This window comes from Mercurialis annua, linkage group LG1-X (genome assembly GCF_937616625.2).
Source record: "Mercurialis annua linkage group LG1-X, ddMerAnnu1.2, whole genome shotgun sequence".
NCBI lineage: Eukaryota > Viridiplantae > Streptophyta > Magnoliopsida > Malpighiales > Euphorbiaceae > Mercurialis > Mercurialis annua.
In genome coordinates this window covers 52,537,903-52,655,933 of record NC_065570.1, presented here as the reverse complement: position 1 = coordinate 52,655,933, position 118,031 = coordinate 52,537,903, and the positions used below count along the sequence as shown (strand labels likewise).

Genomic DNA, 118,031 nt, shown 5'->3' with positions numbered 1-118,031 from the left:
TAGCAGTAATCAGGACTCTTTGTTGTTTTCTGTGAAATTGCTTCACATTGATCAGAGTTCAAACTAGTAATTAAAGAATTAACCTAAGGCCTCGTTGACTGCATAAAAAAGGGTGCTGGCTAAAGCCAATTTTGCAAGCTATTAGACCACTAATGCAATTGCAGAGAGACCCATAATCCATTAAGCCACCCACTTTAATATTTTAAACCTTGATTCTCAATCAGATCTTGACCCAAATCTGTCAGTTACTCATGTGAGGTGAGGTGGTTAGATTTTTTAAAACCGAAATGATTCTATCACATGATTATGGAATTATTTAACCAATTGGATTATGTTTATCTAAGGTCTGAAATTCTTGTGTACTTCTAATCATGTGCTTTCTTTTTTAGTTATGTTATCCATCCACACTAAAATATGTACTTCTAATATGTACCTTTTTTATTTCAAAAAATAAATAATATGTACCTTTTTCAGGAAATAAAATATAAGAGTAGGGATATTCAAAAATCAAACTAAATTTGTTGTCAAAAAAAAAAAAATTAAACTAAATTGAATAATTGAACCAAGCCGACAAACTCAATTTGATTCAGTTTGACATTATTTTTCTTTTTATTTTTCGATAGGAAAGTAAATAAATTCACTTTTACTGCAAACAGAACCAAAAACCCAAACATAACCAAAAAAATCAACCAAATTGAAAGCCCTTAGAGATAGTAGTTTTTGCGGTAACTTTCTAGCACAAGTGGTGTGGCTAGAACTGAGACTCGTATAAGTCGTTTTTCCAATTAATGAGTAGTCAATTTTGACCAAAAAAACTGACTAGTTGAAATGTTTCAAAATCTTATAAATTCAGTTCATTTGATTTGAAAAAAGAAAAAATAAAATTTCAATTAGTTCAATTTCTATTACGTGCTCATGTATAGGCAGTACTCAAAAGCTAAAAATGATAACAGTGCTCAAAAAGCTAAAAAAAAAATCATTTCTATTATGTGCTCATGTATACGCACTGTGCTTTATTCCTTTTGAATTACAAGAAGAATATTATGAACACAGACAACATAAATTTGCAGTGTAACCTAAGAAATGTAGCAAAAGTTTACCATAACTTCACGAAAATCAATATACTGCTGCTCGTTTGATGCGGACGTCTTTTATATGTATGTTCATTTCTTCCATTGGGGTAGCCTTTGAACCACAACCTGCGACAATCACAAGAGCGGTTATCCTTTTGATCTGCTAAATGCTGGTTTACTTCATATGAGAATGTGGTTTATAATGAAAAATTCGTAGAAGCATGACTTATTTGACAGAGTATCCGATTACAATATAATGAGAGAGTTTTATAAACCAATATCGCGAGTAATTTTTTTTTTCGTGAAGATATTAGTAATACCTTGCCAGAGTTCTCTTTATTGCCAACTATTGTTTGACACGCGAGCCTCCAAGATTCAGGTTTCTGCACAGACAGACATAAGCTAAACATGATGTCTCCAAATGATGACAAGTGAACTTCACTTGCAGTATTTCTGCTAAAAGGAAAGAGCAACAATGCAGAAGGATAAAAATGAAAATCAACTTTGCTCTTACGAAGAGACAAATTCATGCTCGCCAGACACCACAAATCTATATCAGCTTTTGGCTTTCAGCGGTATCACACACACTGCCTTTTATTAGTTCAACACCAATTTTCACCATGTCATATATTGGGCATCTAGTCGACAAACAGTATTATGATTGATTTCACATGTAATCAGTTAGTTTATACACTTGGTCAATATCTACGAGTGAGAGTCATGAGTTCAATGTCCAATTTGTTCCACAGAATGAGATCAGAGAAAGAGTGAAGTATGATAATAAAAGCAGCATAATGACATAAAAAACAAGAAATCTTTCTAGTTTCATTACAAAAGAGGGAATACCTTCTTCAAATAACGGAGTTCCGTATTAGTTCTCTCATTCAAAAGATCTTTTCCATCTAAAATCTGCATAAGAATGACAGCCATAATGACATCAACGCACAATTTCCAAATATTAAGATCAAAGCATATAGCAATGCAAGCTGTACACATCAGTCACGATAATTCCTCCTATATAACGAGGCTTAGAAAATTTGCTAAACAAACCACTTGCTAAACAAACCACTTGCATATTGCGAGAAGTTCATAAGAACCACAAGTATAATCATTATTGAAGACATGAACCTTCCCCCACATACTAAGTGCAGTTATTTTCTACAAGTCATTCATCATCTTCAGCCAACAACAGGAAAATCGACAAGACTATGTAAAGAGGTTATAGGCTTATAGCTCCTTATATCTCTTTCTAATCGAACTTCAACAAGATCAGTAGCAAGCATTGCAAAAGAAAGAAAAAACATTGCATAAAGAATCCAACACAGCTCAATTCTACCTAATTGCAATTACTCTCTAAAATACCGATTCAAGCAATTGTCCACTCGTCTTTACACGGTCGGAAAATCTGCTCAAAATAAAAGTTGCAAGTTGTCTTTATCTTTAGTGCTATGAGGCATTGATTACACGGTCGGAAAATCTGCTCAAAATAAAAGTTGCAAGTTGTCTTTATCTTTAGTGCTATGAGGCATCGATTACACGGTCGGAAAATCTTCTCAAAATAAAAGTTGCAAGTTGTCTTTATCTTTAGTGCTATGAGGCATCGGTTTCAAATTCCAGTTAGAGCGACCGAGCCAATGAGCCAAAATGATATCCATTGTGTCACACGAACACGGAAATACCGAAACGGAAAACAACAAAATGCTATTTGCGAGTTTCACAAGTGTTTCCGGAAATGTAAATGAACGCTGAAAAGTAGGACTCGAGAAGTTTCAGGGAAACATAGATTATCCATGCTAAACATATTAGAATAAAGGCAACATTTTGACAATATATTTGAAATATATATACCTCCACAATACAGGTTCCACAGCTTCCACCACCTCCACAATTCATCACTTTCCCCTGTTCCATCAAATTTCCATTTTCTTACTAACAGATTTTTTTTTTTTTGAGAATAAAGCATAAACAGACTTTAACAGGCTAAACTAACTTACATACGCGCCGTATTGCTCTAACTTGTTATCCAACATAATACTCCTCAATAATTTATCTCCGCTTATCGCCTTAGCTCTATCCACCGTATACTTCCCGTCACTTCCTGCCTTCGGCTGCCACCAACGACGCCGTCGTGAATATAATAGTATTGACCAGAAATAGCGTATAAATTTAATAAATTACATACCGCAATAAATTCGAGCTCGATTTCAGGCTGTTCAGTTACGGAAGGCGAAGAAGGATATTCCGATGAGCTTGCTGCCGCAGCGAGCGGTCTTTTTTGAAGAGTAATGGAACTCCGATGTGTCTTTCCGCTACCGGAACAGAAATCCGGTAACCGTATTGATACAATGCTGAAATTAATGGCTGCCATTGCTCCGCTTTGCTTGACCACTCGCTATCTTCTCCTAGTACTAAGGCTCTGCTAAACGTATGGCTTAATGCGAGGGCATTTTCGTAATTTCCGTATGCAACCTTTGTGCTTTATATTTTGCCACCTGAAACCTTCTAATGTTACCGAGTTGATAATGAGGTTTTCAAAGCTGAAAACGGTTTGTCGTTTGGTCTCATACTCGACAACGACAGACATCCGACGTCCTCACCGCCGTTCTAGATTGGTTTTACCGCCGCTACCGCCACCTCAAGTGTTCCCGTCTACAGCTTCAAACCCTAACTGTTCATACAACAACGATGACTTCTCTACTCTATGCAACCTACTCAGCGATTCGAACCTTAAACACGGACAGACTCTAGAAACCGCCTTGGACCGAACAGGAATCAAACCGGAACCGAGTCTGTTACAGTCAGTGTTTGATCATTTCAATACTTCTCCTAGATTGGTACATGCTCTGTTTCTTTGGGCCGGGAAGAATCCAGAGTTTCAATCATCTGCGACGCTGTTTAATTCGGTAATCAATGCGCTCGGTAAACTGAAGGAATTTGATTCTGCTTGGTGTCTAATTCTTGCTCGGATTAGTTTGGTTTCAAGTGATACATTTGCAATTCTTATCAGAAGGTACACTCGCGCAGGTATTCAATTTCAAATTAAAGAAAAATGCATTTAAATGTCTTATGAAATATTGGATTGTATGCGTGATTTTGAATATGGTACTGTAATTATTGCGCAGGACGGCCCCAATCCGCGATTAGGACGTTAGAGTATGCGGTTAGTTTAAGTTTAATGTGTAATGATTCTGTTGTGTTGATGGAAATTTTGTTGGATTCACTTTGTAAAGAAGGGCATGTTAGAGTTGCTAAAGAGTATTTTGATAGAAAAAAGCAAATGGGGCCTTCTTGGGCTCCGTCTGTTCGGATGTATAATATACTACTGAATGGATGGTTTCGGTCAAGAAAGCTTAAACATGCGGAGAGGCTTTGGTTGGAAATGAAACAGGAGAATGTGAGACCGAGTGTTGTGACTTACGGTACTCTGGTTGAAGGGTTATGCCGAATGCGTCGTGTTGATATGGCGGTTGAGTTGTTAGATGATATGAAAAAGGAAGGCATAGAAGGAAATGCAATTGTGTATAATCCGATTATTGATGCATTGGCTGAAGAAGGTAGGTTTAAAGAGGTATCTGGGAAGATGGAATATCTGTTGCAATCTGAATCTGGCCCCACTATTTCTACGTATAATTCTTTGGTAAAGGGTTATTGCAAGGCTAGGGATCTTGTTGGTGCTAGCAAGGTACTGAAAATGATGATTAGTAGGGGGGTTAACCCAACCCCTACAACATATAATTATTTCTTTAGGCATTTTTCAAAATTTGGGATGATTGAGGAGGGAATGAACCTTTATACTAAGATGATCGAATCTGGATACATCCCGGATCGGCTAACTTTTCATCTTTTGTTGAAGATGTTATGTGAGCAAGAAAGGCTGGACTTGGCTGTTCAGATTAGCAACGAAATGAAAGCTAAGGGATGTGAGATGGACTTAGATACTAGCACCATGTTGATTCATTTGTTCTGCATAGCGCATAGATTCCAAGAGGCATTTAAGGAGTTTGAAGACATGTTACGGAAAGGTATAGTTCCTCAATATCTTACTTACCAGAGACTGAATGACGAGTTAAGGAAACGAGGGATGGTTGAAATGGCACGGAATTTAAGAGATTTGATGTCTTCCGTCCCTCATTCAACGAACTTGCCCAATACATATAGCGTAGAAGCGGATGCACTGCGGCGTGCAAGGAGATCTTCTATATTACAGAAAGCTGAAGCAATGTCTGAAATACTGAAGACTTGTAATGATCCGAGAGAACTTGTTAAGCATAGAAGCTCGTCACAAAATCCGCTATCGAGTGCAAATCGGTTGATCGAGGATATTAAAAGAAGATGCAACATGACATGATCTTCCAAATTACAGATGGCAGCGACTCTCTAAGCACATGTGAATCAAGGCCTTCAACGACATAACCTTATCATTATTCACGCTTATCAAAGCATAGTCACAATGCGCCTAAACTCTCATTCTTAAATCATACTGGTCTAAGTGTTCGTTCATCTCATTCGCATATTCTGCCCCTCCATTGAATTCGCTCCCATCTCTGGAAGACATTATTGCTTGCTGAGCTCCTTTACTGAGCCATTCTTCATTTTTCTCCTCTTGCGCCATACCAACAGTGTGCATTGTCACAGGTTTGTATTATTCTCTCTTTCTGTTTCTGTTTTCAGCCTATTGCTTCGCATGGTCTTGGTCACGGTTATTATGTTTATGCTATTCAGGTAAATGAAATTTGCAAATTCTTCCTTGTGGTTTAGAATATGCGTAGTGCTCCATTAATTACATTACTGCATCTTTAGCCCCGTGAAATCACAATATAAAGAGGTTATCAAACAAAGTTTTGTTCCCCATTTAAAATTGAAACTTTCCTTACAGTCATGTAGGTGTATTTTTCTTTGTTAATTTATTGAACACCAAATGAAATAATGAATAAGCTGAGTAAGGTTTAAACCTATTAAGGTGTTGGATGTTAGAATACTCAAGTTTGATAGTGCGATCACCATTGTATGAGGGTGTATCGACTAATTATCTAGCATTCACGTGAGAATTGAGATATGTGGATGTTGAGGGATCAACTAATATCCAGTACAAACTGTTTTACCCTTACTGGAGTATTACATTGTGAGCCCGAAAGGATAAGTATCAGATTAATTCTCGGTTTGCAATACCTATTTTAGGATGTCTAGGATTGTTATGGCCTTATGAATACCATGGGAGTAAAATTCAAATATGTTTCAAGTTATTGGAGGCTTTTGTTAGATGATTTAAATTTGTGTCAGGATTGCATCCGTCTTATGCTTTTCTGGTTAACTTATTTGTATTTTATGTTTGCGTTTCAGGTCCGTTCATTATATACCAGGTTCAGTGCAATCAAAGAACGCAAGAATTCCATGTGCTGCCGGAGGTATTGTTCTGCTCTGTATCACTTTGATATCTAAATTGTTTCAAACATAAGGGATCTGATTCTCTTTGATTATGCTATGAAAATACAAGAGAACTCCTTTTGATCACACAATGAACACACCCACCAGCCTCCTCCTAGTTGTGGTACTGAATGTTTTAGTCAACTACTTTGGCATAAATGGAATCAACACTCTAGAAAACTGTGACGTGGACTTCTAACTGCTGATATCTCCCTCATATTTATTTCCCTTTTATATTACTTTCCAAAAGTATTTGCAAAATCCATCTCAAGGTCGTCCTTGTACTATATATATTTTATTTTATCTGCTCTTTGAAATTCAATTGAGATTCATTATGTTTCTGTACTCTTATTTTTTCAATTAACAAGTCTTTATTTTAACGGAGATGGAAAAATTATAACCATGTGTTGTCTGTTAACGCTCATAATTTACACATCAACATCAGAGGAATAATTTACATGTCAGCATAGACAAAGTCGAAGCATAATTCAATGGAGAAATTTTGCTTAAAGTCTTTGATGATGTATATAGTATTTTTCTACTGTTGATGTGTATATAATGGATATTAATCAATGGCGCGTGATTGTAATCTCTCTATTTCGCTATATTTCTTTTAAGATAAAGACTAAGATAATCGAAAAGAGAAAACGAGAGTGTACGCAAATCTCAAAAAGATTCATTTTGACCCTTGATCTTAGGACAAAGGATCAAATGAGGCCAAATTTGTGGCTTTGAACTAACATACCTTTGAACTAAAATACTCTCAAAATAAGCGTTTTGACTCGTTTTACCTCTTCAGCTCCAAATGGTCCTATAATGTTTTGCCACCTCTTCAACTAAGGGGGTAAAATGAGTCAAATTAACTAATCTGTGGGTGTTTTTATTCAAAATCATAAGCTTGTCCTTAATTAATACTTTATGTCAAATTGAAGGGGGAAAAAAACCGTTGTTGATGAAGATGCAGTGTATGGAGAAAGTTTCAACAAAACTAGTGGGTGGGTAGTGAATCTAAGATGGTCCTCAAAGGAATAAATGAAGAGTGTAAGGATGATGAACACCACTCATGCTGTGTTATGTACAAGTTGAATTTTTCCATAAAGGAATCTATCGTCCTGTTTTTTGGATTGGAAGATGTGAGTGCTTATTGTTATTGGTGGGCTCTTCTTTTTAAAATCTTTTTATTCATCATTTCTCACATCACTATCCTCAACTTAATTTCCACCTTTGACATTTTTGAGTTTGAATTATTTGATGAGTTTATAAAATGGTTGTTTTAAATTAGGCAAAATGACTTCTATTCATAATTTTGATCATTTTATTAGATTTACATCTAAAAAATTATTTGGGCATTTTGGCACGTTAATTTTGCAAATTGGCATAAGTGTATCTTGTTTTAAATTCTAACCTATTTTTAGACATAATTTTTATTTTAAATTTAGCAGCCCTATCTAAATCGAAATAAAAGACCATTACACTGGGACTTGGCCGACTCAGCTACAGATGCTGCCTCGAGTAGAATTGATGAAATCATTTCATTCAATTTCTTGACATTATTAGATTATGAATGCTCAATTATTTGTTTGTTTTGTTTATCATCTCTATAATTATAATTACTATTAGTTTGTGGGATCTCATGTCTGCATGTTTCAATTTTTTTGTAATTATAGATTGACTGTGACGTTGATGTTTACATCTAGTATTCTCTGGTTGCTAATAGTAGTATTTAAATAGATTGTTTATCCCATTTAATATTACAAAAGTTATTTTCAAATTAAAAATTATTTGAAAAGAAGCATTATAACCTAGGATTGCTGTGATACTTTATTTTATTTTTGCTATGAGTAGTGTTTTTTTTAACAAGTTTGTTTTTAGCTTCTTGCTAATAGTGTTACTTTATTTTATTTTTATTGAAATTTCTCTTATGATCCATGAACCTTTAAATATTGGAGATCATCTTTAATATTATATCTTCTTTGTTTATTGTTTTTTTTAATATTTAGTTCTATAATGTTGGTTTCTTTTAGATTCTCTTTGAAGAACATGATCGTAAAGATTGAAACTTTAAAAGTTATGTTACAATATGCCTAGAATTTTAATTTGTATTAGGACTCTATCAATAAAATATTTGGGTGAAGGATAATTTTATTGTAAAAAAATGTTAAAAGAAAATGTTAAAAAAAATTCATCTAGTGTGAATTATTAGTAGTGATTAGTCCTATAATATATGGTAAAAGAAATGTTATAATTCCCCCCCCCCCCCCCCCCCCCCCCCCCTAAAGATAAGAGTCAATTATGAAGATTCAATTTACAAAAAATGAAAGTCATATAGCAAAAGATATTTATATGATCTTCAAGGATTAAACTACAAAATAATAGGCAACAATGAAGATATAAGTAATAAATAATTGAAAAAATAAGAAAATTCTAGATTTAAATCCTCGAACATTAACACAACGATTCCGTTGAGAGGGTGTTTCGAATTTTTTTTTCCGATTGCCATTCAATCCGCTTAATCCACTGAAGCCTATTATTTCCGATCTTCTATCTTCATCTTCATTGAAACTCTAAAAAAATAGATTCATACCCTTTTTATTTCTTAGATCTACAAGACTTTAATATTAAAGCTCAAACAAACATTAAAATTTCTTGTGGGATCTAAAAAAATTTAATCAAAGGGGGTATATAAGACTTTAAACTTTATTCTGACAAGATAAAAGCAAAATCCAAATTAAAATTAGACTTGTAAATTAAGACTAAAATAATTAGTAATATGGGCGGAGAGAAGATGATTTTCCGCCTAACCGGAAAAATTATCTTCTCCCACCCTCAAAAAGATGAAGAAAATGAGATTGTGTTTTAGAGAGAAATGAGGGCACAAAATTATATAGAGTCTTTTTCTTTAAATTTTATAAAGAAATGTTATAATTGGTGGTAGCTATATTATTATCTTAATAAATTAAGTAAAGATACTATTCTGTACTCCCTCCGGTCCATAATATTTGTCGCATTTGAGAAATTTTTTTGGTTCATAATATTTGTCATGTTATGATATCAAGAGAGTATTGATTGCTATTTTTCCATGTTTGCCCCCTATTAATTTATTAAAATAATACAATAAATAAATGAAAATGGTATTCATAAATGTAAACAAGTTTCAATGTAGGGTTAACTTAGTAAAAGTGTCTACAAATTAAGACATATTAATTGTTTTCTTAGTTCTTGTGCCAAAGCCAAATGCGACAAATATTATGGACCGGAGGGAGTATCTTTTTCTTTGTTTTTGGAATTGAAGTGTATTAACCCATTAATTAATGATTATTTATGGTTTGTATTTTGACTTAGAAGTTGCAAGACAATTCTACGAAACTTCTTAGTTTTGTTTTGTTCTCATTTATCCCTTATTTGAATGTACAAATAAAATTACTATCTAAGTTGTCATTTGCTCCAAAGTGAAAAAGACACTCGCAAGAAAAAAAATGGCTCATAATTCATAAAGGTACTACTCTTTCTCTTTCTTTGTACTAGGAAGAAGGACTATCTGGCATAAATTAGTACAAGTATAATATTGTAGAAATTCCAGCTTTATTCCGAAACGTTTGGGTAAAAAGTGGAAATAGCAAGGGCAAAAACACAAAGAATTAAGAAAATTGGAGGCGGAAAATTGAAATTATTCAAATTAGAAGGTTCAGTACTTAATGTTAGGCATCATGACTCAATAAATTCAAACTTTTGTTGCTTTTATAACTCTGAAAAAAAAAAACTTACCTTTTAGCCCTAATTTGTTTGCACCTTCACATTGTAAAACCACTAAATATATCCAAATTATAAACTTTCGATTTCAATTGCACTCTCAAATATTAAAATCCACACCTTTTGGTTTCATTTACACCCTTAACCATCAAATTGATCTTTTTTTTTCAATACTTCAAATTTTAATAAATATTCTAAATGATCCTCATAGTTATAATTAAAACAAAAAAACAAACTTCCTTAAATTTTAAAAAATTAATAATAATTTTTTATTAAATATAAATCAATTAAAAATTTAAAAATTTAAAACCCGTTCGTCTTCCTCCATGGAAGACGACCTGGTCGTCTTCCTCAGAGAAAGACGAACGTATTTTAATTTTTTAATTTAAAAAAATTAAAACTTATTTTATATTTAGAAAAATTATTTATTTTTTTTAAAATTATTGAATATAATTTTTTTAGCGGTTCGGATAGTGGCGACAAAATCATTAAAATACAGAATATCGTCAATTAATCTTGTGGAGTCGGGGCGGCGTGGTTGCAGAAATGAATTTTTATAAAATAAATATATTTATTTATATTAAATAAAAAATTATTGTTAAGTTTTATTATTTTTAAGAAGAATAGTTTTATTTTTATTTTAAATATAATATTAAACCCTATTTAGAATATGTGTTAAAATTTAAAGTATTGATTTGAACTTTTTTCAAGGGAAAATAGATTAATTTGATATCTTGAGGGTGCAATTGAATATGAAAGGTCGTAATTAGATATATTTAGTGGTTTTACAATGTGAGAGTGCAAACGAATTGGGGTTAAAAGGTGGGGGATTTTCAGAGGATAAGCCTTTTATAAATCCTAATAAATATTTAATTTTGAAAAATTATAAAAAAATGAATTTCTTTTTATCTAGTTATAGTGAAGTCTTTCCAATTGAATCAACTGATATTGATTTTTTTTAAGCGACATTTATATTTTGTCAGATTTGCCGTTTTTTATTCAATTTGATGAACTTGGTTTTAATAGGCCAAAATTCAATGACTATTATATGAGTGAAATTATGCTTAATTTATTCAATTTGACGATAATTAGAAAAATTAGATAAATTAAACTATAATTACAAATTTGATTATAACTGATAAAAACGGAAAATGTTTAATTTCTATTGTATTGCCCGGATACTATTGCAAAAAATGAAGAAGAAGAAAAATATCAAATCTTATTATATGTTTGCATTCAATCAAATTAATATATGCAATAAATTTCTATGGTTATTTGAGAAAAAACATAATATTTTATTGAAATCACATCACTATATATAAAATAGATTAATTCATACTTTGATTTATGGTGACGCTATTTTCAGTATAAGAAGCGATATGGATGGAGCAAGACTTTTAGTTTTAACAAAATCCTCCTCTTTCATTGACATGAAAAAAAAATTAAATAAAAAATGATAATTTTGTTAAATATAAAATATTGTTATGTCTTTATTAATTGTTGTCCTAAAAATAATAGCATCCTTATTTATTTTGGAAAAATAAATCAATTCTAATTCGCCTATGAAATAACTATTTTTTTTGTCAAAGATAGCCTACTCTAATTGTTAGCGGGGGTTAGGGGGAGTTAATGTTAAACATTTTTTAAAGGAAAATTGTAAGAAATACTCTGTTTTTAAAAATATTTGCAAAAATACTACGTTTTTTGAAAAAAATATTTTTTTACCTTTTTTTATGAAAATTTATTTTTTTACTCCGATTTATTTTTTTACTCTGAATTTTTTTGTAAACATACTCCGTTTTTTTTAAAGCTGTTTTAAACTGTATTATAAACGGTTTCAAAGATGTCAATTTTTTTAAAAAATTGAAACCTTTTGAAACTATAACGGAAACAGTTTTTTAAAAATACTATGTTATAAACCGTTTGAAACTCTATTAGAAACTGTATTTGAAACTCTATTAGAAACTGTATTTGAAACGTTTTTATAAAACAGTTTCAAATTGTGTTTTTTGAAACTGTTTGAAACTGCGGAGTAAAAAAATAAATTGCGGAGTAAAAAAATAATTTTTTTTTAGGTACACTTGTAAACTTTCAGTTTTTGAGGTAAATATACAAATATTTATAGTTTTTTAGGTATTCTCCTAAACTTTTCTTTTTTGAAATAGACACACTACCCGTGAGTGTTGAGGGTCAAACCCTCAACCTCATATACATATCATTAGAGCTTGCCCAACGGGCCAAACCTTCAAGTGTTATGAAATAGCTATCTTTTTCCTTGCATCTTGTACTCCTTCCGTCGCGTAAAAATAAAAAAAATAACTATTACTTTTTTGTCCCATAAAAATAGAAAAAGTAATATTAATTAAATATAAAATTATTAAAATACTCTTAAATTAATTATATCAATATTAATGGATTTATAGTTTCAATGTATGACTTTAAACATATGAAATTTCATTAGACAATATTTATATATTGGCTTTAATTTTTGTAAACCATTACAAAAATAAAAGGATGATCTAAAGTTTTATCACAAATTAACAATAACTAACTATTGGGATATTCTCACCAAATACATGTTTTTGAAATTTATTTATACCATTTTTGGCCATCTTTCCCTTATTTGCTACGCTATCTATTTTTCTAACTTATTTACAAAAGTACCCACTATATATTGAAGCTTTATCTCATTTTAGGTTAAACTTCCATAACCACTCTTTTTTTCTCTCTCTTCTCTCTTCTTTTCTTCTTCTTTTTCGTTTGATTTTCAGTTTGTCTCCTCCGGTTATTTTTCCGTTCGTCTTTTCCGTTCGCGCTATTGATTTCTCGACTCATTTTTAGATTTGTGTAATTTTTTAGGTTTTTTTGTAATGATTTAAACATTTTGTAGATAAAATTATTGTAGATCTATAATTTTTTATTTATAAAATTATTTTATTATTCATATAATTATTTATTTTGTCTTTATCTTATTCATAGATTTGTTTATTGCTACTGATTTTATAAAGAACAAATTGATTTATGGTGTATTTTGTAGTAATTTTATAATATATTTACGTTTTAGTATATTTTTGGTGTATTTATGGTTCGGGATATCTATATTTTTTTGGTGTATTTATGCCGTTTTTTAGTATATCCATGGTGCATTTACAATGTTTATGGTGTATTTGCAGTGTTTTCATGGTATAGACCATAAAACACTACAAAATACCATAAATACACTATAAATATACTATATATATACACTACATATACACTAATCTTACACTATAAAAACACCATAAAAACACTATTGTTACACTATAAAAAAATAGAAAAAAAATTCAGGATAAAATCTATAAAAAAGAGAATAAATTATTAAAAACTGAAAAATAGGGCTATATAATCGGTCGGTTCGGTCGACCGAACCGAAAAAACCGAAAACCGAAATTGGAAACCGAAAAAGGTATTTGTGAAATTAAAAAAAAGGTATTTTTTGTAAACAAAAAAAATCAGAAAAAAGTCAAAAATTGACAGGTAAAAGTGTAAATAAGTTACCAAAATATGTATTTCAAAAAATTACCATTTAACTATTCCCTCCATTCTATTTTAAAAGTTTCATTTGTATTTTTATGTTTTTTTTCATATTTTATCTCTATTAATAATAGAGGAATTTTTCATAATTTTTTTAAGATGATAAAATAAGAGTAAAAAAGAGAAGTCCAATAAAAACAAATATTCAAAGTGGAGATTAGATGGTTAAAAAGATATAGATTGAGAGGTTAAATAAGGTAAAATTAAAAATTAAAAAGTTGAATAGAAAAATAAAAGAATTGGCAAAACATCTTGTGTGTCCGGTGCACGCATATATAGAAACAGTGAAGCACAACATTTATACCCTTTTAGAACAAAACAACCCAACTGCTGAGACACACAGAAAAAAGAAACCAAAGTTGCAACCTTTTGCTATTTAATGCTCAATCTCTCTCTTCAACTCCATAAAAGCTTTATTCTTTTCATCTCCCCGAAGTTCGTGCTCTTTTTTCCTTTCCATTTTCTTGAATACCAACACAGCAACTATACAAATGAAGCAGATTCTTGATGATGATTGTAATAATAATACGAGTGTTTATCTCACACAACGGATGTGCCACGTCATTTTTACAACAAGCCAATAATCATTTGCGATAGGGAATCTTTATTTATTACTTATTTTTTTTATCATTAAACATTTGCACATGGCTAACGCCTTATTGGTTTGTTGCACGAATGACGTGGCGCAACCGTTGCGTTGTATAATTATTCTAATAATACTCCTATGGTAGAGATGATGATAATTGCTAATAATGCCACATCAAAACAAACCCAATAATACTCATAATCATGCTAGTAATAATGCCAACACTACACTTACTGTAATTACTAGTAGTAATTGTAACTATAATAATACCCTTCACCACAAAAAGTTGCAGCAGCCGAATCAAGAAGTAATTACTACTGCTGATAGTGATAATCATAACGCAATGTTCCATGATTTTCTAGGCATGAAGCCTTCTTCTTCTTCTAAAACAGATTCTCCTGCCCTTTTGGGTTCTTCTACTAAGAACCCTCCTCCTGATGCTTCTCCTTCTGCTTCTCTCTCAGCCGGTGCTGCCTCCTCTGGTGGTGGTGCTGGTGTTCGCTGTCCTCTCTCCACCGCTTCTGATCTTGCTTCTGGTATGGGTTCATCCTTTTCTGTTAGTTTGAACTGGGGTTTGATTGCAGTCTGCTGAAAGATTGAAGCTTTGTCTCTAATTTAGTATGTTTAAGTTAATGTAACAATGTGGTTTCTTTGGTTTTATTTTTCCCTTTTTAGTGGGTGTTGTGTTTTTTATTGAGTGAGCTAAATGTTTCCTTGTTTGTGTGTTTGTTTAATGGAAAGTGGTGATCTTTTACTTGGTGATGTAGAAAGGTTGTAGTTTTAATAGTGGAGCTGGTGTCTTTGGTTTATGGGTTAGTTTTTGTTAGGTCAGTTATGGAGTTGGTAGATTTTATAGGTTTCCAATTCTTTCTCTCGTATCTTTTGTTTCATTAACTTGTTTTTCTTAATGGGTATGTTGAATTTGCAATGACTTACCATTTTTTTTGTTTTAATTTGTTTTAGTTGATTGGTTCTGCAAATATGATGTTTTGACAATTATTTTGAATTTCCTTTAGTAATAAGGAAATTCATTAAGCACATTTGCTTATTAGCTACTTGTGCATGTTTTTCTCTCTAACTATGCCACGCTTCATGTTTCTTTTCTTTCAATGGAGATCTTTCCTTCTGTCGGCTCAAGTAGTCAACACTAATGATCTTGAATTGTATTTGTGTTTATGTGGTTGAAAATGTTGCAGATTGTAGTCGTTGACATTGAAATTTGATTTCTAATTTTAATTTAATAGAAAGGCAGGTTGCAAATCATCTTGAGGGGATTCCGTATTATGGTCCAAGGAGTGATATTTCTGGCTCTGAGATAAGTAATAAATTACTAAGAAGTAAGCGAAGCAATTCAGATTCCGCCTTTACGGGTTCTACTAGGGATGGGATTCCTCATATTTCCCATGACTCTCTCGAGAGCTTGCATTTGATGAAGGTATTCTCGAACAAGTTATGATATGGCTGTTCTTAAATTTTAAAGTGTAACAATTTCTCCTTACATGGCTATTGTTATTCGTGTTTGTTGAATCAGATGCTCAAGAATGGAGGAGGGGCAGATCGTCCGAGAAGGTCCAAGGATGATGAGGTTTCCTATGGTATGCAAGCAACGAGACCAAGTGCTGCATCTCTCATACTGCATTCTTCAACTGGTGGTAGACTTGATGCCAATGTTTCAAAATGGGAGCGATCTATTCCCGTGGGAACAGCAGCCATACAGTATCCTCCTCGTGCAGGCCAACTTGTCCCTTTTATGCATCAAGTTCCTCCAAACAAATTACGGGATATCAGTACTGGCGCATCCATTATCTCTCAGTTAGCTGCTGATGAAGGATCTAGAACTGGAATAAAAGGCCCCGGTATTTTGAGTTCTATCAATGCTGGTAGTGGCATTTCTGAGAAAAATTCATCCGGTGTTCTGCCAAGCAGCAGCAAAAGTAAGTCGGGGGCTCATGTTTCATATCCAGAATCCTCAACTCCTTCAAGGTTAAAATTACATGCTATGAGCCTTTGTCTACAGTAATAATTCTTACACTTAAATGTCTTATCTCAGACAGTGAATTAACTTGATGCTATTTATAATCCATGGCAGTCGTCAAGGTTTAACATCTGCTAGTCGTCAAATGACTGTATTTTATGGTGGTCAAGCTCATGTTTTTGATGATGTCCACCCAAATAAGGTCTGCTCCTCTCTCTATATATCTTTATCCTCTTATACCTAACATCAGCAAACTCTTTAATCTGCTTGAATTCTACTGTCTTTCGTGCCAAAAGCTTATGTTGCTAGCACAATAAATGCCTATTTTGTTATTCATTGTTTATGTGACCAAATTTTCTGGAGAAAGCTGTAAGGGTTTCATTCTATATTGGCTTCATGTGATTCGTTTGCATGTATGAGTTACTGATCGAATAATCCTCATGCCTATTGTTTGTGTTTGGTTATAGGTCTCTTGCTATCTTTTAATTATTTTTCGTTAATGGCAGTCTGCAAAATGCAGCCTGTAGTGCCTAGACAGTTGATAATTTCTGTGACTGTTATGTTGGTTGGCTATGTAAGCAAAGGCTTACTTCTAAGCGTGCTGCACAGCAGAGGTGTTACATTGTTATTGACCTGATGTTACTTGGTTACCATCAGCGCGGTCGCTAAAAACTGGTTTTAGCATCTTATATTACTCTTCATGTTGGTAAACAGGATTCAAATAAGTTCATGTTTTCTTCCACTCTGGCTTCGGTTCTAATTTTAATTATAGGCTTTAGGTCTCTCTACTTGAATTTTAATGTTTTACATATTCTTTACACTTGTTTGCTTGAGGAAGAACCATCCCAGTTGGAGTCCTTTGCTAAAGCTGCCAACAGAATGTTTCAACATTCAGAGCTTACATGCAATCATTTTAATTACTTGCAATGTATCAGGTGTTTCAGCTTTCAGAACTTAATTGTTACATCTTATTAGAGATGAAACATAGTATTGCCCGTTAAACAATTTGTTCATATCCATGAGACTGCTTTATATCAGTCAATCATGGAATGGCAACATGATTTATTTTTCTTTGGCTTGACTGCTGTATATCAGCCAAGTCTGGTAAATTCTGTAAACTGAAAGCTATGCCAGTTTGATTTAGGATGCGGTCTTATTGGTTGTTTTTGCACATCTTATGGTGAAACATTAAGGTTATGAATTTCACCATTATGTTAGAGAATACCTACTTTACAACTTGGTTTAACTTGATGTAGGTATTGTATATCTCTTTTCAGTTCTTATTGTTCTCGTTTGACGTTTTACTTTGGAGTGCTTAATTTATTGTTTGTTGTCGAACTGAAACTTTCGCTGGCTTCTCTGGTCTAAAGTCAGAACAATAATATGCTTATACAGTTTCTGGTCTCACTACTCAATTTGAATATTGTTGAGCTCTTATTATTGTTCTATGAATGCGAAGAATCATCCTCATTGTTCTGTGTAAAGATTGAGACTATGTTTTCACTTTCTTTATTCTATTTATGCTTTTCCTTTCCTGATGGTATTTGTATAATGGAACTAATAAAAGAGGAATTAATTGTTGCAAGAGTTATATCATTATTTTATCTAGGCTCCATTTCTTCTAAAATTTTCTTTTCCGATTACAATAGGGAGGGGGAGTTCGAACCTGAGAATCTCAATATGCATCAGTTTAGTTTATTTTATTAGTTTCCATCATTATTGTCTTGATCATATTCTTTATGTATTTGTTGAATTCAATTTCATAACGTTCCTTCTCCTAAGCAAATTTTGGAGCTACGCCCCTGAATGTTGGGGTATTTGATTGTCTATGTTAATTTAAAAATGAATACTAAAGATGGCCTATTAAGGTAATAATCTTTTGATTGGTGCAATTATCTTAAGTATGTTGTTCCTTCCACCGTGTTTTAGGCGGATGTGATAATGGCGTTAGCAGGATCAAATGGAGGGTCATGGTCAACAACCTACTCACCAAAACCTACAGTAACGCGGCCAGTTTGTGAGACCAGCGGAGAAACTGAAGCAGTCATGCCTACTGATGCACTACTCCAACGTGAGCTCCGTGGGAGGCTCTCGGGCAGTGGTAATGCCAGTCATGGAGTCGTCGGCTCTGGTGATCGAATCTCTACAGCTATAGGTAGTAGTAATCATTCTACGATATCAAAAAACCAGGCAGTTGAAGGCAGTCCTGAAGAGAAAAAGGAGTGTTAACTTAAGAGTTGAGGTTTTCTTGTTTATATGGAACTTTAAATGAGCTATCATATTCATCCTCATATGTAGACATGTCCGATCGAGCTTTCCACAGTCATTTTAGATTATGCTTTTTAATTAATTTTTCAAGTTTCTTCCTTTTGCATAAGATCAACAGCATCAAGAATTGAATCACAGGTATTTGCTCATGCACATCATCTTATATTTTGAGTGCCTCCCGTTAGAGATTCAACTCTGACAGTTTCATTCTCTTTCTGAAAAGGAAAAAAAATTACAGATATTTGCAGACGACTCATAAAAATCAAAATGTTCTGGTTATCGTTAATTCTATCTATACTGATGGGAAGACACATTTATGTTAATGTTCTTTTCATTTCCATTTTGTGAAATATAATTATTAAACTATTCCAAAAATTATTGAAGTTAGAATACTAATTAAAAAAATTAATTACTATTTTAAGATAATTATTAAAGTTAGGGTATTAAATAAAACAAACTATTATGTTAAGATAATTGCCTGAAATACTAACTAAAATAGACTACTTTAATTATTATTCTTTTTGTAAATGGTACATGAGATTTTCTGAACGGGTCTCAACTATGAGATAGCACCTTTAAGCTTTTCACATTCTGACTAATTTCCACCTGAGTATTGTAGGTTCTTTGCGGGAGGCGACTTTGGCCCCAAATTTTAAACAGCTGCATACATGAGTACGGTTCGAACTCGTGACCTCACTTAAGTCAGGAGAGCGCCTTACCAACTCACCTGCGCCTCGGGGTTACTACTTTATTTAATAAGCTAATTGTTTGAAAAAATATCCACCTTTTATTCTCTTTTCATTTGCACCCTAACGTTGTAAAATCGCTTATTACACCCAAATTCACACCTTTCGTTTTCAATTACACCCTAACTAAAAAAATTTGACACCGTGACAGTCATGTCAACCAATTTTACTTACTCATCTGCTGACGTCAGTGGCAGAATCAGGAATTGTTTCCAGCCCGGGCTAAAGAACATGCTATTAATGATATATAAATTCAATATATACGTGCTCTTTTTTCTCCAAAAGTTATACCCAAATTATCTTTTCTATCACAAGAGTTCACATTTTTTGGTGTTTTAATAACAAATATATCTATAACTTAAATTAAATTATTTTGATTAGTTTTCATCAAGTTATTTTTTTAAATTCACAAAATATCCACTTTACAAAATTCATCAATTGTTTATTAACAAAATAAAATAAAATGACAATAACTAAAAATACTAGTTGTATAGTCTATCCACTTTTTCGATTTTTCATGAATAAATCAAGTTCAGAAACCTAAAAAATCAAGTTAATATAGTCGTTACATAATATTAACCCAAAAATTAATTATATAAATAAAATTTAAAAAGGGAAATACTTACTCAAAATTGGAGGTTGTTTGATTTTGGAGGAGAATTTGAAATTAGAGGAATTAGGTTGGAAATTGGATGAAAAATTTAGAGAATAGATAAAAAAATTGATCGATTAGTGAAAGAATTGATGAAATTAATTAAAGGTTTAGTAAAGAATTGAAAAACAAATTGATTGGGTTGATGGTGTGGGTTTAATGAGAATTATTAATTCTCATCTGTTACTTTTTGGCAAAAAGGAACGGGACAATTGCTTTGTCCAAGCTGTTTCATTAAAACAGCAAAACCCTTTTTTTTAAGTTTAATGGAAGCCAAACGACATGTCGTTGGCCTTCATTAAACTAAAAAAAGGGACCGAATAGTCTTAAAACCTAAAACGCACAAAGCATCTTCTTCCCCAACAGGCAACAGCCTGCCTGCTGTTTATTTTCAGCCATGGCTGATAAGCTTCAAGCTTCCTCCGACTTTGACATGCTCCGGTCACGGCCCTTATCCTTTCCAACGGCAGCTAGAGCTCGAGCCTACCCGAACTTAAGGGTAGTTCCGCTCCTGGCTGACGTGTCATTTAAAAAATTAAAAATAATAATTAAACACATTCTAAAATTATAGGGATTATTTTTGCACTTTTTACATTCATTTTTAACACTAACTAATATTGTTTTAAAAACCGGACCGGACCGGCCGGTCGGACCGGTTGAACTGCAAACCGGTCAGTGGTCCGGTCTGAAAAGACAAAAAACTGAATCTTTTGGTTGGCCGGATTGGATCGAATTGAACAGGTAAAAAACCGGGTGTTGAACCGGATTGAACCGGTAAAAAACCGGGTGTTGAACCGGATTGAACCGGTAAAAAAATCGGGTGTTGAACCGGATTGAACCGGTAAAAATCCGGGTGTTGAACCGGATTGAACCGGTAAAAAATCGGGTGTTGAACCGGATTGTACCGGTAAAAAACCGGTGCAATTTTTTTGAAATTTATTAAACCGGTTGAACCGGTCATCTTCTTCATTTATCAAGGAAATGAGTCAGGAAAGATTGGAGGGTCATGAACGGACCACTTAAGTACCAACATCGTAAAAAGAATTTAACTATATATAATTAACCTCATAATACGACTTGTTAAATTTTGATTAACAAGACATCATTGACGTAAACTCTAAGAATTTTCAAAAGTAAATAATTTCATAATACAATAAATAAATATTGATAGAAAGCTTACCTGGATTTTCAAGATAATTTTTATTTGAAGCCATTAATGAAAATTGATTTCTCTCCCTTAACCCTAATTTCTTAATCACACTTGTTTAAATGGAATAGAGTAGTGTTTTTGTGTTAGAGAGAGAGAGGACCAAAATTCATGTTATATATAGACATTTCAATTCAATCTGATACGTCCATCACATAACCAAATCAACGGATGAGAATAATTCACATCATAATAATTTATATTAATTTAATTGGACCATAATTAAGTGTCAAATAAATGTTCAAATGCATGACACTTCATGCATAAAGTGTCGAATATATACTGTATATTTGACACCTTAATGCCTAATGTGTCATATTAAGACATAATGCATTGTTCATTTGACATATATTTTTCTAACATGAAAAATATATAATTTTTCTAACACAAACCCGATGCGGAATTCGGGTATAAAGATGAGACTGATGAAGAAGACGATGTTCTGTTAATACAAGGTATGGATTGAATGGATTCCTTTTTCCCTATATGGCTAAGATGACAACCATCATAGTTCTTTTATCTCTTTCCGCAAAGAACAATTGGCATCTCCACCAATTAGACATTACAAATGCTTTCCTTAATGACATTACAAATGCTTTCCTTAATGGGGATCTACATATGGAAGTATACATGAACTTACCTCCCAATTTTCTTAGTTTTTTAGTTCCTAGATCTAATTGACCATAAGCAAGGTTTATTGGAAACGTTCATTCTAAAGCATCAAAGTAAGATTGCAAATTCAAAGCTTCCAGACTCTCCAACAGAAGTCTTTAAATTGCATTATATGTTCTCACTAAATCAAACAGGCAATGGAATTCAAAACTTACTTATCCCTTACTTATTTAAGGATTTGATCAGCTGACCAAAAGAACTGGATCCACCTCCATAGCTCTTTTGATATATGTTGGCGCTGTAATCTTGGCCATCAAATCTCTTTAAGATATTGATGATATCAAGCACTATCTTCATTAAATTTTCACTATCAAAGACTTGGGTATATTCAAGTATTTCTTGGGCCTTGAAGTAGCTAGATCAGCTAAGGGAATTAATATACTTCAAAGAAAGTATACTCTTCATTTGATGTAGGACGACACTAGCTTTCTTGCTTCTACACCAGTCTCTACACCAATTTTTCCGAGCACCGCATATCATTTTCCATATTAAGCAATCACCAGTCTAGAAGAAGAGCTAATACTGAAAGTTGTGTTCTATTTGGTGATTCTTTTATACGCTGGAGATCAAAGAAGCAATCCACTTTTTTGAGACCCATCTTAGAAGCTCTTACTGGTGAATTACAGTGGCTTTTTAATCTTTTGGATGATCTTAATCAGCTTGTTTGTTTGACCATTTCCCTTTACTGTGATAGCTTGCAAAGAATACATTATTTCATGAAACGATCAAGCATACTGAGATTGATTGCCATGTGGTCAGGGAGAAACTTTAATCAAATCTTATTCATTTATTACCTATTCCGAGCTCAAATCAACTTGCAAAATGTTTCACAAAAGTCCTTGCTCATGTTGTTTTTCACTTGACTATATCCAAGCTTGACATATATGATATATTGTCGACCCTTTGATAATTAATATACATGTTGGACTAAAAATTTATTAATTATTAGAATTATTCATTTATTGAATACTTTATAAGACGCAATATTCAAATTGGTTCCCTACAATTTTATTAATTATTAGAATTATTAATTTATTGAGTATTAATTATCAGAGGAAGTATTCTATTGATGCTGACTTGGCAATCTGCCAACTCAGCTTTGATCACAGACTTTTCTTGTGCCCCTATTTGCAGGTCGCAACTGTCGGAGTAGCAGTTTCTAATTCTGTTACAAGATGATGATTACTGATTCTATTGAAAGGGTTATAGTTGTCTGTTTTTTTTTTTTAGCTAGATTTTCTTTTCATTGCTATGTATTACTGTATAGCTGGTATGTATGAGAATATATTGATCAATTAAGCTATTTTTTTCTATTCTCTAAAAATTAACAATAATACTAACCTTTAGTCCTTGCATAAGTGTCTATATTATCGTATTATAGTTCATCTCCTCAATCTTCATTGCTTCATTATTGAACCTCTCAAATGTTAATTCTTAGATCTCTGCACACATTAAAAAAATTTAGAAGTACTAATATCACATCAAAGCCTACATGGATTTCAAGATCATCCAACTTGAGGACAAGAAATGTCTTATCATGCATATGTAAAAAGCAAGAGACCGAAGGAAAAACAAAAAAGTAAACGAACAAGAAAATAAAGGTCCCATATTTTTATCGTCCGAACAAAAAAACTACTATGTTTTAAGTCTTTGAGATGCTACAACTTTTAAGATTGTCTGTTCCTTCTGTTGTCTCATTCACCAAACTAAAGCTTCATATCCTTCCAAAATTCACTACCAGACATAACAATGTCCAATTGCTCCTCATCTCCACCTGTATCATTTTAACCTAATCTCTTTTCTTAATCAAATTTGATCCTAATCTAACTTTTATTATGTATTTACTACGTACACTAGGAGACAGCCAGTCCATTATTAGCTTTATCTTATATTCTTATTTCCTAATGTGACTCATGTCAAATGTATTTATATAATACCGATACATAAACAACTAAACATAAACTTTTTTTTTTATTTTCTATTTTTCACCAGCTTATTTTATTTTTGATTCTAAAAGCCTTTGATCCATAGCTACCATGGCTACTGTCTCTGAAGCTTATCAAGACAAAAATTTCTACCCTCATAATCTCCCCCAAATCATCCCTTTAGACTTTGATGCAATCCAAACACTACCCGAATCCCATGTTTGGCCGGAATCCGATGATTTTCAGTTTAACGACGTCGGTCAGTTATCGGTACCCACTATCGACCTTGAGAAGCCAGATGTCGGAAACCTAATAGGGCATGCATGTGAGACATGGGGTGCATTCCAAGTTATAAACCATGGAATTCCCTTAGAATTACTGCATGAAGTTGAGTCGGAAACTAGACGGCTTTTTTCTCTTCCGTCGAGGCAAAAGTTGAAGGCGTTAAGATCACCTGGTGGCGCCACCGGATACGGCAGAGCTAGAATATCTCAGTTCTTTACAAAGTACATGTGGCATGAAGGTTTCACCATTATGGGTTCGCCTGAAGGTCATGCTAGACTACTTTGGCCTCATGACTATCGACGGTTTTGGTAAGTGGGCTGTGGCAGTCTTTCATGCACTTCCATGCACGTACTTGTAGGGTATAGTCTGCAAATATCATCTCCCATTTAAATACTTTAAAAAGATATATTTACATTCAATATTAGTATTTAAGCTATAATTTAAGTAATGAGATATGGGTTATATGTTTATTGATGATTTATAAATCACTCTAAATATGTGTCAATCATTCAACTAGTGGTGTATATATAATATATGGTAACTATTATGTTCTATATTAACAAATTGATCTCTATAGTTACAAAAACAAATCTTATTCACGTCTATAAATACACGTTTAAGATATAATGTAGCCAAATATAAATTTTAGAAAGATAAGGGGAAATGATAATTTTTTTTAAAAATTTCTTTCATTTGCTTCAAAACATGATATTTAGTCATTTTTCTTCAATATACAAGAGGTTGATTTTGAATTGGTAATCAAGGTTTTTATATTCAATTTCGAAATAGCAATACTTAAAATAAGAATCTTTACAATAAAAAAGTTAGAAACATTAAATTTTAGATTAGTGATTATTAACCTAGCTAGCTACATATTAAATTTCTTTTAGTAAAAAGAGTTAATTGTCTATTTGTTTTGTCATTGACCATGAAATATAAAGCAGTGACATAATGGAAGATTATGAGAAGAAACTGAAGGAGCTAGCCAGGACCCTAATGCAAATAATCTTCGACTACTTGGCCATATCCGAAGAAGAATCGAAACGGGTTGGTTCAGCAATAGGGTCAAAGGCTCCAATTCAGCTGAACTCATATCCGTACTGTCCGGACCCAGATCGAGCCATGGGTCTAGCCCCACATACAGACACTTCACTGCTGACCATACTGCATCAGAATTCAATAAAAGGGTTACAAATATTCAAACAAGGAGTTGGGTGGATTTTAGTAAATCCTACAAGTGGTGCCCTGGTAGTGAACGTGGGTGACTTGTTGCATATTATTTCAAATGCTAAGTTTCAAAGTGTGGTTCATCGTGTAGTAATGAAAGAAGCTAAACAACAAAGGTTGTCTGTAGCTTATTTTCATAGTCTAGCTTCTGATTTCGATGTTTTTCCTATGGGTTTGTGCTGTGGACAGAGTCCATTTTATCGGTCTGTATCGGTGGCAGAGTATCTCGGCATTAAGGCTAACAATATTGACAATCCATTGTCTTTCGTTAGAATTTAATTATTTGTCTTTGTGCACCAAGAAATTATTAAATATATGTTATTAATTAATAATAGTGTGTTCTATAATGTCTACTTAATTAGCTCTAAAATAAAACGAATTATTTTTATGACAAAGATGATCTATACAAGCTAAGCTACACTTAATGAAAAGCTAGAATAAAGCTAATTAGACCATGTTTGATTCATTGGAATGTAATGATGATGATTGCACTTAATTTATTATAAATTTATTAAGTTTTGTTACATTAATTTGCATTTCATTATGATGGATCAAACATAATGGCCTTGTTTTTGTAATTATTCGTTCCATTTTTTAAGTTCCAAAAGAGACAAAAGATGACTTGGTCATTTCCCCTATTGCTGTACGAATAGGGATATTAAACTTATTCGATCATTGAACTTTAAACTTATTCGATCATTGAACTTACCTATTATTACAAAAAAATATTAAATTTTATTTTGTTATAAAAAAGTCACTGAGTTGGGGCTCATTCATATAAAACAACGTCGTTTTTACTGACGTGGCAAGCCAAAATTACAAAAAAGAACACAATTCAGTGATCTTTTTGTAATAGAAGGTATGAGTCAGTGACTTTTTTACAATTCACGAAAAGTTCAGTATTCTTTTTGCAACAATATAAACTTTTTTGTAATAGAAGATATAACTTGGTGACCATTTTGTAATAATATAAAATTTAATATTTTTTTATAATAATAAGTAAGTTCAGTGACACTGTGAGTTTATATGCACCGTTGTTAGGATATTAAACTCCTTCAGTTATTGAGTTATTCACAAATTACAAAAAGTATAATGAGTTAACTTTCATTACAAAAAGGTCACTCAGTTATGATTTTATTATAACGGAAGTCACTGTTTTTGAAAAATGTTTAAAATGCAGCGTTTTAACTTACATGGCATATGCCAAAACTATAAAATGAGGCATAGTTCGGTTTTTTTTTTTTTCAACAAAAGATATAATTCAATACGTTCCTCTTTGTATTCACGATAAACTAGTGAATTTTATTTGTAATAAAATCATAGTCAGCCAATGATATAATGACACAGCCATTGTACATGCTGATAAGTGCCAGTTCGTAACTGAGCCCTTTTTTTCTAACAGTAAACTCTAAAGAAGGTAGAAGAATTGACACCGAGTTACGTGCATAAATTTGTTGGGATTGATTGCTAGACTGTCCCATTTCTATACACAAATCACCAAACTCCTTACAAAGAATTATTCAAAAAGTCCAATCTTCATGTTTTGACATGATACTATATGGATTATGCAATCCGATTTTTATTGGGTTTTATTACCTTAATATTCAATTCTTTTGTTTATTTTTTTACAACATTTAGAACATTACATTATAAATTTATATCATTTCAGATTTTGGTTATATTATATAATAATAATAATAACTCTACACATATTAGGCCATTGTATTGGTCAATTGTAGAAAAACAAAACAAACTTTAATAATTTTCTAATAAACTAGTTTGTCATGTGCGGTACGTAGTTTATATTTTTTAATTTTTAATTTATCATGATTTATATATAAAATTGTTGAACATGATTTTTTAATATATATTTATATTTGTGATTTTTTATATAATATTTTAAATATAGAATTGAAAAATTTAAAGTTACACTCAAAATTTATCTATTTTTATTCTAGATCACATAAACATGGTTAATTAATATAGTAATTGCCATTGTGATATGTTAATATATTATTTATGCACAATAATAAATATAAAAGAAGTAGAATATATATTTATGTAATAAAATCATATACATACAATTTTTTGAATTAATAAATATTTATAATTCAATACTTACATTTTAGATTTTTGAACGTGATACTTTAATTTTATAATCATTGTGATTTATATTTGAGATTGTTGCACACATATATGTTTTTCTCTTTTTATATTTATTATGATTTAAATTTGATATTATTTAAATATAAAATTTGATAATTAAAAATTAAATCAATAATATAAATAAGCTAATACATATTATATTATTTAGAGATTACAATATTGTATATTTAATTATAAAAAATATATTTTTGTCCATAGATGTTTTCCACTAATACATATGTTATAGATTTATAAATACAATTCTTTATTTATATATTTTTTTTTTTGATATATGGTCATTTGGTCATTTCTTGAACAACTCAAGACTGCATGAGCAAGCGTAAAGAAAAGGGTGTCTTTTTAATTTTTATAAGGTAAAAAATGTCTTTCAATCAAATTTAAAATATTGCATATCAAATTATGATTTGGATATCAGTCTCCTAAAACGATGAATAAATTACTCTGATATTTAAGACATATTGCATAACTCACACTTGCACTCTTCTTCTGTTAAATATCATCTTCATTTCGTTTCCACTAATATTTTAATCCTCCAATTTTATATTTGATGTTAGTCAATTACGCCAAATGATTTAATTAATATAACTAAATTTTAGCTTAATCTTTGCATTTATTTTTAATATAAATATTAACAGATATTATACTTTTAAGAGTTAGTGACTTGATGAATCTAACACACAAAACACTTATTTTTATTTTTATTAATTTTCAATTATTTTTATTTCTTACTACTCTTACTTTTAAACACTAAAAAAACTTTATAAAAAATAATAAACTTATTTCCAAAAAAAAAGTTAAAAAAAGTTAATTTTTTTAAAACATTAAGAAACAAATAAATAAATAAAATTTATTGAACCATTGAATATCATAAAATAAAATAAAATAAAATATATTTTAGTTAAAATAAATTAAAGAACTAAATTAAAATTTAATTTTACTAATTAAATCTTTTGAGTTAATTACTAGAACAAGATGATTAAAATTTTAACGGAAATAAAAAATGAAAAATAATAATCTTTTTTTAACAAAGGTTATATTTCATTGAATGTAATGAAAAATACACAAATGAATAACTCCTCAACAGACTTGAGTGAGCCATTCCATAACAAAATGATGAGACCTGCAGAAGCAGTCATCGATAAGGGCTCTTTTTGCCACCAAATGGGTACCCAATTACATTTACCGTTAACATATTGAAATCTAATTTCCGAAAATCGGGAAACTAGATTGAATATGTCTTCTAAAACTACTCTGGCATCTCTGTCGTCACTAGAGTAGGCATTAGTAGCATTTATCAATACTTGACAATCTTCCTCGAAGATTACTGCAGTAAGTCCTGTTGATAACACCTCCTCCATTGATGTCCGAAGCGCCAAAGCCTCTATAACCAGTGGTATCACCATGCCAATAAACCGCCTAGCCCCAGCAAAGATTATGCTACTTGCAATATCACTAACAACAAAACCAACTGCACCTATTCTTAAATTCATATCAATAGCACCATCAATATTATTTAATTATAAAACAAAAAAGACGCCAACGTAAACTATGTTATATATAAGAGGTATCAAAGTAATTTGCTCTAAAAGAATCATAATCATTTCAAAATGGAAAAGATGGCTGGCTAAAATTTGGGAATCCCTGTACTATTCACTTTTTTTTATCTAATCCATGTACTATTTATTCACTCTTCTAAGTCACTCTATATACCTTTTTCTGTTTAAAAGGTCTTTTTATAATGTAATGAAGAGAGTGGGAATCACTCCGTTTCTGCGAGTGTTAGGAAAATAATACATCTACATCAGTAACAAACAATGTAGTTTTATAAATTAAAACATCAGCAACAAACGATGTAGTTTTATAAATTAAAACATCAGCAACAAGTGATGTAGTTTTATAAATTAAAACATCTGCAACACACGCGGAATACATGTAATTTTTCTATTTTTTTTCTTTCCTCAAAAAGGTGCTCATCTTCTTTGATTTCTAAACAATGAAAGATTCTACTTCCTCTCACAATACAAACACAGCAACACCAAACTCTCTCTCTCTCTCTCTCTCTCTCTCTATATATATATATATATATAAATCAATTCCTCCATTTGCAATAAATCCCTAAGAAACTTTTGATTTAAATCTTTACAATTTTTTTATTCATATCCGATCTCAATAATTTCAAACCACTTTAAATGAAAAGGAATATTTAATATTTATATCTAAATAAAAAGGGAATCAAAATCATCTAAACTAAGCAATTTAATCAATTTTTAAGTAAAGTATTCAAGAAACTACTTAGAAGTGTAATCATCTTTAACATGAATAACCCAAAACCCTTCGAGTTTCAGTGCCCCCTTGATCTCTGATGCCATATTCAATGGCGGGAACACTTTAGCAAAACAACCTTGCTCGTGTAGAGATCTCCCGCAACGGGCCCGCTACTTAAATATATAGTGCTATTCCAGGTAATGAAAGAAAAGGAAAAAAAGAAAGAAAGAATCTAACTATGCCATTACCGGAAATAATCGAAGTGGGCTTTGTGGGTTTTTCTTGATTTTGTTTTAAACAGATGGAATGAAAGAAATCAAATTAAATGAAGAGTTGTGTTTAGGGAAGAAGATGAACAGAGTGTGGAGAGGGTGACTGGTTTAACCGGTAAACAACATAAATATTTCTATCGTGGCTTTATTTATTTTCTGGTTAGAGCACATGGCTTCATCAAGGTAAAAACTCTGTTAGGCAGATGAAGTGTGAATACACGCTCTGTCCATTCCGTTAAAAAGGGATTGTTTAAACCAAAAAAAGGTATGCAGAGGGACTTAAAAGAGTGAAAAAATAGTATAAGGCCCAGATAAAAAAAAAGGTGTAATATAGGGACCTCCAGATAAGTTTAGCCAAGATGGATAACTAGATTAACCCTTGTTTTAAATTGTGTTCAATATCATTTCAACAACTTAACTGAGACCACTTTACATTGAAAACATAACATGCAAAGCCCAGAAAGAATCATTGTTTCAGCCAACCAAAATTTCCAATGCACATCCCTTGTTTCAACATGGAGTGTCTACGTGCAACGGTTGGGTCACATCATTTTTACAACAAATCAATGAATATATTGGCGATATTGAAAAATTAATCATTGATTTTTTTTTATCATTAAATATTCTAATAGTGCAAACGTCTCATTGATTTGTTGCACGTGACACAACCGTTGTCGAGTGTAATTTTTCTTCAACGTGTTAGCCTTGCATCCATAGATGTTTCAAACAGACCTTTGGCTCTTAAGTCTCTCATTCTTTGCACATTCCTCCTACAAATTGAGAGCTTCATTAACAAATACTAAAAGCTGCAACTGCAATAATGCCTATGCATGTCTTGTAAAGCAGGAAAAATGCCATTTGCATCCATAATCACCACAATAAGCTAAGTAGAAAGAAATCAAACAGCAACTACAAGATTTTGAAATGTAAAATAATTGCTATCAGATATTTCAAGAATGTTGAAAATCAAATATTTTCTCTTAGAATTTTAGCGTTGTTTATGTTGCTATATATAGTATTTGGAATAATGAGAGCATAAATTACCTGAAAATCTTTTTTGAGAGAATAATAATGTCTCTGCTCTGCCATTGCTGCAGCATACCTCTTCTTCAAGGCATCACAAGCTTTCTGCTCTTCCTGAAGCCCAACTTGGACCTTTTGGAGCTTCTATAAGATTGGATTCAGAACAGATTACGGTGCACAATTCATTCAAAAAAATAAGCAGTGATTGATGGGATAAGTTGTCTGACTCTGAATATTTCAATCTGTTTTAACTAAGCTATAAAGGCCAAAGAATTATTCCATTACTTGATTATTTTTTTATTGTATGAACGGCCAGTGGAAGTACTTAAAATACAATATGTTATGGTCCCGCAAATAGGATCTCGTCACGGGTCTGTTCGCCGGGAAATCTGCTAGATTTCCTTTGTTTCCTCCTTTCTTCGAGCGACCTATTACTAATGAAAAAGAGACTTTCTCTTTTCAAACTTTAATTGAATTTATTGATTCATTTATTATTCTAAATTCCTTCTCTTTAAATAGAGAAGAATCCTTTCGTGATTACAATAGGTAATCTAAAAGAGTCCTAATTAGAATACGTATCTAAAAAAATCATATTCTAATAATAAAACATATACTATTACTAGATAAGAAATAAATTAAACTACTTCCTAAATAAGTCTAAGACATATTTATTTACTAATTAAATATTTAATTTAAGCTAAGATATAGGAATATATTATGGCAGCTTACAGCTATCATAACATTACTCCCTTCTTGGACTAAGAGCTTGTCCTCAAGCTCTGATCTAACCAATCAGGTGGTTTCCTCTTCCTCCGGGTCGTATAATAAAAGGTAAAAATGTTTCCTGAAGAGTAAAGTGCATCACAATTAAAACATCGTCCTCTTGCTCTTCGATTTGACATCTCAGCTTTTGTCAAAAGCTTAATTGGTGGAGTAACAATCTCACTTCCTATGTTGGGAGCTGATTCAAAATTCTCGCCTTGTGTTTTTTTTTCTTGGCAAGTTGATGAAGATGGGGCTGCCCATGCGATTGGAGATCGCCCTACACTGATGCTTCCATAGTTGAATTGTATTTTTCTTTCACTAGCTCGCACTAAATTCACAGCCACAACCAGATTTGGGGGATCTTGTATCTCCACATAAATCAAAGGTTTCTCTGTTCCATTATCTGAAGGAAATTCCAGCTTGGAGTATTTTGGAACAATTGTTGTTCCACAGTGATTTGCTGGCTGTTCTTCTCCACTTATCTTTTGGATATTGCAACCTGACCCAGCCTCACTAATCTGCCCCTTTTCTTTGACTGAAAATTGTAACTCCAACATCTGTTGTATTGCCTTGACACTCTCGCGTAATTCGCGAATCTCCTGACTCACTCTCTGTTCTAAATCTTCGACTTTGCTTGCTAATTGGTTCTGATCAGCCATGACGACCGGCTTTGATACCAAATTGTTATGGTCCCGCAAATAGGATCTCGTCACGGGTCTGTTCGCCGGGAAATCTGCTAGATTTCCTTTGTTTCCTCCTTTCTTCGAGCGACCTATTTCTAATGAACAAGAGACTTTCTCTTTTCAAACTTTAACTGAAATTATTGATTGATTTCTTATTCCAAATTCCATCTCTTTAAATAGAGAAGAATCCTGATTACAATAGGTAATCTAAATAGTCCTAATTAGAATAGGAATCTAGAAGAATCCTATTATAAAATATAAACTATCACTAAATAAGAAATAAATAAAACTACTTCCTAAATAAGTCTGAGACTTATATTTATTTGCTAATAAGTAGAATAACTAAAGACTTAAACTAAAAGATAGGAATTTATTATGACAGCTTACAGCTATCATAACATTACTCCCTTCCTCGATTAAGAGCTTGTCCTCAAGCTCTGCTCGAACTAATTTAGGTTGTTTCCTCTTCATCCGGGTCGTATAACAAGAGGCAAAAAAGTCTTTTGCATTTATGCCCATTTGAGTAAAGTTCATCACAATTGAAACATTGTCCTTTCGCCCTTCGTTCTGACATTTCAGCTCTGGTCAAACGCTTAATTGAGGGTGCAGCAACTCCGCTTTCCATGCTAGATGATGATATAAAATTATTGCTTTGTCTTTTTTGTTCTTGGCTAGTTGCTGAAGGTGTAGCTATTTCAAATGGCTTTTGGGCTGCCATTGAGATAGGAAAATTCTTTTCTGTTATTCCATAGTAATTTTGTATCTTTCTCTCAAAAGCTCATGCATAGTTCATTGCTGTCACCAAGTTTGGAGGATTTTGCATTTCCACATCGACTCGCAATGCCTCTGTCAAACCTGCAGTAAACATATCTACCTGTTGGTCTGGACGAACTGAGGTTGCTCTTGCCAGAAGGGTTTGAAATTGACTTTGATATTCTTCCACCGTTCCTACTAGTTTGAGATTGATTAGCTCTCCTAGCGGGTTGCTACTTAATGGAGGTCCAAACCTCAAAAGACAATAGGATTTAAATTGTTCCCATGCAATCCTCGGCTCCTCTTGCTCAAGTCTGTAAAACCACAATTGAGCTTCACCTGTCATATGGAAGGCTGCCAAACCAACTCTCTCTCTCTCATCAGTTTTTTGGTTGGAGAAGAATTGTTCACAGCGATATAGCCATCCTAGAGGGTCCTCTTTCCCATTGTAAGAGGGAAACTCCAGTTTAGAAAATCTGGGTACAACTGATGTTCCAAAAACTTTTATTGGCTGCCCGGCTAAATTTTGGCTATTGCTTTCTGACACAACTTCGTTATCGCGTACCTTTTCTTTGCCAGAAAATTGCAGCTCCAATATCCGTTGTATTGCCTTGACACTCTCGCGTAATTCGCCAATCTCCTGACTCATTCTCTGTTCTAAATCTTCGACTTTGCTTGCTAATTGGTTCTGATCAGCCATGACGACCGGCTCTGATACCAAATTGTTATGGTCCCGCAAATAGGATCTCGTCACGGGTCTGTTCGCCGGGAAATCTGCTAGATTTTCTTTGTTTCCTCCTTTCTTCGAGCGACCTATTTCTAATGAACAAGAGACTTTCTCTTTTCAAACTTTAACTGAAATTATTGATTGATTTCTTATTCCAAATTCCATCTCTTTAAATAGAGAAGAATCCTGATTACAATAGGTAATCTAAATAGTCCTAATTAGAATAGGAATCTAGAAGAATCCTATTATAAAATATAAACTATCACTAAATAAGAAATAAATAAAACTACTTCCTAAATAAGTCTGAGACTTATATTTATTTGCTAATAAGTAGAATAACTAAAGACTTAAACTAAAAGATAGGAATTTATTATGACAGCTTACAGCTATCATAACATTTGTTATGGTCCCGCAAATAGGATCTCGTCACGGGTCTGTTCGCCGGGAAATCTGCTAGATTTCCTTTGTTTCCTCCTTTCTTCGAGCGACCTATTTCTAATGAACAAGAGACTTTCTCTTTTCAAACTTTAACTGAAATTATTGATTGATTTCTTATTCCAAATTCCATCTCTTTAAATAGAGAAGAATCCTGATTACAATAGGTAATCTAAATAGTCCTAATTAGAATAGGAATCTAGAAGAATCCTATTATAAAATATAAACTATCACTAAATAAGAAATAAATAAAACTACTTCCTAAATAAGTCTGAGACTTATATTTATTTGCTAATAAGTAGAATAACTAAAGACTTAAACTAAAAGATAGGAATTTATTATGACAGCTTACAGCTATCATAACATTACTCCCTTCCTCGATTAAGAGCTTGTCCTCAAGCTCTGCTCGAACTAATTTAGGTTGTTTCCTCTTCATCCGGGTCGTATAACAAGAGGCAAAAAAGTCTTTTGCATTTATGCCCATTTGAGTAAAGTTCATCACAATTGAAACATTGTCCTTTCGCCCTTCGTTCTGACATTTCAGCTCTGGTCAAACGCTTAATTGAGGGTGCAGCAACTCCGCTTTCCATGCTAGATGATGATATAAAATTATTGCTTTGTCTTTTTTGTTCTTGGCTAGTTGCTGAAGGTGTAGCTATTTCAAATGGCTTTTGGGCTGCCATTGAGATAGGAAAATTCTTTTCTGTTATTCCATAGTAAATTTGTATCTTTCTCTCAAAAGCTCGTGCATAGTTCATTGCTGTCACCAAGTTTGGAGGATTTTGCATTTCCACATCGACTCGCAATGCCTCTGTCAAACCTGCAGTAAACATATCTACCTGTTGGTCTGGACGAACTGAGATTGCTCTTGCCAGAAGGGTTTGAAATTGACTTTGATATTCTTCCACCGTTCCTACTTGTTTGAGATTGATTAGCTCTCCTAGCGGGTTGCTACTTAATGGAGGTCCAAACCTCAAAAGACAATAGGATTTAAATTGTTCCCATGCAATCCTCGGCTCCTCTTGCTCAAGTCTGTAAAACCACAATTGAGCTATCATAACACAATATTCCAAAATCTGATGGCTTGAATATAGACTACTCATGAAATGAAAATAATTAACCCTTGGTTCTGGAGTAAGTCCAGCTAGATGCATATGTGACAAACAAAGAGTTGATAGATTGAGCCTTTTGCATCTATATTTGTCAAAAACTTAAAGCAATGGAATACTAGAGGCATAGCACACAAGTTGATGCCTGATGGAATAAAAAGCCTTCAAGATCTAATTATGCGGCATCTTTTTCCTATTACATTATCTTTATGATCTAGTGAAGTTATCTGAGTACTGCATATCTCCTTCCTTAACACATGCAAGAGAGGATCACAATTACCTGTTGGCTTCCCTTTACAATTCCTTCCATGGAATTAATCAGCTTCATGCGACCATCAGTACTTGCAATAGCATCCTGGAACTGTAAAAATTGAAGGGTAAAGCGATTAGTAACAATCAATCAGTCATTGCAAATCACTTGTACAAACATTCTAGCATAAATTCTAAGTCTTTTGGTACAGCACATATACGAGTCCATTGCCGCAAAACAAAGGCAAATTAAAAAGCCAAGCAGAATTTTGACGAATGAGCAAAGCCATGAGTTAGAGTAAAGAGAATTTGCATATACCACTTTATGCTATATTCATATTGTACAATAACAAACAATACCATTACCCTTTCAACTAATTCAACTATGAAAGTTCACTAACATAAGTAACAAGAAAAATCAAATCCTACAATAGCACAATAATAACAACATAAAAGAGGCTAGAAATGAGAAAGGAAGTAAGAAAAAAAATCTTTGCCAAACAGGCCTTAGCATGTCATCATCCGTAAAAAGACCTACAGACTTAACACTTGAACAGATTCTCAATTGATTGTACCTGTGAACTAATTGAATTTAACAAGGAAGTTTCCTTCAGCATCAGTTCTTTAATCTCCAAAAGAGTATTATAAGTTGCATAATATTTGCGGGTTTGACGATGCTTTTCCTGTTCATTAGCAAAGCGAGAATACATGGTATTGTCATTGAAGGAACCAACCAAATGTAGATGTAGCTAAAAACTGGAACGTAAGGCCAGTCAACCACACATGGGATCTGAAACCTGGATGTGGGCATTCAGCTCTGAAAGTCGGCGTTCATACCTGAAAATGAAGCATCAGATTCCACTATTAAATTAGAAAGCAAGCATGATAATGGAAAGTACAAAACCTTATGATGAATAATTTATAAGAATTAAGAAATGGGAGATGGATATGAACCTTACAAAACAAATACTGTTAAACAGAAATTATAAAAGGCATTTGTTGCTCAAATGACAGTAAGCACCAATAAGATTGAGCTGCACTTTCATAAAAATAAAGAGCCCATAATAAAATAAATGATGTCCTAGGGCAGCTGAAAGTGAAGTTGCTAGAGGAAGGTAATGGCCTCTTTGAATAATTGAAGTGAAGTGGAATAACGATATTGCAACTTCAACTGAAATATGCTCAAGTAACAGACTATCGAGAAAAGTACCAATCATTTTTCACACGAACCAAAAAGAAAACATATTTGAACTTGAAGCAAAATAAAAATATTTAAAACATGACAGCTGAATTAAGGCAAAATGGAAGCCAATCAACATACTGAATTAGCTCAGGCTGAGTTGAAACATCACCAATCTGCCGCTTTACTGACATTACATCGCGTAATCGACATGCAAGTTCCTACGAGAACAAAATTACACATTCTGAATTACTAAAAGAATAGAAGAACAAACTAATCTAACTACCACATATAGACATGGTACTACACTAATAAGTACTAGAATAAATTAAAAGAATCAAGATTTTTCAAATAATCGCAGAATCATAATTACCTTCTTGAAAGAATCAAGAATCTTCGTAGAATGAGCAATAGCATAATCAAGATCACTATAAAGCTGTTGAGCAGCACATTTATTCTCTAATTCATAAACCTCAGCTTCCAACTTTGATTTCTTAGCGATACAATTAGCTTCCACATCAGATTCTTGCTTTTCTGAAACCTTTTACACCGTCAACATTTTATGAGAATTCAATCAATCAATAATTTTTTTTTAAATATGTTTTGCTGATTTCACCTGTAGTGACTGCAAAATTGGCAGCAATATTTGAACTGCTTCATCAGCACCTTCGCGTAATGGTTTCAATTGGTTCAGGAGATTGGTCTTCTTCTCATTCTGCAATTAAAGATATTTTTGAAACATGAATATCATCCAAATCGGCACTCAATTTCGCTATAGAATTGCAAATTTCTTCTTCTTCGTCTGATTTCGGAAACGCCATTGTTTTTTCGAAACTTCCGCAGGGTACTGGGCGTATTTTAGTTTGACTTTGAAATAACGCCTAGTAGCAAACGACGTTGCGTTTCGCGACTGCATTAAGAAATTTAGATAAACAAAGCGGGGCCATTTTTCTTTTTCTTTTTCTTTTTGGTAAAACAAAACATGACTACACAATAGTAAAGCGTGAACTTATTTAGAAATGGTTTAATTCAAAAAAAAGACCCGACCTTTTAGCCCCTTTTCACTTGCACCCTGACATTGCAATTTTATCTATATCACCCTAATTCGCATCTTTCGTTTTCAATTACACCCTTAAAAACTAAATTAACCTTTTTTTACTAGAAAAAATGTCAATTTGATCCTTCATTTTTAATTTATTTTCTGAAAACTATTTAATATACTAAAAGTGAAGGATCAAATTGACATTTTATAATTAGTAATAATATTTTAATATGTATGAGCTGTGCTACAAAATTTAGTTGTTAGAAATTAGAGAGTATTTATTAATGAGATACTATCTATAGGTAAAAATATTTTAATAATTTAAATAAGTGTTTTATTTAAGATGGGTTTTTTTAATTGTTTTTTTAAGATAAACTATTTCTTTCAAGGTTTTATATTTTTATTTAAATTAGATATTTAATATTTTTTCTTACGCTATTTTATCCTATAATTGTATTTGTTAAATTTTTATGGAATTGAGTTTTAATTAACTTCTTTGTTAACATATGGAACCTTCCTTCTATTTTGTTCTTTTATTTTTCATTGTCTTTTTAATTGGCCTTGATTTATCAAATTGTGTAATTTGTTCAAAATTAAAATGAATGTATTTAACTATATTTTGTATTTTTAGACTTTTTGAAATGAAATTTGTAGTCGAGAAATCGGGGATTGCACCCGAACATGTTAATTAGATTGACACACTCTTAACGAATACATCCTTGAATAGTATAAATGAAAAAGAAATACAAAGATCAAGAATTACAAACTAAGAAACTGGCAATTAAGTGAATAAAACGCACTATACTTGTTTGTAGAGAAGTTCTCTTTTCTTTTCTCAAATAGAAAACCCTAACTGTTAAGAGTTTTTCTTTGATTTTTTACTTCGATTTGTTGCTTCGATTGCCGTCAATTGATATCCTTTTTAATTTAATATCGCAATTTTGATAATTTTATGTTTAAAATCATATTTCCAGCAATAGATACATCATACGTGGTAAATTCGACATTTTAAAATACGAGGTATTACATTCAACATCATTGATCAGTCGTTATGCGTTTTGAGCGGTTTTTTCATGGTTCTTTATCCCGTTTTCACAATTTCGAGCAAAAATTACACAACCCTGGCCCAAATTTTCCTGGTCTCTAATTATGAGATGGGATTACGTATTCTTTCCTTTGAATCTCGATGTTGGCCAAGTGTGCTCGAGTAGCGTTTCTAGCCTTTTGTGCCATATGGTCCAAAAAAATTCTAAAATTATTTTATTACCTTTATTCAGGCCTCATGATATAACAGAGGGAAAACCATTACCGTTGTACTCTCATCGGATTCATCAAGGGATGATAATTTTAATGGATTAATAAGTCTGACTTCAGTTCTATGCATGGTCAAAGATGAGCATATTAGTGTTAAAACTAATACGTGAGCTCATTGTGACTAGTGTGGTTTCCGTCGGGTTGGATGGTTGTGGTGGGTATTCGCCAAACGAGCTACTTCTCCCGCACCTGATTTGTCTTGCTAGAAGTCATGACCTGACCAGCTTCTATAAATTTTGTTTCTTTTGCAGAAAGCTTTTTCTCATACACAATACAAATTAAAGGAGCCTAACTTCTTATGAGAGACCAATAAAACAATAGTTAAAATGCTAATCAAACGGTTGGGTTCGATGAGCACTATGATAATAAAGCCAGTTAAAGATGAAAGTCTATATAACCTAAGAGCTTTTGTATGTAGTAACAAAGAATCAGTCGAATGAATAAGTCATACTTCAAAATAGTAGATTTAGGAATACCAAGTAGAGTGTTGACAGGGTGATTTTCCGGTTTCGATCGGAAATCACCTCCTCTCCGCCCATAAATAAATAGATAACATATCGTTTTCCTCTTTATTGAATAGATCTCTACACTTTTATAACTCTCCGATATGGAGTTTATCCTTTTTTTAAAAGAATTTTTTTTTGAGTTTATGTTCATTTTGTGGTTTGTCTTCTTAGATCTTATGGATCTAAGATTTTATAGGGTTTTTCTATCTAATCTCATAGAATTTCATGAACAAAGATAATCGGAAATACTCAACTTCAACGGATCTAGCGGTTTCAAGGTCTAATCGGAAATGGATCATACTCAAGACCCCCGCACGCAACGGGACTTTGTTCCTATCGTTTGCGGCCCAAGATGGCAACCTTAGCGGGATCAACGGCTTGTTTTTTCTTATTTTCGATTAATATTTTGCTAGTTTTTTTGTTGTTGTATTTGTTTCTTTTTGTTGTTTATTAAGTCTTTGATAGATTAAAACTTGAAAGATCATATAGTTTTAATTTTGTGATATGACTTTTTAAATTGTACTTTGATCTTGTTCTAATGAATTCTATCTTTTGGAAAAAAAAGAAATAGAGTGTTGACAGCATATATATCATTTCATAATAATTTTGGGCAAATCCTAACAGGAATTTGTCTTAAGAGCCAAATTTTGGAGATTCAGTCTTCAATCTGACTCTTTGTTTTTTGACATAGATTTTTGGGTTCGAATCTTAGAATTTATTGTCCATCGGTTATCAACTCTTTTTTTATTTTTACAATCGATTAAATATTTTTATAAAATTCACTTAATTTTTATTTTTTTTACTTCAGTCAGTGAATTAGGTTGATTAATAAATATACTCCATTTTGAGCCAATCTGGATTAAAATCTGAAAGTAGTTGTGTAGTATAAATGCATTTGGAATGCACACAATTAAATTCATAAAGAGTGTGGTAGACTGGTAGTACTGGATTCCTTTACACAAAGCTGGACTAAAAATTAAATCTAAGAGTAAAATTGATGATAGGTTGATGGTATTGTATAATATATAATTCTAAATTAAAGACTAAGTTGGGTGAACCAACCAATTGAATGATTAATTTTTGCAAAAAAGTCCCTAGGAACTATTTAAATTGGCATAGGGGGAGAGTGAGGCATGTGAGTTTGCCGACTTTAGTTTCAAGTGTCAATCAACAAAATTCGTCTTATCACAATTTATTGTTTTTTGCTGCAGAACATCACCCACTTCACTTCATTATCCTCACCAAGTACACCCCTCCCATTACCATATCAATGACAAATAAGAGATTCGAATAATTACTAGGCTAAACTTATTTTAAAGTTCCTGAATTATATATTTTTGTTTATTAGGTTCCTCAATTTTTATTTGGCTTTCTCAAATTTCTAAACTTTTATTTTTTGGTTCATCAGATCCCTCAACTTTTATTTGACTTCATCAAACCTCTAAATTTTTGTTTTTTTTACTTCATTATGTCTTTAAATGGATCTCCCTTAAAGGACCTAATGAACTAAAAAAACAAAAGTTTAGGGATATGAGGAACACAAATAGAAGTTGAGGGACCTGATGAATCAAAAAATGAAAAATTAGAAATCTGAGAAAGCCAAATAGAAATTGAGGGATCTGATGAAACAAAATTGTATAGATTAGGAACCTCTAAATGAGTTTAGCCTAATTGCTACCCTTTCAAATTTACATTCGAGATCCCACACAGATCAATAATTTTCATATTAATAAAGGATAAATACTAAATGGTGCTTAAGATTATGTCAAATTAACTAAATATTTCCTTATATTTAGAAATCATTTTTTTAAGTTTGATCAAATTGACTAACATCGTCCATTCCTCCTCCTCTGACAGTTAACTATATTAATGGACTTGATTAAAATATCAAACTACCAAAAATAAAATCCATATTTTAATCAATATGATGAATGTATTAGAAAGACATTGAACACACCTTTAAAAATCGCCAATACTTTTCATATAAAAAAACTAATTAGACTCCTAATTTTATAATTAAAAGACTATATTTATTATGTTGTACTTTTTCTATATACATTATTTGAAATTTTTATTTCGGGTAAGCCCAATTAAATTATTGTAAAATAATTGATTTAAGTGTTTCAATTGTTATTTTATTTCATAATATGTGCTAATTATTTCTATAAAATAATATTAAAATAAGAGCAGATGTAGGTGAAATAGATAATAGTATATTGCATCAATTCACAGAGTTTCATCTTTGTTACATCTGATTTTTTTTTTATCTTTCAACCTTAATTCGTTTGTAATATACCTTATAAAATCATCAATTTTATCCAAATCCGCACCTTTCACTTTTAATTCCACTCTGAAACATCAAAATTCACACCTTTTGATTTCAATTATATCTTTAAGCATCAAATTGACTTATTTTCCGATACTTCACACTTTCACATATATATTAAATAGTTTTCAATGTTATAATTAAAACAAACAAACCATCTTCCTTAAAATTTCAAAATTTAATAATAAATATTGTTATGTTATAAAAGTCTACCTCCGCCCTCACCGCCTTTACTCTGCAAAATGAATTTGAAATGAATTTGATTAAATTTAAATAAATTTTTATATTATTTTTGATTTAAATTTTATCGGAAAAAAATAATGCGACCTTCCGATTTAAAACCACATCTGGTCGTCGTCATGGGAGGATGGCCTTACTTGATTCGTAATTATTCATTTTCCGGGAAATATATTTTTTAAGAAATAAATTATCCAGAGACGTAATTACTAAGGAAGTAGTAATAATTTGGCTTGATTTGTTGTTCAACTTTTTAGGAAGTTAATTTTCATTTTATCCATTAAATGACAAAATAATTAATGTCTTAATAAATAATTAAAATAATTAATTTAAAAATATTATTGTATTTTATAGCTACTTACTTAGAAAAATACAATTTATTTAGATTTTGCTAAGAAAATTATTTTTCTAGTTAAGGAAAAATTTGACTATTAACTTTTCAGAAAGTAAGACATATAAAATGAACCAAATAATTTTTTTGTCACTTTCAAAAAGTTTTATTTTTCTACTTAACTTACCCATAACCAAGTAAGTTTTTATCTAGATCCTACATTGTATTATTTATTTCATATACATTAATTATATACATTCCATATATAACTTCTTCATGGTTTCTCCATTCCATGCGTGGAAGAGAATTTTATATTTTTTAGAGAAGTGTTTATCCTACACAATGGATGTGTCACGTCATTTTTACAACAAATCAATAATTTTTTGCGATAAGGAATCTGTATTTATTGTTTATTTTTTTAGGGTTAATTCCATATAAAATCACCACTTTTACACGTTTTTTTATTTTAATCACGTCCTTTAAAAAGTGTCAAATAAAATCAGCATCTTTCATTTTTTTGCAAATCTATCATCGATGAGTAAAATTTGATGTATTTTTCCTCCCAAATAAATATTTTAATCTGACTAATGCCCTATTAACACACAAAATACATTCCTCTTACTATTTTCTTGTTGATTCCGGTTGTCGAGTAAATAAAGATACACTGAATTTTCACATTCGTGATAGATTTGCAAAAAAATAAAAGGTGGTGATTTTATTTGACATTTTTTAAAGGACGTGATTAAAATGAAAAAATATATAAAGGTGGTGATTTTATATGTAATTAACCCTTTTTTATCATTAAACATTTACATATGGCTAACGCCTTATTGATTTATTGCACGAATGACATGGCGCAACGGTTGCCTTATATAACTATTCTTTTTGGAGATACATCTATTTTTCCGAAGAGACAAATAACATATCATGACATAGTGATATCATATGTTAAGTGATTTATAACAATTTTATTCATAGTTAATTAATGAAGTTGTTTTATTAATTTTGTGTCATTGTTGTATTTAAACATTCAAATACTTCCTATAATTTAAATTATCATTTTAGTAAAATTATTTATATTTAAAATTGATATAAAATTACAATAACTCTATTATTATATAAGTTTCTTAAAAACTAATTGATTCATTAAAGATATTAGAGGTGGATATAATTAAAATAATAAATTGAAATAAATTAAATTTATATAAAAAATATTTAGATTAATTATAAAAAAAAGTCATTATTTTGATCATTTATTAATTTTATTGAACTAATTAATATTTATCTAGACAAGTGCCCTTTCTATGCATACTGTTTTCAAAATAAAGGGTCAATTTAATATCTAAAATTGTGGTACATAATTACATAATTTAACTATTTTAATCAATTAAATACAATACTCTCTATTTGTAGGTCAATTTAGAACAAAACTATCTATTTTTAGATTAATTAAGAAATTTCGGTCTTATATTAAGTTCATGTTGTATGATTCTATCTTTATTTGACCTAACAACATAGAGTATTGTTTTTAATAGATCAAAATTGATTAAAATCGATGAGAAGGAATTATTTGGCCATAAGTCACAAACCCATAGATCAAGTTGGTCTCTAATTTTTATTGAGCAAAGAGTCAATGCGCCGCTGAACTTGTGACACGAGGTCATTTAATCTAATTTGAATTTTTTTGAGCAACTAACCCCAAAACTCTTCATTTTTTGTCAGATTACCTGATAATTTATATTTTTATTGCAAAAAATAGATTTAAGATTTAAGATAATTTTATCGTATCCCTTACTTCCGATATTGTTGTAAAGAACAATAAAAGTATAAAATAAATAACTAAAATTTATAGAAAGCTAAATAAACATAGAGAATTTTAGAGTAAATTCACTTACACGATCATAACATGATTCTATGAACAATTATTAAGTCAAAGTGAATTTTGGATATCTATCAGATTCCTATTTTTCATCTTTTGGTATTTGATAGAAATGCAAAATATTATTTTATTTCTTCGGTATATATCATTTTGGTCAATTTATAGTTAATATCATCAAAATATATATATCATTTTGTTGGTGATTCATTGTCATGATCCATGGTAGGACGGTGGTGGACCTGAACCTGATTGGAAGATTCATGTATTAACACTAACAGGATTAGAGGCTAGCCTGTGCCCGATCTCTATCTCTCTAAAACTAGCTACCCTCTCGAAGGGCATTTTAGATTAGACAAAACATATTTATTGTTGAAAGAACTTAGCAATGAATCTATATATAAAAAGAATTAAATATTTTCATTTATTTTACGATATTTTAATTTTTTAGCAAAAGAATCTAAAATTCATAGTAACTGTTTTGGTACGTTTCTTTCAAACAGACTTGAAAAAGAATGTGCTGGCGTCTGCGTATCTGGTAAATTGCATTAATGATAGATGTCTTCATAAGTAGTCCTCTCTAAATATGAGCCATTCATACACTTTAGCTCAATTCTTGTGCAAAAATCTCTTAATTAGCCACCACAAAGTTTAATCAATGCCAACCCCTTAATTACGAATACAATGAATGTATCTATACAATTTCTTCTAACTAGCATTTGAATGTTTTGATATTACATTTAAATAATCTTATCATGATGTTCAACTTGTCATGAGACAAATATATTAGCAGTTGAGAGAAGTTTAGTCAAGACATAAGCTATTTGATCATGAGAAGATATATACTTCATCTTTAGTATCTTTTTTTTTTAATTTAAAAATTCATCTAATTTCATTAAATCGAATATGAAACAGTTACATTTGTAAAAAAATTCAAAATAATTTAAAATTAAATATGATGACCTGACATGAAACGGACAACATGCTGCATGATTAGCAGATCTTACTTACGAAAATAAAAATAAATTATTAAATGTTTTCTAATTGAATGCATTTTTCAATCAGTTTTCGATCAAACTTCTCCAATTATCCGCAAACTCACAGCATCGGATTCCATCACTACTTGATAACTCATTTATAAAAAATAGACAACAAACCTTTCACAGAAAAAGGACAATAAATTTTTCACAAAAAAAACATTCAGAAAAAAAGACAAATAATAAAAAATAAATAAAACCAATATAACTCATAAATGATTCTATTTTATTGTTGAAAGAACTTCAATCTATCTTTGTTTTTTGGTAATTGAATTGCTTTCCATTGAAAAAATTTAATTCATAAAAAAAATGAAAACGAATTAGCTATTTATTATATTTTATAAAATTAAAATAAAATAAATAAAAAGATGACTACCGTCAATAAAAATTAAATTATTGATAGCTGTCGAAGAAGAAATAACAAAAAAAACTTTAGGCAGCTAAGGTTTGTTTTTATATAAGTTAAACAGTTATTTAAAAAGACCAAATGTCTTAAAAAGACCAAACCTTTTATAAAAGTTTCACAAAAGTCCTGACCTTTCAATTTTGTCGATTTTGGCCAAAAACAAATTATTTGGTTTCAATTGTGGCCAACTCTCAATTTGATTTCAATTTGCCTATGTGGAGCCTATGTGACGCCTATGTGGCATGCCAAATATTGAAAGGTCAGGACTTTTGTGAAACTAAATAATCCATTTTTGGCCAAAATCGACAAAATTAAAAAGTCAGGACTTTTGTGAAACCAAATAATCAGTTTTTGGCCAAAATCGACAAAATTAAAAGGTCAAGACTTTTGTGAAATTTTTATCAAAGGTTTGGCCTTTTTACAACATTTGGCTATTTAAAAATTAAATTAAACGTTATTTGTTGAAAACACTTTCATGAACATAGTGAAAGTTTAACTTTTTTAACGTTTCGAGTGTGACTATTAGGGGTGAGCAGAAACCGAACCAGACCGAAAAACCGAACCGAACCAAACCGAAATTTATTGTTTGGTTCGGTTTTTCGGTCAAAATGGTCTGGTTCGGTGTTAGATAATAATAAGATTGGAGTTTGGTGTTTGGTTCGGTTTGAAATTATTAAAAACCGAAATAACCGAAAACCGATTTAACCGAATACATTGCATTTTGTTTCTAGGTAAATATGTCACTGCCACATGTATTAGCTTTGGGTCCCGTTCATTTTCATTTCATCAATAAATCAGCCCAAAAAACTACACCGTTTAAAAGCCATATATATACATCCTTATAAATTTTAAAACCCTAATCTCATTTCTTTTTTCTCTCACTCATTCAGCCTCTTACTGCTCCCTCCCTTTGTTCATTTTCTTCTTACTTCTCAATCATACAAATTCTAGATATCTCATTGATTTGTTCAATCTCTCTACAAAACTTTTCAATATAATATTTTATTTGATCAAAAAAAATTCTCTGAGGATTAGCGTTGTGATTAGAGGAGAAAGCTACCATTTTCACTGCTCGAATCTGTAAGTTTGCATGCGTTTTATTTTTGTTTGTTTTATTATTGCTATAATTATGTCTTCTTAGATCTTAATTCGTTTTTTATTTTTATATTTGACAGATCTATAACTCCTCACAAAATCAAGCTTCTGGAGATCCTCTCTCTTGCTGTTCTTCTTTTCACTTATTTCTTTTTATTCACTTCTTTATGTTAATTAGTTTTTTGGTATTATTAGTTTTAATTTAAATTTTTTTGATGTATTATGATTTGTAATATTCATGTAATAATATGGAATTTTCTGTTTATTTTTGATGAAAATGAAATTTCTGTTTCATTTAATAATTGTTAAATTTTGGGATTTACTTCTTGTTTTGTAATTTTAAACCGATAAAAATTATGGAGACCGAACCGAACCGACCGAAGTTTTTCGGTTAAAAAAATTTCGGTGTTTGGTTAAATAAAGAACGGTTCGGTTTGGAATTTTTCAAAACCGAAAACCGAAAAAACCGAAAAAAATTCAACCGAACCGAACCGAACCGACCGATGCTCACCCCTAGTGACTATATATAAAAAGAATAGAGTGTGAGTGAAAAATAGAAATAGTGGTGAGGTAAGTGTAGGAATATTCATAATAAATAAATAAATTATAGAAATGCCAAGTTCCTCGAATAAATAGATCAATTTTTGTTAAAAAGTATAGTCTACCGGTTAACATATGAAATGACAATTTCTTAACGTGGATATTACCGGTTGAGTGCATGGTGTTACATTCCAAACACTTCAATTATGACTTAAATAAATTACTCTCTTTTTTGAATTTGAAGTGTTATTTACATGTATCCCTCTTCTATCAAGAGTCTTAGATGATAGGTTTATTTTTACCCATCATACCTGGGTTTTGAGCCTTCTATCACCATAATCCCTAAACTTTATTTTCGGCCTGTTAAACCCTTCAACTTCACATTTTTAGCCTATGAACTGGTAGATTCTAAACTCAAGCTGAACTGAATAATGTAGATTTTGAACCAAAGCTGGACTTTAGCTGGAGAATCACGAGGGAATAATGATTATTGCCCAAAACCAGTGGGGACTATAAATTCTAAATAGAACTATTAGAGAGCAGATATTCTCCAATTGACATATTTCAATTGGATTTGACTCGGTTTTTTTAATTCGACTTGGTTTTTGCTCATCTATATGTATGATTAGTACATAGATTTGAGTTTGATTAGCCAATTGTTTCAAAAATTTCATTCTAGACATTTCAATTAACAACCACAAAAGCCGGAAAATTTACCCTAGATCTTATTAACAATGAACCATTTTTGAAAGGAAAATGTTTAATAAATTCATAAACTATGTTTTCTTAATCTAATCACGAACTTTGAAATGTGTCAATTTTATGCAGGAAGTTGCATTTTTTTTTCTCAATTCGATACACGCGGTCATAATAATATAATATGCTGACGTGGCTGCCAAAAATGACTTTCACCTCAGCAAAATCACACCAATAAAATGAGTGTCACGTCACATGTATCAAATTGAGAAAAAAATGTAACATCTTGTATACAATTGATAAATTTTAGGGTTAATGTCAAAAAAACACGAACTTTACACGTTTTCTCATTTTAATCACGCAGTTTAAATTTTCTCATTTTCATGCACGAACTACCACTTTTTCCCAAATTCATGCATGACGCTGAGGTGGCACTCATTCATTGGTGTAAAATGACCTCCACCTCAGCGAATTACACCAATGGAGTCGTGACACCTCAGCACCGTGCATGAATTTGAGAAAAAGTGGTAGTTCGTGCATGAAAATGAGAAAATTTAAACTACATGATTAAAATGAGAAAACGTGTAAAGTCGGTGAATTTTTATGACATTAACCCTAAATTTTAAAATTCGTAATTAAATTGAAAAAACAAATATAATTTATGAATGTTTTTAATATTATTCCTTTTTTAAACTCAACAATTTTCAAAATAATAATTTTGTGAAGATGTCCATGGAACAACTTGATCCAAATAAAAAAAATTACATATAGAACTAAGGTGCATTATTTTAAAAATCGGACCAGACCGGCTGGTAGAATCGGTTGAACCGAAAGCTGGCCAGTAGTCCCGTTTAGAACTGTAAAAAACCAGATATTTTGGTTGAACCAAATCGGATCGAACCGGTAATAAACCCGATGTTTAATCGGTTAACAATTTTTTTTAATTTATTAAACCGGTTGAACCTGAACCGATAATCTCACCGGTTTGGCTACCGGTTCAGTTTTTAATACACTGCTAAGTATAGAGTGGACGAGCTAACCTTAACAGACTATCACCTATAATTTTCAATTATAGTTTGGATTGGGATTCTCTCAAGTTCAAAATAAACTTGAGGGGGTCATGTTCACGATCTACACCGTTCATTATAATATGAACGGTGTAGATCAAAAAGGTATAATTTTAATCAAATTAATCTACACCATTCATTTTACAATAAACGGTATAGATCGTGAACATGACCCCCCCACATTCATTTGAACTTGAGAGAATCTCAATCCAAATAATTTATACTCTCACCTTTATTATGAGCATTATTTTCTTAATTGCCTTATTTCCATCTTTCCTTTTCAACTGCCAATCTTTTATTTCCCTCTCATTTTATTTTCTAACTTTACTATTCAATTTTATGAAAACTAATCTCTTTCAAAATTAAAATGTTGAGAAATTCTTATGTAGACTCGGTCTACCACGTCATCTGTAGACTAACCTATCATATTATGACACGTCATTAAAATGATGGCAATCTTGTAAATTCGTTTTTTATTTATTTACACCTTTGAATAATAATATTGTCATCATTTTAATGATGTGTCATAATGTGATAGGTTTGGTCTACGGATGACGTGGTAGACCGAGTCTACCTAAGAATTTCTCTAAAATATTGTACCAAAAACATTTATGCTAGTAATAGTATAGAGTCAATTAAATACCCAAAGTCTTAACTATATTGAATAGAAATAAATTTAAATTTAAGAGAAGGAGGGTGGGCAACACTTGGTCAAATCTCAAATACAAAACCAACATTATTACTCCCTTATAAAATGGGCGAAACCTCTAGCTAGAAGAGACACACATAGAGAGAGAGATGGCTAAAATACCAATTCTTGATTTTTCAGTGAAGGCAGTTTCTGACAATGAGACCAGAAGAGAACTATGTAAGCAAGTTAGAGAAGCATGTGAGAGTCATGGTTGTTTTCTTTTGACGTATGATTATGAAACTGTCTCTTCAAAATTATGTCAAGATTTGTTCATTGCCATAAAAGCATTGTTTGATCTTCCTCAAGAAACTAAGACCAAATACGTTCATCCGAAACCTTATCGAAGCTACTCCGGTAAGAACCCGATGATTCCTTTCTATGAAAGCTTTGGTCTCGATGATGCACACAACCTTGATCAAGTTCAAGCTTTCACTAACCTCATGTGGCCTCATGGCTACCCAAATTTCTGGTATGCAAACTTTCTCTCCCTACAATTCTAACTTTTTTTTATCATAATGAGAAAATGAGGGTCGAACTTGAAATTTTAGATCAAATCGCGTAATGTTACAAAAAATCTTGAAAATTTAACAAATTTTGTGTTGGTATAAAATAATGAGAAGCTTATTATGATTATGTGATTATTATTTTGATTATAATGGAGAAACGAGAGTTGAATCTGAATCTATATATCGAATCATAACGTCTCTACTATTAGATTATGTGGAAAAAAATAACAAATCCTTCATGCTGGTATATTTGATCGAGAGGTTTATGATGATTATGTTTTCTTATTATTATGGAAAAATAAGAACCGAACTTGAAAATTAGATCGAATTATAATGTTTCTATTATTAGTGTTATTTTATTAAGTCTGCTGTAAAAAAAAAAAAAACTTATAGCAAATCCTTTTAAAGAAATAATTTTCAAGAAATTTTGATGGAAAGGATAATTATGTGATCATTTATGGTGAAGGTAATTTAGAATCAAATTAAAGATGGTCCCTCCTAAAATGGAATTAGGGCTTACCATTGATCCCAAATATGGCTACTTCAAATGGGGTATGCCTAGCTATTCATGTACTGTGCTTACAATTTTGTCCGACTTTATATTCTACACAGCCACTAACTCTGTCGCTCCAATTTTTTTATTATATTTTTATCATTGTAATTATCCATTAATTACGTAACATATAATTATCCATTAATTACGTAACATATAGTAGTATTACTATTAGATACTATAATAAGGACTATTTAATTCTAAATAAAATATTAGTGTAGAATAATTGTAAATTTCTTGCAATGCCAGCAGATTTCACATGTTTTATTCGTTTCCCAACCTGTAAAACACTATTATAGCTTCGAGCTGCTCATTTATTTCGCTGACACACGTCACTATTAGTAAAAAAAGTTTCGACCTTTCTTATAAAAAATCAAAAGTTCATATCATTGTAACGGTCAATTAGTACCCTATTAAGTTAAGTTTCTATGTACCAAATAGAATCAAATTTATATAGCCGTATACACCATAAAATGTAGGATGTGCATCAATTAATTTGATCACATTCACCTGATTGTACCGAGATAAATTAATTAAAATTTATTTACTTCAATTAACTTACATATGAAATATACCAAATTAAATTATAACCGAGCTAAAAGAATTTATATGGTTTAGTCGGTTATTTTGGTTAATCAAATTTTACTAACATTAACTAAAGAAAATATAATAAAATTTACTTTTGATGTTAATACATAGAAATTACGAGGGCAAATTGATAATAAAATTCTATAAAAAAGAAAACAATACAAATGTCTCAAATTTTTGAACACATACAAAAGTAACATTGTGTAATATCGGTTAATTCGATTGGATCAGTTAATTCGATTGGATCTAGATTAGAAGTAAAATAAAACAAAAAATTTATTTGGTTTGATCGATTAGTTCAATTAAGTTCAAATAGTGCACGCCACAAATATAACGTTCAGAAAAAGAGAAATTGAAAAGAAATTATTTTGGCATATTAGCTTATACAGCATAATCAATTAGACCTATCTAATAAGATCAAATGATCCAAAATTATAAATTCACATCAAATGAACTTGATTTTATTATTATTCTATTTCAATTTACATCTATTTGATCTAATTATAAATATATTTTTTTATCAAAATTAAAATCTAATTACATTAGTAGTTAATGATCAATAGTTAGATTTTTCAAATTTAAAAATAGTCTTTAACAACTGGACCTATTGAAACTCGGAATCAAAATTTAATGTTCTACTAATAAAAAATAAAGTTTTGGATGTAGAAAGGAGTGATAAAGGGTGGTACCAAACTAAGTTGCTAGCTGCCAATGGTGCAATAAATGCAGGCTTATCCTTTGAAACAGATTGAATTAATGATACAGAGCATTTAAAGATAATGAATTTATTACAGTGTCTTAATGATTGTTGTCATAATTCCAACTGCACATCTCAATTTCAGTCAGCTTTTCTGTAACTGTAACGCCTCCATTAGTTCTTCATTTAATGGAGTATTACTGTTATGCAGACTAGTTGTTATTTGTATCAATTTATAGATCAACATCTAATTAATATACACAAATTCGTCATTCACCAATCACTACAAAACCCCACTTCATCTCTCTCTCTATATATATTAGGAAACATTGCACCAATAGTGTTTGAACCTTTTTAAATCTGCTATTTGAGCCCCTAAATCTTTTAAATTAGTGTTTAAACTTTTAAAAGTGCGTCCAACGAGTGTTTATAGCCGATCCTCCCTATTACCAAGCTAATAATAAGGCAAAGTAAAATTTAAAATTGTTAATATGGTTTAATATTTCAGTTTTACATATACAAACATATTTTTACCGTTAGGGAGAGGAGATTTTTAGTGCTTATGGGAGGAATTGATCTCACGACTTTAGCAGAAATATGACAAGCGCACGTACCATTTGAGTTATAGTATTGATATAGACAAATGTCCATAAAACTGTCATTTTTTGCTAACGTGAGAATGCAACTTAAGCAACTATGGGGCTAATTTTTATATTTTAGCATGATGGTGATCAGAGATAACAAAAACAATATTTGATTGGTGTATTTTTTAAAAAGTTAGAACTCTAATTTCAAAAGACAAGTTCAAGCATCAAAATTATAGAACTTAAAAATTTCAGATTCCACTCATATAATTTATTATTGTTAATATTTTTAATTTCAACACCAAAAATTTAATCTGTTGACTCTCATCAATAAAAAGACAACTTTTGTGAAAAAAAATAATTGAATATTTAAAATTGAATATAATTATTATTAATGGTTCATTATTGATTTATGTATGTTTAGTGAGACATTGCATGTCATGAGCTCAAAGATGGCGGAACTGAACTTTGTGGTGTTGAAAATGATTTTTGAGAGCTTTGGAATGGAAAAGCATTATGAATCACACATTAAAGAGAGCACAAGTCTAATTAAGGTAATGAAATATATGGCTCCTCCAAAAGATTCAGCCATTGCTTTAAGTGCTCACAGAGACAAAAATGCCATCACCATCTTATGTCAAAATGAGGTTCAAGGTCTTGAAGTTGAAACCAACGATGGTGAATGGGCTTCAGTAGTGGTTCCTCCAAATGCTTTTGTAGTCATCGTTGGTGAAGCACTCAAGGTAACAATTTTAACCTCTTTTTGTTCTATGCAAATTAAAGGGTTAATCTTATTAAATTATAGCCAAATATTTGGAATCGACAAAATTAGCTCATTTTAGCATATTCGTTATCTTTTGTCAGTTATAGCATAAAGAATGGTGAATGAATAATCCTTCCGATTTTTAAAGGTCTATCTATGACTAATAAAAACAATAAACGTTTGGTATTTCAATAGAATTAATCCTAAATTAAATATATTAGAAAGATTTATTTGTTAAATTACAATGATATTGGTGTTTCACCGGATTAGGTGTGGAGCAATGGGCGCCTAGAAGCAGTAAGACACAGGGTGGTGATAAGTGGAAAAGAAGATAGATATTCTTGCGCACTATTTACAATGCCGAAGGAGGAATCAAAGATTGAAGTACCATGCGAACTTGTGGACAAAGACCATCCTCTTCTCTATCGTCCTTTTATTTTTTCTGATTATATTTCTTATTTTGTCTCCAAGCTTACTGATGATGCTCTTGAAATTTATGCTGCCATTTGATACATTTTATTTGTTTCCTGTTCAAAATTGTAATTCATTATGTGTTTTTGTGGAAGACTTGTCAATTGCTTGACATTTTATATCTGTTCCATTTATCGTCGACGGTCAGTTACATTTTTTTTTCATGTTTTTATCCATGGGAGGAATATGCATTGAAATATAGATGATCCCTTTTCGGTAGGCTGTTTTCGGGCAAATCTTTTAACATTAAAGCATTACGTAATGCAATGAAGAGTGTGCAAAGATTGAATAAGGAATTTAAGATTACTGAGGTAAGAAGGGTCTCTTTACTATGAAGGAGTTATTATTTACTCCCTCCGTTCTTTTTTAGTTGTCCATTTAATAAAATATATTTATCTCTAATTAGTTGTCCATTTAGGATTTTAATGTGACTTTAGCTATTATTTTCCAAATTTACCCATCCCTAATAAATGCCTCCATGTTTTTATTTAAAAAGCATTTATTAACTAATAGAGCTATATTAGTATTTCTCTTTATAAATTAAGATAAAATAAGCACTATCTTAATATGTGTAATATTGGCTAAATGGACAACTAAAAAAGAACGGAGGGAGTATAGACTATCAAGATTTACATTTTAAAGGGCAATTGTCAAATTTTTATAAATGTATGACTCCCTCCGTCCGGTTTCTTGACTTTTACACATAAATTAAAAAAACATTAATTACTTTAATTTTTTTTCATTTTTCCCTATTAATGATGGATTTATAATTTGTACACATACACTAATAGTTATTAATTATAAAAAAATGAGATAAAAGAGGAAAATTTTATATAAATTGACATATAAAACACGATATAACCTTTTTAAGTAGGACATGTAAAAATGGAATATGTCCCTTCTTAAATAAAATGGAGGGAGTAGATTTCTATCGGCCTAATGATGAAAAAAATACAGACTTTTATAATTTATTGTAATTTGAATTGATTTTTTTAATTATTTTTATAGTAATAGTTAAATTGTTTTTTTTTTGTAATAATAGTCAAATTGGTGGTCAAACTTACAACAAAAAATATAAATTTGGCTATAATTGCAACAAAAAAATGCAATTTGATTATTATTACAATAATTAAAAGTGTTGGTTTAAATTACAACAAGTCGTGAAGGTTTAGATTTTTTTCACCATTAAATCATTTCTATTTTAGCAATGATAGAGAGATTGGATTTTTGAAGGACAATATTTACCTAATTTTTTAATTTTTTAAAATTATATTTTAGTTTGTACGCCATAATTAAAATTAAGCGGCTCATAGCCCTTATGGATAATTTATTCTCTAATATTATCATTAAATTAAATTTCTAAATAAGTTCACGCTTTACAATTGAGCAGTCATGTTTTGTTTTACCATTTCTATTTCATCTAGTTTAGCCTCGACCAAAAAAAAAAAGAAAGAAAAATGGCCCCGCTTTGTGTATCTAAATTTCTTAATGCAGTCGCGAATTGCGACGTCGTTTGCTACAAGGCGTTGTTTGAAAGTCAAACTAAAATACGGCCAGTACCCTGCGGAAGTTTTGAAAAAACAATGGCGTTTCCGAAATCAGACGAAGAAGAAGAAATTGGCAATTCCATAGCGAAATTGAGTGCCGATTTGGATGATAAGGTTGTCAATTTCCTCTATTGTCATTCTTATGTAAATACTGCTGCTATTATTAAAATCTAATTCATGTTTCAAAATTATCTTTAATTGCAGAATGAGAAGAAGATCAATCTCTTAAACCAATTGAAACCATTACGCGAAGCTGCTGATGAAGCAGTTCAAATATTGCTGCCAATTTTGCAGTCACTACAGGTGAAATCAGCAAAACATACAATAAAAAAAAATTGATTGATTGATTTCTCATAAAATGTTGGCGGTGTTATAGGTTTCAGAAAAGCAAGAATCTGATGCGGAAGCTAGTTATATCGCTAAGAAATCAAAGTTGGAAGCTGAGGTTTATGAATTAGAGAATAAATGTGCTAGTTATGATCTTGATTATGCTATTGCTCATTCTACGAAGATTCTTGATTCTTTAAAGAAGGTAATTATGATTCTGCGATTATTTGAAAAATCTTGATTCTTTTAATTTATTCTAGTACTTATTAGTGTAGTACCATGTCTATATGTGGTAGTTAGATTAGTTTGTTCTTCTATTCTTTTAGTAATTCAGGATGTGTAATTTTGTTCTCGTAGGAACTTGCATGTCGATTACGCGATGTCATGTCAGTAAAGCGGCAGATTGATGATGTTTCAACTCAGCCTGAGCTAATTCAGTATGTTGATTCACTTCCATTTTGCCTTAATTCAGCTGTCATGTTTTAAATATTTTTATTTTGCTTCAAGTTCAAATATGTTTTCTTTTTGGTTCGTGTGAAAAATGATAGGTACTTTTCTCGATAGTCTGTTACTTGAGCATATTTCAGTTGAAGTTGCAATGTAGTTATTCCACTTCACTTTAATTATTCAAAGAGGCCATTACCTTCCTCTAGCAACTTCACTTCATTTATTTTACTATGGGTTATTTATTTTTATGAAAGTGGAGCTCAATCTTATTGGTGCTTACTGTCATTTGAGCAACAAATGCCTTTTACAATTTCTGTTTAACACTATTTGTTTTGTAAGGTTCACATCCATCTCTCATTTCTTAATTCTTATAAATTATTGATCATAAGATTTTGTACTTTCCCTTTATCATGCTTGCTTTCTAATTTAATAGTGGAATCTGATGCTTCATTTTCAGGTATGAACGCCGACTTTCAGAGCTGAATGCTCACATCCAGGTTTCAGATCCCATGTGTGGTTGACTGGCCTTACGTTCCAGTTTTTAGCTACATCTACATTTGGTTGGTTCCTTCAATGACAATACCATGTATTCTCACTTTGCTAATGAACAGGAAAAGCATCGTCAAACCCGCAAATATTATGCAACTTATAATGCTCTTTTGGAGATTAAAGAAATGATGCTGAAGGAAACTTCCTTGTTAAATTCAATTAGTTCACAGGTACAATCAATTGAGAATCTGTTCAAGTGTTAAGTCTGTAGGTCTTTTTACGGATGATGACATGCTAAGGCCTGTTTGGCAAAGATTTTTTTTTCTTACTTCCTTTCTCATTTCTAGCCCCTTTTATGTTGTTATTATTGTGCTATTGTAGGATTTGATTTTTCTTGTTACTTATGCTAGTGAAGTTTCATAGTTGAATTAGTTGAAAGGGTGTTGAAATGGTATTGTTTGTTATTGTACAATATGAATATAGCATAAAGTGGTAAATGCAAATTCTCTTTACTCTAACTCATGGCTTTGCTCATTCGTCAAAATTCTGCTTGGCTTTTTAATTTGCCTTTGTTTTGCGGCAATGGACTCGTATATGTGCTGTACCAAAAGACTTAGAATTTATGCTAGAATGTTTGTACAAGTGATTTGCAATGACTGATTGATTGTTACTAATCGCTTTACCCTTCAATTTTTACAGTTCCAGGATGCTATTGCAAGTACTGATGGTCGCATGAAGCTAATTAATTCCATGGAAGGAATTGTAAAGGGAAGCCAACAGGTAATTGTGATCCTCTCTTGCATGTGTTAAGGAAGGAGATAAGCAGTACTTAGATAACTTCACTAGATCATAAAGATAATGTAATAGGAAAAAGATGCCGCATAATTAGATTATGAAGGCTTTTTCTTCCATCAGGCATCAATTTGTGTGCTATGCCTCTAGTATCCCATTGCTTTAAATTTTTGACAAATATAGATGCAAAAGGCTCAATCTATCAACTCGTTGTTTGTCACGTATGCATCTAGCTGGACTTACTCCAGAACCAAGGGTTAACTATTTTCATTTCATGAGTAGTCTATATTCAAGCCATCAGATTTTGGGATACTGTATTTTAAGTACTTCCACTGGCCGTTCATACAATAAAAAAATAATCAAGTAATGGGATAATTCTTTGGCCTTTACTTCTCAGAGGAGAATAGTGTAGTTAAAACAGATTGTAATATTCAGAGTCAGACAACTTATCCCATCAATCACTGCTTATTTTTTTGAATGAATTGTGCACCGTAATCTGTTCTGAATCCAATCTTATAGAAGCTCCAAAAGGTCCAAGTTGGGCTTCAGGAAGAGCAGAAAGCTTGTGATGCCTTGAAGAAGAGGTATGCTGCAGCAATAGCAGAGCAGAGACATTATTATTCTCTCAAAAAAGATTTTCAGGTAATTTATGCTCTCATTATTCCATATACTATATATAGCAACATAAACAACGCTAAAATTCTTAGAGAAAATATTTGATTTTCAACATTCTTGAAATATCTGATAGCAATTATTTTACATTTCAAAATCTTGTAGTTGCTGTTTGATCTCTTTCTGCTTAGCTTATTGTGGTGATTATGGATGCAAATGGCATTTTTCTGCTTTACAAGACATGCATAGGCATTATTGCAGTTGCAGCTTTTAGTATTTGTTAATGAAGCTCTCAATTTGTAGGAGGAATGTGCAAAGAATGAGAGACTTAAGAGCCCAAAGTCTGTTTGAAACATCTATGGATGCAAGGCTAACATGTTGAAGAAAAATTACACACGACAACGGTTGTGTCACGTGCAGCAAATCAATGAGACGTTTGCACTATTAGGATATTTAGTGATAAAAATAATAATCAATGATTAATTTTTCAATATCGCCAATATATTCATTGATTTGTTGTAAAAATGATGTGACACAACCGTTGCACGTAGACACTCCATGTTGAAACAAGGGATTTGCATTGGAAATTTTGGTTGGCTGAAACAATGATTCTTTCTGGGCTTTGCATGTTATGTTTCAATGTAAAGTGGTCTCAGTTAAGTTGTTGAAATGATATTGAACACAATTTAAAACAAGGGTTAATCTAGTTATCCATTTTGGCTAAATTTATTTGGAGGTCCCTGAATTACACCTTTCTTTTATCTTGGTCTTATACTATTTTTCACTATTTTTTGTTTAAACGATCCCTTTTTAACGGAATGGACAGAGCGTGTATTCACACTTCGTCTAACTAACAGAGTTTTACCTTGATGAAGCCACGTGCTCTAACCAGAAAATAAATAATGCCACGATAGAAATATTTATGTTGTTTACCGGTTAAACCAGTCACCCTCTCCACACTCTGTTCATCTTCTTCCCTAAACACAACCCTTCATTTAATTTGATTTCTTTCATTCCATCTGTTTAAAACAAAATCAAGAAAAACCCACAAAGGCCACTTCGATTATTTCCAGTAATGGTATAGTTAGATTTTTTTTCCTTTTATTTCATTACCTGGAATAGCACTATTAAACTAGCGGGCTCGTTGCGGGAGATCTCTACACGAGCAAGGTTGTTTTGATAAAGTGTTCCCGCCGTTGAATATGGCATCAGAGATCAAGGGGGCACTGAAACTCGAAGGGTTTGGGTTATTCATGTTAGAGATGATTACACTTCTAATTAATAACGCTTAAATGCTTCAAAAATCATGAACTTTCGCGTGTTTTTGGTATTTGACACGAATTTTTAATTTTGGCGTAAAAATACATGAACTATCTAATTTTTGCAATAATAACACCGGTTGAGATTTCGGTATAAATCTGCTTATATGGCACCGGATAATGCCATGTTGTCCCAACAAGTGTCATGTATTCTAAAAACAAATTTGTGTCGTTTTTATTGGGCCCCATCTCTTTTTTTTTCGAGAAAATTAGGATAAATACTCCATTTTTAAAAATAATTTGATTTCCTACCTCAATAAGGAAAAGATATAAAAAATACCTCATTATTTTAATATTTTTATTTTTTTACTCTAAAACATATTTATATTATAATTATACCTACTATTTATTAATTTTTTACTCCAAGTATATTTTTTCTACTCCTATCATGTTACAGTTGGCTTTTTTTTATATTTGTCTTTCTTTTTCTCTCTCTTCTCTCCTCGTCCTTTTCTTCTTCTTCTTCTTCTTCTTCTTCTTCTTCTTCTTCTTCTTCTTCTTCTTCTTCTTCTTCTTCTTCTTCTTCTTCTTCTTCTTCTTATTCTCTGGTTCTTTTTTTTTGTTTTTTGTTTTTTATTTCTTCTTTCATTCTTTATTTTTTTCTTTGCTCTACCGCCGTCCTTCATCGCTCCGCCGCCGTTCCTTCGTCGCTCCACCGCCGTTCTTTCATTGCTCCGCCGTTTTTTATATTTAATTTTGGAAATTTTTTCTCAACTCGTGGTGATTAATACGATTTATTTTGATTTTCAGATCTAAAAGAATTACTCTTGAATTTTCTCATTTTTAAATCTAAACATTTGCATTAAAAACGATTTTATACACAAAAATTGATTTCTGCAAAAAAAAACAGCTTCTGTTTATCATATGAGTATCATCACTGCATTATCATGTAAGTATCATAACACTGCAGAAAAAATTGATTTTTTTTTATTAAAAACAACCTCTGATTATCATGTTATTATCAATATATTATCATTTCGTTATCATAACACTGCAGGAAAAAAATCTCTGGTTATCATGTTATTATCATAATATTATCATATAACACTGCAGTATGATAACTAGATGATAATGAAATATGATAAGATTATGATTATTGGATGATAATGTACGTGAAAATATAATTATAAAAAGATTCATGATACCAGTGATAACCAGATGATAATTAAATAGTAATAAAGTAAAGATAATAGTATGATAATATAATACCTATATAGAAAACAATGCATAAAAATTATGATAACGAGATGATAATGTTAAGATAGAGTAGTATGATAATTGGATGATAATGTACGTGAAAATATAATTACAAAAAGATTCATGATACCAGTGATAACCAGATGACAATTAAATAATAAAATTATGATAATAGTATGATAATATGATAATATAGTGATAATAACATGATAATCATTTTGTTATCATAACACTACATGAAAAAACAACATCTGATTATCATGTTATATTATAATATTATCATATAACACAGCGGTATGATAACTAGATGATAATAAAATATGATAATTGGATGATAATGTACGTGAAAATATAATTACTAAAAGATTCATGATAGCAGTGATAACCAGATAATAATTAAATAATAAAGTTATTATGATAATAGTATGATATCTATATGGAAAACAATGCATAAAAATTATGATAACGAGATGATAATGTGAAGATAGAGTAGTATGATAAGATTCTTATTGATAATAAAACGATAATGGTATGATAATATAATACATATATAAAAATAAATTACAGAAAAATTATGATAACGAGATGATAATAATCTGCTACATACGATACTAATAATGACATGATAATAAAATGACAATGCAATATGATATATTGATAATTATATGATAAGGTGAAACTGTGATAATCATATGATAATGTAATATTGTGATAATCATATGATAATATGATTTTGTCTGATATTATCCAACAGTATCATCACATTATCATATAATAATCTATTACATACGATACTGATAATAATATGATAATAAGATGACAATACAATAGGATACACTGATAATTACATGCTAAGATGAAACTGTGACAATCATATGATAAAGTGATACATTGTAATCATATGATAATGTAATACTGTAATTTTTTATTTAATTCAAATAATTTTTGAATATGCTATTAATATAATAAAATATTTAAATAGTAGTATATATTTATAAATTATAAAATATTTGATAATACTGAAATAAATGAAAAGAAAATATTTTATTTATTAGTAATTTATAATAGCAAATTTGTTAATTTAAAGTATGAAGAAATAAAAAATACCTAATTTAAAAAAGTTTGAAACAAGTAAACAAAATAAAAGTTTGAAAAAAAGAAAGGGAGAGACGTCAGGTATGAAAAAAGAGAGAAAGAAAGAAAGAGAAAGAAAAAGAGAGAAAGAAAGAGAAAGAAAAAGAGAGAGAGTGTGTCAGAGAAGTCTATTATATAGACAGAGTAAAATCCTAATAAGTTAGACATGGAGAGTAAAAACATCAAAATGGCCAAATTTTGGAGTATTTTTGTTGACTTTTCCATGTTGAGGTAGAAATTCAAATTATTTTCTTTTTTTAGGTAAATTCATAAATCTCTCTTTTTTTTCTGCCCAATTTCATCTTTTTTTGAAAGGCCCAATTTCATAGGCTTCTCTTAAGGTTACTCCTCCTCCATCACTGCCGCTGAACATACCACATCGCTGCCGCTGAACATACCACATCGCTGCCGCTAAACATATCACATCGCTGCCTGAACCGTCGAACATCGCCGCCTTCTCCATATAACACCTCCTTCTTTGTCGTCCCGTTGCGTGTCAATTGCTCGCTACTTCCATCGAGAACGCCGAGCTTCTACCGCTGTCAACCGTCTATTGCCGGAATGGGAGACATGCTTGGTGGTGGCTCGTGAAAAGCGCAAGTTGCTGGAACAATGAAATTAATAATTACGTTTTTAACAAAATTAAAAATTGGGTTTGGTTTTTCTTGTTGCTTTGATTCTTGCAACTGTTAAAGATTTTTTAGATTTTTTTCTTATTGCTTTGATTCTCGAGCAGAGCCGCCGGAAGAGAAGGCGGAGGCGATGGAGGTGTCGGTTAGTGATTCAGAAATTGTTCTTGTGTCTAATTTTGAGCAATTTTATTTTGTGGGTTATGTCCAATTTTGAGCAATTTTATTTTGTGGGTTATGTTTTTATTTTTCCTGTGTCCAAACTCTTGTTTGTTTACTGCTGCAATTTAGAATTTGAAAAAGAAATGAAGGAAGGCATGGAGGTTGGGAGGAGACGCATCAGCGGGGAAGAAGAGGAATAGGTGTGGGTAGAAGATGAATGTAAAAAATGCAGAAATAATCCCTGTATTTTTTAGATGTGTTTAATAAAGAAACAAATTTAAGATTCAAAAACTACACCGTTTTGATGACAAGGATGAGTTCTTCCATGGGTTGGGACAACATGGCATTATTCGGTGCCATATAAGCAAATTTATACCGGAATCTGAACCGGTGTTATTATTGCAAAAATTAGATAGTTCATGTATTTTTATGCCAAAATTAAAAGTTCGTGTCAAATACCAAAAACACGCGAAAGTTCGTGATTTTTGGAGCATTTAAGCCAATTAGTTTCTTGAATACTTTACTTAAAAAATTGATTGAATTGCTTAGTTTAGATGATTTTGATTTCCTTTTTATTTAGATATAAACATTAAATAGTCCTTTTCATTTAAAGTGGTTTGAAATTATTGAAATCGGATATGAATAAATTTTTTGTAAAGATTTAAATCAAAAGTTTCTTAGAGATTTATTGCAAATGGAGGAATTGATTTATGTAGAGAGAGAGAGAATTTGGTGTTGCTGTGTTTGTATAGTGAGAGAAAGTAGAGTCTTTCATTGTTTAAAAATCAAAGAAGATGAGCAGCTTTTTTGCAAAAAGAAAAAAATAAAAAAATTACATGTATTGCACATGTGTTGCAGATGTTTTAATTTATAAAATTACATCGTTTGTTGCTGATGTAGATATATTATTTTCCCAACACTCACAGAAACGGAGTGTGATTCGCACTCTTTTCCATCCATTGAAAAAAGACCTTTTAGATAGAAAAAGGTATATAGAGGGATTTAGAAAAGTGAATAAATAGTACAGGGATTATATAAAGAAAAGTGAATAGTATAAGGATTTACAAATGGGTTTAGCCAACCATCTTTTCCATTTTGAAATGATTATGATTCTTTTAGAGCAAATTACTTTGATACCTTTTATATATAACATAGTTTACGTTGGTGTCTTTTTTGTTTTATGATTAAATAATATTATTTTTCGTTTTTATTTCCGTTAAAATTTTAATGATCTTGTTCTAGTAATTAACTCAAAAGATTGAATTAGTAAGATTAAATTTTAATTTAGTTCTTTAATTTATTTTAACTAAAATATAATTTTTTTATTTTATTTTATGATATTCAATGGTTCAATAAATTTTATTTATTTGTTTGTTTTGTAATGTTTTAAAAAATATAATTTTTTTTTAACTTTTTTTTAACTTTTTTTTGGAAATAATTTTGTTAGTTTTTATAAAGTTTTTTTAGTTTTTAAAAGTAAGAGTAGTAAGAAATAAAATTAATTGAAAATTAATAAAAATAAAAATAACTGTTTTATATGTTAGATTCATCAAGTCATTAACTCTTAAAAATATAATATCTGTTAATATTTATCTTAAAAATAAATGCAAGGATTAAGCTGAAATCTAGTTATATTAATTAATTAAGTCATTTAGCTTAATTGACTAACATCAAATATAAAATGGGATGATTAAAATATTAGTGGAAACGAAATGAAGATGATATTAAACAAAAAAAGAGTGCAAGTGTGAGTTATGCAATATGTCTTAAATATCAGAGTAATTTATTCATCGTTTTAGGAGTTTCCAAATCATAATTTGATATGCAATATTTTAAATTTGATTGAAAGACACTTTTTACCTTACAAAAATCAAAGAAGACACCCTTTTCTTTACCTTTGCTCATACAATCTTGATTTGTTCAAGAAATGACCAATTGACCATCACTTGTTATTAACGTCTCGGTTCAAAATTTTATCAATTTTTTTTAAAAAAAAAATTGAATTGGACCGATTAGTATAATTTATTTTTGACTTTAGTTTGACAATTACAAAAAAAGAAATATTGATTTTGAAGTGATGCAATTGTAGTTTAGTAATTATTTTCATTTTTTTTGGTAAATGGTGTAATTTCCTCTAAAAAAAAGCTTCTCTCAAATTGTTTCGAATAAACCGATTAAAATGACGATTCGTTGGAAATGAATATCCACCATCCGGAACTAGCGTATTCGGGATTTCCAAAGTAAATTTTATATTTTAATTTTTTTATTCATTCGGATTGGGCCAGCGCCATCCCAGTGGGACAATCCATCGCCACCCAAGGGCGCTGGCCCAATAAAAAAAATAAAAAAAAATTGAAAGATAAAAAATGTAAAAACGCAAAATCGATCATTTACGGAGGTTCTCGTCCTCTATTTCGGTTAAATTCCGACATTTTTATTATAAATCCGCTCGATTTTCGTCAGGTTTTTGGTTGAGTTGAAAGGATTGAGTTTTTTGTTTGAAAATGAAATTGAGATAGGGGTATTTAGGTAAAAAGTAGGACGGTGGGTAGTAATTTAGGACGGTACTATTTAATAAGGTCCTTTGTTTGATATACTCTTTCTGTTCCCATCGCTTAAAATGGCAGAAAGTACGTCTTTAATTACACCGTGGATGAATTTAATTTAATTATTATGGATTTGAAGAGTTTGGATATTAAATATGATGAAGATTTGTTTAATATTTAATCATGATACAAGCTCAGTTAAAGGAGTTAAATCTACCCTCTTTTTAAAAGAACTTATGGACGACAAACTTATGGGGAATGCTAGTAGAATTTTTGATTATGCGGCCTTTGCAGACAGTACTAGGATGAAACAGACATATTATGATAATAATAATAATTCTAAGCATATAAACTCTTCTTGCAACTATTGGAGGAAGAAGAATCATCTAAAGATTGATTGTCAGAAAATTTCAAAAAGCAATAACTATCAAGTTGTCTCACGGTCCGATTTTTCATATTATGACTAACGTTAGAGAATAGGAGTGGTTGCTCTAAAATTCATGGCAAGCCTTTTTATATACCGACAAAACACTATCAAACAACATGTGTAATATCATCTATCATTACGCAATCTATCACCGTTCGGGAGGCAACTCTGAGCCAATTAATCAAATGAAAACAATCACAAAATTAACATTCGTATTCACATTCATTAAGCGTATATTTCATAATTGAAATACAAGCATTTTATTTCATTTCTTTCCTTACCTCATAAACATGTTTGATTCATCTCAAAAATGCTCGACTCTTTTTTCCTTCACGTCCTAGCACACATGCTTATCAACAGATGTTCATTCTATATTAATCAAACAAGCATACCATATTTATCGTTTCAATACTGGAAAATTTAGACCAGTATATAAATACAATATAAACATATAAACAAAGTTACATAACGACTTCAAACCACTACTACTACAGAGTTAGAAGTAAAACAATTTTTACATACTTATGAAACAAAACAAACTCCCAAAAATCAAGGCTTTCGGAAGGAAGCTTCAATCAACTGATAGTGATTTCCTGAAATATGGGGGAGATAATGAAATGGTTAGTCAAAACTGGGTGAGTTTATATTATTACTAATAAACATTTAGTTAAAATCTAAAATAGATAAATAAACTTAATCAAATATATAGTTGAATGGAATTCTAATCCTCAAACCATTATCAAATACCAAATCACGAATCATAACAATTCAAAGATCGTGATCCCGAGAGAATATGGCTCGACCGAGTTAGCCACCGACCATTGCTTAGTCCACTATCAACATAACTAATTATCAAGTTCAAGTGGTCTCTCGAGAGAATGTGGCTCAACCGAGTCAAGCACCGACCATCACTTAATACACAAGTTGTGAATCCTGAGAGAATGTATCCCGATCGAGTTAACTCACTAAATTCAATGTTGGTCAACTGAGTTAACCTCACACCTAACAATCCATAAATTCGTCAAATTCATATCACAACCACAATAACATACACGAACCCGACTTTAACTGGGGTGTAAAAATTTGCATTTAACTCATAATTAAATACACGTCAAATTCATATCACAACCACAGTAATTTTGTGCATCATTTCCATAACTTATATAAACGGACTTAAGAACGAACCAAAAAGCTCAGCAAACGCTTATTGGAAAATTATTGAGTTAAATGCAAATTTAATTATGAATTTGTGCAATCATATATGTTATTCAATGAAATAAAATATAAAATTTATTGAGTTAAATGCAAATTAAACTATGAATTATATCTTGACTTGTAAATAAAATCTGGACTTTGAAACTTGACAAAATTAATTATCAACTCTTATGTTTTGACAAATTAGAATACCAATCTATTTTTAATTTAAAAAATAATGACGTAAACACCAGAATATATAGCCACATTAACGTTTTTTTGAACAAAATAAAATTGGTATATTATGATTTTGATAGAAAATAAAAGTTGGTAACTAATTTTGCTGAATCCAAAATTTCATATTACAAACATGCTTGCAATTAATCCAAATATATTTTATAAGTTTTCATTATGTCAATTTTGATTTTCATACTCGCTTTTAACCTTAAAACAATCCTACTGTAAATAATTTTATTAGAGGACTAAATCTACCACTAATGAAATATATATGCGTCACACATACATATATTAGTATTTATAGTACATGTGATGTAAACTATTTTCTCATACACACAAAAGGTGCCAAATTTATCTTATAATAAACAAAAACAAACATAAAAATTAAAATCTCTGATGTCAGACGACATCATTTATTTATATATAGAGATCTATATATATGATTGCTTCATTGAGATCAATATTATATACCCCTGCAAAAGCCGACTAATTCTATTTTCTATCATTACATGCATATCAATATTTGAATCATGCATATCTAATTAACTTCATAACAATTAATTTATACAGGCATAAAAATCCAAGAACGAATCTTCCATTTTGATGAAATTAACTTGGGAAAAATATGCATGGCATTTTAAAAGAATATTATAAATACCCTTTAGCAGCAACTAATAATCATACAAATCAGTAACAAAAAGAAAGAACAAGTATGGGGTCGGCTTGTGAAAACCAGATTCCGACCATTGATCTTTCCCAGAGTTCAGGAGGCGATCGTGACAAGGTCCGAGGAAGCCCGGAATGGGAGAAGTTATGCAAGAAGGTTAAAGAGGCATGTGAAAATTATGGGTGTTTTGAGGTGGTGTATCATAATATATCCATGCAAGTCAGAGATGAATTTTTCTCATTGATGAAGCAGTTTTTTATGCTTCCATTAGAGACCAAAAGGAAGAACTGTAATCCAAAGCCTTACCATAGCTATGCAGGACTGAGTCCTTTAGCTCCAATTTATGAAGGATTTGGTATTGAAGATGTTTCTAATTTTGACTCTCTCAAAGGGTTTGCAGAGCAGTTGAGCTGGCCACTTGATGATCTTGATAACTTATGGTCAGTTTTTCCGTCATTTTTTAATTATTTGGTAGAATGATTTTATCTATCCATAATTACGAGAAAATTGATAAAATAATATCTGACAATTGGGTCTGCCATATATACACACACACATATATTCAAGCAGTAAATAAAAATGAAAATATTTAATTAATAAAAATAAAATATATTTTTGTCTCTTAATTTATTGATAAAATAAATTAATCTTCAGTTGAAGATAAAATCATAAAATTTAAAGAAATTATATTAAAAGTTCACATGTTTATTATAGAAAATTTTGTAAATTTTCTCTCAAAAAATGTAATATTTTAGCTTAAAAATACTGAATTATATCTTAATTTTATTAATAAGATTCTTCATCTGTTTAAATTGCTTCTTAGATATAATTGACTAAAAACGTGCAATTATTATACAAAATTGTCAGAAAGTTTATTTAGGATAATTCCATCATAGTTGTGATTTAGATTATTAAATTTATTTTTTGAATTGGGATATGATTTAGATTATTATAATTGTATCAGCAAAATCTTGAGCTCCATGGTGAAACCATTAGACGAGCTACACCGTATGATTATGATGCTAATCGTGGATAGTTACGGTCTGGGCGAGAAAATGGATTCAGACTCAGCAATACCAAGTAAGACACTTTTACGTATGATGAAATACAGAGCTCCATTACCTGACGAAAATGCCACTGGACTCTTTGCTCACACTGATAAACCACTCTGTACACTTCTCTATGAGGATCATGTTTCAGCCCTTCAACTCGAAACTAAGCGTGGCCGATGGATTACATTCTCTCCATCGTCGCCTTCTTCCTATTTCTTCATCGTCGGAGATCCTCTCATGGTATATCGTTTTACCTTCATTCCCGCCATTTAATATACTCATGATTCATATGATTTTATATCAATGGTAACCAAATCCTCTCAGTTAAATCAACCGAGTTTGGTATTGAATATGGTATGATCGTGCTGTTGCAGGCATGGAGCAACGGGAGATTGCATGCAGTGAAGCATAGAGTGATAATGAAAGGAGACAAAGATAGATATTCCATTGGAGCATTTCGAGTTCCAATTGAGGGTTCAACTATCAAACCGCAACAATCACTAATCGATGAATCTCATCCCCAAATTCTCAAAGAGTTTAATTATATGGACTTCTTCAACTTCTCTGCTACTCCTGAGGCGATGGCCATGGATTCAGCCAAGCAAGTGTTTGCATTTGCTGGGATTAATTAAGCAATCATGTTATAGTCATATCACATTTGAAAAACTTAGTTCACAACTTGAATTAGTCTTCTCAGTTTGTATTAGAACCCGCTTTATGCCAGTTTATATTAAATACATGTATACTTGATCAAAATTAACAAATGGGACATGTCCATCAGTCCGTTAAAAAATGATTCTAATATAAACCGGATTCAACAAAAGAGAAAATCGATTCTAATGTTAACTAGATTCTACCAAAGAGAACCGATTCTAATATGAATTGAATTCGACCAAAGAGAAAACCGATGCAAGGAAGAGCAGATACCTCTTAATAGAATACAAAAACATTACAAGATACAAACTGCCCAAGAAGCTTGAACATTGATCTGTAAGTTGACAAAAGGTTTTATATACCAGATTACAGCAACAATAATAACAACAGTGGTTAGTGTCTAGGGTTATAAGAACCTGAAACTGAATAGAACGCAAAACAGGTAGATTTGATTGACTGACCAAAATAAACAAGCTAAAAGCATTTCAATAGTACCCGTTAAACGCTCTGACACAGAATCATATCATTTCCACAGCTTCACAAACTTATCATGACTCGCAGACGCGACCAACCCTGTTGCGGGTGATACAGCCAGGGCGGCAATTAGTCCTTCATGTGCCGAGAGAGTCATAGTCTTGTTTTCAGTCATGTTCCAAAGCTCCAAGGACTGCACCAAAACATTCCATTATCGAGTCAGGTAGATATAGGTATGTGCAAAAACTGAACCAAACTACATAATCGAACAGAAACAATAAATTAGGCTCGGTAAAATTAAAAAAAATTGAATTTTGCTCCGGTTTGGATATGGAAGTAAAAACATTTCAGTTCAGTTTTAGTTTAAACCAAGCCAGAAAAACTGAATCAAACTGAAAAAATCAACCGAACCGAATTGGTTTGGAAAAATTTACATTTTACAACCTTGTAACATCAGTTAAGTTTTGAGAAAAAAAATTGGTTTGAGCCAAATGCACATCCCTAGCTAGAACAGGTTAAACTAGAACTGCCACATAAAATTACATACAGAGGCACTGCATAAGCAACAAATGCTACTCGTATATCTCAGATCAAATTAACTTGCCTGGTAACAACCAATGACTAGTAACGAAGGGTACGTAGGGTGGAAAACACATGAATGGAACTTGTTGCCATTACAGCTCAAGTCATGAACACAGTCTCCCTCGCTACCTGATCCCAGTCTCCATACTCTGACAGAGTCCTCACTGACTGATGCTAGATACTCACCAGTTGGATCCCAACAAACCGAGTGGATCGGCTTAGTATGTCCCTACAGTTAATTTACATTCAATGGAGGCTTAGCTATGCCAGAGGAGATGATAAAAGAAGATGGGGAAAATCACGTGTATGCATTAATTTAAAACAAATAAATAACAAAAATTAAAAATATTGGAATCATCTAGAACAGCTAAGAAACATGCTACAATACATTAAAAGTACGAACTGAGATGCTACAGTATAAGATTTGCAGGTTCTTTGGACAATCTTTATTAAAATCTTGTGACCTATTCATGTTTCAAAGACTTGTGCAGGATTAGAATAATTTGAATAGAGCCCAGAAAAAAAAAACACCAGCTAACCTGTAATGAATGTCGGCAAGCTTGTGTCTCGACATCCAGTATAGATACCACATTCTCGGCAGCTGCAGCAAGATACCTTCCCGAACGAGGCTGAAATCTCATTTGTGCCGTACCACCCTGGTTCACACCAAAACAAAAATGAAAGTACAAGTAAAATCAGCATTTTCCATACCAAGCTAGGATAATAAACGAATAAATGAAAGAGCTCCAAACCAAATGGTCTACAAAGTTCTACCTTGAATACCCTTGAACAACTACCGTTATTAATACTCCAATAACGTATTTCACCATCTCCATCACAAGAGCAAATGAGGTCCTCTTTACTCGGATGGAAATCTAGCGACATGACAGAGGCTGAATGTCCCGTAAAAGTACGCAAGGAGTAACTGGGCTGCAAAACCATTCGAGAGAACTCTGTCAATGAAGCAACACCAAAATCATTCAGACCATTCAACTCGAAGTTAGATTCTATTATTAGTCCATGGAGACGTTGTGTGAATATTTAAATTATCATATGTGCTAACTGTAATGAAATAAACGTTCTACATAATCGTGGAGATAGGATCACAGTTTGGTGACAGATAATTCAATCCATCTATCCATAAAATTGTGTTAAGACTAATTCTTTCTAATGTCATACTGATGCTACATGACCAAAACCATAGCATATACTGTTTACTAACATTGTCAGCATCCCAAACTCTGACAGTTTTGTCAAATGAAGATGTGGCGAGGCGTGGCATGCTTGGACTGAAACGAACATCTGTAATCAATGACGAATGTTCTTCAAGCGTAGTTTTTGGCTTTAAATTGTCTGTGTACCACAATACAGCCTGTATCATAAACCATCAATCAGATAATTAAAAATTAAAAATTTAGCTAAAAAAGATCAAGCAAACTGTTGCATGTCTTCTCTTCTTTTTCAGAACAACGTGGAGCACAACATTTCTGCTTGTTTAACAATCGATGAAGACTCCGAAATAAATTTCCAGAAACATAAAAAATTGCACTCATACTTGAATGTTTTAGAGTATCTTTACTTTTTCTTCATACTTGCCTTTTTATCATGGCCACCACTAGCCAACAGTTTTCCGTCGGAGGAGAAGTGGCAGCAGATTACTTTGCTTGCACTTGCTCTTACTGAACTCACTTCAGTAAATGTGAACCCTGAGATCAAATGTTAATTTTCAACTTGAGTGAATCACCGTAGTCAAAGATAAGGAATCTCATTTAGTCCTAACAAATTCAAAATGCAGTTAAATTTTTAATTAAGCTCATCATCGATGTTTTTTGCTATGATATATGTATAGCTCCTACATAACAATAGTAACTTAGTAAGTTAGTAACATATCATTTAAAATATCTGAAAACAACTAGCTCACTGTTGTATCATTATCAATTCAAGAAATAAAAACACCATACTAGTCAACAAGCCGTTGAAAAATCTTGACAACAGAGCATAGACACTGTTCAATCAGCACGCATAGTTGTTGAATCGAGAATCGAATCGAGAATCGAAATTAGAATTTTCTGAATCGAGAATCGAATCGAATCGTAAGATTCGGTTTAAATTGATAATTTTATATATATATATATAATTACTTTTTATTTTGAAGAACTATAAAATAAATATTGTAAATTTATTAATTTCTAATATGTTAAGTATAAATATTAATGAATATAAAAATATGAACTTTTCATGTTCTTTATTTGAAGGTTACTTTTTTTGAACTCAGGTCTAGAACATGTACTCTTTAAAACAATTGTCTAACATATCAAAAAGTTAAAGGACTTGTCACATCATGCTCTACCCACCTTCCACTCTCCTTAATCTGTGTTTCTTTTTAAACTTTTTTTTTTTTTTTTACTTTCATCTTCAACCTCTTCATCTTCAACCTTCTATGTCTGTAATTTTTCTTTTTCTTCTTTTGTGTTTTTTTCCCCACCTCTAAACCTTGTCTCATCTGCTACTTTCTTTTTTATACCGAGTCTCTTATGAACAAAGCTATAACATATTCAAAACAAGATGTTTTTACATTTTTTTCATGCTTTTACAAGAATCGTTTGAATCGACCGAGTCGGACCGAGTCGGCCGATTCAGGTCCGATTCGAACGATTCAGGACCGATTCAAGCCCTATTTCGATTCCCCTAGTAGATTCGACTCGTTTTGCTACTGACTCGACTCGTGACTCGTACGAGTCTAACAACAGTAAGGGCTCACCTTTGCTGACATCCATACGAGGAACTGCATCTCTAGGATCATTATCATCATGCGATAAAAAAGAATCAACATTATCTTCCATGGATCCATCCTCCACAAAACGGTCCATGTCAGCCTGCAATTCAAGATCCTTATCATCCCACTGCCAAAATGGAATGCCAATGAGAATTCGAGCAAGGAATCCAATTCCTTTACTAACACAACAAGATGGAAGTAATGAGCTAACCAACTGATTTGGAGGAGATGTAAGAGTGCCTGCTCCATCGGTGCCAAACATCACTAGAGGCTTAGAAGAACCACCACTGTGTGGCAGAGAAGAAATTGATATCACATCTCCAGGAGTGTGGGTTGAAGGTGTTGAGGGTGCTGAACTCGGGGAGGGTCCTGCGGTATTAGCAGTTCCGGAGCTATTAGCAGGACCTGAAGATGATACTGGCTGTTTCCTTTTTCTCCCAGTCTGGTTTTTGGAAACCTTAAATTGAAACAGGGAAACCCATGTTAGAAACCTGTCTGACATTTTTTATGCATCCAGACAGACTTGGTCAAATAATGTATCGAGAAAATTAAAGCTAGAAAAAACCACATCAGCAGAATTTCATTTAGCTGTTACATATAGACGAAAAAAGGCAAACCTGGTCATTTCCTCGAAAAGAGTTGGACATGCTACCATCTACTGTGACACTGCCAGCACCTCCCATCTTGTCTTGCTGGTGAAGATTATGACTTGAACTCTGTGACTGCTGATTTGAAAGAGCATGCTGCTGGAGCTGAGGAGGCTGCTGTGGATTACTGTTCTGCTGCTGCTGCTGCTGCTGTTGTTGCTGTTGTTGTATTTGAGCCATTTTTAACTACAGAGAAATACATATTTCAGAAAATGAAGAACAAAGAAATAGGCATGCAATAACATCTAAAGGGAAACTACAAAAGCACATATAAAACCTTGATCAGCATATCAGTATCTCCACGAGGCAAGAGAGAACCGCCAGCTTGTAAAGGAGATCCAACATTTGGAACCACATCACCAACAGAGTTCGTCAGCCCTTCCTTCCCGAGTCCCCCCATATTCCGATTATTCCAAAGCATTCTCAATCTTCTGTTCTCATCGCTAGCAGATGGTGATGTTAAATTTTGCTGTGTAAGCATAAGCTGTTGCTGATGTTGTGGCGTCAACATCTGAAGTTGATGAAAGGGCTGAGGAGCCTGTATAAAAGGTTTTTGTTGCTGAAGAAGCCCAGAACGAAGCTGATCGAACCCCTGACAAAGTTATCAACGGGTTAAATGATTCAAAATATCACGTACATATAAATGCTTTAGGAAACAAATTACAGAGGCATAACAGCAACCCACACGCTATATCAGAATAAAACCATCAATGGAACTTTTTCTCAAAAATCAGTGTTCTAATCATGATAGTGATTGATGAAGATAGGAACAAAAGACTACATGACCCACAGAAACTTACAGTGAGTGGCCACCCTTTTAAAGGCAAATTATTACCTCCTTGATTTGATCCTGAAACAACAATACCTTATATTTGAGCCACCAAAATAATATAAGCTACAAAAACTATGATAAACATGGGATCAAAATTATAATTTCATGTTTTCAGCTTGAGAGACGATGAACCCAGATTCATAGAGTACGATAAGGCAAATAATCCTTTCCTTTTTACAAACAAGTTTTGCATATGCCTAAACAGGTAAAAGAGCATGAACATGTACCGGGAATTCCTATTAATGATGCTTCTGGACCAGCAGCTCTAGGATTTAGGACCGGGTTGATCTCGGTCTTTATGTCCTGATTGATTCCAGGAAAAAGAAAACTTAGAAGAAAATAAATAATAGGAAAAATTAAAATTAAAAGATTGCTTTCTTGAGATCCAGACTGGTACTTGTGAGGACCCTGGAAGTTGTTGATTCCGAGCCTGAACCTGTGGAGACATTCCACCAGCTGTACCATGTAGCACTTGCCTGAATTTAAAAATTGTATAACAATAAGCTATAAAGTAATCACTGGAGTAAGCACAGAACAGTAGGATAATACCCCATTAATGAAAGAGATTAATTGGAGGCCAGGTTTTAAAATAGTCCACACAAAAATTGGATGCGACTGCAAATCCATATTAACATTGAAACAAAATCATTCAAATGTTGCTGGTAAGAAAGAGCACCCTGAAGGTTGGCCCGTTGCTGCAGACTTCAATATTGAAGCATGATTTGGATCCAAAAGCTGGCCAACATTCTCACCATATCTTTGCTGTAAAAAGTTTGAAAGATAGGTAAACCAAGTTATCCACCTAACTTCGCAAGTCATTAACGAAAAAAAAAGTCAAGCAAGAGGGTTAAACACCAACCTTCATTGCTGCATCATCCAAAGAATCCCTTTGAAGTGGTAGTTTTAATCGTTCCTCATACATCTTTGTCGCCATGGCATTTGCAGTTCCAGGGTTTTGGCGCAAGAGTGGATCATTTCCCACAAGCCCGTTTGTAGTGCCATTTAGAAGGTGGCTGCCATCTCTTCGCTGCTGTTGCTGTTGCTGTTGCTGGGGAGGCTGTTGTTGTTGTTGTTGCTGCTGCTGCTGCTGCTGTTGCTGCTGCTGCTGTTGATGATGTTGCTGCTGCTGCTGCTGCTGAGCATGTCTCTGTATTAAGATTTGTTGCATCTGTAATTGCTGTTGTTGCTGTTGTTGCTGTTGTGGATTCTGTGGTGGCTGAGCTTGTTGCTGTTGTTGCTGCTGCTGCTCCCGTGCTTTAATCAACTGAGTCTGAAATGTTTACTATGTTATCGTGTATAAACAGGTGTTGATTGAGGAAGTTATTTCACATAGGCTTTAAAGTTTAAAGATATAATTTTTATGTTTCGCTTTTTTGCACCACATCAAACAAATGTGGGCCATTTCAGAGACATGAAGCAATATAGGACACTCACAGTTCATCATTAAATGACCTCTCAGTGAAGAAAAGCTTTCTACTTAAGAAAAAGATCAAGACATCCCAAAAGAATCTGTATATACAAACAGACTAAAAAACTTGACAAATTTGAAGAGCTTGCACCAGTTAAACTACCAATGAATAGAGAAAGATCTGGAGCATATTGATTATATCAGACTTTAAGGGATCAGAAGAAAAAATATCATTGTTCTCTGTTTAAGGGAAGAATTTTTTGAAGGTTGGAAGTCTGCAAGCACTACAAAGCAGGTCGTCAACCAGTGTACACATTTATGCGCTCCTTTACACGTACTGGGCATTATTAAGTAAAAAATGCTTTAGATGAATCTGCCGACCTACCGAAACTAGTAAATCTTTAAAAGAGTGAACTTAACCTAATTTAGAATTTTTAATATAGAAAATAAAGAGCTATCCTAATTTAGAGGTTTAAGCCATGCAAAAACATCTTACAAACAACAGATGGAACAATGCCAGGGTAATGGCATGACTTGAGATTTTTCAACAGCTTTTCTATCATCAATCTGTCTATTAATCTTTCAATTGTTGCATCGATGGAACGACAGCTGATAAATACAAAAATGGGAACCAGGAATAATATTTGTGCACATAACAAATTCTTATTTCACAAACAGTAAGTTCCCGTGGATTCATATAACTAACACCTATTCTTGAAATTAATACTAATATGAAAAATATCCATTTTATCTTACATATTTGGACACAACACGGGAAGCTTAACTGACCATTTCATGACTCACACTAGCACTGGCATCGAGTACACATAAAGCATTTAAGATAAATAAACACGACCTGCAGAGAATTTTTTTAAACCAACCTCAATATAAGATGCAGCCACTTCTGAGTGCTTCTCATTCGTCCTGGCAATAAATATATCCCAAAAAACCGACCACCATTCAAAGAGAAAACCCCCAGGTGCATCAATAGCTGGACATTCGGAGTCAAATAAGAAACAAATTTTTAAATACTAGTAACATCAATCTTATAATCTAAGCACAAGCAGTATCTCTTCCCTTGAATCATAACTGTGTATACCTACCTACAGGATCAGAAGATACTTTTCCCTCGGCCTGAAAGGCCTGAGCGGAAGCCTTCAAATCTCGCTTTACTAGATAATCATGGATATATACATCCAACCTGTCATTTTTAGAAAATAATTTGTCAAATAGAAAAGAGAGAAAAAGCCAAGAAAAGAGAAAGAAAATCAAAATCAAAACTTTGCCAAACATTAAAGCAGCAATGTAACCAAATTTCTCACCCAATTAGGTATAAACATTAAAAAAAAGTTCAGTCAAAAGAAAATCAATGGCATGAAAGAAAAAACCAAACCGATTTGCTATAGCCCTAAAAAAAGGAAGATGAAACAAAGACAATGAAAACATGCAAGTACAAAATCCTAGCTAATCCATAAGACAAAGAAGAATACAGATGGCCAGTTAACAAGCTCCAGTTTAATTATAGAAATAACACAAACTCTGCTCAAAATCAAACAACTCTCAATAAAGACACTGTACAGTTAAACAAACCCTAGAACAAAAATGTGAATGTAATGTACTAAAGAACAGCTTAGAAAGAACAAAACTTTTCAAGTCCAAAACCTCAAAAAACAGCAAAACCAAAATAATCCCAGCTACCCACAACACAAATCAAGAAAAACAAATATCATTACAACAGAAATGAAAACAAAAAACAGAAACCCAGAAAAATACAAATACGGGAACATTAATAAACAAAAATTGCATAAAGAACTCACATTTTATCAGCTTCCCAGTTGGTTTGAGACATTTTATTGATCCAATAAGCTCAAAAACAACACTTTTTTTTTGTTAAAAATACATACAAAAATACTCTTCTCACTTCAACAATAACAACCCACAAATCAACATGTCTCCAAATTTTTTACAACAACTTTTACATAAACCCCATTAACACATAATCTTTTGAACAGATTATAAGAGCAAAAATACCATTTTAGAAGCTTAAAGTTTTAATCTTTATAGCATAGAAAGAAAAATATTAAGAAAGTTAATAATATACATATTTTATTATACGTTTCTTAATTAAGAAAATAAAAAACTAGAAAAGGAAAGGAAAGATGGATAGAGATGCCTATAAATTCAAAATAATTGGAAAAAAAATACAAATTATTTATTAAATTTGTATTTTTTTTTTAATTTAAAATAAAAATTGAAGAGGTTCTGTAGCTTTTGGTTGGATTGAGGTGCTGTTGCAGATATCATCATAATGGCTTCTGATGATAACTGGAAATTTACTGAAAAACCCCTTAGATCTTATTAAATTGTAACTTTAAACTACTAGTTTATGGACAACTTTAGTGTAAATGACTATGATAGCCTTAGATGTTAGAAACAATTACTGACAATTGACACGGTAATCATTGTATGCTTATCAAGTGTGAAAGGATGTTTATGTAAATTGGAATTTTTTTCTGCTTTATTTTGTATTTTCAATGCAGACACTTGTATTGTATGTTATTTATAAATCTACCATACAACTTCTGTATTTTATAATTTGACCCATGAAGTGTATGAATATGCCTTTTTAACCCGCTCTGTACTAGAATATAGGGAGAAGTCCTGGAAGTAATACATGTGTCAATTTATGGTCGGTGGCCTTATTTTGATTACGTAAAGATTTTCTTTAGAATGTCTGCGAAACTTAAAGGACATATTTTTTAGATTTTGTCATTTTAATAGGGCTTAATAGATCATTTGACCCCTAAACTATACCATTTTATTCTCTGCGACCTCTAAACTAATTTCGTATTCTTCTGTACCTCTTAACTTTTTTTTTTGTTCTATTTAACCCCTCATCCGGAATGTGCACACCACACGCGATGACGTGGATAAAACTGATGACATGGCTTTGCTGACATGGGGTTAAATAGAATAAAAAAATAGTTAAGAGGTTCAATGGAACATTAAAATAGTTTAAAGGTCATAGGAAATAAAAGGATAAGATTTAGGGATTAAAAAATATATTAAGCCTAAATATTTTTGTAATTTAAAATAAAAAGTGATGTACTTTATATATTATTTGAAAAAAAATCATTTAAGGTTTTAAAAATCATAAAATTTAGCGTGTTTTCCAATTTTAACACGAATTTTAAAGATTCAAAATTGATTTGAAAAGTTTGAAATTGCAAAAAATTAAAAGCTGGTGTATTAAAAAATTTAAAACTGGAAATTCGTGAAACACACTAAAAATTAATTTTTTTTAAAAATGTAGTCTTTTTTTAATATTATCACAGTATAGTAAATTTATAATATTTTATAATATCGCTAAAAACAGACAAACTTCATTTATCATTATTGAAATGTAAACAAATATTTACATGTACAAGAAGTTATATTATGTAATTACTTGACTAAATTTCAATATTTTTTTATTTTTCTAGAAGATTAAATGGATAAAAATTAAATAATTGTATTTTCGAGAAGGTTAAATGGGTAAAAATTAAAAGTTTGAAGGTGCAATAGAAAAATAAAATAAGTTTAGGGGTCAAATAGAACAAAATAGTGTAGTTCGGGGGTTCAATAGAACAATTTATGCATTTTAATTATCCTTCACGCGCTTCAAAGCGTTTGAAAACACGCGCTTTTGCCACGTTGGATGAAAAAGGTCAGATCGGCAAAAAAAGTTGCAGTTGACGGGTTAAATAGAACAAAAAGTAAAGTTAAGAGGTCCAATAGAATATCAAATTAGTTTAAGAGTCTCTAAGAATAAAAGTGTATAGTTTAAGGGTCAAATGATGCATTAAGCCTTTTAATAGTGTGTGCTGAGCGAAATGCAATGCCTAAAAACATTTAAAATGTAAATATATTTATGCACTTTTTTATTTTTATATAATTTGAGAAGTAAAAATATAACTTAACCAAAAATTAAATAAAAAAATATTCAAAAAGTACAAAATAAAAATTTCAATTAAATAATTTTTTATTTATATTCTTCAATCGTAAGGTATTTGACTTTTTAATTAACAATTCAATTATGTTCTTCCTAATTATATCAAACTACAAACCGACTCTTCGATTTTCAAAATCTGTTTGAGAGAATATCCAAAACATTTTTATTAATAATAATTTAAATCTTCCTTACAACAATGTATTTATGAAAGAGATAGTAAAATTTATAAAGAAAAAAATAAAATCCATGAAAATAAAATAAATAATCCACAAAAATAAAATAAAATGGATATAAAATTTGTATTATTAAGCAAGAAAACTTTGATATTAAATTAGTGAAGAAAATAGCGCACTATCGAACAATAAAGGCAAAAATACTTAAAAAAAACTCACCTTTGACTTTGTTTTCAATTGCACCACCACGTAGGAGAATTTTCAGTTACACCCTATTTAGGGTTTTCAGTTTTCGTCTGTACCCCAATTGACTAAAATGATCTCTTTTTATTTTAAAAAAAAGTTTAAATTAATTCTTCATATACTAATTTATTTGTTTTTTTTCAAATGGAAAAAATAATGATACAATCCCTCTATTTAGTTGGTTTTAATAATTTTATTATTAAATTAATTAAATTATCATTTTTTTTTATTTTGGGGTACAGATGAAAACTGAAAACCCTAAATAGGGTGCAATTGAGAATTCTCCTAGGTGGTGGTGGAATTGAAAAAAAATTCAAAGGTGGGGGAGTTTTCAGTATTTTTGCCAACAATAAAATAATGGCCAAATGTCGTAAAAAGGCCAAACTTTTTATAAAAGTTTCACAAAAGTCCTGACCTTTCAATTTTGTCGATTTTGGCCAAAAACAAATTATTTGGTTTCAATTGTGGTCAACTCTCAATTTGATTTTAATTTGCCTATGTGACGCCTATGTGGCGCCTATATGTCATGCCAAATATTGAAAGGTCAGGACTTTTGTGAGACCAAATAATTCATTTTTGGCCAAAATCGACAAAATTGAAAGGTCGGGACTTTTGTGAAACCAAATAATCAGTTTTTGGCCAAAATCGACAAAATTGAAAGTTCAGGACTTTTGTGAAATTTTTGGGAAAGGTTTAGCCTTTTTACAACATTTGGCCTAAAATAATTATTAGTCAAATTAACAAGTTTGATACACACAAAAGAAAAAAAGACTGTTGCATCATTTCTAGAACGGTATTTGTAATTCTCTATTTTTAGAAAGGATTAATGTCTTAAAAGACTCTGATTTTTTAGTCCTTTTTTAATTCTGACTTTAAAAACTGTCAATTTTATTTTATTTCGTATTTTTGTGTTTCTATTGTATCCTGAAATATTAAATTGATATTTTTTTCATTTGGGAAAAATTCAAAAACGTTCTCCATATCTAGAATCTATTAATTATATGTGTTTAAAATTTATTTACATTTAGTTAAATAAATTAAGAATTTAAATTAGATTTAATTTGATTATAATTTTTAGTTGGTTTTTAAAAATAAAGGACTTGATTGTATTTTTTAATGGAAATAAATTTAATTTTATCTTTAGACTTAGTTATTTAATGATTTCATTATTTAAGTAAACAAATTTGATAAAAATTAAAAAAAATTGGTATAATTGAAACGATAAAATGTGAAATATGTAAAATTGACCAGTTTTCAACGTCAAGGTAGGATTGAAAAAGGGTTAAAAAGTCATAGATTTTTAAGACATTACGTCTTTTAGAAAACCTTTAAACCGCTATTTATGTTTGTTTCTTATTTTTTATATGTATTGATGGAAACTTAACTCTAGCGGGTCCTAGATCAATATTATTAAAATTAATAAGAAACCAAGTTTCAAGTCTCATACATTTTTGGTAAATGATCAATAAATTAACACAACCACAAGGAGTGACCGGCGAAAAAGGAGCTACAAAAATCCAGCAGAACTAAAACTGGAAAATAAAATCTAAACTCCTAAAGACATAAATGCCACTATACGAAAAAGTAGGATTGTGATACTTGTAGTGAATCACACCCTTATATACACAAAATAAAAGGTAAATCTCTATAGTTCGTGTTAGTATCCTTGAAAACACGTTTATTTCTTTCTTTTCAAAGTTCTCAAACACCAAAAAAAACAAATAGTACCCCACAACTTTCTGTATTTAGCTTTAGCGAAAAAACTCTGTTCAAGATAGAAACATTAAATACTCGGAGGAGCGGACCAGCCCGTAATCTGAATACAATCAAGCAAGCTACACCAAAAAAACCCATGCATTCATGCAATGCAAAATAATATGAACCCCCAATTCCTTCTCGGTGCAAAAACCACAAAACTGCTGCTCATAGGACACTAAACCTCGCTGGAAAAGAAACCAATTTGAAGTGATACGTTCCTTATGCAAAAGCCAAATAAAAAACTGTTCACGCGGAGGAATTTTCTGTTTCCATAGACTGCTCATAAATCTGTTGCGCATAGTAAAACTGTCAAGCTTTGGCCTACAGAAACTCACGCTACTGTAATGGACATCACGATCACGCCAAATTGGAAGATCAAGTCTTTGCTGATGAATACGGGTTTGGGTAAACTGAGTCCGGAGATTATCCTAGCTGACTGTTTCACCGATTCGAAGTCTCCTCTTCTATAAAAAAAACTCGATAAGAAGCCATCTTCATCAGCTATATCAGGCAAACAATCTTCTTGGTTTAATGACACCTCAAACAAATGAGCGTGAGTAACATTTAAGGGAAAAGATTGACCCTGAAACCGCAAATCCTTCCAAAACACAATATCCTCACCATTCCCAACCTTAAAATGAACATTGCTACGAAAAAAATTCCAAATAACAGGATTGTTAACACAAATCTTACGAATTCTCCTCCACATTGCCGATAAATTACCTATATTCGCACAAACAAGATCATGCCATGAGTTTAAATTGCAGCTCTCCCGAATCACTAAGAACCACAATGACTGCTTACCACATGAAATCAATCTCCAAACCCATTTCAACATCAAACTCTGATTTTTAAGGTGATGTGACGGAATGTTTAAACCATCAAAACGAATAGGAAGACAAACTGTAGCCCAATCAACTTTGCAAATTCCTACCTGAAACTGATCCAGACCAAAGAAACATACGTATATAGCTTTCTAAAGAAACTATAACAAAAGTTGGAATTGTAAAATTACACATAGAATATACAAGTAAGCTTGTAAGGACTAATTTAATTAAAACCAACCGACCCGCAGGAGAAAGAAGGTTATCTTTCCATTGTGCTACAAAAACTCTCCTACAAGGGATTTGCCTAAGACACAAACCGAATCTCTTAGAATTCGGCACTAAAGACAACTAAGATCCAGACACGAATCTCATTCTCAGATTTGGAATCATAAGCTAGGTACTACGGCGATAATAAAGGAAGATTTTAGGAGACCGTAATTTTCTAGATGAAATAAAGATATTCTTCTATTTGAAATTAAATTCATATTCAAGAAGGTAACCCTATTTACACCAATCCAACCACTACTATCATATTATTAAAACTTCATTATTCACCACTCCAACTCATACCAAAACACAACCCTATTTTTGTGTTTATGTTGTAAATACCTTCAAATATGTTTGCACTATTCATGCAAATCTATCTCTTAGTTAATTATAGTTTTATTTCTGATTATAATTTACATCGTTAGCTTTCAGAATATTCATTTTAATCCATCGTGTCATTAATTAATAGTCATATTTTTAATAATTTGGTCCAAATAGTTTTTTAATAAATATAAATTAAATAAACCTAATAAATTTTAATAAATTAAAAATTAAATTGTAAATAATATAATATTTTATTAATTTCATATTAAATAATTAATGTTAAAATATATTAATAAATGAGGATATATATGTTAAAAAATATACATATAGGAGTAAAGTGGTAAATGTTTAAATTTAATCTATACTATATATAAAAGTAAGAATGGGGGACAGACACTTTTACGGTAATGACCTTAATAATAATTCAGTAAAATATTTTTGAATCCACCCAAACTCTATCATGCCTATATTAAAGATTTCCTAAATAATAGTTAAAATATATTAATAAAATCTTATTTAATTTAAAAACAACCAAAACTCTAGCTATTCTATCTATTCTATACTATCGAAATTCTATCTTTTCTATACTATGACTCCCTTTAAAAATAATGTAAAGTTGTGACACTGCGTTAGAAAAACCTTAAAGTAAATTATTCATCTACATCAAATAGTAATAAATCGAAATTAAGACTCCAAAATAAAACAACAACTTAAATTAGGATTCTTAATGTAATTAGGTATACTCCAAAATAATATTACAAATAGACTATTTTAAGAAAAGTGATCAATCTTATTTATTTTTTATTTTTCTAACGTGATATTTGGTTTTTATTTACCCTATAAAAGGAGTAATGGTTTCAAGTTACGGGAATTTTCAAATAAAATATCACTTTCCAAATTCACTTATCCTTTATTTGTCACTTTAGATATATTTTTGTCCATCCTTATTGTTTTTGTCCATTCTAAAACTGCTAAAGAATATTATAATTTGAAGGCTAATCCTCTGAAAAACCCTCCACCTTTTAGCCCTAATTTGTTTGCACTCTCACGTCGTAAAATTTTCAATTTTGCCAAAATTTACACCTTTCGTCTTTCAATTGCATCCTCAAGGTATTAAATTGACTCTTTTTATAGGAAAAAATTTAGACCAATACTTTATATTTCAACAAATATTCTAAACAGTACCCAATATTAAAATTTCAACAATAAAACCATCTTTTTTAAAAAAAAATTCAAAAATCAATAAATTTCACATCCACATTCATTCAATCTTACCGTTTTTGGTTCCGCAAAATTAGTTAAATTAAATTTTTTGATAAATAATCAACAATTTAAAAAAAATCGGGTATTCCTCAATGGAGAACAATCCAGATCTGGGCTGTTCAGAGCAGCCAAGGAAGAACAACTGTCATTGGCTGTTCTTCCTCCTTAGGAAGAACAGCCCATGGAGGCTGTTCTTCTCAAAGAAGAACAACCCAGGGCTGTTCTTCCTTGAGAAGAACACCCACCGCCGGAAATTTTTCCGACAGTCGGTTGGTGGTGGCTTTTTTAAAAAAAAATTAAAAGATATTTTGTTTCGGTTTAAAATCGAAGGATAAATAATTTTTTTAATTAGATTTAAATTTAAAATAATATAAAATTAAATTAATTTTACGGAGTAAAAGTGGGAAAATATGGTCCGATTTAAAATTAATTTTATATTTTAAAAGTAATTTTTTAAATTATTTAATGATATTTTTAATTGATTTATATTTAATGTGAAATTTATTAACTTTTGAAATTTTAGGGAAGATGGTTTTATTGTTGAAATTTTAATGTTGGGTACTATTTAAAATATTTGTTGAAATATAAAGTATCGATTTGAACTTTTTCCTGTGAAAAGAGGTCAATTTAATACTTTAAGGGTGTAATTGAAAGACGAAAGGTGGAAATTTAGGTAAAATTGAAGTTTTACAACGTGAGGGTGCAAAAGAATTGGGGCTAAAAGGTGGAGGGTTTTTCAGAGGATAAGCCTAATTTGAATTTTGTTACACATCTTTTACTAAATTATTAACAAAATAAAATTTTTATATTTTCATTCAAATTAAATTTATTTTATTCAATTAATATAAATACTTTTACAGATTTCAACTTACTTTTATAAAATAAGATTTTTAAAGATCTACGGAATAATTGATTAATATTCACATACTATCAGTTAAAATCAGTAATGAAAAATTAAAAAAAAGTGTATATATAAATTGATCCGGGGTCATGTTACGAGCCACGTGCGTAGCACGTAATGCGAAACTAGTAGTATTAAATATAAAAAAGAAAATATAGAGAATATTCTTTTTATGTGAAAAATAGGATAATGGCTTGGAGTAAAAACACTGTAAAAAAATCTAAGATAATGTGAATTTCACACCATCTTATATTTTTCGGTTGTAGATGCTCTTAGAACTCATCCCTGAATAATATTTATCCCTAAATAGGGCTCATCCCTGAATAATATTTATCCCTAAATAGGGCTCATCCCTAAAAAGGGTACACGTTATGTCACGACCCAAAATATTGAGCCGCAACCGGCGCTAGGGAACGGGAGTGTTAGCTCCGGAACCCGTAGCAAGACTAAAATCATAATTAATTTTTCGCAAATATAATATAAACAAACAATATCAAACCTTCAAAGGTCTCGTTCGAGACCTTAAATTCTCGTTCGAGACCCAATTCCAGCTGCACAACTGCTAACTTCAAAACTTCATAACTCGATGTAGAAAACTCCAAATGAGTCGGTTCTTGAACCGCTGGAAAGCTTAGGATGTCTACTTTATTTCTTATGAAGAACATAAAGTCCTTTGAAGTCTTTAACTGCTCCAAAATTGTCAATGAATGCGTCGGGGTCAGATTTTCATGTGTGCAAATGTGCTTTCTTCATTCCCAAACTTCACGACTTCGATCTAATCCACGATTTATACTCTTTATTGCTCAAAACGCTCCATAATCACTAAATAATCCTTGAAACACTAACACACACCATAAAGCATAAAAATACTAAATAATGTATGAATAATACGATAAAAGCGATTAAAGATGCGTAGAAACGACTCGAAATATAGGAGTAATTTTACTCCTATCAAACATCCTCACACTTACCCTTTGCTTGTCCTCAAGCAAGAAATAAATCTTACTCTACAAAATATGTTAGAAAACTTGGCACAATCTTAACAATAAATCAATAATAGAAATCCCCGACCCTATGAATAATATGAAAAACAACCTTCTAAAACCGACAACTAAATAATGATGAAATCAAATAACAATAATAATTTTATGACATAATTCAATATAACAACGGTTACTAACTCATTAGTACAAGGTCAAATTGAATCACACTTCAAGCTTCACTATCACTTGCGGGACATGGAAAATAATCAATTTTTTTCCACTTAAGCAAATCATAGCACAATTTAGTAGAATCCGAGCTAATGGCATCAATATAATAACAAGTGTTTAGGGTATATATAATCAAAAGAAAAACTCACACTTGAAAACATGAATACTCACCATAAGCTTGCTCATAGTCCCGGACTCCGCTACTTGATTCGGTAATCAACAAAAATCATATGGTCTTTATTGGGGTTGTAACGTGGTTAAGGTAAAGGGTAGGTAAAAAGGATAAAACAAAGGCTAATTATCAACTTAATAAACTATTTATTACTACTATTAACTTCTAGGTCGATCTAACTCCGCTTTTGCGTTTATATGAACTTATAACTTTCTTTTCTTTTTGAATTACGCTTTACTCATTGCTTTTTTGCAATCTCAGAATTTTTTTCTTCTTTTTGAAGCTTTTGCTTGCAAATTTCTATCTCTTTTTTTTTTCTTTTTTTTCAAGGCGTAACTTTATCTTTTAAGCACAATGTAGTTCACTTTCTCTTTTCACTAATCTTGAGTTATTAATCACCTATATTCATCATAGTCATAACAAATAATATATAAAGTCGATAAGGTAAACAAAAGAGGTAAAACATAGAACGGTAAAAGGGTAAAATATGGTAAAAACAATAAAAAGGCTTAAGGCTCAAATTGGTGTAATCTAAGGGATAAAGGGTAGTCTATTTAGTGGTCTAAAAGAAAGGTTATACCTAATTGCCATAATCATCTAATTGTTGAAAACTCAATCGTGTAACTTTAAACGGACACCGAGCAAGTTCTAGGAATAAAACACGAAATCAACACTCACAACAAGGAAATTAAGCTCAAAACTCTCAAAAGTGTGTAGTGTTATGCCATAAACTCAATTCCTACATAAATTAAGCTACTTATGCCAAAAGTTTAAAAACGACTATACAAATAAACAATCGACATGTCATGAATCCGCATCAAGTTATTCAATTATGTTTCAACGATTTGAACAAGTCTAAATTTTGAATTCACCCTTATTTCATCGGATTATTTCAACGAATTATTAAGTCATTAAGCAAGCATCGCTTATCAATTGTCGAATTAAGAAGTCGCGTTTATACATTCATTGATTTGGAAAAATCTAAAATTGACAAATTTAAAAGATAACACCAAATCAACTAACACTTTTTTTTCATAATTGAAAGACAAAGATTTAAAGCGATACAAGGCATTGTAAAAAACTACGAATATCCTAAAACACCCTAATACTATCTACTAAAACACAAAAACACAAGAAAAACAATAATAATAAAAACAAACACAAACTAAACCTAAGAAAACATAAATAAACAAACAATAATAAATAAATAAAAATCCTAACTAAACGATATGTTTTTCCTCCATCCTCACACTATTTCATGCAATGTCCTCAGTGTAATGAAATAAAAAAATTGAAAAACATGAGTGTAAGATGAAAGCAAAATAATACCTCTTGGGATTGCCTCCCAAGTGCGCTTTAGTTAGAGTCTAAAGCTAGACTCTTCGCGTAAGGTTGCTAAAAATAAAACCTAACATGAGGAAGCCGTCTTAGTAGCATCTTCTCCCTTTTTTTCTTGTTGGCTCCTTTAAATAAAACTCGGATGATATAGAGTATGCTTGTACTCTATAGTAGGAAATATGAGGAGTATGAAGCATATTCATATATTTAGTATTATTTCCATCATACTTGGAATCAAACTCTTCTAAGAATGGATCTTTGAAATCAAAGGCTTTGTTAAATTCCTCGTAGAGTACCGTAATACCAAATTGCTCTCCACTTTCATTATTTAAGCTCATGGATGTTGTAATTGGGTGGAAAATCGGAGTTTCAAGTTCACCATCCTCACACTGTTCTTTTTCGACCTCTACATGTACCTTTGTTGGATGATGTCCAACTAAGGCATTGACATATGGAATTTCAGCTATCTCATCCTCACTATTGATCGGCACATCGTCAACTTGAACCACCTTCGTAACATATGGATTGTCAAGTGATTTTCCGCTTCGAAGCTCAATTACTTTTACTTGCTCTTTTAGATTTGATTCTGTTGTAGATGGTAGACCATCTTGAGCTATATTTTGAATCAAAATAGCCAATTGAGAAATTTGCGTCTCAAGACGGTGGTTGACCGCGGCTTGATTTTGGAAACCGGTTCTCATCTCCTCAATGAATTCGTCAATCTTGCTTCCTTCATCCACATTCCAATTTTGCTGAAAATCCGGTGATTGTTGTGGTTCATTATCAAAGTTGGAATTGAAATCCCATTCGTTTTGATGTGGGTGATAACTTGAATTAAAGTTCAAATTTTCATTGAAGTTCTCCCAAGTATCGTTCCAACCATAAGTTTCACTAGCTTGCCATTGATCACCCATATAGTTGGCATGTCCATTCCAATCTGGATAGAGTACATGACAGTCAGCTCGAGTATGACCAAAATCCCCACAAATTTCACAGTTATACTGAAAATTTTGGTACTGCATATAATTTTGATTCCATGCCATTACTCTTTCCAAAATAGGTACACCAAAAACAAATTGAGGATAAACCAACAAATATCAAATTTCCTGCACACCCAAAAACAAGAACACCCCACGTAAAATCGGACAAATACAAAAAAAAAATAGAAAATAAAGGTTAACACAATCAAGAATATAATACTCTTAATTTATTAAATACGCAATTGTCCCCGGCAACGGCGCCAAAAACTTGTTGGCAAATAATCGCAAGTGTACGATATCGCGCAAGTAATATAACTTGGAAGACCAAGTATCGATCCCACAGAGACAATGGACTTAATCACTAATTTCAAATATTCTTTAATCGGCTAGCTAGAAAAATCAATAGGGTTTTGTAATTTAATTAAACTAATATAAACTGAAAACAAATAATAAAATATAATTTAAAACAATAAGATTAAAAAGCTCAAGGATTGATAGTCCCAAATAAATAAAATTATGGAATAGGATTTCTTAGTGATTTTATCGCGAATCGAGCTATTCTAAAGCACCGAATCCCGCTCTCTCAAGCCTCAAAGATTCAAATAAAATCACAACCTAATTAGCTAATCAATTATTAACTCGCTCTCACGATATTAAAACTGAATTAAATAACTAAATTGTAATTATGAAGCAAACTCAACGACTACCTAAATTCCAACCCGCTCTCACGGCGTTTTCCTCTAAGTTCTTAATTATCTATGTCTATTTAATTAACAATCTCTCAATTAGTTAACTAAACACAAACTCATGAACTAAGTAGCTAATTTAATCCAAGCAATAAGATTAATAATTAAGACACGAATTAACACTAATCCATCCAATCCAAGTAATTACCAATTCATAAGTTCATATCAACCCTCGAACAAGGGTTTTAGTTACTCATAATAAAACTGAAACAAAACAAGAAGGATGATGAAGAAGAAAGCATAATTAAACAATAAATACCGGAGTTGTCAATTTCGGAAAGAATCGTCTTGATTAAGCTTGAAATCTTCAACAATCGTCTTGCAGAAACTAATTATAAACTACTTATAAACTGCTGGAAAAAACTAAACTAAAAGCTATTTGATAAATACTAAATTATAACTAATGTAATCTAATGTCTAATCTATTTATTGATTTCTAACTAATGCTATTACAATGCCTTTATATAGTAGAGGTAGTCCATGAATAATAAAATAACTCCAAATACAAGTCGGAATTGGATTAGGAGTTGCGTTGAAGTTGAAATAGGAGAAGAATCCAATTCGAACACTGATTCAGCCCTTTTTCTCATGTCTCGTTCGAGAAAATGCATGTCTCGTTCGAGACATGACTTAATTTGAAGTTTCGATGCTTTTCTCGTTCGAAAAAAACTCTCTGTGAGCAAAATTCAAAGGTCTCGTTCGAGACCTTAAATTCTCGTTCGAGACCCAATTCCAGCTGCACAACTGCTAACTTCAAAACTTCATAACTCGATGTAGAAAACTCCAAATGAGTCGGTTCTTGAACCGCTGGAAAACTTAGGATGTCTACTTTATTTTTTATGAAGAACATAAAGTCCTTTGAAGTCTTTAACTGCTCCAAAATTGTCAATGAATACGTCGGGGTCAGATTTTCATGTGTGCAAATGTGCTTTCTTCATTCCCAAACTTCACGACTTCGATCTAATCCACGATTTATACTCTTTATTGCTCAAAACGCTCCATAATCACTAAATAATCCTTGAAACACTAACACACACCATAAAGCATAAAAATACTAAATAATGTATGAATAATACGATAAAAGCGATTAAAGATGCGTAGAAACGACTCGAAATATAGGAGTAATTTTACTCCTATCACTCATCCCTAAAAAGGGTACACGTTATGTCACGACCCAAAATATTGAGCCGCAACCGGCGCTAGGGAACGGGAGTGTTAGCTCCGGAACCCGTAGCAAGACTAAAATCACAATTAATTTTTCGCAAATATAATATAAACAAACAATATCAAACAACGGAAGCAAATATACATATATAACATATAATCATACATTTACACTAACTGTTTCAAAACCTCGCGGGCTCTAGTTACCGTACCCTGTACGAACTGGCCTCGCGGTACTATATACATCAGTTAGTGTTTTAAACATCTCACCGACATCTGGGGCCGTGGATCATATACTAAACACGTAGCCTACCAAAATGCATATAAAACAATAACAACAGTTAATATATACAATCAAAATGAACTGATGTCTAGGCTACTATACTATCGACGAAGGACCACTACTGCAGCATTCACAGAAGTCAGAAACTAACATATACAGCTGACTTCTGGACTTCAAAATTTGGCCTCTAGCTAAGTCCACAATCTAAGCACCTGAAAGACATCAAAGGTGAGGGGTCAGTATTTGGGGAAATACTGAGTGAGTTGACATTTACTAACAGTATTAATATAGTAATATAGCATCGCATCTCAAGAAAATATTAATATAAAACATCTAAACATGTATTTGATCCGTATGAAACTAATATCATAGCATGCGACACATTTCTCGAATAGTCATTATCATTCAACCCAATCGTAAATATCAATCGCGAGTCCAACTCGCTGGTGGCCCAGCCACTAGATACGGGGACTCCAGACTACACCGTAGCCGAGTACTCACTCGTATCAATTCATATACCCAATCGTAAATTTCATAATCATCATCAGCTCCCAGTTGTGTCAAGTCATTTCTCAATGCAAACATACTAGACTGACTCGATACTGGTGATCACACAGCCTATTGACACCCAATAGGTAGCTAGTTTCTTCGGATCGCATACTAGTTCTCGTATATAGAAATTAAATAAACATATAACATTCAATCAATTGTATATAATGCGATGCGTGAAAACAATATATATATTTTCATAAAATAATTTTAATATATAATACATGAAAGTAAAAGTACAACTCATAGTGACCGCAATCCAAGAAATGATATGATCGATCTGATAGTACGCTCTCGCTAGTCCGCTTCTACTGACTCCACTACTCGCTGACACGTCTGATAAATCGTTAATAGTTAGACGTGATTCTTGCATTCTTATACGTATAATACCTTTAAGTTTTAGGATTTAGTTTCATTTTATACTTATTTACGTATTCAAAAATTTTAGTCGTATAAACGACTTAGCGAATACTATTTCTCATAATTGAGAATCGCTTAACGTCCTTGACGTTTTCCATTATTATTATTTATCTAAAACGTCGAGCTAATTTCGAGATTAATGATTCTCAAAGTCCGAAACCCGTCCTTTAGAGTCAAATTACTCAAAACGTCAAACACCTAGGTCAATTACAGTTTGCATACGGGTGGAGGCGAATCAGGGTACACGGGCGTGCCCTACGGTGGGTACACGTTCGTGCAACCAAGTGCACATTCGTGCACCTTACTGGTGCACGTTCGTGTACTTCCAGTACACGTTCGTGCACCATGCTAGGTGCACGTTCGTGTACTTCCAGTACACGTTCGTGCGACCGTGGTGCACGGTCGTGCACCACGTGCACAGCTCCCCGAAAGTCGATTTCCGGGGTTTTACCCCCATTCCGACATGCTAAACACTTCCCTAGTCAATACCCATATCTCGGTTTCTTCAAAAACGCCATAATAAACTCAAAAACGTCAAATTTCAATCTAAACTTAATCCTAACCAAAACAGCCAACAAACTCATTATTTTCATGCCAAAACCCGACCTCTTACCTTAATTTAATGGCCGGATATAATAGAGCTTTCAATTATGAAGAAATCGCCGCTTGAATCGTTCGAATCGGACGTCGAACGGAGAAACAGCGGCGAAACGAATCGATCGGTGGATATCTCACTATTTCTCTCGATGGTTCTCTCTGCTTCCTTCATTCATAATTCCTTAATTATATATGATTTGGCTAAAAGCTCACTTGAGTCATTGTTCTTTTTGATTCTTATCATTCATCCTTTAAACTTTTCTTTTATACGATTTAGTCCATAGCTAAATCGATAAACTCTTTTATTATAGCTTATACGTATTATTTATATCCGATAAATAATACAAATCTCGATATTAACACTTTCCCGTCAAAATCCAATATTTTTATTTTTGACACAAAGTGGCTAAATTACCACTTTTGTCCCTATACCTTATTTTGGACATTTTCCCTTTTAATTCCAATTCTAACTTTAGAATTGAAATATAACTTTAATTTTCTTATAACTAATTTCTCAAAACCGACCTACTTAAAACTTATTTACTTTATATTTTTAGAAATTCTTCTGATATTGCCACTCTGGCGAGTCTAAACTAGACACGTGGTCCAATTAGATAATTAATTATTTTGGGGTATTACACGTTAAATATTAATTTTTTTTAATTTATATTTAACTTGCTAAGGAATCACTTTCCTATTAGAGTTCTATCAGGTTTTCTCTCATCACTATATAAGGGATTATGGTATTGCCTGTACGCACAAGTAGGGGTGTTCAAATTCAGTTTGATTGGGTTATAACCCAAATAATTTGGGTTATGTTAGTTTAGTTATTTAAAACCAACATGGGTTATATGGGTTATTTAACTTACTTTTCTTTGCTTTTTATCACTTTAGATAAACAATTTAAAACCTAAATTTCACTCTGATTTTTTTTTTAAAAAATAAAAAAATATATTTTCAGGAAAAAGATTATTTTTTTTTAAATAATCTTTTTTTTTCAGAAAAAAAAATATTTTGATATAAAAATTTAAAAAAATATATATTTTTTTTAAAATAATTTTCCCAGAATTTTTCTTTTTTAAAAAGAACATTGTTCCAAAAATATTTATTTCCAGAAAAAAAATATTAAAAAAAAATTATTTTTGAAAAAACTTGGTGAATCAATCAACAAATGCATATGCACTTTAAATAATATATAACCCAAACAAACCCAAATAAACCAAGAAACTCTTGTAGTTGGGTTATAGAATTTCAATAACCCAATGGTTTATGATTAAAATGAATATAGTGGTTTGGGTTTGTTTCACATGGTTGGTTTGGGTGGGTTATGTAAATTTTGTACACCCCAACGCACAAGTTAATTACAATTAATACTCCATTAAACTCAATACTGAATTAAGGATTGGAGAGCTAATCAGACAACTACCGTCCGATCAACCATTTACACTATTTTGTAGGTTAAATCTCGTTGAAGAAGACCTACTCCATCATATATAATCACCATAAATTTAAATTATGATAAATTACATTACAATGTAAAATGATATATTAAATTTTATTTGAGATAAATAGAAAAAATATAACAGTTTAAATTAACTGGCTTAAATTAATTTTTGATTTAATTCATTAGTCCAACATGGTTAATTCAAGTTATTTTGATAGTTGAATTCTAAATATCGTAAAATACTAATGTCACTCAAATTTTTAATAAAGGATGTTGCATTCATCTTGCAATTAAATTTGCGACGTATTTAGCACAACTAAACTCAAATTCAAGTCCATACCGCATTTTAAGTGTTGTAGTTTATCGCCATGCTCATTTATAAAAATACACTTGTAATATCCCAGATTAAAAGTGTGAGAATGGTTTGTGTCGCTTATAACGTTCAGATTCAACTATTAAATTAAGAGGAAATTACATCAGGCATGGTAGAATACTTACTTATTCTCACTTATACGGACGCACGTACTTTCTTGCAAAAATACCTCACTCGTCTTCTTCCTTTCTTCTTTACATTTTCTCTTGACTTTTTTACTGTTCAAATTTTTGAAAAATACGGTTTGTGCTGCCAAGCAGCGTGGAGGTCTTTATTCAATTGATTCAGATGAGAATCAGATCCACTAAGATCAACATGATGCAAAATTTTCGTTGCATTGACTAAGGATTACGATGTTGGATTTGATTTAGTTGTGATTGAATTGAAATCAACAAATGAAGGAGTAATAGCGGACATAGAATCATCGAATGAATTGGTTTGAAGATCGGAGCTAACGAGGGTGATATCATAGCAGAGGTTCTCGTACAGAGCCTCTAATTGGACCCCCTTATGTTGTTTGTTGTTGAGATGAAGTGTTATAAATGTTGTTATCCTCAGTATTGGCAGCGACGGCAGGAGGTGTGTCACCTTGAATTGAAGATATCAGATGTTTATTTTGTTCATCAGGCACTACCAATTGACAAGGCGTAAACAAATCCATTCCTTCAAACAACTCAAAGCCATCGCTATCCATCGTTTCCTTTTTGTGTTTATGCAAATTGCAAATAATTTATGGTTTGCCTCCCTACATTTTCATCACTCTGTTTTACTGCACCCTCATATCGTATGTTGGGTTTCCACCCTATGCCAACTGAAACCGTATTTTTACAAAGTATTTTTATAAAAAATTTAGTCGAACCATAAATTTTAACTAATTTTGATCAAAAAGTATTTTTGAAAATAAGTAGATGTTTAATAAGTATTTGTCTAAAAATCTCATAACTTAATTTGAGTTAACCATTTTACGCTGATGAGGTAGGATTGAAAGCTAATTTGGAATAGTTGAATTCGGGTTGATATAGTTGGTATAAGTTGGCTAGTTAAAATTTGGGATAATGTTAAAAAAATCATGAATTATACATGTTTTTTCATTTTAATCACACAGTTTAAATTTTGTCATTTTTATGCAAGAACTACCACTTTTTTCAACTTCATAACGCTGCTGAGGTGTCACGGCTTCATTGGTATAATTCGTTGAGGTGGAAGTCATTTTACAGCAATGAATGAGTGTCATCTCAGCGTTATGTATGGATTTGAAAAAAAAATGATAGTTCGTGTATGAAAATGATAAAATTTAAACTACGTGATTAAAATAAAAAAAATATGTAAAGTTTGTAATTTTTTTTGACATTAATCTATAAAATTTATGTGTTAAATTTCTCAATAAAGCGTTAGGCTTTGCCCCCTCGCTGAGCCCAACCCTTGCTTAAATTCGAGCCACAATGTTTTTTTTTTGGTAAGCCCATCCGGTTTCCAGGGCGTCGGCCTGACTAATCCGGATCCGACCCGCGTCGCGCACCTGGCATGGTGGGTGAGTCTTCCAGTGGGGATTTTCTACATTCACAAGACTCGAACCCGAGACCTTACTTAAGCGATATCAAGCCACTTACCACTTGGACCAACCCCCATTGGTGAGCCACAATGTTTTTAGTTAGCCATATGCGTTTAATTCACTTCAAATGAATCAAAATTACCAAATCTGATATATGAAATTGTAACTGCAAATTTTGAAACCGATATGGCTTCCAAGAGATTTAAATTTGAAAAATTCATACTTCAATAAAAATAATTAAAAGATTTACCAATCAAATAATAGTCTCGTTGGTTTCCATTTTATAAATCGAAAAGCTTATGACCTTCGATCCCTTGATTGATAATCCGGTCCTCCATTATTTCTTTATATTTTAGTATTTTAAATTTAAATTTTAAAGTTTTTTAACTTTATTATTTATTTTTAAATTTGTAAAAATTTTAAATTTGAACTTTCACACAATAATATATATTTAAATGACAGTTTATCACTTTTATTTACTGAACATAATAAAAATTAGTTAATGTTGTATAACTTTATCATCTTTCATTAAGTTTTCAATATAAATTACATAAAATATAAACAACGTCTAATAATTTTTTTTTTCTTTTTTGATAATTGGGGAGGGGGAGCGCTTGTGGGAGGATTTGAACCCACGACCTTGACATTTGCTGTCCAACGCTTATACCATTTGAGCTACAGCTCGTTGGTTCTAATAATTTTTGTTGGTCATTAGATAGAGTTGGATAATTAAACATTCATAAATATCATTAGACATAAACTATAATTATATAAATTATATCAATTTATTGGATGTACATTAGAATGAGCCTTGCGGTACATTTGGGGTCTCCAAGTTCAAATCACAATATACAATTGACTATAAATTTTTATAAGGTGGACACAAAATTATAAAAGCTTATAAGATGAACAAAATTAACGATGTAAAACTTTAAAATTGGAAATGTCATAAATTTTAACGCGGAAAAACTATAATTTTAATTTTTATATTTGATTAAGTGATTATTAAATGATGATTAGGAGAATATAATTTGAATGGTTGAATTGATTAAGGGCAAATTTGGCATCTCAACTAAAATAAACGGAACTTGACCTATATTTTGTGACGCCCAAAATAGCAATTTGGCCTATCTTTATAGGACGGAGAGAGTATATATATAGATACACCGCGCGCGAAGTACGATTCGAAGTAGGAGACCCCGCAAGGCTAACTCTAATGCAAGTCCGATAAATTGATATACAAGCTAATGAATTGGCAATTTACAAAGTTACACAACTCGCAATCAAGCCAAATTGTTACAAGGAAATGACAAATTAAAAGGACGTAGGCTAATTTGTGATGCCCTCGAGGTTAGGTAGGTGAGACCTATATTAATAGATGTAGAACGTTAGGGTTTGGATGCAAATAAAGAGAAGAAGTGTTGGCATTGTAAGGTCCTTATATTCTTATATATATTGATCAGAGAGTTAAGCATGCCCCAATTACTTGTCCACATCCTTATTCATATATAGCTTGGGGCTACCAACGTGCACCTATTAATATGTGCATATCAGTATATGCCTCGACTATTGTTAGTTTTTCAAGAAACAAAGAATATATTAAATATCACATTTTGGATTCAATTTACATGACATATATATAGTTTGTTTTCAAATATTACTGATCATAGCATCAGTTCATACTTTTTCTGTATCTTTATAGTTTGCATGTGTGAAATTGTAAGGTAGAGTGGATTACAATTTACAAATACCAGCTGTCAAAAAATATGTCAGTTATCCGATCCGGTTAATACTAAAACCAGGAAATTCGGTCCAATAAAGGTGGACGGAATTGAACCGCTTGGTCCGGATTGAACCGCTAGTTAAACTGACGATTCAACCGGTTAAATCCTAATTCACATTTAAGATTTACTTTTACGTACAATTTATTCACCGGTTGAACCAATCAAACTAAAAATCTATAGTCTTCCCGGTTTGACCATTAGTTTAGTTTTTAAAATACTAGCAGATACATTTCTAGTTGACAACAAAAGGAACTGGAGTTATAATGTAGTTAGAAAAACTATCTCTCTCTAACATTTGTGCTCTCACTTCTCTCTAAAAAAAACTTTCATTTTCTTCATCTTTTTGAGTGTGGGAGAAGATGATCTTTCCAGAAAATCATCTTCTCTCCGCCCATATTACTACTTATTATAGATCTACTCTTTACTTCAATAAATCTTTGTTAAAATTTTAGTTTTTAGTTGGGTTTTGTTGATTTTATCATGTTGGAATAAATTTTAAAGTCTTTGCTACCTCTTTTAGTTTGATTTCTTAGATCTACCAAGAACCTTTAGTGTTTGATCGTTCTTCAAAGTTAAGTCTTTGTAGATATAAAAATCGAGAGGTCTGTGACTCTTAATTTTATAGATCTAGATGAAGATAATTGTTTGGCAAAAATACTACAACGGTTCAAGCGGATTTTCCATCTCATAGGAGAAGAAGATCGAAATCCCCGTCCGACGATGTCAAATTTGCGGGATCCATGATTAGATTTCTTTTTAATCTTTGTTTGTATCACGTTTGTTGTCTTTTATTAATTGCTTCAACCTTGAAAAATCATATAAAAAACTTATTATTATATAACTTTCATCCTTGTATTATTATCTTCATAAATAGATTTATCATTGGGAAAAAAAAGTTATAATGTAGTTGAATTTGGAAATCACTAAACTTTCTGTTTATATATAATTTAGTTTTTTTTGTGATTAAATTTTTAATTTAAATTCAACAATTTTATTTTGTTTTTTCAAGTTAAATCATGCATATGTAGTAATTAATATTTATTATTTTCGTGTTATCATATTATTTTATGTGAACACATAAGCATACAAGAATAATATTTATATTTTTAGTCGCTGTGATTATTGAAATTTTGGATGCATGAATTTTAAAAAGGTTAATCTCATAATTTTTTTTACACGTTTTCTCATTTTAATAATGCAGTTTAAATTATTTTATTTTCATGCACGAACTATCACTTTTTCTCAAATTCATACACGGTGTTGAGGTATCACAGCTCTATTGGTGTAATTCGCTGAGGTGGATGTCATTTTACACCAATGAATGAAGGCCACCTCAGCACCGTTCATGAATTTGAGAAAAAGTGGTAGTTCGTGTATGAAAATGAGAAAATTTAAACTGCGTGATTAAAATGAAAAAACGTGTAAAGTTCGTGATTTTTTTTACATTAACCCATTTTAAAAATCTGCCGATACCCGGTGATGATAGTCAAAGAAAATTTGTCCAATTTAATATGAAAAATATCCAAAAATTGATGTAATTTGAGATTAATCAAATATTTTTAAAGTTTTAGAATCAATTTAATAATTTTAACAGTTGATTTTAATCTTTCAAAAAGTGTTAGAGATCAAAATTGTAATTTTAAATACATTGTACTTATAAACTTTCTTATAAACTAGAGTCAAGTTATAATTCTTATTGATTTAGTTGCAAAGTTTTAAAATATTTATGGTCAAAATAAAATTAATAAATGAATTATGGAGTATTCAATTTTCTTTTCTTTTCATTATTTATTTAATTGCTTTTCCTATTTAAATGAATGGATTGACTAGTTAAATAGTTTAAATATTTAAATTTGGTGTGTTTTAAAATTAAAGAAAGCCGATACATGATCTATTACCTATTATCTTATGATTTCAAAATAAAATAAAAAATGTAAGCATCACTCGGTTCATTTTTTTAATATTTTTTGGCCAAAGAAATTAACTTTCGAGAACGGTTAATACAATCGGCTTGTTTTTATTTTATTTTTTAGAAAGTGTAAATTTAATTTTAAGTAATATATTAGTATTCATATTAAAAGATAAACATATACTTTTAACCCATAAACTCAAATTCGCTTTCTCACATAATAACATTTTCAGCAACAGAACACACGTATAGTGACTCAATCCAAAAAAGACCTATTAAATCAAGGGTAGATTACTAAAATCCCCCTGTGTTTTAGTGAAATATGCTAATTCACCCTATTTTTGTAAATCCACTATAACACTCCTCATGTTTAGATATTATACATCCATCTGATAAATTTTCCATTAGTCAACTCGGTCAAAGGTTAAAATTTGACCCTTAAACTTTTTATTTGTCCAGTTTTATCCGAAAATTGTTAATTTTATTTTTAAAAAATTAAATAAATTATTTAGTTTTCTAAAATAATAATAAATTAGATAAAAAAATATTTTTTAAAATTTCAAAATATATATATATGATAAAAAGTCAAAACATTACGTAATAAATTATAAATATCATTTATAAAAAAAAAAAGAACATTTCAATAATAAATTATTAACTGACTATATTGATGTTGAATATATTAGTTTTTTTTGTATGAATCATTTATTAATTATATTGATATATGAAAATTATGAAAATGTGATGAATTATAAATCTAAAATTTATCATATATATTCATGTTTAATAAAAGGCTTAAATGCACAAAAATCACAAATTTTTGTGTGTTTTTGTTATTTAACATGAACTTTTAATTTTGGCATACAAATACATGAACTTTTAAAATTTTGCAATAATGACACCAATAATGTTTCGGGTGTAAAACGGCGCTGTTTTAAATGTAAAACGGCACCGTTTTGATAAAAGAAATGCAAAGGTGTCACATAATTGCAAAATTGCAAAATTTATGTTAAATATGCCAAAATTAAAAGTTCATGTTAAATACCAAAAACACGTGAAAGTTGGTGATTTTTGATGCATTTAAGCCTTAATAAAATTCATAAAAAATCGCATTCTAATAATTTAGTCTTTAAAATGTTATCTAATTTTTTTAGAATTTTTAATAAAAATTATAAATAATTTTATTAAAATGTTACATCATATTTTAATTACTTTTATTAAATTTATTGTTATTTTAGAAAAATAAATAAATAATTAATTCTTTTTTTACAATTTTCGAATGAAACTGGACAAAAAATAAGTTTAAAGGTCAAATCTAACCTTAGACCGAGTTGACTAATGGAAAAAGTATCAGATGGTGTAATAATACAATATATCTAAATATGAAGAGCGTCATAGTGGATTTACAAAAATCAGAAAGTGAGTTGGTGGATTTCATTAAAGCATGAGAAATTTTTAGTAATAACTCAATGAAAATAAAACTTTGAAAAGGAACTACTAGATAAATAAAAAAATAAAAGTGCAAAAGTCTTAAAATGAGTTTAGCCTTTTTTTTTTTGATAAGCCCATCCGGTTTTCAAGACTTCGCCCTGACTAATCCGGATCCGACCCGTGTCGCGCACCTGGCATGGTGGGTGAGTCTTCCAGTGGGAATTTTCTGCATTCACAAGGACTCGAACCTGAGACCTTACTTAAGCGATACCAAGTCGCTTACCACTTGAACCAACTCCCATTGGTAAATGAGTTTGGCCTTTAGTAATTAAGTTAATTAATATTAAAATTCTTTCAATTTAAACAAAATCAATTGCATTAGTAATGGTATGGATAAATCTGAAAATATAACTAGAAGTGTAGATTTAATCATCCAAAGCCTAATTTAAACTAAAATCAACATTGCTTATACATGCATATAGAGAAACGAGGAGGCAGCCAATTAGGTTGGCTCTTACCTAACAATGGCACAGTCATGACTTACCCTTTGTTTTCTTCAAACCTGCCATAGAGTGTTACAGTACTACGTACAGAGTTTATATAATATTTGAAGGAGATGATATATAAATAATTGAGACAATGATGGGCCTCTGACACTCTATTGTACTACCAAGAGGACCTTAATTTCTCTCTCTACTTGTCGCTGAACTGCATGCAGACGATGATGACGACGATGATGCCATGAAATGAAGAAGAGGAATTACAATTACAATTACAATTACAATTACTCACTCTGCCGCCATAACAAAAGTCCAAGTTTCACTCTGACCATTCAATTCCAAATCCACATCACACGCTTCCAACCACGCCTCAGGATCTTGCGTCACTCTTTCTTATTTTATTGAATTTTTTCTGGGTCAGTGAGACGAAAGGACTGTAAGCTACGGACAGAGGCAGATTGCATGGTTTATGTGCAACACCATGAATAACTACAACATTTTAGTCTCTTCCTTTCTCTCTCACTCTTAACTATTTAGCTATTCATAGATCCGAGTGTGGCGTCAAAATGAATTATGACATGCGAATACGATTTGCCTAATACTTTAAAATAACAAATTAACGTATTGATTCATTTATGATAGAGCTTAAAACATGTTGTATTTTGATTTACACTCAAAACTCTTTCAATCAATTTGTATGCATCTATTATTTTTTTTAGTGTTTTGAGTGTGCGGATCCTTGTTTGACCAAGTCTATTTTATGATTGTTAGAGTTCATATCTAATTTTTTATGGATCAAACTACCGTTGTTTTACTGAAATATATTTGGAACAGAGCATGTTGGAGATAAAAGTTTTAAGAGTGAAAATAGCATTAAATAATTTTCCCAACTGAACCAGAATGGTTTGCGCTGTAAAAATTCAATTTTCAAATTTTTTTGTTGTTGTTATGTTTTGAGTATATTAAATGTTTGATTTTATTTTGATCTTAAATATTTTATGTCAGTCGAATGATGATGTATTTTGATATTTTTTTTATCAAATTAATCTAATTTTGTCAAAGAAATAAGATCATAGCGAATTCATGATTTAGACTCATTTCGGTCAATTTATTTTTATACCCTTACAAGATTAATGGCCAAACCCATCTTTAGATTCATGTATTTTCTAAATTTTATTTAAATATTTGTCTTCATCTAGTAGACTTGGCAATTTTAGACACAATATAGTATAATGATATAACACGACGTGAAATTATATAAATTTAAATGATATACAAACAAGTTTGGGGCATAAATGCGTCAATATTTTTTTATGACACAATAATTTTATGTCTAAACTGGTTATACACACCTGCCGCATTTAAAATACCATTATCTAATTTTAATCAAACGAGTTTAAACCTATTCTATAAACATGTTGACCATTAACACGTTCAATTAAACGTGTTTATGTGTGTCATATAGTTTAGGGGCGAAATTAGCCCTTTGACTAAGGTAGCGACAGCCCCCGCAAATTTAATTTTTTTTCAAAATTACCCAGCTTTACTTTTTAAAAACAATATGGTTACTTACTTTAAATTTTTATACAATTATGCCCCTCAAAATTTATTTTGTAAAAATTAGTCATCCCATAATAGAATTCTAGTTCCGCCCCTGGAACTATAGCCCGTATTATAACCATATCGTGTTCGAGTTTCATATATCAAATCCGATTTATAATTGTACCATATTCGTGTTTAGGCAATTACATTTCGTGTCTAATTAGGTACGATCCATCTATAATTCGCATACACGAATTATCAGATCCATTGCACTTAATTTATCTTGAATTTTTTAAGGGTTTTTTTGGACGAAAAGGACTATGCATTATATTCGACGTAAAATATGAGTACTGCAGTCAAATTTAAATGTTTACCTAACTTGATATGGTGGCAAAGCAGGTCACACCATCAAACTTAAAGAGAAAATAGATAAACAAAAATTTATAAATATAAGGACCTATTGAATAAAAAATTTAAAAAATAAAACTAGATAAATAAAACTTTTGAAAATGTAAAGACTTTTTAATTAGTTTTGAAGTGAATTCTTTTACTCATTTAAAAGTGACTAGACACTCATTCATAATTAGTCCATAAAAAAGAACTCATTAATTAAAAACAAATATTTCCTTAAAAAAATATTACATAAACCTAATGCATTTACAAACTTTAACCTGCTTCCACATATTACTCCCTTTCTCCTTTTTAACCTTCCATGCACACACACATAACATCTCAAAATTAACCGCATCTCTCTCTCTCTCTCAGTCACTTCCTTCTGTCATTGCTTGACCAGGATGGCTCAATGGTCACAATACGAGCTTTTAGTGAAACGGAGCGTGACTCTCACTCTCCGAGAAGGTTTTGAGTGGTTCTTTCCGTTAGTATTTATTTAGGTAGGGTTTATAGATATTGAGGAGGGTTGAGCGTATCTAGTACAGATTGGCATGATATGGCATGCAAATGTACTGATCAAAGATCTGATGATAGAGATTGCCATTGGAGAAACAAAATACACAAGTTGCAACTATATACTATAGTATAAATATGTAATGTGTATTATATGTATTGCAGATTAATATTGTCAGAAGAAAGACAAATTTTTATAGTATACTCTGTCGTTTTTTAAAACAGTTAATTGGTATTCAAGATGAAGATTTTTTTGTAGTTTTGTTGGAGCTATATATAAAAACAAAAGAATTCTTTGATGCTGATGAGATGATGATGATCGTAGAGAGAGAGGGAATTTCTTATCTGGGGTCCATTTGAATCTCAGTGGCATGTTGCTTTTAGAGCAGGTGACATGAGAAGAAATGCAAGGGCAGGAGAGAGACGTTTCAATGCCTGGCTTTCTTGGTGCATCTCTAATGCCTTCTATTTCAATTAATTTAATTCATCAATGCATACATGTGTACGTTAGTTTGTTCATATCTATAGAATATTTTCATGTGTTCTCTTTGTCTATTCATTATACTTACATTTTATTTATTACTGTTTTGGATAATAGCTTCATACTGTGTATTAGGATGTGCAGACACCGATCAACAAATAGTAGTATAACATAAAATTTTACATTGAAAAAAAATGTGAAATGTATAAATAGAAATAACCGGCGTATTTATTGTTAATTTGATCCATCACCCTTTAAACGTTGCCAGATATATTCATGCTTTATGCGTATTTGGGTCCCTATAATAAATAACTGCGTATTATTTGGGATTTTTTTTTAAATAGTGGGTAATTTTAAATTATCATTAAATGAAAATACATTAAAAAGATAAATGTATTAATTATTTAATAAAAATAAATAATTAGTCCACATTGAAGTGTTAGAAACTAGAAAGACCAAATGTAAACAATAGCCACTAGAAACTTAGCCTAGACAGTTAACGTGTCTCCAAGTACATCAAGAGATCATGGATTAGATCCCTATCTTTATAGCTAACAATTAACAAACTGATACTTTAAGAGTCGTATTCTGTATTTGATAAAAAAATTTGTAAAACAATAAATTTTGTTTTTTAAAATTTTGCACAAAAATCAAATAAAATTAAAATTATGACTTTTAGAAAACAAATAGTAGTAGTAAATTTATATTCTAATTCGTTTTACCACCTCAACTTTGAGCTATCTAATACTCCATTTCAGTTCCAATTATTTATTGTCATCTTATTTAAGAAAATAAATAAGCCAATATATTAAATTTGATTTTCTTTTTTAAAATTATAGGATTAACCTTATTTGAATTCTTTTTAATCAAATATGAGGGACAAAATGCGCTATTGTTTTACTTAAAAGCAAATTACTCTAAGACATCTCACGTTTGTCATAATTCACAGTTTAGTATCTTTTATTTGAAAATCAAACTATTTGATACTTCCATTTTGTTTTTGTAAACTATAAGACCCTTCTGTTAGTTCCGTTAACAATATAAAATTTATTTTCAAACGATTTGATACCTCAGTTTCAATTATATAAACGATTTGGTACCTCAACTTCAATAATGTAAACGATTTGGTACCTCATTTTCAAACGATTTGGTACTTCATATTTTATTCTGTTAATGATTTAGTACCTATATTTAACAAAAGAGTTTTATAGTTTATAAAATCAAAACTGAGGTATCAAGTTTTTTAATTTTCAAATAAGAAATATCAAAATGTAAAATATGATAGATTTGAGTAGCCTTAGTTGCTCTTTACACCCACTGGTTCTTTACTAAAACCCATTAGTAATTTACTTGTGTTTGATGGACTAACCGTGTGAAGACACGTGGAAGTTAAACAGAATTAACCACGAAACGAAAAGGCAAAGAAGAAAAGTGACGTAAGAATGTGAAGAAGGAGAGGGGAAAGAAAGGATAAAATGAAACAATCTAATTGTAGGCAAAAAGACAGAAGAAAAGAGAAAAGAAAAGACTACTACTCTTCTTCTTCTTCTTCTTCTTTATCTTTTCGAATTCCATAAATACCCTTTTTCATCAAAACTTGTTCTCTTAATTTTAACGGAGAGAAGAAAAAAAGAACTATCCGTTGACATTATCATAACTTCATTGGCATTAAACATAAAATTAGTTATCCTAAAAAAAAGGTAAATGTAGTTTCTTGTTCAATTCCAATATAATTAAATGTTTACATCTGTTCTATAAAGATAAAAAAAAAAACTCATTTATATATCTATGATTAACTTAATAAAACAGTTTTATCTGAACTATTTTAGAATTATTACATTTAATGCTCATATAATAAAATCATGAGAATACTTTTATAATGTAATCTTTAATTAGATATTAAATGAGATATTTTTTTAACTTTTATGAAATACCAATTAAAAGTCGTGATGTTTTCTAGTTTTATGAGACGGGAAGTAATTATTTGTAAAATAAAATTTATTTATCTATAATTATAATCAAATTAATGTTAATTTTTATGAGTCTTCGTAATTATCCAAATAGTAAGTAAAAGATAATAATCTAATCTAATCTATAAAAATAAAATATCTTTTCATCATTTCACTTATTTTATCAAAAATTAATTCATAACAAAATTAAAAATTAAAAAGTTTAAAATTTATCAATCTAATTTTATAAAAATTTACTCTATTTCATTTTGTTTATCATTTTTAATGGAGTGTTCATCTCACATTACGGTTGTGCCACATCATTTTTATAGTAAGCTAACGAGTGTCTGAGATATAATTTTTTAAGGCTTAATGTCTTAAAAATCCCTGACCTTTCATCCCCTTTTCAATCCTACCCTGACGTTGCAAACCTGTCAGTTTTACCCTATTTTGTATTTTTTTTCATTTCAATTGTACCCTAAAGCATAAAATTGACCTTTTTTTTATTTGGCAATTTTTTCCAAATTGACCATTTTTGCATTAGATTAACCTTTTATATTAAATTGACCATTTTTTTAAAAAAGTATTGAACTTTTGTCAAATAAATAAAGATCAATTTTATGCTTCAGGGTACAATTGAAATGAAAAAATGCAAAGTATGGTAAAATTGACAATTTTTCAACGTCGGAGTAGGATTAAAAAGGGGATGAAAAGTCGGGGGTTTTTAAGGCATTAAGCCTTTTTTTAATTATGGCTTATCTTTTTGTCATTAAATATTTCAACATGGTTAACGTCTCATAGGTTTGTCGCACAAATGGTTGTATAACTTCGTCTCATTTTATTTTTTATTTTTTTTATTTTTACACATATTAAGAATTCATGAAATGCGATAGATAATTTTTTTGATAGAATTTTTTTATAGTCCTTGTTTTAATTTTAAAAACATAACATAATCGAACAAACTCATTAATGCTAAGGTTAAAAAGGAAAAATATGTAGTAAATTCATTAATATTAAGAGGAAAAAGGAAAAACATGTAGCATATTAATTAATATTAAGGATAAAAAAATATGTCAAGTGACGTTCTTTTCCGAATACCAAATAGAAAATAAAATGGAAAGAAGAGAGCATTAAAATAATTTTTTTTTGATGAATATAAGTATATTATAAGCATTAAAATAATTTTAATATCATTAGAATGTTATAATCAAATTTTCTTCATGTAAACTAATTTATTATGAAAATAACATAAGATACTGAATCCTTTTTTATTTTTACAAATTAATTTTTATTTTTTTTACATAAAATTATCATAACTCGTAAAATTAATAGATTGAAAGTCAAATTTATTTTCTATAAATATCTCAATCAAATTGGTCATAATTCTAAAATATAAAGACTAGTTTACCTTAATTAATCAGCTATAGTACACTTCTCACACAATTCCCCAAGAAATGATTTGCTATATGATGAGGACTATAATATATATTTCATGTTAATTAGTAACTTGTATAAATTAGGTATAATTTTCAACATTCTATAGTCCACCTGAGTTGGGTCTAAATGGCAAAGGGTGATCTCATTCAAAAAGCTGATGACACATTATGTAATATAATCAGAATTATCAATAATATTCAAAAAGTAGTACTACTGGGTGCTGCATTAATCTATACATATATATACACAAATAAATCAACAGAGACTGATAGTTGAGATTCTTCAACAAAATCATAAATAAAAGTTTGCGTGCTCTACTCAACAAACCATGAATTAATAAGAAGAAGAGGAGTCCTTGCATGCTCTTTGAACAGAACCAAAAATAGATCGAAAATAATCAAATATTATTGATAAGAGAATTAAATAAATTTTGTTTCCATTTTGGGGTTTTGAAAATAATTAAATGAATTAATCTGTGGTTTGATGGTGGAGCTTTAATGGATATCTGCGAGCACAGTAAGCAAGAAGGAAGAAGATAGTAGCTGCTACACTGCATGCACTGACTGCCTTTCCCTTCTTTCATTTTTTCAAACCTTTTTTTGTGACTGTTGACCCACGTGTAGTTTGACAAACAAAATATATTCCTGCTAATGGAAAAAATTAAAATTCAATTCATGTTTATTTAATTAAAATTGCTTTTCTATTTAATTCAAAACATCTAATTGTTATAATAAAAATTTAATTTTATCCAATAATTTATTTTTCTTTCAGATAAATTACAAAATCGTAAAAATTAAATAAATTTAGAGACAATTTCATTGAAATCTCGAGGTTAAATCAAACTAATTAACAATTTTATAATTTATAAAAATAAATAAATTTTTCTTTTGACAATTGATTATTTTTACTACAACGCCTGTTTGTTAGTTAACCCCATTAGTTGAATTGATGAAAGGATATTATTGTTAAAATTTCAATTAAATTAATCATTTATTTTATTTTTAAAAAACTATTCAACATTTATTTAAAAAATATATGCATATATAAATTATTTTGTATATTTTTTAAATCAACTTTACAAATATTTTTTTAATAAATATGTATAGTTTTTATTATAAAATTCATTACTACATTTATAAAATAGTATAATAGGGTAACTTTCAAAAAATACCATGTTTTATATATTGATAATAAATTGTTCAGGAGTTTTAAGAATTATATGTTTTTGAACAATATATATATATATTATATATATCTTTTACAACATTAAAGTTATTTTCTCAAATTTTTTGCGGATCGGGTCATAAACGATCAATCCGTTTATAACACGATTAAATAGCGGGTTTAACCTAACCCATCTAAGACACATTAAGACATTTAAATCTACATATTTATAATATTAATTAATTAAATTATTATATGTAGGGGTATGCAAAAACCGACCGAAACCGAATAACCGAACCGACAAATTCGGTTCGGTTCGATTTGGAAAAGTAGAATATTTTCGGTTGGTCGGTTCGGTTTTAGAGTAAAAAAATTTCAGTCACTTTTACACGTAAACCGAACCGAAACACGGAACCGAACCGAAATAACCGACCGAACCGACAGGTTCGGTTCGGTTCGGTTTGAAAAATCAAATTTTCCCAGAATTTCGGTTTTGTTTCTTAAAAAATTAAAAATTTCGGTTCGGTCGGTTCCGATTAACCGAATGCACATCCCTAATTATATGTGACCAAATATATTCACATAATACTTATAACTTATTAATTGTTATTTATTGTATGAAGATTTATGTTTATTTTGGAGGTTTGTTGTTTATTTTTTTTAACTGAACTGATTAATTTATTGATTTTAATTAAAATTAAATTAACTGTATCAATCAAAATTGAAAATATAAGATCAAACGACTAACTTAGTCGGTTAATTTGGTTAAAATATAAAAAAGTATACAATTTTATGTTACTTCGATTAACCAAAATTTTAAAATTTTAAGTTTTTAACCATAATCAAACTGCAAAAATATATTGATCAAACCCAAAATTATAATTTTAATCAAATTCAATCAAAATAGATCGATTAAACATATTATTTCGATTTATCCTACCGAATGATCCCCCCCTTCTCCCCCGCGAACTAAGACTTTATAGTAAAATAAATCTATTGTCTTTGTAAATAAATGATCGACGAGCATGGTATACATAGTACTAAAGACAACGATTTATTTACTTCTTAAATTTGACCAAAAAAAAAATCAAATAAGACTAACCTTGTTGCTTTGGATAAAAATATTTTTAGAATAGTCATTTTGACTCGTTTTACTCTTTTAATTTCAATTAATATATCATGCTTCAATAATTTTCTACAACCTCAACTTCATTTTTATATCATGTTTCAATAATTTTCTACCATCTCAGTTGAGGTGTAAAATGAACTAAAAACTAATTTTGGGAGTTTTTTTTATTCAAAACCATAACTTAAGTTTTATTTTGTTCATTAAAAAATGGTTTATAATAAATCTTGATCAAATGGGTGTGAGAGTTGGATGACTGATTGAGGTCTAAGAAAAAAATGGAAATAGACAAAAAAGAAGTTTATTAAAGAAAATTATTTTGTACAAAGTTAACAAAGATACATGAGAAGAAGTTGATGTTAACCCTTCATACAAAATTGGTAGATTTACAAGAACTAAATTAACCATAAGCAACAACAAAAAATTACAGAAAATTGGGAATTAGTTCTGTTGCCTTCTCTGAACAGTAAAATCTCCCAAGGTAAAAAACAAACCTACTCTATCAAGTTTACCAAATTTTCATCTTCTTTTCCTTTTTTTATTTTATCCCTAGCAGGATAAAATTGGAATTACAAGATTTATTTCTGTCCTTAATTACCCTCCATTGCTCAGATTCAGATATATCTTGTGCAATATTAACAGCATCAGAAGCCGTTCCTAATAACCCTTTTCTTGTGAATCCAACGGTGTACAACCCATTGTCTCCTTTCCATCCCTTAGGAAAGGGTGTTTTAGGCATTCCATCTTTTGTGAAAAAATCACATCCCTGCCATCAACAAAATCACATTATAAGATTAGTAACTAATTAAATCATATTCCTCCTAAGAGTGCATTCAATTTGAACCGAATCAAACTAGTTAGTTCAGTTAATGTTTTTTTAGCTTGATTTGCGTTGAAATTAAACTGAATTTTTCATATTTAAAGCCGAACTGAACAGAAAAATGCATTGATATGTGCACTAGTATCAAACCAAATTTATCGATGCGGTTTGATTTTTTTGGTATACATTCAATTTTTCAACACTCTTATCCCATATACATAACCCAATGATAAAAATGTTCTTCATTTTTTTTCAGTGGAATAAAATATAATTATTTAAATTAATGAATCAAATTAAGTTAAAGCCATAAAATAAAACAGATCCTTGTCAATTTTGGTCTAGAAATAACAAAAAATGACAGTTTTCTAGGACAATTTGAAGCAAATTTTGTAATATGTATGTCATGAAAGCAACATATCATAGAAAACAAATTTCTCCTATGAAGAAATAAAAAGGGTACGTTCCAGAAAAATGTAGTAATCCCAAAAGGACCTAACTGATTTTATTCCCTTTTGCATGGAAAAAAGGAGATTTTTCTGCAGCCTTCTGCATTCTGTGCATGTGTCCAAATGCAGAAAGGGATTGATGATTCATATAAGAGACCGGTAGAATTAACACTAAAAATAAAATTAGTTTTATTGATTTATTTTCATTAATTACCTTGAGCCAATTAGGCACATTGCTTTTGTACCCAGTTGCTAAGATTATTGAATCAAACTTCTTTTCTTGTCCGTCCATAAATTTCACTTCATTTCTTGTTATCTCTTTTATACCTTCCATCACCTGAAAAAAAAAAAAAACCTTAACAATGTTAGTACTATACTACATTAAAACAAAAGGGCATTTCCGTAAGGTTAAATTGAAAAACTCTGAAATAGAAAAGGGCATTTCCAAAATGTTAAAACGGAAAACAGTGAAATATAAAAGTTCATGTCCGAAATGTTAAAACGGAAATCGGTAAAATAGAAAAGGGCATTTTCGAAATGTTGCTTCGGAAAATGGTGAAATACAAAAGGGCATTTCTGAACAGGAAAATATGTTTGTTCAAAACGTAGGATTCAATAAGTTTATGTGTGCGGTAAGAATAAGTTACCTTAATTTTGCCTGATTTTATTTGAGAAAGTGCGCCGACGTCAAGAACGGGAGTCTTTCCGGTTACATTTTTAAGCTCGAGCGGGCCGGTTTTAGGTCTCCGGAGACCTAATTGATCAGTATTGCCTATAGTGAAATTAGCCACAAGTAGTAGCAACTTATCAACTAGTCTTAATGGCAACCACTTAAGAAGTGTCATTGCTACTGTAAAGGTTGACATCCCAAACATCTCTCTTGGTAAAACATGAACCTGTTTATACACAACCAAAAAAGAAATTTAAAAAGTTAAACACCAAATAAATATATAACCAAAATCATTAAAAATAAATGAATTTCAAATATTAAAATTAAAAAAAAAAAACTTACTGTGTTCCTAACAACCATGTGAGGAATTGCATTATACCTACAAAGGTCTAAACTAACCTCCATACCAGAATTACCACAACCAACAACTAAAACCCTTTGATTCATAAACTCAGACCCAGATTTATAAACACTGGTATGAATAATAGGACCGTTAAACTTTTCCATGCCAGAAATTTCAGGAATTACCGGCTCGGCATTTTCACCAGTAGCAACAATAAGCCAATAAGAAATATATTCTTTATCTTGAGTTTTAACTCTCCAGAACCCGTTAACGGTGTCGAATTCAGCTCTCACAACAGCTTGATTGAACTTGGGTTTGATAGAGAAGTGTGAAGCGTAAGACTCCATGTAAGATACGAACTGGTGTTTAGAAGGGTATTTAGGGAAGTTTTTAGGGAAATTCATAAGTGGAAGTTGACAAAACTGTTTGGGAAGATGAAGTTTGAGACGATCGTAGGTTTTAGTTTGCCAAAGAGAAGCTATACAGTCGGATTTTTCAAGAATTAATGAAGAGATTTTGTGTGTATGAGATAAACAAGCTGCCGCTGCTAAACCAGATGGTCCGGCTCCTATTATTATCGGTCCTTCTTGAATCTTTATTATTTCTTGATTCGAATTCAAGAACCTGAAATGTTGTTGTTCTTTACAGGAAGAGCCCATGTTGAAAATCCCAAGAAAATTTTCAAGAAAATAGAGAAAGATTTTGTTGAAGTTTGCCAAATAGTAGGTCTGTTTCTTGAATCTGTAAGATGAAGATTTAAAGAAAGATAGGGAAGAAAAGGGGGAAAGATGGGGAAATGGTGTGAGTGAAGTGAAGGCGTGAAGTTAAAGGAAAAGGATTTGGTATTCTGAATATCAAGGCTCTTTCTTCTCAGACTGTGTTTTGCAGAGTTTTTTCTTTTTTCTTTTTGGGTTGGAGTAGGCGATGAGCAAAACATGACATATAAATACATTTATGTCACCTCCTTTTTCATTCAATTTTTCTTTTTTCATTTCCAATAAATTTTATCACCATTTCTTATTTTGTTTTTTTCAATTTGCTATCATTCTCTACTTCCTCTATTAAAATACTTTTACTTTAATAACAACACATGTCCTTTTTATTTTTATTTCTCCTTCCGAAGAAAATAAAATATAGTATATTGTTTTATTTTAAAAGTCTCATTTATCTAATTGACCATTTATTTATTGATTGATTTTTTTTTAATTTAGCTTAAATGGTATAAGCATTGCCCGCATTGGACAGTAAACTGTCAAGGTCGTGGGTTCATTTCCTCCTACAAACGCTCCCCCTTCTCCAATTATATATATAAAAAAATATATCATACAACTAGTATATAATACCTTCTTTTTTAAATTACAATACAAAAACTCTTTGGAGTTTTAACATTGCTAATAAAATCAAGGTTCTTATCAGGCGGTTTATCCATGATGGTTTGCCACTTTACCTACATCTCAAGCATTAAATACGAGAATGCAACATGATTTCAAGTGTTAGGATTTCAAGTGTTGTTTTTGTGGTCAAGAAGAATCATTACTTCATCTCTTTTACCATTCTTCAATGAACAAAGGATCACTTTATCCCCCGAACTTTGCACAAAGTATCAAAAACGTTCAAATTGAAAAAACTGGATCACTTTTACCCTGAACTTGACAAAACCGGCTCAAAAACCCCCTTTATGTTGACGTGGCACTTAATTGAAGTGTGAGATTTATAAAATCATAATTAACTCTAATTAATCACACTTAAATACTATTAATTCTAACTAAATTTTCAGGGATCTTTTTGAACTTTTTCTAAAAAAGTTTGAATTTTTTTTTCTTTCTCTTCAACAGATTGGCCGGAAAATTTTCCGGCCAACCTGTTGAAAAAAAAAAACATGCCCGCCGGTGGAACAAACCCACCGGCGGGTTTCCATAGTCATCTGGGTTCGCCTCAGACAAACCCATCGAGGAGGAGCTGCTGCTCCTCACCGGAGCAGTAGCTCCTCTTTAAAAATTATTTTTTTATTAAAAATAATAAAGTACATAACTAAAAAAATTTGATTATTTTTGTAAAATATACAAAATGGTCCTCTTTATTTTTAATTAACATCAATTCGATTTGTAAAGTTTTAAAATAAAAAGGATTCATTTGTTTTTTTTCAATTATTAGGTATTAATTTAAAATGAGTTAACAAAAATTTGGATCTTTTTAAACCTTTTGTCATTAAAAACCATATAGGAAAAGAAAACCACTATCAAAAACCGGAGAGTGATTCTCACTCTCTTAGGTGAGAGTGGGGAGGAGTGTTTTTGTATCAAATTTGACAAGTTCAGAATAAAAATGATTCTATTTTGCTAATTTGGACGCTTTTGATACTTTGTGCTAAGTTCGGGGGGGGGGGGGGTAAAGTGATCCTTTGTTCATTATCCAATGCTTAATTTAAATGGTTTGCATCTCTTTTAACCTTTCACTCTTTAGAGTGGACTTCTCCTTTATTTTCACAAAGTTTGCTTCATATTTCAAAGGGCTTAATTTAATATCAATGTATAGTTCGGGTTATTCCATGATTATATTATGTTATCTCCTATTGTTTTGTTGGAAATCGAGAAATGCAATGGTGTTGGTGTAACATTAATACCGATTGTTGAATATTTAGTATTAATTGTCGTGACCGGTTTATAGCCGGATTGGTATGCGCAATGGACCGAAACCATTTGGTAGACATTTAATCATGAATTTGATCAATAAATAGAAATATAGCAAATAAATAACACAAGACATTTACATGGTTCGACATTAAAGTAAACATTCACGGACAAAAAAATCAAGTCATCCACTAATTATCAAAATGAGTACAAAAATGATTGTAAATCACTAAATAGAGAATATTTTTAATAAATATGTTTTAGAAGAAAACTCATAAAGTGTCCAACTCTCTATAAAAAATAACCCAAAAAGGTCAGGAATAATTTATATTTTTCATATTACACACCCTGTTCTTTTCCTTTATTCACATTAATATCTACATTGTGTGTTCAGTTCTTTTTAGTTGTATGTATTCTAAAAGATGAATAAGGTGTGACATATTTAGGGAACAAAACAATTTATATGGCATTAGGTATTAATTTTAATTAGATTATACTTTCTAATTAGCCAATGATAATAAAGTTATCATTCACCCAAATACTCCATAATAAAGTCTTAATACAATTAAATTTGTAGGTATATTCCAACAATCTACACCTTAATTTGAATTCTCCAATAAACTATGATTACTGTTGTGCTCTACTTTCTCCATTTTAAATTCAAACTGAATTTATTCCAAAAGATATAGTATTTGAGAAGGACCATACAAACTTTAAGAACGTCTTGAACTTGATGAAACTGAATTAACTTGAAGATTTACTATCTTCAGGTGTATCAATTAAAACTTCACGAAACTTCGAATTTTGTTAGTTTTAAAACTGATAACAGAAACAAACGTTATTAGTAGCCTATAATGAACAAATAAAAAAAACAAATATTGAGATTGTAGCATGTCCTTAATCTTCAAAAGTCGACCAACCCAATGAGCATACATCACAAGTGCAACATCCAATCTCACTTCATCGCCAAATAAGCCACAAAACTCGTCGTTTTATATACTGAGATACTAGACATGTACATTTAGAAAACATTTTGAACATATATTATTGTTTTAACTGCCTCATTATGCATCTTGCCCTTAACTGAACCAACAACCAAAATTATGCATGTATTGAGTACTGTTACCCATAACTACACTTCACTATCAACTTAGTTGTAGTCTGAAAACCAATTGAAATTGGCAGACATGCGATGTGAACAACCTAAATCTGCATAAATTTCGGATTAAAAAAATATTCTGCTACAAATATAGACTAAACTGGTTCTCATCCGATTATCTCTAAACAAATTGACTTATGAGCGATCCAATAGTGACACTTAGGGGTGTAAATGAACCGAGCCGTTCGCGAGCAGCTCGGTGTTCGGCTCGATAAGAGCTCGGTTCATGTTCGTTCGTATTCTAAACGAACCGAGCTCGAACTTGATTTTATGTTCGTTAATATAAACGAGCCGAACATGAACATAGTGGTGTTCGGCTCGTTTATGTTCGCGAACAGCTCGAATAAGAGTTCATAAACAAGCTCGTGAACAAGCTCGATTAAGAGTTCGTAAACAAGTTCGTGAACGAACTCGTATATAGTTCACGAACAAGCTCGTTTAGAAACTCGATTAGGTGTTCGAGAACTAACTCATATTTAGATTAATTTGTATTATTATGTTTCTAATTTATTCAGCTCATATTCGTGAACGAATTCGATTAAATTGATTTTAATTTATTCAGCTCATATTCGTGTTTGTTCGTTTAAAAGTTCATGTTCGTTTGTTTATCCGTTAAACGAGCGGGCTCACGAATGAGCTCGTTCAGTACTTATCGAGTTCGTTCGCGAGTGTCACGACCCGATTCTCGGCG

General features: G+C 31.1%; 10 protein-coding genes and 2 long non-coding RNA genes across 18 annotated transcripts; 8 read left to right on the top strand and 4 right to left on the bottom strand.

The window, feature by feature from the left end:
• Window positions 1–965: 965 nt before the first annotated feature.
• LOC126681209 (photosynthetic NDH subunit of subcomplex B 3, chloroplastic) lies at window positions 966–3,441 on the bottom strand. The gene is made up of 6 exons (XM_050376685.1): window positions 3,256–3,441; window positions 3,068–3,181; window positions 2,922–2,975; window positions 1,920–1,982; window positions 1,394–1,456; window positions 966–1,199 (listed from the first exon to the last, which is right to left on the bottom strand). Exons 1-6 carry the CDS (start codon window positions 3,439–3,441, stop codon window positions 1,164–1,166), a joined length of 516 nt encoding a protein of 171 aa, XP_050232642.1. The 3' UTR covers window positions 966–1,163.
• Window positions 3,442–3,508: 67 nt separating this feature from the next.
• On the top strand, window positions 3,509–7,692 carry LOC126681122 (pentatricopeptide repeat-containing protein At5g11310, mitochondrial). 2 transcript variants are annotated; one of them, XM_050376527.2, is made up of 4 exons: window positions 3,509–4,097; window positions 4,196–5,708; window positions 6,414–6,478; window positions 7,430–7,692. In XM_050376527.2, the coding sequence occupies exons 1-2, from the start codon at window positions 3,509–3,511 to the stop codon at window positions 5,419–5,421; spliced, it is 1,815 nt and encodes a 604-aa protein (XP_050232484.1). In that variant the 3' UTR covers window positions 5,422–5,708; window positions 6,414–6,478; window positions 7,430–7,692. The 2 variants fall into 2 exon arrangements, with proteins under 2 accessions (XP_050232484.1, XP_050232476.1); XM_050376519.1 differs by lacking the exon at window positions 7,430–7,692 and having other exon boundaries at window positions 6,414–6,819.
• A 6,835-nt stretch (window positions 7,693–14,527) lies between these two features.
• LOC126665129 (protein TIFY 8) lies at window positions 14,528–18,758 on the top strand. Of its 2 annotated transcripts, none has more exons than XM_050357831.1 (5): window positions 14,528–14,942; window positions 15,651–15,841; window positions 15,938–16,389; window positions 16,496–16,583; window positions 18,311–18,758. In XM_050357831.1, exons 1-5 carry the CDS (start codon window positions 14,573–14,575, stop codon window positions 18,608–18,610), a joined length of 1,401 nt encoding a protein of 466 aa, XP_050213788.1. In that variant the 5' UTR covers window positions 14,528–14,572; the 3' UTR covers window positions 18,611–18,758. The 2 variants fall into 2 exon arrangements, with proteins under 2 accessions (XP_050213788.1, XP_050213790.1); XM_050357833.1 differs by having other exon boundaries at window positions 14,748–14,942; window positions 15,659–15,841.
• Window positions 18,759–23,901: 5,143 nt separating this feature from the next.
• On the top strand, window positions 23,902–25,695 carry LOC126664999 (gibberellin 3-beta-dioxygenase 1-like). Of its 2 annotated transcripts, none has more exons than XM_050357646.2 (2): window positions 23,902–24,444; window positions 25,081–25,695. In XM_050357646.2, the coding sequence occupies exons 1-2, from the start codon at window positions 23,963–23,965 to the stop codon at window positions 25,640–25,642; spliced, it is 1,044 nt and encodes a 347-aa protein (XP_050213603.1). In that variant the 5' UTR covers window positions 23,902–23,962; the 3' UTR covers window positions 25,643–25,695. The 2 variants fall into 2 exon arrangements, with proteins under 2 accessions (XP_050213603.1, XP_050213602.1); XM_050357645.2 differs by having other exon boundaries at window positions 25,078–25,695.
• A 2,960-nt stretch (window positions 25,696–28,655) lies between these two features.
• Window positions 28,656–37,811, bottom strand: LOC126672972 (uncharacterized). Its single transcript, XM_050366921.2, has 9 exons — window positions 37,754–37,811; window positions 37,607–37,710; window positions 37,364–37,531; window positions 37,132–37,211; window positions 36,608–36,647; window positions 36,386–36,493; window positions 35,842–35,922; window positions 31,111–31,233; window positions 28,656–28,945 (listed from the first exon to the last, which is right to left on the bottom strand). Exons 1-9 carry the CDS (start codon window positions 37,809–37,811, stop codon window positions 28,811–28,813), a joined length of 897 nt encoding a protein of 298 aa, XP_050222878.2. The 3' UTR covers window positions 28,656–28,810.
• Window positions 37,812–46,729: 8,918 nt separating this feature from the next.
• Window positions 46,730–47,425, top strand: LOC126659758 (uncharacterized). The gene is made up of 2 exons (XR_007635068.2): window positions 46,730–47,145; window positions 47,241–47,425. It is a non-coding gene; the product is annotated as an uncharacterized LOC126659758 (long non-coding RNA).
• Window positions 47,426–50,147: 2,722 nt separating this feature from the next.
• LOC126659749 (probable 2-oxoglutarate-dependent dioxygenase AOP1.2) lies at window positions 50,148–54,435 on the top strand. Its single transcript, XM_050353085.2, has 3 exons — window positions 50,148–50,623; window positions 53,507–53,825; window positions 54,116–54,435. The coding sequence occupies exons 1-3, from the start codon at window positions 50,262–50,264 to the stop codon at window positions 54,353–54,355; spliced, it is 921 nt and encodes a 306-aa protein (XP_050209042.1). The 5' UTR covers window positions 50,148–50,261; the 3' UTR covers window positions 54,356–54,435.
• A 1,291-nt stretch (window positions 54,436–55,726) lies between these two features.
• Window positions 55,727–59,255, top strand: LOC126659741 (uncharacterized). Its single transcript, XM_050353077.2, has 9 exons — window positions 55,727–55,977; window positions 56,068–56,166; window positions 56,240–56,395; window positions 56,548–56,627; window positions 57,095–57,134; window positions 57,249–57,356; window positions 57,826–57,906; window positions 58,438–58,560; window positions 58,834–59,255. The coding sequence occupies exons 1-9, from the start codon at window positions 55,774–55,776 to the stop codon at window positions 58,879–58,881; spliced, it is 939 nt and encodes a 312-aa protein (XP_050209034.1). The 5' UTR covers window positions 55,727–55,773; the 3' UTR covers window positions 58,882–59,255.
• Window positions 59,256–62,479: 3,224 nt separating this feature from the next.
• On the top strand, window positions 62,480–63,379 carry LOC126659765 (uncharacterized). The gene is made up of 2 exons (XR_007635070.2): window positions 62,480–62,954; window positions 63,101–63,379. It is a non-coding gene; the product is annotated as an uncharacterized LOC126659765 (long non-coding RNA).
• Window positions 63,380–67,957: 4,578 nt separating this feature from the next.
• LOC126659730 (probable 2-oxoglutarate-dependent dioxygenase AOP1) lies at window positions 67,958–69,869 on the top strand. The gene is made up of 3 exons (XM_050353065.1): window positions 67,958–68,482; window positions 69,007–69,334; window positions 69,469–69,869. Exons 1-3 carry the CDS (start codon window positions 68,088–68,090, stop codon window positions 69,724–69,726), a joined length of 981 nt encoding a protein of 326 aa, XP_050209022.1. The 5' UTR covers window positions 67,958–68,087; the 3' UTR covers window positions 69,727–69,869.
• A 133-nt stretch (window positions 69,870–70,002) lies between these two features.
• LOC126659696 (transcriptional corepressor LEUNIG) lies at window positions 70,003–78,608 on the bottom strand. 4 transcript variants are annotated; one of them, XM_050353043.2, is made up of 18 exons: window positions 78,285–78,608; window positions 77,571–77,668; window positions 77,349–77,458; window positions 75,919–76,329; window positions 75,736–75,821; window positions 75,451–75,535; window positions 75,287–75,362; window positions 75,028–75,077; window positions 74,505–74,819; window positions 74,198–74,413; window positions 73,792–74,037; window positions 73,566–73,680; window positions 72,401–72,510; window positions 72,027–72,176; window positions 71,579–71,734; window positions 71,344–71,460; window positions 70,827–71,033; window positions 70,003–70,415 (listed from the first exon to the last, which is right to left on the bottom strand). In XM_050353043.2, the coding sequence occupies exons 1-18, from the start codon at window positions 78,314–78,316 to the stop codon at window positions 70,272–70,274; spliced, it is 2,724 nt and encodes a 907-aa protein (XP_050209000.1). In that variant the 5' UTR covers window positions 78,317–78,608; the 3' UTR covers window positions 70,003–70,271. The 4 variants fall into 4 exon arrangements, with proteins under 4 accessions (XP_050209000.1, XP_050208983.1, XP_050209007.1 ...); XM_050353026.1 differs by having other exon boundaries at window positions 73,566–73,707; window positions 78,285–78,606; XM_050353050.1 differs by having other exon boundaries at window positions 75,457–75,535; window positions 78,285–78,606.
• Window positions 78,609–111,557: 32,949 nt separating this feature from the next.
• Window positions 111,558–114,508, bottom strand: LOC126659720 (probable indole-3-pyruvate monooxygenase YUCCA4). Its single transcript, XM_050353057.2, has 4 exons — window positions 113,551–114,508; window positions 113,186–113,434; window positions 112,753–112,875; window positions 111,558–112,038 (listed from the first exon to the last, which is right to left on the bottom strand). The coding sequence occupies exons 1-4, from the start codon at window positions 114,208–114,210 to the stop codon at window positions 111,811–111,813; spliced, it is 1,260 nt and encodes a 419-aa protein (XP_050209014.1). The 5' UTR covers window positions 114,211–114,508; the 3' UTR covers window positions 111,558–111,810.
• Between the last annotated feature and the right edge of the window lie 3,523 nt (window positions 114,509–118,031).

What these genes read in the sequence shown, in the direction of transcription:
- LOC126681122 (XM_050376527.2), top strand. Translation starts at nt 3,509, where the DNA reads ATGCGAGGGCATTTTCGTAATTTCCGTATGCAACCTTTGTGCTTTATA. An exon ending in CAGAAGGTACACTCGCGCAG is followed by an intron (nt 4,098 to 4,195) that starts GTATTCAATTTC and finishes ATTATTGCGCAG; the next exon opens with GACGGCCCCAATCCGCGATT.
- LOC126665129 (XM_050357831.1), top strand. Translation starts at nt 14,573, where the DNA reads ATGCCACATCAAAACAAACCCAATAATACTCATAATCATGCTAGTAAT. An exon ending in AGAGCTTGCATTTGATGAAG is followed by an intron (nt 15,842 to 15,937) that starts GTATTCTCGAAC and finishes TTGTTGAATCAG; the next exon opens with ATGCTCAAGAATGGAGGAGG. An exon ending in ATGATGTCCACCCAAATAAG is followed by an intron (nt 16,584 to 18,310) that starts GTCTGCTCCTCT and finishes ACCGTGTTTTAG; the next exon opens with GCGGATGTGATAATGGCGTT.
- LOC126681209 (XM_050376685.1), bottom strand. Translation starts at nt 3,441, where the DNA reads ATGGCAGCCATTAATTTCAGCATTGTATCAATACGGTTACCGGATTTC. An exon ending in TAGAGCAATACGGCGCGTAT is followed by an intron (nt 2,976 to 3,067) that starts GTAAGTTAGTTT and finishes TTGATGGAACAG; the next exon opens with GGGAAAGTGATGAATTGTGG. An exon ending in AACTCCGTTATTTGAAGAAG is followed by an intron (nt 1,457 to 1,919) that starts GTATTCCCTCTT and finishes CTGTCTGTGCAG; the next exon opens with AAACCTGAATCTTGGAGGCT.
- LOC126672972 (XM_050366921.2), bottom strand. Translation starts at nt 37,811, where the DNA reads ATGGCGTTTCCGAAATCAGACGAAGAAGAAGAAATTTGCAATTCTATA. An exon ending in CAATTCTATAGCGAAATTGA is followed by an intron (nt 37,711 to 37,753) that starts GTGCCGATTTGG and finishes AATATCTTTAAT; the next exon opens with TGCAGAATGAGAAGAAGACC. An exon ending in AGCTGAATGCCCACATCCAG is followed by an intron (nt 36,494 to 36,607) that starts GTTTCAGATCCC and finishes GCTAATGAACAG; the next exon opens with GAAAAGCATCGTCAAACCCG.
- LOC126659720 (XM_050353057.2), bottom strand. Translation starts at nt 114,210, where the DNA reads ATGGGCTCTTCCTGTAAAGAACAACAACATTTCAGGTTCTTGAATTCG. An exon ending in ACATGGTTGTTAGGAACACA is followed by an intron (nt 113,435 to 113,550) that starts GTAAGTTTTTTT and finishes GTGTATAAACAG; the next exon opens with GTTCATGTTTTACCAAGAGA. An exon ending in TAAAATCAGGCAAAATTAAG is followed by an intron (nt 112,876 to 113,185) that starts GTAACTTATTCT and finishes TTTTTTTTTCAG; the next exon opens with GTGATGGAAGGTATAAAAGA.
- LOC126659730 (XM_050353065.1), top strand. Translation starts at nt 68,088, where the DNA reads ATGGGGTCGGCTTGTGAAAACCAGATTCCGACCATTGATCTTTCCCAG. An exon ending in GATGATCTTGATAACTTATG is followed by an intron (nt 68,483 to 69,006) that starts GTCAGTTTTTCC and finishes TAATTGTATCAG; the next exon opens with CAAAATCTTGAGCTCCATGG. An exon ending in TCGTCGGAGATCCTCTCATG is followed by an intron (nt 69,335 to 69,468) that starts GTATATCGTTTT and finishes GTGCTGTTGCAG; the next exon opens with GCATGGAGCAACGGGAGATT.
- LOC126659696 (XM_050353026.1), bottom strand. Translation starts at nt 78,316, where the DNA reads ATGTCTCAAACCAACTGGGAAGCTGATAAAAT. An exon ending in CTTGCCGACATTCATTACAG is followed by an intron (nt 71,034 to 71,343) that starts GTTAGCTGGTGT and finishes AATTAACTGTAG; the next exon opens with GGACATACTAAGCCGATCCA. An exon ending in TAGTCATTGGTTGTTACCAG is followed by an intron (nt 70,416 to 70,826) that starts GCAAGTTAATTT and finishes GTTTTGGTGCAG; the next exon opens with TCCTTGGAGCTTTGGAACAT.
- LOC126659749 (XM_050353085.2), top strand. Translation starts at nt 50,262, where the DNA reads ATGGCTAAAATACCAATTCTTGATTTTTCAGTGAAGGCAGTTTCTGAC. An exon ending in CATGGCTACCCAAATTTCTG is followed by an intron (nt 50,624 to 53,506) that starts GTATGCAAACTT and finishes ATGTATGTTTAG; the next exon opens with TGAGACATTGCATGTCATGA. An exon ending in TCGTTGGTGAAGCACTCAAG is followed by an intron (nt 53,826 to 54,115) that starts GTAACAATTTTA and finishes TCACCGGATTAG; the next exon opens with GTGTGGAGCAATGGGCGCCT.
- LOC126659741 (XM_050353077.2), top strand. Translation starts at nt 55,774, where the DNA reads ATGGCCCCGCTTTGTGTATCTAAATTTCTTAATGCAGTCGCGAATTGC. An exon ending in GTGCCGATTTGGATGATAAG is followed by an intron (nt 55,978 to 56,067) that starts GTTGTCAATTTC and finishes CTTTAATTGCAG; the next exon opens with AATGAGAAGAAGATCAATCT. An exon ending in CTCTCAAAAAAGATTTTCAG is followed by an intron (nt 58,561 to 58,833) that starts GTAATTTATGCT and finishes CTCAATTTGTAG; the next exon opens with GAGGAATGTGCAAAGAATGA.
- LOC126664999 (XM_050357645.2), top strand. Translation starts at nt 23,963, where the DNA reads ATGGCTACTGTCTCTGAAGCTTATCAAGACAAAAATTTCTACCCTCAT. An exon ending in CATGACTATCGACGGTTTTG is followed by an intron (nt 24,445 to 25,077) that starts GTAAGTGGGCTG and finishes TGAAATATAAAG; the next exon opens with CAGTGACATAATGGAAGATT.